We start from the raw sequence: 144,179 nt of genomic DNA, 5'->3' as shown, positions 1-144,179 counted from the left end.
TCACCTTCAGCGACCTTGTCCTCTGTCCCTCAGCACTGAGCCTCTCCATGTAAGTTAGCTCTTTTTTTGTTTGTTTCTTTTTTTAAGAAGTATTTTTTATTTATTTGAAAGGCAGAGTTACAGAGAGAGGTAGAGACAGAGAGGGAGAGAGGTCTTCCATCTGCTGGTTCATTCCCCAGATGGCCCCAATGGTCAGAGCTGAGCCAATCTAAAGCCAGAGCCAGGAACTTCCTCCAGGATTCCCACATGGGTGCAGGGGCCCAAGGACTTGGGCCATCTTCTGCTGCTTTCCCAGGCACATTAGCAGGGAGCTGGAATGGAAGTGGAGCAGCTGGGACTCGAACCAGTACCCATATAGGATGCCGGTGTCACAAGCCAGAGATTTAAGCTGCTGTGCCATAGTGCCAGCCCCAGCTCTTTGTTTTGGGGAAGCAACCTTTGTTTTTTGGTCCCTGTTTTGCAATTTATTCTGTTCCAGTACCTTGGAAGCCCCAGGATCCCTCCATCCTAGTGATATCCTCATCCCTTTTCCAAGAAGGACCTTGATAGGAAATGTCGTAAGAGTTTTAGAGCAGGAAGTTGGAAGGTGTATGCATCTTCAGCTTTGGCAGGTAATTCCAAACTGTTTTATAAAGTGCTCATATCCCTTAAAAATAAATAAATAAAGTGCTCATATCAATTTATACTCCTGGAGCAGGTGTTCGGTACAGTGCTTAAGATGCTTGGGCCATCCACATCATATATCGGAGTACCTGGGTTCAAGTCCTGGCTCCGGCCTCTGTTACAACTTCCTGTGAATGCAGCCCCTGGCCCTGCCCCTCACGTGGGAGGCCCAGATTGAGTTGCAGGTTCCACTTGGCTCTGCCTTAGCTGTTGCGGGCATCCGGGGGGCATGAATTAGTGATTGGATGATCTCTGATTTTGTCTCTCTGCCTTTCAAATAAAATGACAGGGGGCTGGGTGCTGTGGCCTAGAAGATTAAGTCTCTCCTGCAGTGCTGGTGCCGGTAGGCTGCTCCACATCTGAGTCAGCTCCCTGGGAAAGCATCGGATAATGGCCCAAGTGCTTGGGCTCCTACACCCATGTGGAAGGCTGGGAGGAAGCTCCTGGCTTCGGCCTGGCCCAGCCCTGGTGGTTGAGGCTATCTGGGGAGTGAACCAGCAGATGGAAGATCTCTCTCTCCTCTCTCTCTCTGTTTTCTGTCTTTCAAATAAATAACTACATCTTTAAAAATATACAATGACAAAAAAGCAAAACTTAATTTAAAAATTACATTCTCATCAGCAGCCGATGTGTTGCAAGCAGGGTTCTCTGAGGAGCAGACTCAGAGAGAGGTTAGCATGCGGAGAGTTTACTAGGGAGCGCTCAGGATGGACAGCTGTGGAGAGGAAGTGGACGAAACAGAACCGGACGGAGGGACACACTGGACTGTGATGCAATCTCAACGAACGACTCAGTTCACCCTGCAGAGAGCCCTAAAGCTGCGAGAGCCCTCCTGAGCCCTCCCTGCTTGGGACAAGAAGGCCCAGCCTTCCTCACTCCCCTTGATCAGTCATTGGCTGCGAGGCTGCCCCCATGGAGGGTGCGTAACCTTGCACAAGAGGTGATTCTCTTCCGCTGATTGAAGATGCTCTGTCATAAATAAAATTTCCATAAAGCGTAGCTTTAGGGGCCAGCGCTGTGGTGTGGGGGTAAAGCCACCGCCTGTAGCACTGGCATCCCCTGTGGGTGCCGGTTCACGTCCCCGCTGGCTGCTCAAGTTCCAAGTCCTTGGGCCCCGGCACCCATGCAGGAGACCCAGAAGCAGCTCCTGACTCCTGGCTTCAGACTGGCTCAGCCCTGGCCGTTGTAGCCATTGAGGGAGTGAACCAGCAGATGGAAGACTTCTCTCTCTGTTTCTCTACAACTCTGATTTTCAAGTAAATAAATAAAATCTTGTTTTCAAAAAGTATGCCTTTGGTTCTGGGCTGTCTGTTCTCTTCCACTGGTCTGTTTGTCTATCTTCCTACCAGTACCACACTGTCATAACCCTATCCTTGCATTGTAGCTAGGGATCAATTTTGTGAGAACTGAAATTTCTTAAAATATTGAGTCTCCCTCTCCAAGACAAACCATCTTTCCAGATACTGAAGTCTTCTTTAAGGTCCTTCAATGAACTGTATAATCAACTTCACACAGATCATGTATATGGTTTGTAGAATTTATTCCCAGGTACTGTCAGCCTTTTGTTGCTATTGTAAATGGAATTTTGCAAGAGCTTGTTGCTGGGGTTTAGAAATAAATGAAATTTTGTTTTTATCTAGTAATCTTACTAAATGTTTACATTAATTCTAATACTTTTTCTGTGTATCTTTTGAATTCTCCAGTAATCATAATATCCATTTAGTGTTCTTGAGTGGACAAAAACAGGCTTCTACCATAATTCACCACAATACAAAGATGGTTTATAAGCAACGGTAAGTAGGGCCAGTGTTGTGGCACAGCAGGCTAAGCTAACACCTGTGATGCTGGCATCCCACTTCAGAGTGCCAGTTAGAGTCCTGGCTGCTTCACTTCCCATCTAACTCCTTGCTAATGGTCCGGGGAAAGTAGCAGAAGATGGCCCAAGTGCTTGGGCCTCTGCCACCCAAGGCTATTGGGGAGCAGATCAGCAGATGGAAGATCTCTTTCTGTGTCTCTCCCTCTCTCTCTACCATTCTGTCCTTCAAATAAATAAATAAAATATGAAAAGAAAAAGCGAATCATTCCTCTGCTTTCTGCCACATTCCACACTCTGTGTCTCCGCCTCCAGAGTCTGCCCAGGTTAATAGCCTTCCGCACTTTCCCCCCGGGATGGGATGTGCTGGGTACAGACTGATATGCCGGGTGTTGTTTTGTTCGCTTTTGCTAGCAGAGGATTCTACCTATCATATTTTTATGCAACTCATGGTTTTCACTTCTGTATTTTCACCAAGTTCTCTACCTTCAAGTTTTCCCCCAACATCTATACATTTTACATAAATGGAGTCAGTAGTGAATGGATCTGTATTTTTTTTAAGAAGTCACACTTTGACCAGATTGTTTCTTTTTTTTTTTTTTTAAAGATTTACATATTTTATTTGAAAGTCAGAGTTACAGAGATAGATGAAGAGAGGGAGAGAGGGAGTGAGGGGGACAGGTAGGAGAGAGACAGAGAAACATCTTTCATCCACTTATTCATTGGTTCACTCTCCAGAAATTTGCAAAGGGCAGGGCTGGGCCAGGCCAAAGCCAAGAGCCAGGAGCTTCATCCAGGTCTCCCACATGGGTTGCAGGGACCCAGAGACTTGGGCCATCTTCTGCTGCTTTTCCCAGGCCATCAGCAGGGGGCTGAGTCGTAGGGGGGCAGCTGGGACATGACCTGGTGCCCACAAGGGATGCGGGCGTTGCAGATGGTGGCTTTACCTGCTACAACACAACGCCAGCCCCTTGACCAGATTTTTGAAAACTAACAAAGTACTGGCTCTAAAACAGACACAGTTAGGAGTGGCGTTTGGATCCAGCGGTTTAGTTACATCAGAGTGTCGGTGCTCAATTCTCAGCTCTGGCTCCTGACTTAGCTTCCTGCTGCTGCTGCAGAACCTGGAGGCAGTGGCGATGGCTCAGAGTTGGGTCCCAGCCACCCGCATGGGAGAGCTGGATGGCATTCCCAGCTCCCAGCTTCAGCCTGGCCTAGCCCCGAACACTGGGGGCATTTGGGGAGTGAGCCAGTGGATGGGAGTTCTATCTATGTCTGTCTCTGCAAGCAGACACAATGAACCCTACAGTGCTGCCGGACAAAATCTGTATAACAGATACTCATACCAAAAAAAGAAGCCATGCTCAGCAAAATATTTCTCAGGTCTCCCAAGAGAAAATAACAAACTGGCTTTCTCTGTCCTAGGGTAATGCCCGGTATCAGGTGACCCCAGCTGTTTCAGTGGCCATGTGCCATGCCACACAGATCATGTCTGTCCGGTCGGATTAAGAAAGAACAGAGGGTGTTCCAATCGGGCTGCCAATAACTTCACTGAGATTTTAGAGCTGCGATCTGGTGATGATTTTAAACTAGAACAACGTCAGCAACTCAACACGTTGAGACGTAGCCAAGCCTGCCAGAGCGCGGGTACAGCTCTCTATTTCTTCGCAGCGTGCACAGCCCCATATGTCAAAACTCGGGAACACATGGGGCTTTCTATCGAAGCACGGCGTTATCTGCCAAACAGATATTAAACACGCCACATTCGTCTGGTGTTTTCAGTAAATACTTCGCTGTTCTGGCCTCGCATCTTGTGAGAATCCACTGTTGTGAAAACAGCTCTAGAGAGGACACACACTTCCGCCTTCACTGAAGAAAGTGCATGTTGGTTTATTTGCATATTTCAGGTCGGCAGCATTTCACAGTGATCATTCCATGTTAATATTTTATTCTTGGGGCCACTGCTGTGACATAGTGAGCAAAGCCACCGCCTGCAGGCTAGCATCCCATATGGGTGCCAGTTCAAATCCCAGCTGCTCCACTTCCAATCCAGCTCCCTGCTAAAATGCACCTAGGAAAGCAGCAAGAAAATGGTCCAAGTGCCTAGGCTCCTGAACCCGCATGGGAGACCCAGAGGAAGCTCCTGGCTCCTGGCTCCTGGCTTCAGCCTGGCCTAGCCCTGGCTGTGTGGCCAGTTGGGGAGTGAACCAGCAGATGGAAGATCTCACTCTCTCTCTCTCTCTTTGTAACTCTGCCTTTCAAATAAATAAATAAATCTTTTTTTTTTTTTTTTTTTGACAGGCAGAGTGGACAGTGAGAGAGAGAGACAGAGGGAAAGGTCTTCCTTTGCCATTGGTTCACCCTCTAATGGCCACCACGGCCGCGCTGATCCGATGGCAGGAGCCAGGTGCTTCTCCTGGTCTCCCATGGGGTGCAGGGCCCAAGCACTTGGGCCATCCTCCACTGCACTTCCCTGGCCACAGCAGAGAGCTGGCCTGGAAGAGGGGCAACCGGGACAGAATCCGGCACCCCGACCGGGACTAGAACCCGGTGTGCCTGCGCTGCAAGGTGGAGGATTAGCCTAGTGAGCCGCGGCGCTGGCCAATAAATAAATCTTTTAAAAATATTTTATTCTTGGCACCGTGAAGTAAAAATAGGTCAGATTAACGGATATATTATTTGAAAGTAATTGCTGTGTCTTATAATCCCCACTGTCATCGACAACGAAAACAGTATGTATCATAAAGAAGGCCATATTGCACGGGGCTCAGAGTGGGACACAAGCATACACATCATGCAGTTGCTACAATCCAGAGGTTGACTGTCTATATGGGAAGATAAGATGTCAATAGATTAAAAAAGATAATCATATTACTAGCTTTTTTCTTTTTTGGAACTAGGAGTTACTGTGGTATTGTGCTAGGAGTTTACATGATTATTTCATTCAGTCCTTACAGAAATACTGTGATAGTATGTGTTATAAATGAAAACAGTAAGCTTAATAAGAACTTGACCTTGACTGTGATAGTCTATTCCTTTGTTGAAATGATCAATTCTTCAATATCAGATGCTATGTAATATAGGAATTCAAGGGAGGGAGAGTGCTACTTGGTTGCCCTTGGTTTGAGCTTGAGTTGGATTTTAGGTAGTTGGGGAGGGGGAGAATATTTCAGGTAAAGGAAAGGACATCCCCATAGGTCAAACATGTAACAGTAAACGTGGTAAGAGCAGCTGGGCTCAAGTGAGCGTACATAGGAGAGTAGAGAGAAAAACTCAATTCTATCAAATATTTCTGAAGACTGACAATAAGTCATTTGGGAACAAACTGTTGAGTGCTCTAAGTACAAAGCTAAGAAGTTGAACCCTTTATTTTATAGAAAGTAGTGAGTAAAAATGATATAACTTATAAAAATAACATGCATTTTAAAAATTCAAATAGGTAAGTATGGAAAGAATTAGGCAAAAATTCCCCCTCCCATAATGCCACTACATTATACCTTAGATATCTTCACTGTTAATAGTTTGGATACTAGCATCCAACCTTTTAAAATTCATGAAAACAGAACTACTTTTTAACACAAGGAGATTTATACTAGACATGCTTCCTGGCCACCTATATTTTTTTCCACAATAGAATATTGTAAACATCTTTGCATGTCAATGCATTGTATGAAGGGGTTTGAGCAGCTTTTAGCATTTCAAAGCTTGTATGTGCTAAAATGAAAAAAATCCAGAAAATATATATTAACATAACTAATGTTGAAATAAATGTCTTTGTATGAATATCTTTATATACTTTCCCAATTATTTCTTTAGGCTAAATTCTTAAAAGTGGCACTGCTGGATGAATACATATTAAACTTTGATATATGTTTTCAAATTCCTTTTGGGAAAAATATCAATTTGTGCTTCCAAAGACAGTTTTCAACTTTTTTTTTCTTCTCTGCCTGCTCACTGATATCAGATCTTACCCACAAAGAAGTGTTTTGAGCAAGGGTACGACCTGATCATGGCTGTGGTACATCAGGTAGCTGGCATATTCCAGATCACTGCTCCTTTTTTAAAAAAGATTTATGTATTTATTTGGAAGGCAAAGTTATAGAGAGAAGGAGAGAGAGAGAAAGAGATCTTCCATCACCGGTTCACCCTGTAACTGGTCACAACGGCCGGGGCTGGGTCAGGCTGAAGCCAAGAGCCAGGAGCTTCATTTGTGTCTCCCACATGGGTACAGGGGCCCAAGAACTTGGGCCATCTTCCTCTGCTTTCTCAGGCCATTAGCAGAAAGCTGGATTGGAAGTGAAACAGCCAGGACACGAACCACTGTGCCACAACACTGGCCCCAGATCACTGCTGTCAATGCATGAATCACCGTTTATTTCAAGTCCTAAAGCCGATAACTGGGTGATCACACATGAAGGAAATGAAGATTTCTAATATCTACTTTGCTCGTGTCCTGACTTCCATCAGATCTTTGCTCCAATGTCACCTCACCAGAGAGGTGATCCCTGACTCATTCATTCAAAATAGCAACACGGGACCCACCCTGCTCTGGTTCTCCTTAATCACTTCCTGCTAGCTTTGTTAGCTTATCACCACATGGCCTGCCGTAGCCTCACATTTCACTTACATATTGTGGGTTTTTTTTTTTTTTTAAGATTTATTTATTTATTTAAAAGAGTTACAGAGATGCAAAAGCAGAGAGGGAGAAGTCTTCCATCGCTGGTTCACTCCCCAGATGGCTGCAATGGCTGGAGCTGAGCCAATCCAAAACCAGGAGCCAGGTCTCCCACACGGGTGCAGGGAGCTGGATCAGAATGGAGCAGCCGGACTCAAACTGGTGCCCGATTGGGATGCTGGTACTGCAGGCGGTGGCTTTACCCACTATGCCACAGCGCCGGCTCCTATATTGTGTTTTCTACTTCCCTCTATATCATGGCAGCTGGCTTTGTTTTAGTCACTAGCACATCCCAACACCCAGAACTGAGCCTGATGCACAGTAAGCACTCAACAAATACGAGTTTAAAATGAGTGAATGAACATGGAGTGACAGGGAGCAGGTCTTTGGGGCCCTTTAGCTATTGAGTGGGGGGATAGACCGGGGAGCAGTAAAAATTTTTCTACATCTTAATTATGCATGATTACAGAAGAGTACAAATCTGTTAAAACTCATTGACATACACAGTTAAATAAGTGCATTATATTCTATGTATAGTGCAAAAAAGCGAATTTAAAAATGCAGCAATTTGCCAAGTTCCCCGCATTTGCGAAGCCACCAAGCTCTAATTCAGACCCAGGTTTGTCTCTGTGGGAAGTTACGCCACCTCCCTCATCTCTGCCCTGCCTGGTTTCCACAACTGAGGCCCTTGAGTTTTTCATCAGAGGATTCAGTCTCACTTGTTTTCAGATTTTTTTGATTATCAAGAAAGATCGCTAACCACAGAATGAATCTCACCTGGTGGAACATTTCACTGCCGGAAGTCATGATTCTCAAGCCTTGGTGCACTTTGAAATTACCAGGGCAGTTGTAAAAGCCATGGGTATCCAGGGCTCATTCCTCAAATTCTCAGCAAACTGATCTGTGATGGGGCAGGAGTCTTAAGATTTTTAAGCTGCTTGTGTGATTCTAATGTGAGTTACAATTAAGAATTTCTGCTTTAGATGTTAATTTAAAACAACTCCTAGGGCAGAGGTTTGGTACAGAAGTTAGGTCACTTCCCAGGACGCTCCTACACCATAGTGAAGTGCCTGGTTTCCAGTCCCTGCTACTCAGCTTCCAGTCTAGTTTCCTGCTAATGCTAAAGTGCTTGGGCCCCTGGCACACATGTGAGACACCTGCATTTGAGTTCCAGGCTCCTGGCTTCCATGTGGCTCCCTCTGATTGCCGTGGGCTTTTGGGGAGTGAACCAGTAGATGGAAGATCTCTCTCCGTTTGTCTCTCAGCCTTTCAAATAAAATGAAAAGAAATAAATAAAAATTAAAACAAACAGGAGTGGGTGTTGTGACACTGCTTGGAACCCCCACATCCCAAAGCCAAGCGCTAGCGTTCAAGTCCTGCCTCTGCCTCTGACCCAGCTTCTTGTTGATGCACTTGCTGGGAGACGGTAGGCGATGGCTCAGGTGGTTGGGTCCCTGCCACCCAGCTGGGGGGCCCGGATGGAGTTTCAGATTCTTAGCAACAGCCTGGCCCAGCCCTGGTATTTTGGGGGGCAAACTAGAGGATATAGAGGAAGATACCTCTCTCTCTCTCTCTCTCTTTCCCCCTGTCACTCTGCCTTTCAAATGATTGAAAATAAGTAAATAAAGATTTTTAACACGTTAAACAAACAAAAAGCCTCCTGAGCATCACGCCAGCCTGACCGATGCCTGGTGTAGTTTCCTTCTCAAGTCCACTTCAGAGAAAGAGGATTGAAGGCACGCTATGCATTCCACATTCCGGAGAGGTCTCACTAGATTCAAACCAGCTGCTGTATTGTAACAGTGTGTTTTCCTGGCCAAGACCCTGAGTAGTTTTCCAGGATTTAACTTCGCTTCTATACCTTGAACCACAAAGACTAAGGACCGTAAGTATCCACAGGCTTGACTTGGACATTATGTTAGGCCTCAAGTGCATTAACTAGCGGCCTGCTAAATCTGCAGGAGACAAATGAAGCACACACACGTGGTTTTTAGAACATTCCCTGGAAGAAGATATGTACAAGTCAGAACAGCTCTGACCTGGCTGACATACAGAGAGGGCAGGATTCCCAAGAGGCAGCCTCAGGAGAACAATGGATGACCTAGGCTGAGGAAGCACTGTTCAGGTATTTCAACTGCCTGAGATCAAATTTCCCCCATCGTGATACTGTTTAATCCTCTCGCATATTCGTTATGATGGATGAGGTTGGGAGGAAAATCCCAGCATGTTTTGGGAGATGCGTGTGTGGCCTCACTCTGCTGATTGGGAGAATGAGTCACTCACTTCCCACAGACTTCAGGATTTGGTGGTGGGGGTGGGGGGTGCTCTATGTCCACGTATCATTGCCAAGCAGCAGCTGACATTTTCAAGTGAACTTGGGACATCCAAAGGTGAACACTGTGTTTTATACTTAGGTATTCTGAGTTTCATGGCGCCTGGTTGGTGACGAAGGCTTCAAGGATTGCCATTTTTGCTGGCCATTGGCAACAGGGTATCAGGCCTGGGGTTCCTTTTCTGATGTTCAATGGGAACAGGTGGCTCTAACCAGGAGCGTGTTGGTAAACTGGCCCTCTGGGCAGGGTCGGGAGAGTGAAGTGGAGGATGGGCACAGCAGGTGGAATACGGGGCCTCGACTATGGCATTTGCCACTTTGTGTCATGTAAATACTCATAATATCTGATTTCAAGCTATCAAGGTTTAACAGCTCACAGATTTCCTGAATATTTAATAATCAATTCTCTGCAGGTCTTGGGAGCTGGCTCCAGCACACTAACTAGCTTACCTCATTAGGAATAAACAACCTTGGTTTTCTGGTGAGTAATTAAAAATCGACAGCCAAGATACAGGGTATTTATTAGAGCTGAGGTCATTTTGTTGCTCAAAATTCAGCCTGAGTGGGCAGGCAGGAAAGCCCAGTTAACATTCACAACAAGTTTCTCAACGTCTACTTTCAAAGACTCTACGGCTCTAACAATGAAAAAGTTCAGCTAGTAACACTTCAAAGAGGCTTGTTTATAAGAATTTACAGTCTAAAATTAAGCAAAACAATTATTTTGGGCCAGGACCATGGAATAGATTGAAATTTAGAAGATGTTTAATTTAACAACAAAATCAACTTATCAACAGCAGTGGCTGCATACTTGACCATGCCCCTCTTTCTCATAAATTTCAAATGCTTTTTAGGAGTGAGCAGCTGTTCCAGATCCCACTTTATTTGGCCCAAATATGAGTTATGATCTCTTTAAAGAGAGGACTCCCCTGCTTTCCTGTGAAGTCTTGTCCATCAAGGAGATGGTGTCTATGTTAGCAAGAGGCACAGGTTGGCTTAGCTCGTATTTTTGAAAAGGAACCAGTCTACCTCTCCCTAGAAAATGATTGTTTTCTATACACACGTTTGCAGGAGGTAGTCATTTTTATTTATCACTGTTCCCTTAAAAGTGTCAGAAATGTGTAAGTAAAACATGTTAGTAAATTGCTATCTGAAATAATTACCTGTATATGCTTTCCATACCACCATGTCATAAAAACTGCTTATTATAGTGTCATACAAAAATAATAACAACTTTGATTTGTGTAGTAAAAACGATAAAAGTAACCTGGAACCTGAACAGATGTCAGTTTGCACATTTAATGTGTGATGTGATTTTGAATGAGTTGTGTAGGATCTCTGAGACTTAGAACCCTCATTTGTAACATAAATGTAAGAATAGTACCTAGTTCTTGAGGATATTGTACAGATTAAATAACACTTACCATAGACTTGGCATTTAGTAACTACATGACAAATTATGAAATTATTACTACATTGTTGTTTTTGTTCCTTTACAAAGTTCTTTTTAAAAAATATTTACGGCCGGCGCCGCGGCTCACTAGGCTAATCCTCCGCCTAGCGGCGCCGGCACACCGGGTTCTAGTCCCGGTCGGGGCGCCGGATTCTGTCCGGTTGCCCCTCTTCCAGGCCAGCTCTCTGCTGTGGCCAGGGAGTGCAGTGGAGGATGGCCCAGGTGCTTGGGCCCTGCACCCCACGGGAGACCAGGAAAAGCACCTGGCTCCTGGCTCCTGCCATCGGATCAGCGTGGTGCGGCGGCCATTGGAGGGTGAACCAACGGCAAAAGGAAGACCTTTCTCTTTGTCTCTCTCTCTCACTGTCCACTCTGCCTGTCAAAAAAAAAAATTTTTTTTTACTTATTTGAAAGGCAGAGTGAAAGAGAAAGAGATCTTCCATTCACTGGTTCACTCCCCAGATGGCCGTAATGACCAGGGCTGGGCCAGGCTGAAACCAGGAGCCTGGAACACCGTCTGGCTTTCCCCCATGAGTGGCAGGGGCCCAAGCACTTGGACCATGTTCTGCTGCTTTCCCAAGTGCATTAGCAGGAACCTGCACCTGAAGCAGAGCAGCTGGCACTCATACTGGCCCTCTGAAATGGAATATCAGTCTTGTAGGTGGTGGCTTAACCCACTGAGCCACAATACCAGCCCCACAAAGTTCTTTAATCAACTCGATTTCTTGTGCTCTTTTATTATAACTATGGGAAGTAGGTAAAGCAAGTGTCAATAGAGTTCTTTTAAAGATACTGAAATGAAGGCTTAGAAAAATTAAGAATTTGACCAAGATGCACTAGCTGGTAGATGGCAGAGGGGGCACTTGCTTTTCAAGTAACATCACAGTATTGTAACCCTGCTTTGCAGATTCAAAATAGGGTTAAACTATTAAATCACAGTAAAACTGGGTTCTAATCTGAATGTTTTCGTTCATGAGTAAGATAAATACTGCTAGCTACTGATTTAGGAAATACTTTCATTCCTGAAAACAACCAGAGGGGCATGCACTTGGTGGAGCAGCTAAGACAGGGCTTGGGAAACCCAGATCCCATACTGTAGTGCCTGCGTTTGATTCTTGGCTAAGATCTTTATTCCACCTTCCTGCTAATGTAGGCCCTGGGAGGCAGCAGGTGATGGCTCAAGTAGTTAGGTCGCTGCCACCCACCTGGGAGATTCATATTGAATTTCCAGTTTCTGGCTTTGGCCTGACCCATGCCTGGATGTTGCAAGCAGCTGGGGAATGAACCAGCAAATGGGAGATCACTGTGTCTTTGCCTCCCTCTGCACTGCCAAAAAAAGAACCTAAGGGACCGGCGCTCTGGCGTAGCGGGTAAAGCTGCCGCCTGCAGCACTGGCATCGCAGATGGGTGCCAGTCTGAATGCTGGCTGCTCCACTTCTGACCCAGCTCTCTGCTACAGTCTGAGAAAGCAGTAGAAGATGGCCCAAGTCCTTGGACCCCTGCACCCATGTAGGAGACCTGGAAGAACCTCCTGGCTTCCGATCGGCACAGCTCCATCTGTTGCGGCCATCTGGGGAGTGAACCAGCAGATAGAAGACCTCTCTCTCTCTGCCTCTGCCTCTTTATAACTCTGCCTCTCAAATAAATAAATAAATCGTTAAAAAAAAAAAAAGAGTAAAGGTCATGGCAACAGTTTAAAAAAAAAAAAAGAACCCGCAGTTTCTTCTATTAGTAGCAGCACCAAAAACTACTTCTAAATATTTTCTTTGTGCCAAGCGCTATGTTAAACATTTTATATGCTTAGATATGTATACATATGTGTATCTAGATATATATATATATATGCATGTGAAATGCTCCATATCTCTTTGATCCTTAGAACAACCGTCTGAGGTAGGTATTATATATTTTTTTAGATAATAACAATAGCTAACTTTCATGATCCTGTGGTCTGTGCAAGAACTGTATATGTGCATTATCTTATTTTAATCTGCCCCAAAACCTTCCGAGATAGGGGGCCACTATTATTATCCCAGTTTGCTAATGGAGATACATATAATTATATAATTAATAAGTTTAAAGGTTAATTATACAAACAGAATAAGATAACATCTAATAAATATAAATATAAATATAATATATAATTTAAAGGGCTTGCCAGGATGTTCTGGCCGGAACCAGCCCCATTAAAAATAATCTTTGAAGTAGAGACTGGAGAGAAAACAGTTCTTGGGGTGAAATGTAGCTGAAAGCATGTTTGTACCTCCCTGTGAGACCACTCCTCCCCCAGAGTTGTAGAATAAGGAGATACGTTGTAAAAGCAAAACAAAACAAAACTTGAATTCGGGCGAGTCGTTGTATTGGGCGGGTCATATGCAGTTTGAGTAAAAATAAACTCAGTTTGGCAACTGCACAATGAAGAATAAACTATTCTTAACACCCAGTAACACGTAAGAGCTTTCCCGAAGACACAGACAGTGATGGGGTCAGAGAAGTATGTTGTTTCAGGGCGTATGTTGCTATGAATACAGCAGTCTCGCTGCAGGAAGTATACACAGACAGCTCACAAAAACAGGAAAGTCGCTCCGGAAGCTGCTTTATAACTCCTGCTCTGAACCATGAAATTGCCATCGCGTCCTAAGGAATGAGTATCACAGCTCAGAAGAGGAAGGAAGAACACAGACCATCTCTCACTTTAATTCGCGTAATCCTGCGGTTATAATTCTGTGAAGACCGACCGAGGGAGAACAAGAATTGAGCTTTTGCTTTTCACACCAGCTCCTCGACTACACAGAGAAAGCAGCTGCATTTCTAGTTGGAGGTGGTGAACATGCAGTATTTGCCTACTCAGAGCACGTTTCCTCTTCTGGTAATAGACCGTCCCATGGAATTGTCTTTGGCAACCCCTTTCTGACTCATGCATGGTCTTTTTAAGGTGGGAAGGGCTGATTAGGTCCCTAGCTCCAGGGGCAGGCATGCATCAGGCAAGGGCAAATGGAAGCACATTATGGCATTCCCAGCAGGCATGAGGCAGAATACAGGATGAAGAGGCAGTCCCAGATCATACAGCTCCTGCCAAGCTGGGACTATAACCCAAGTCCCTAGGCTCTCAGCCAAAGCCCTTTTCTTACTAGCACACCACCGAACATACTGGGGCTGGAGTGGGATAAGAAGGTGCCAAAAAATTCCTGGAAAAAGAGTTTGTTTTGTAGCAAAACAATTTTGAAGTCCATGCCTAATTTTATCATAATATGTATTTCCCATGGATTTTTTTGAAAATCCCATATAGATAAATCAAAATAAAATGTGCTAATTTAAAAAGTAGGTGTTGGTCCCTTTCCATGCTAATAAGACACACTGTTTTGGGTTCTATGAGACTTATTATTTGTACATTAAGTCCCTGGAACATATGTCCACATTTTCTTCTCTGTCTTAAAAGAAATAATAATTTATATCAGATAAGAGGTGGCATTGATTATTTATTTTTTTTAAAGATTTATTTTATTTATTTGAAAGACAGAGTTACAGAGAAAGGTAGAGACAGAGAGAGAGGTCTTCCATCCGCTGGATCACTCCCCAGATGGACGCAACGGCCGGAGCTTTGCAGATCTGAAGCCAGGAGCCAGGAGCTTCCTCCAGGTCTCTCACGTGAGCTCAGAGGCCCAAGGACTTGGACCATCCTCCACTGCTTTCCCAGGCCATAGCAGAGAGCTGGATCAGAAGTGGAGCAGCCGAGACTCGAACCGTTGCCTACATGGGATGCCAGCGCTTCAGGCCAGGGCTTCAACTCGGTACACCACAGCACTGGCCCCGATTATTTATTTACTTATTATTATCTTAAAAGTTTTATTTATCTGTTTGAGAGGCACAGATGCAGAAAAAGAAAAACAGACACAGAAGACAGAGAGTTCTCTTTCACTAGTTCAATTCCAAAACTTATCCACATTGGCTGTGCTAAACCAGGCTGAAGCTGGGAGCCAAGAACTCAGTCTGGGTCTTCCACTCAGGTTGCAGCAACCCAACTACATGAGCCATTATCTGTTGTCTCCCAGGTATGCATCGGCAGGCAGCTGGAATGGAGAGTGGAGTTGGGACTCTAACCCAGGCACTTCAATATGAGTTAAAGGCATCTTAACTGCTATACCAAATACCTGCCCCTGATAATTTATTTTATTTTCAGCGTTATTCTATGGTCACTTAACATTATGTTACTAGGATACCACTATATATTTTACACAATTATGATTACATATGATTTATAGCCATGTGATGGGGGCTAGGAAAGAGACGGGAGTATTATTCCATAAGGCTTAGCGTAGTCATCTTGGAGTGACCAGATTACAGGTAATTTATCCTCATTCTTTATTTTTCCTGTTTTGTGGGTAATAATTATATTACAAAGATAAGTTTATACTTTTTTAAAAAGATTTATTTATTCATTTGAAAGTTAGGGTTACACAGTGAGAGAAGGAGAGTCAGAGAGAGAGAGAGAGATCCTCCATCCGCTGGTTCACTCCCCAATTGACCGCAACGGCCAGAGCTGTGTTGATCTGAAGCCAGGAGCCAGGAGCCAGGAGCTTCTTCTGAGTCTTCTACATGGGTGCAGGGGCCCAAGAACTTGGGCCATCTTCCACTGCTTTCCCAGGCCATAACAGAGAGCTGGATTGGAAGTGGAGCATCTGGGACTCGAACCAGCACCCATATGGGATGCTAGTACTGCCTTAGCTGCTACACCACAGCGTCAGCCCCAAGTTTATATTTTCTAAAAAAACTAATTATCCACTGATGCACTTCACAAATGCTCATCATGACCAGGGCTGAGCCATTCTGAAGCCAGGTGCTGGGAACCCAATTACTTGAGCTATCTCCACTGCCTCCCATCTTCTACATTAACACAAGGCTGGAGTCAGGTGCTGGAGCCGGGCATCAAACCCAGGTTCTTGGATGTGGGATGCACGCAGCCTATCCAGCATCTAAGTCACTAAGCTAAACATCTGCTTCATGGTATTTTTAAATTAATATGTATGAGAACTTAAATTGCTATGTATGAATCCACTTTCATTTTGGGAAACATTTGAACCAGAGGACAGAAAATCTTTGTCTCTGTCTCCCACTCTTTTTCTCCCTCTCAGCCATTCTGCCTTTCAAATAAATAAACGAAAATTTTAAAAATTATTTATTTATTTATTGGAGATGGCACTTGGGCCATCTTCCACTGCTTTCCCAGGCCATGGCAGAGAACTGAATGGGAAGTGGAGCAGCTGGGCTAGAAACATTGACCATATGGGATGCTGGAACCACAGGCAGGGGCCTAGTGCAGCACCGACCCCAATAAATGAATCTTTTTAAAAAATTAAAACATGGGGCTGTCATTGTGGTGCAGCAGATTATGTTCTGGCTGCTTCACTTCCAATCCCGCTTCCTGATAATGCACTGGCTATTGCAGCTATTTGGGAGTGAACCAGCATACGGAAGGTTCTCTTTCTCTCTCTCTCTCTCTCTCTCTCTCTCTGGCCTTCAAATAAATAAATAAATAAATAAGTCTTTTTTAAAAAAAGACTCATCTCATACTCCAAGAGTTAATTTCCTTAATATAGAAAGATTTCTTATAAAACAATAAGAAAAATGATTAATCATAGTTTGCAGGTCAGGAAATAAAAAAAGAATCATTACATATAAAGTTATTCTTATACTAAGAGAAATTCAAGATTTAAGGCCACAAGGAGATACCATTTTCTATTTAAAGACTAGCAAAGACTAGAAAGTTTGTTAGCTCTTTATTGGTGGGAGTGTGGGGAAACAGGCATTCCCACAGAACAGGGGAAAAGTAAGATGCCCACAGCTGTTCTAACCCACAGATCCAATCTCAAATGTGCAAAATACCGCACTATGTAGTTATCTGCGGGAGTGAAGCAGTTCTGTGTTACTGATACAGATTACTCTCAGTAGACAAACAAGGTGAGGGTTTGTGTCCTGTGATAGCTTTAGTGTAAAACAGGACCACGTGCTTACGTTGCTGGATGCAGCGTGCGTTTTTGTAAGAACTCACAGGAAACTGGTAATATCGGTTGCCTCTGGAGAAGAGAACTGTGGCGACGAGACATAGGATGGGAAAGTCTTTCTACTCTTTCGTGTCTTCCGAATCGTGTGCCATGCACATATGTTAGTAATTGGACCAACGCTGAATCGTGTGCCATGTACATATGTTAGTAATTGTACCAACGCTAAAGAGACATCTACTCTGTGACCGAGCTCTTCCGTCCCTTAGTATAATTCAAGAGAGATGAGCGCATAAGTCTGCTGAAAGTATATCCAGGAATATGTGTAGCAGCTTTTCTCAGACAAAAACGGAAAACAACCCCAAATGTCCACCAACAGGAGAACAGATATATAAATTGAAGTGTGTTTGTTTAGTGGAATATCACACAGCCATCAAAAAGAACAACCTGTGATATAACTGATCAGGAAAACACTATTGAACTGAAGAGGGGAACACAGGAGTAAATGCTGAGTGATTCTATGTATTCCCTGTTCAGAAACAGACAAAACTTCCAGATGGTGAGGAAATCTGACTAGTGGTGTCCTCAGGCCAGGGTGGGATTTGGAGAGCTGGGAGGGCCAGGCAGGAGGGTTGCCTGCTGGGAGTGTTCCATGTCTTGAGCTGCTGTGGTTAAATGTGGTTAAATGGCTATGTACGTATGTAAAATATCCATTTGTTAATGGAAAATAAGCACGCTCTGGACAAAGGTTAATGTCAGGTTTATTCAGGGCCGAATACTAGTGCCCTAGACCCTGAAGAGTTTTGCCTAGTGACTGAATGAGTCTTGCAAAGGATTCCTTTGTGGTCAAGTTTTAGTCAGAATGTATGTGGTCTGTCGCTCCCCCTCTTCATGGAGGAACGACACAGGACCCTGCGCTGTTCTTTCGTCTGCTCGGCCCTCCCCGGGTTTGCTGCTGGTTCTTCCCGGGTTGGCTACTATCCCTTCCACCTCCGTGGAAGGGCAGTTCCCCCTGGCCACATTCCCCACTTCCGCAGGGGAGCGGCACACCGCCGGCCGGCTCTTCTCGGGGGCTGCACAGGTGTTCCCCTTAGATGTTCCCCTTAGATGTTCCTGGTGCATGCCGTCTCTCTCCTCCTTTATAGTCCTCCTCCGCCAATCCTAACTCGGCTGCCCACATGCCGAGTACGCTGCTCTCCTCCAATCAGGAGCAGGTCCTACAGTTTATTAGTTGAACTGGAGGCAGCTGTGCGGAAGCTGTTTACTTCTCTCCCAGCGCCATATTGTGGGAGAGCAGATGCATAGAATAAGTCTTAATTCCAGTAACTCAGTCTAGTCCGGTTTGCTCCCCACAGATCCCCCTTTCTTTTTATTTTTTGGCGTTGATACGCGCCTGTCTTCGGTGTCCCGCGGCACACACTCTGCTCTACTTGCTAGAGTTGCCACAGGCTCTTACAAGTCCTATCAATCAGGCAAACCGAATCCGGGTCCTCTCTTCGCCATGTTGTGAGGAGGTTTTCAGGCGCTGATGCGTGCCTGTGTTCGGTGCCCTGCAGCGCATGCTCTGGTCGAGCCTGCAGGGGCTTACAAGCCCTATCAGGCAAACCGAATCCAAGCCTTCTCATTGCCTTTTTGTGGGGAGGCCTTACTGATGTTAATTTGTGCCTGTCTTCGGTGACCTGCGGCGCATAAGCTGCTAGCCGCCCAGGTGCTCATCGCCTCACTAATCGGGCAGACCGAATCCAAGCCTTCTAATTGTTGTGTTGTAGGGAGGCCTTTCTATTTCTCTATTTCTCTATCTCCGGGCATTCCTATTTCTCCCATTTTACTTCTGTCTGCCAACATTCCCATTTCTCTCACTCCACTTCCAAACTTCTGTTTCTCTTATCCCCGCAGCTTCACGGCTCCGCGCAGCTTCCCGGCGCCTCGCCCCGCCCCGAGGCTGCTTCTCGGCGCCTCGCCGGCTCTGAGCCACTTCAGCCCGCGTCTCTCTCATCTGTGCGGCTCGGCTTTGCGCGCTCCGCGGTCTCCACGCCCTTCGCGTCTGCACCACAGCCTCGCGCCAGCCCCGTTCCCTATCTATTCACGCCCCGTGCTCTCTCTGCATGCAGCGGCTTCCGCGAGTAACACAGCGTAGCTTACGTGTCCGCCACTAGCATTCAATCTAAGTTCCCCGGGCTAGCCTGGCGAATTCAACCCAGCTTACGTCTCCGCCCCACGGTTTGGCTTCCCGTCCTTTGCTCCCCGGGCCAATCAGACGGATCCCAATCTGGCTTACGTTTCAGCTTCTGGTTTCAACTTTTCGCCCCCTATTCCCGGGCTAACTTGAGAACCCCAAAGTGGCTTCCGTTTCCGCCTCGGCCTGCCCCCCGCGGCTTCAATTTCCCTAACATTTTTTTCTCTACCCGGTATGTTTCCCCAAGCTTTCCTCCAACGATATTCCTCCCTCATTTCTCCTGGCCTCTCCCCACAGTCCGCGTCCGAGTCTGTTTGTTCTAGCTTTCACTTTCGCTTTCGACCTTAGAGATTTCTCCCAGCTTCCCCCCGTAGTCCGTATCCGAATCTATGCCTAGGCTTTCAATAGCTTCTTCCGGCTCCTTTTTCGTCCAGCTTTTCCCTAGGCTGTTTGCTAGTCTCTCTCTCCGATATTTTCCTGAGTCTTCCCGTTTCTTCCCTCCTAAGTTTCATATCCGTCCTAGGTTTCCTATCCGTCCTAAGTTTCCTATCCGAGTCACGGCACCATTATGTCGCTCCCCCTCTTCATGGAGGAGCAACACTAAACCCTGCCTAGGCTTCATATCCGAGTCACGGCACCATTAGCTGCTCCTCCGCACGCGGAGGAGCCGCACCGGACCGGGCGCTTGTTGTTCCCCTTTTTTTACAAGTCCTTTCTATAGTAAAGTAAGAATAAGTAAACAGCAAACTCCCAAAGCAAGAATGAGTAGAGAGAAATGAGAAAGAACGAAGTAACGAACTTCCCCGCGAACTCTCCAACGCACTCTCCAACCAACCCACACCACTATGCCGTCTCTCTCCTCCTATATAGTCCTCCTCCGCCAATCCCAACTCGGCTGCCCACACGCCGAGCACGCCGCTCTCCTCCAATCAGGAGCAGCTCCTGCAGCTTGTCAAGTTGGTGAGAGGCAGCTGGGTAGAAGCTGTTTACTCCTCTCCCAGCGCCATATTGTGGGAGAGCAGATGCATAGAATAAGTCTTAATTCCAGTAACAGTCTAGTCCGAGTTGCTCCCCACAGTGGTCTATGACAGCTAATTTACATTTATCATTTAGCAGTGAGCATACGTGGACTTGGCCTGATGAGGTGGGTTTTAGGTAAGTGAGGGCGAGTTTCTCACAGGTTAAAACCTGTGACTGGTTGCAAACATCTTCGGAGGCAGGGTACTATCTCTGAGAAGAAGTTACTAAAAAGTAGACTACTGATTAATTCTAAGAACATTTCTGGGAATAGATAAGGAATATATAGAGAAAGAACAAAGGAGACCCTATGTGTGTAGCACCCAAATCAAACTGACCTGGGAAATAAAGATGAACAATTCTCTTCTGACACTCATCAGACAGGCCTCAGGAGGTATTTCTCTTGAATGCTCTGTAGGCTTTTTAGGGGCAGTGTGTTGCCACATTTGCAATGGGTATACATGTATGTTTTTTAAAAAAAAAAAAAACTGATCTCTATGGGCTGGTGCTGTGGCGGAGAGAGTAAAGCTGCTCCCTACAGTGCCTGCATCCTATATTGGCACCAGTTCGAGTCCGGGCTGCTCCACGTCGGATCCAGCTCTCTGCTATGGCCTGAGAAAGCTTTAAAAGATGGCCCAAGTCCTTGGGTGCCTGCACCCTCGTGGGAGACCTGGAGGAAGCACCTGGCTCCTGGCTTCAGATTGGCGCAGTGCCAGCAATAGCAGACATTTTGGGGGGTGAACCAATGGAAGGAAGACCTTTTTCTCTCTCTCTCTCTCTTTGTCTAACTCTGCCTGTCAAAAAAAAAAAAAAAGAGATTTATTTATTCCTTTGAGAGGCAGAGTTATAGAAAGAGAGAGAGAGAGAGACACTTTCCATCTGCTGGTTCACTCCCCAAATGGCTACAACGGCTGGAGTTGGGCCAATCCGAAGCCAGGAGCCTCTTCTGGGTCTCTCACATGGGCACAGGGGCTCAAGCACTTGGGCCATCTTCTATTGCTTTCCCAGGCCATTAGCAGAGAGCTGGATCAGAAGAGGAGCAGCCAGGGACACTAACCGGCACCCATATGGGATGCCTGCGCTGTAGTGGGAGGCTTAACCTAGGCCACAGCACCGGCCTCCAGAAGGGAGTTCTTGCAAGAGAATTGGTTTTGTAGGCCTAAATGGGGCTGCTCTTGCTCCCTGTTCTCTGCCTCCTGGCTGCCCATGTGTTCCATCTTCCACACTTGTCCCACTATCCACTGCTTTCGCCAGATGCCAGACCAATGGGGCTACCTCGTCCTGGAGCCTTAACTTCCCAGACTGTGAATGAAAATAAGCCTCTTCCTTCACCCGTGGCTTCTTGCAGGCATTTGTAACAGTGATGGAAAGCTGACTAATAGCACCGTGCTCCGTGAGGCCAGAAACTTTTGTCTTTGTGGCTCACTGCTGTGTCCTTGGTATCTGGCATGGAAGAGACAAGTCGGGAGCGCCCACCGAGTTGGCTTACCTTTTCCATATTTGCTCATGAAAATAAACTGCTGCAGTAGCTCGCAGCGGATACATTCTGAGACTTCCAGCGGATGCCTGAATCCTCAGAGAAATATCAAATTCTACACTTACTTGTTTCCCCTACGCATGCACGCATAGCTATAATAAAGTTTAATTTATAAATTAGACACAGGAAGAGATTGATAACAATAACTATAATAAAATAGGACAGCCGTACAAAATGATACAATAACAGTCATGTGAATGTGGTCTCTCTCACTTGAAATATCTTATGGTACGGCACTTCCCCTTCTTGTGATGGTGTGGGATGATCCAAGGCTTACTTGTTGAGATGAATCCAGGTGAATGATGTAGGTAGGCCTGGTGGTGCAGCCTCAAGCTACTGAAGAGTTGCTTGAGGGGCCAGCGCTGTGGCGCAGTGGGTTAACGCCCTGGCCTGAAGTGCTGGCATCCCATATGGGTGATGGTTCAAGACAGGCTGCTCTACTTCCTGTCCAGCTCTCTTCTATGGCCTGGGAAAGCAGTAGAAGATGGCCCAAGTCCTTGGGCCCCTGCACCCACGTGGGAGACCTGGAATAAGCTCCTGGCTCCTGGCTTTGGATTGGCGCAGCTCCAGCCGTTGCGGCCATTTGGGGAATGAACCATCGGATGGAAGACTCTCTCTCTCTCTCTCTCTCTCTCTCTCGCTTGCTCTCTCTGCCTCTCCTCTCTCTGTGTAACTCTGACTTTCAAATAAATAAATAAATCTTAAAAAAAAAAAAAGAGTTGCTTGAACACAAGCACGGTCTCTCTGTAATTGTCAGCTACTAAGTTACTACTGGTCAGGTCCTACATCCCACACAGACAGACTGAACAAGGGGATGACGCATGTCCCGGGTGGGACAGAACAGAACAGCATGAGATTGTATCACGCTACTCAGAATGGTGCCCGACTGCACATTAATGAATGCTTTATTTCTGGATATTTTCATTTAATACTTTTGGACTATAACCACAGATAGCTGGACCTGACCTGCAGGGGCCAGCATTGTGGCATAGTGGGTTAAGCCTCTGCCTGTGGCACCTGCACTGCATATGGGCAATAGTTTGAATCCTGGTTGATCCACTTCCATCCAGCTCTCTGCTGTGGCCTGGGAAAGCAGTGGAAGATGGCTCAAGTGCTTGGGCCCCTGCACCCACATGGGAGATCCAGAAGAAACTCCTGGCTCCTGGCTTCAGATTGGCCCAGCTCTGGCTGTTGCAGCCATTTGTGGAGTGAGCCAATGGATGGAAGTCCTCTCTGTCTCTACCTCTCTCTGTCTGTAACTCTGCCTCTCAAACAAATAAATAAATCCAACTGGATCGGAAGTGGAGCAACCAGGACTTAAACCAGTCCCTATATGGGATGCTGGTGCTGCAGGTGGCAGCTTTACCTGCTAAGCCACAGTGGTGGGCCCCAAACAAATAAGTAAATCTTAAAAAAAAAAAAAAAAAGGAAAGAAAGTCAACCTGCAGATACATGTGGGGGGACTATTGCATTTCTTATTTTTCCCCTTCTATAATTTTAAATAACTTTCCTGCTCCATTTCATGACTTTCTTATTTATCAGATCAATCTATTCATCAAGTAAACATGTCTACTGAAGTTAGGAAAATGTTAGATGTAGACAAAAAATTTTTGATTCACATTAATATGCCATTGACTTCTGTGTTGCCTTTTCAAATATGCTCCCTAAATGCTCATAGAAACAATTCCTTCCGTTCCTTATGTTAATCTATTGCCCTCATCAAATAAAACTTGAAATTCAATTTAATATTTAGGTTACTACAACTCATTTAAAAAAAAACAGGATTTCTTTTTAAAATTTTTGTTAGAACTCTAAATTTCTTTCCCCCCAAATTGGGACTTTTTTGAATAGGAAAAGAATGATGAAGGAAAATTCCATGATGTTTAGAAGTCTAGGGAAGGAAGTTAAGGATATTGAACATTCTTGCAGTAAAAATTTTCAGGGAGGACAGATGGAATTACTCAAGCTTGAAATATAGCCAGAATTCTGTAGTCGACATTCTTACTCTTGGAACTCAGACAAGAGCCCTGGAGTTGTTCACAATCAGAGGTAGACAAAGCCTTTCAAACATCCAGAGCCAGTAAGGAGCCAGGAGCCACAACACAGTTAAGCCAGAGAGTTTTTATTGGTTCACATAGCTGGAGAGTCTAGAGCTGAGATGGGTGTGTGTGTGTGTGTGTGTGTGTGTGTCTAGAACTAAGCTGAGCATGGCTGGATCCTGGGCCTTAGAAATGTCAGGGTTCCCACTTCCAGCATCCACATGGTCCAACTGTGAGGAGTCAAATGGGTTAATATGCAGTCAGTGGAAACTGTGGGTAGAAAATGTTCCTCCTAAAAGTTATCCTTAGCAAGGCCAGAAGTGCCTGCCTGCCCACTCCTTGGGAGCTTCCAATCTTATCCTGAGAATAACAGGGGAGTGGTGACTCCACCCTTCTGAGCTCCCAGTTTACTGTAAAACAAATCAGGTATCCCACCCTTGTGATGGCTGTCTTGTTTTATCACAAGCAAGCCAGACAGGATAAAGGATTGCAAATTGGGTCTTTTGATGGGTCTTGTCCCGTCTTGTAACTGAATCTCAATCTGATTGTCAAGTTTTATTTTTTCCAAAATTGTGTTTAAAAACCCCAGTGCCATGGGGTACTTCGGGTTTTTGCTCTCCTGGAAGCCTCCCCTCCATGCCGATTTGGCTGGAGGTCTTTGACTAATAAATCTCGCTTTTAGACCTTTAAATCTCACTTTTCTCTTTGTCTTGTCCACTTGGAAATTCTTCTTCCATGTGAGACAAAGAACTGAGGTAATAATATCTTCGCCGCCGTAACAGAATCTCAGGAGAGACTCGTTGGTCCTGCTAGGAGCTACCCTTGGCTGGACAATTAATACTAATCAGAGAATAAGAAGTTTGACTTGGCCAGAGCTGGGGGACCATCTATCCTTACTGAGCAGGGAAGTGGGCTCAACTTCACTGCAATGATGAGGTAGATTCTCCCCAAGAAAGACGGGTTGTGTCACCACACAGAGTGACAAAGTGCACTGCTGACAATGTTGAACTTCACCAGGACTCTGGACTTTTGGAAAACAGGGAAGGTCAAGAACCCTCTTGTGTGTTGTGGGAAATGGCTTCCCACTAAGAACTCCCGCTCCCCGCATGACTTAGGGATTAGAGGTGATCCTTGGCCCACCCATGACAAAGAAGACAGAGACCCTCTAAGTTTTTACTTTTTGTCTAATAATGGTCAGCAACACAACACTGTGTGTCCCCACTGACCAATCTGCACAAACGCTTGTTAAGGCTCCTCACCTCCAGGTCCCTGAGCACAGCCGTAAGCATCAGAACTCGGGACAAGCCCTCCTCGGTATCCCCCACTGAGACTCAGGGACAACATCCCTGAGCCACTGCCTGAGAACTCCGCTCACTCTGCCCAATCGCCCTCATTTGTTTCTAAGCTTGGTCTCCTCCTCCCCATAAAAGAAAAGTTCTCTTCTGCCTGACCTTTGAGAAATTCGAAGGTCATAATGGTCTGTGATTAGAGCCTTCTCCTCATTACAGTAGCCCCTTTTCTTACTGCACTAATCCTCGTGAGAAAGTCTCTCCTTACCTTAGGCCAGATATTTTTCTATTTGACTCTGGCCATATAAGACAACGGATGTCTACCCCAGCATCTTATTACCCAGTCTGATAGCGCTCAGGGGATAAAAGTTAACTATACTCTCCTTCTTCCTCTCATTTATGAATCAGCCGGTCAGTAGAAGCAGGCGGAAGAATTCCAAGTGTCAGCTTCCCCAGCCCTCAGAATGGTGGGAGTTCCGACTCGTGCTACAGCGTGGATGAGCCCTGAGGACGCGGTAAGTGACAGAAGCGGTCAGAAAAGGACACGAAGGTGTGATTCCACTTACAGGAGGGGTCAAGAGTAGTTAAAGTCCTGGAAACGAAGAGTACAACAGTGCTTGCCAGAGGCTGAAGTGAGCGGAACCTGGGGAACTGTTGATTAATGGGTGTCGAGATTCAGTTTTGCAAGATGAAAAAGTTCTGGAGGAGACTGGTTGCCCAGCAATGTGAACGTAATTCGTGCTACTGAGCTGCACGCGTAGAAATGAGAAGATGGTACATTTTATGTTATGCACTTTTTACCACAATAAAACAATAATTTTTAAAAAACTGTAACTGCATTACTAATAAGATTGGCAGGATAATGTGTATCTGTGGGCAAATGGGCTTACTGATACCATTCTCATTTCCCTGAATGAAAACAAACCTCTTCAAACTGCGGCAGTTCTTTCGGGCCACTCCGGAAGCACAGAGCTGAGACACAGAGCAGTGGTTTCTTCCCCAGTCTGACCAAAGAAGGTGCCTTTTCCCTAGAGAGAGTGAAACAAGGGGACAGGCCCGAGCTTCCCCAGCTGTCCTTCCCGGGAGTAGACAGAGAGCAAAGGGGCTAAGCATTCAGTCTTTTTTTTGACAGGCAGAGTGGACAGTGAGAGAGAGAGAGACAGAGAGAAAGGTCTTCCTTTGCCGTTGGTTCACCCTCCAATGGCCGCCGCACCACGCTGATCCGAAGGCAGGAGCCAGGTGCTTCTCCTGGTCTCCCATGGGGTGCAGGGCCCAAGCACTTGGGCCATCTTCCACTGCACTCCTGGGCCACAGCAGAGAGCTGGCCTGGAAGAGGGGCAACCGGGACAGAATCCGGCACCCCGACCGGGACAAGAACCCGGTGTGCTGGCACCAGAGACAGAGGATTAGCCTAGTGAGCCGCGGTGCCAGCCATAAGCATTCAGTCTTAACCTCTCAGCTAAAAGCGTAGCCAGGATGAAAAGGATTTGGAGTGGCCTTTTTTTCTAAAGTCAAACACATACTATTGTTATGCTTTTTTAAAAAATACAGGTGTGGGTGTTTGGCGCAAGAGTTAAAGTTGCCACTCGGGATGCTTGAATCCCATATTGGAATCCCTGGGTTAGGATCTTGCCTCTGCTTCTGAGCTAGCGTCCTGCCGATGTGCACTGTGAGGAGCAGTAGCAGATGATGGCTCAAGTACTCGGTTCTCTGCTACCCACGTGGGAGACCCAGATCAAATGCTGGCCCCTGGCGTTAGCCTGGCCCAGTCCTGGCTACTGGGGCTATTTGTGAAGTGCACCAGCAGATGAGAACTCTTTCTCTCTCAAATAGAAACATTATTTAATTAAATAAAACTATAATTTTGCTAACATTGGAGTAAGACATTTAAAATAATCTGATACACTCAACTATTAAGTGGTAAAAAGGGAAAAACAAAGGAGATTATCAATGTAAAGCTTTCATTTCATAATTATCCTATCTTCTGATTTTTGTCATGTAAGGTTGACTAATCTTATCAGTGAAACTGAATGATTTTAAATGCTTTCAATTGATATTAATGTCAAAGTGAGAGGATAATTTTTAATAGTAAAACATATCTGATTTATATGTATCCATTTGAAAAAGAAACATACCCCCTTAAGGCACAAAAACTTCAGAGTCAGACATAAGTAAATTAAATATATTTCTATATATTTTAAAAAGTTATAATTAAATTCCCTTTGGTACTAGGGATCTGCCAGTCTTCTCAATATCTATGAGAATGTAGGGCAAATTTCATTTTGCTAAGTTATCAGATGAGAAAAAAGCAGCAGATTGTGTTAAATTACAGTGCTTTGAATCAAATATCCAAGGAATGAAGCAGCTGATTTTAAAACTGCAATCTTGGGGCTGGTGCTGTGGCGTAGTGGGTAAAGCCAACACCTGCAGTGCCGGCATCCCATATGGGCTCCAGTTCAAGTCCTGGTTGCTCCACTTCTGATCCAGCTCTCTGTTATGGCCTGGGAAAGCAGTAGAAGATGGCCCAAGCCCTTGGGCCCCTGCACCCACGTGAGAGACCCAGAAGAAGCTCCTGGCTCCTGGCTCCTGGCTTCGGATCAGCTCAGCTCTGGCTGTTACTGCCAATTGGGGAGTGAACAAGCTGATGGAAGACCTCTCCCTCTCCCTCTCCCTTTCTCTCTCCTTCTCTCTCTGTATAACTCTGACTTTCAAATAAACACATCTAAAAAAAAAAAAAAAAACTCCATTCTCTGCATCTGCATCTGTGATGTTGGCATCTCATATAAGCACCTGTTTAAGTCCTATCTGCTCCACTGCTGATCCAGTTCCCTGCTAATGTTCCCCGGGAAGGCAACAGAAGACGGCTCAAATGCTTGGGCGCCTCTGCCCACCTGAAGGAAGCTCCTGGTTCCTGGCTTAGGCCTGGTGTAGTGCTCACCGTTATTATCATCTGGGGAGTGAACCAGCAGATGGAAGATCTCTGTCTCTCTCTCTCTCTTTCTGTAACTTTTTCAAAATAAATAAATCTTTTTTAAAAAAAGTTGCAGTTATGGGGCTGGTGCTGTGGTGTAGTGGGTAAAGCCACTGCCTGAAGTGCCAGCATCCCATATGGGCACCAGTTCAAGTCCCAGCTGCTCCACTTCCCAACTAGCTCTCTGCTATAGCCTGGGAAAGCAGTGGAAGATGGCCCAAGTCCTTGGGCCCTGCACCTGTGTGGGAGACCCAGAAGAAGCTCCTGGCTCCTGGCTTTGGATCAGCGCAGCTCTAGCTGTTGGGGTCATCTGGAGGAGTGAACCAGATATTGGAAGACCTCTGTCTCTCTCTCTCTCTGTCTCTACCTCTCTTTGTAACTCTGTCTTTCAAATAAATAAATAAATCTTTTTTAAAGAAGTTGCAGTTTGTCATAATTAGACTTTGAGGAAAAACAAACTGATCCAAATTGAATGTAAATTATACCTCAAAGAAAATATGACATATGTAAACAATGAGATATTGTTCAATTATAGAAAAGAATGAAACTCTTTCATTTGTAGCAAAATGGTTGGAACTGAAGGACATCATGTTGAGTGAAATAAGCCAGATACAGAAAAACAAATACTGCATGTTCTCCCTTATATGTGGGAGATTAAAATTTTAAAAATACAAAAAAATGGCCTGTGTGTATCAGTTTTGCTACAAATACCGTGTTTTGTCAAACTTTATGTTAAATCCTTGTCAAATTGATAAGAATTACATTTTACTATAGTTTAATGATTTTATGACTATTTTTTTGAAGATTTACTTATTCATTTGAAAGTCAGAGTTACAGAGAGGGAGAGAGAGTTATTCCATATGCTGGCTTGGTCCCCATATGGCTGCAAAGGCCAGGGCTGTGCCAGGCTGAAGCCAGGAGCTCCATCTGGGTCTCCTGCATGGGTGGCAGGGGCCCAAACACTTGGGCCATTTTTCATTGCTTTTCTCAGGCCATTAGTGGGGAGCTGGATCAGAAGTGGAGCAACCATGGTGATAGGGGATGTTGGCGTCACCGGTGGTAGCCCAACCCACTCCACCACAATCCTGGCCCCCTACCCACAATTTTTTTTAAAAGATTTATTTATTTATTTATTTGAAAGGCAGAGTTACAGAGAGGCAGAGGCAGAGGCAGAGAGAGAGAGAGAGAGAGAGAGAGAATCAGTCTTCCATCTGCTGGTTCACTTCCTAAATGGCTGCAATGGCCAGAGCTGGGCCTATCAGAAACCAGGAGCTTCTTCTGGGTCTCCCACGTGGGTGCAGGCCACCTTGTACTGCTTTCCCAGGCCATAGCAGGGAGCAGCCAGGTCTTGAAACAGCGTCCATATGGGATGCTGCACTGCAGACACCGGCTTTACCCACTACACCACAGTGCCAGTCCCCCCCAATTTTTTTTAATATAAAATAGTTGGGTAAGTTGTGGCAAAAATTCCTCTGTGAGAACTTCAGGCATATAAGTGAGTACAGAATATTCAGAATAGGCTGGACCTGACACTTTGGATGGAACAAAGTAAAATACTTTGCATCTTTAAAGAAAAAGTCAGACAGATACTGTTTTGTCAAAAACGTGTGCGTCCTCTCTCGGCCCAAAGCACATTGGCTTGAATAATTTCCATATCCTCAGAAACACTCTCTCTCTAAGGAATCAATCCATTTAAGAAATGACTTCCTAGAACTTGTACTAAAAATTGAAGAGGTCTTATCTATGACATTTGCTTTGAGGGGAAAATGGTGTGTTTCAGATAAAACATTACAGTGACCAAAATACCTCCCATCTGTCAACTTTATATTCTCTCATTTGGTTTCTCATGATGTACTTTGGCAGGATTCACAGGGAAAAGCAGACAAGAACCTATTTTTACACTGTGGAAAGCATGCCAATTTGGCAGGGGTGTGGGGCATTGGGCACTCTGACACTGAATAAGAACATGAATTGGAAGGTAATCTGGCAGAACACAGGACATCAAAAATTTAAATATGCATTTCCCTTCGCACAGAAACTCACTTTCTGGGAATTCATCCCACTGAATGAATTGAACAGACCCGCAAGGATATACATAAAGGACCTTCCTGAATCATTGTTTACCATAAGGGTAAGGTAGAAGCCATCTAGATCTCTACCGCTAGCAGACTTGTTAAATAAATTATATATCTTTGTTCAGTGGAGTACTTTTTCCTGCATCCACCATGTATACTTGAATTTGTTGTTAACAAAAGGCTACAAGGTAGCTTCTACAGTCTGGGTTTGAAAATTTTCCTGCATGCACGGGAAGAAGCCTAGACATTTAGACAACAAAATAATGTGATTATCTCCAGGTTGGGGAGTTTCAAGTGACTTTTGCTTCTTTATTCCTTTTATGTTTTGACACTATCCCATGGGCACACATTACATCTTTTAATGCTGTAGAAGCAGCCAGGGCTGCCACATTCCACAAACTGGGCATCTTCAAGAACAAAAACTTATTTCTCACATGTCTGGAGAGTGAGAAGTCCAAGATCAAGGGACCCGCTGATTCTGTTCCTGGGGAGGGCTCTTTTCCTGGCCTGCTGACCATGTCCTCACATGGCAGGTAGAGTGATCTCTGGTGTTTCTGCCTCTTTGTAGGAGGGCATTAGTCCTAGTGGCCAACAGAAGGGTAGGGTGGGCTTTGACCTTGGCTCGATCAAACTCAGGCAATTCAGCAGCTGCCTAATTTTCTAAGACTCTATGACAGTACCCAGACTTGGAAAACTACCATATGGCATCTTTTTTCTTTGACAATTTCCCTTCTACCACTGGGAGAAATAACATCAAACCCAACACTATTCCACTTCCTTTTCACTACTCAAAGCCCCATTCTTCCTCAGTTAAAATCACTTTCTCTTCAGGAAAGAAAAAGGGATAGAGCTCTTTCTGTTTGCAGGGGGCCTTCTCTCTGGACTGGTCACATTCTACCCAATAGCCCACTGCCCATTAGGTTCCATCTATGGACCTTAGGAGAACCTTGTCAAACAGGACCTCTGCTGTCCTGGTACTCCCTCATCCTAGGGTGAATAAGTTTGTCAACAATGATCGGATTCTGAAGGCTGGAGTAAACACTCATGGACTTTAGAACTAAAAGAGACTTTGAAAAACAACCAATCCAGTTTCTCCAATTTTTGGATTAAGTTCAAAGACATTAAGTGATCAGGCCAAGAACACAACCATTGCCTGCAGAAATCTCCACCACTGTTGAGTACAGGAATACTTCTTCCTCTGTGTGGATTGTTTTCAATCATTGCTTCAAGTACCTTCATCAGGGAGAAGTGAGAAGAAAAAAAAAAGAATCTCAAAGTAGTCATTTCTGGTAATTGTTTACAACTTAGAGGTGAGTTTTTGCAGTGAAGACATGTGAAATTCATGAGTAAGATAAATTTTTAAAAACTCTGCAGCTGAGGTGGATGTTTGGCACAGTGGTTAAGATACTGCTGGGGATGCACAAATCCCCATGGGCGTGTCTGGATTTGAGTTCTGCCTCTGCTTCTAGTCCAGCCTCTTGCTAATGCACATCCTGGGAGGCACCAGGTGACTGCTCAAGAACTTGGTTCCCTGGCACCCATTTGGGAGACCCAGATTGAGATCCTATCTCCTGGCTTTGACCTGGCCCAGCCCTGGCTTTTAAAGGCATTTTGGAAGTGAACCAGTGAATGGGAGATATTTCTCTTTCTCTCTCTCTCTCTTTCTCTCTCTCCCCCCACCCTCTTTCTCCCTTTAAAGAAATGAAATGAACAAATTGAAAAAAAAATTATAACTCCATCTACCTAACATTCTTTCATTCTCATGGATATTTAGAGTTTGTAGAAGTTGGCATATTCTGTACCACAATTAGCTACACAGGCAGGATGGTTAAGAACTACAGCTAATGCAATAAAAAAAAAAAAAAAAAAAAAAACCAGCTCATTGAAAATATTCAAAATTACAAAGTTAGGTGTGGCCACATACAAATGCATGTTGAACATTTCAGGCTCAGCTTTGGACAACTGGATTCTGCTTGCTTTGGGGAAAGGCCCTATTCTCCTGACTCACTCATAGCTGACTGGGATAGGTCTTTCCTACTATCTTTTATCACTTATGCCATGATTAGGCGGCTGAAGCTTGGCTAGTGGCTGCATGAGTAGTGAGCTGGGGAAGGGTTAAGATCTGTCCATCAATGCTGGACAGCAAGACAGACCTGGTTGCCAACGTTGACTCCGGATGTCAAGCCAGCTGGGACAGGCAGAGCTACTCACAATGTGTCCAAAGGACAAATTCATTTCAATTCCAGAAATAGTAACCTCTGGGTTTCCAATAAAACAGGCCAGGCACAGAAGCAGAAACTCCGGATGGCACCCACCACTCAGGACTCATCCTGAAGGCTGAAGTGTGGGGCAAGAGAGAGATGGGGCAGGGCTTAAATCTGGGATAACTTGGAAACAGAGATCAATACGAAGCCCACTCACTCCATCACAGGCAGGGCGAGGGAAGGATGGCAATGCAAATGCTATCATTCAGGGCTCATCCCCACGGAAGGCCAAATCCAGCTAACAATGTGAGTACTTGGGGACTCGGCCCCAGGGGGTTCTCATCAGGACACTAATAGTCAAAGGAACACTTGTTGAGCACTCCTGAGTACTTTTCATGACACGTGTGTGTACACACATATGCACAGAGGAGAGAGAATTATTGCAGGAAGTTAGTTTGATTACGTGGGCCGCGTTGGCAAGTCTGAAATCTGTGGACAGGACTTCAGGACGGGCAGGCTGCAATCTCTCAAGCACGGGCTGACATGTCAGTCCACAGGCAAAACTTCTTCCTCCAGAAAGCTTCATTTCTGCACTTCAGGAAGGGGCGGGGAACCTGTTTTCCTGCCAAGGGCCATTTGGCTATTTATAACATCATTCACAGGCCATACAAAATTATCAACTTAAAAATTAGCCTGCAAAGTGCAGGTGTTGTGGCATAACAGGTAAAACCATCACCATATGGGCGCCAGTTCCAGTCCTGGCTGCTTCAATTCCAATCCAGCTCCCTGCTAACGTGCCTGAGAAAGCAGTGGAAGATGGTCCAAGTCCTTGGGCCCCTGCACCCATCTGGGAGACCCAGAAGAAGCTCCTGGCTCCTGGCTTTGGCCAGCCCAGCCCCAGCCATTACAGCCATTTGAGGAGTGAACCAGCACATGGAAGATCTCTCTCTATCTCCCCCTTACTCCCCACATAATTCTGTGTTTCAAATAAATAAAATAAACCTTAAAAAAATTAGCTGGCTATAGATTTTTTGAAAATTTTTTTTTTGATTTATTTATTTGAAAGGTGGAGAGAAGCGGGGTGGGGGGGCACAGAGAGAGAGAGAGAGAGAGATGTTCCATCCTCTTTTTCACTCCCCAAATGGCCCCAACAGCCAGGGCTGGGCCAGGCTGAAGCCAGGAGCCAGGAGCTTCTTCCAGGTCTCCCATGTGGGTACAGGGGCCCAAGGACTTGGGCCATCTTCTACTGCTTTCCCAGGCCATTAGCAAGGAGCAGCCAGGACACAAAATGGTGCCCATATGGGATGCTGGCATCGTAGGCAGCTGCTTTACCCACTGCACCACAACACCAGCCCAATTCACTGAATTTCAAGTTCTGCCTGCAGTTGCCTTGGTAAATGATTTTGTGGGCTTTATACAGCCCGCGGGCTGGACATTCCCCACTCCTGACTTAAGGCTTTTCAGCTGACCAGGTCTGGCCCACCCAGGTTATCTGGAATAATCTTTCCTTGGGGCAAGCTGGTTGTAAACGTTTATCACATTCATAAAATACCTTTTCAACAACTCCTTGACCGGGGGTTGATTGAATATATAGGCATTCTACTTGTATAGTCTAGCCAACTAAACACATAAAACTGACCATAACACCAGTTAAGTATCATTGAGCTACAGAACTGGTTTTAAACCTGGAACCCAAGCCCTTGAAAGGTAATGACGCTTGTCCTAGGCAACAGGCAATTGATTGCCTGATACCAGACTTCCTGGAAGGAGACACATGCATTCCCACCATCTATTCCGTTTAATGTTCCCGAGATGTTGAGAATGGAAGAGAGAAATAACCAAAAATGTACAGCTTACTCTGGGGGTGCAGAAACCTGAAAACTTTCAAATGAGACTAAGTCCTCTGAAGAACCCAGTGGCAGTGGGGTCAGCTGTGGAAATGAGATGGGGCAGAGATTAGCAGGGGCCGCATAACTTCCTACAAAGATGGACCTGGGTTTAAATCATAGCTTTGTGATTTTGCCAACGTGGGGACCTTAGGCAATTTTCCAATTTTTAAAAAATTCCTTGTTTGAGCTATAATTTACATACAATATAATGAATCTATTTAAGTGTGTATTAACAAATTTATACTCCCATGCAATCATATGCATAATCAAGATGTGTTACAAATCCTTTGTACTGCTCCCCAGTCTATCTCCTTCTCATCAACTCAAGGCCCTCACTCACCTGCTCTCTGTCATTCCATGTTCATTCACTCATCTTAAACTCATATTTGTTGAGTGCTTACTCTGTCAGGCTCAGTTCTGGGTGCTGGGCTATGGTAGTGACTAAAACAGAGACCACTGCCATGATATAGAGGGAAGTAGAAAACACATATTAAGTGAAATGTGAGGCTACAGTAGGCCGAGTGGTGATAAGCTCTTTAACAAAGCTAGTGGGAAGTGATTCGGGAGAGCCAGAGTAGGGTGGGGCCCGCGTTGCTATGTTGAATGGATGAGTCAGGGATCTGGCGAGGTAACATTTGGGCAAAGATCTGATAGAAGTGAGGGCATGAGCAATGCAGACATCAGTACGACAATGTTACAGGCAGAGGAACTAGGAAATTCAATGGCCCCATGGTGGGTGCTGCTGTAATTGAGAAACTGCCCAGAATCCAGCGTGACTGGAGAAAAGGGGTCAAGAGAGAAAGCAGAGAAAGAAGAGGGGAAGGAGGTACAGGCAGGAGGTCTTAGTGTCTACTGTGAAAACTCTGGCTCGTGGCCGGGGCTGTGGCTCAGCGGGTAAAGCCACTGCCTATAGTGCCGGCATCCCACTTCCCAGCCAGCTCTCTGCTATGGCCTGGGAAAGCAGTGGAAGATGGCCCAAGTCCTTGGTCCCCTGCACCCACGTGGGAGACCTGAAAGAAGCTCCTGGCTCCTGATTGGCCCAGCTCTGGCTGTTGTGGCCATCTGGGGAGTGAACCAGCGGATGGAAGACCTCTCTCTCTCTGCTTCTCTATAACTCTGCCTTTCAAATAAATAAGTAAAAATCTTAAAAATAAAAACAAAAAACTTTGGCTTTTAATCCAAAGGGAACTGGGAGCCACTGCAGGGTTGTCAGCGGCGTGTTGATATCATTTGACACGAAGATCACCATGGCTACCGTGTTTGGGAACGGACTGAAGGGGCCAGGGGCAGAATTGAAGTGTCTGGTACATAGTAAATGTTTAATAAATGTCAGTCATTTTGAGGGTATTGATTCCTTAGTACAAATGAGGCTATGACGTCTCTTTGTGCATTTGTTTATGGTTAGCTCAACTATAGATTTAGTCATTCACTCAACAAGTATTTATGGGGTATGACTATACTAGATGCTGGGGAATATAAGTTTACTTTCAAAAGATAAGATTGCTTTAAATTCATAGAAACACAAAGTTGAATGGTGGTTACCAGGGATGAGGGGAGGAGGAAAACAGGAATTGTTTAATGGATATAGAGTTTCAGTTATGCAAGATAAAACATTTCTAGAGATCTGTTGCATAACAATGTCAATACCCTTAATTTTATTGAACTGCACACTTAAAAACAGTTTAGTTGGCAAATCTGATGTTATCTCTTTTTGCAATTAAAAATAAAGAGGAAAAAATGACTTGTTAGAGGGGATAATAAACAAGCAAAAAATTAGGTAGAAATAAGTACTTACGATAAAACAATCAAGGTGGTGTGCTGTGTGACTGAAGGGCTACTTTTAATAATTTAAAAAATAAAAACTATTGAAAAAAGATGAAAGAAATGGAGAGGACGTTTAGCCTCGCTGTTGGGATGCCTACATCCAGCATTAAAGTATCTGGGTTAATACAGATTCTGGGAGGGATTGGGGGTGGCTGAAGTAGTTCGATTTCTGTTCCCCAGTGTGAGAGGCCTGCACAGAGTACCTGGCTTACAGCTTCAGCCTGGCCCAGCCCTGGTGGTCGTGGGCTTTTGGGGCGTGAACCAGTGGATAGGAGCTCTGTCTGCCTGTTTTTCTTTGAAATATCTTTTATTACACATTGGACATAGAGAAGTGATAGTAAAAGAACTACACATAGGGGCCGGCGCCAAGGCTCACTTGGTTAATCCTCCGCCTGTGGCGCCGGCATCCCACATGGGCACCGGGTTCTAGTCCCAGTTGCTCCTCTTCCAGTCCAGCTCTCTGCTGTGGCCTGGGAAGGCAGTGGAGGATGGCCCAAGTGCTTGGGCCCTGCACCTGCATGGGAGACCAGGAGGAAGCACCTGGCTCCTGGCTTCAGATCGGCGCAGCGTCAGCTGTAGCGGCCATCTGGGGAGTGAACCAACAGAAGGAAAACCTTTCTCTCTGTCTCTCTCTCTCACTGTCTATAACTCTACCTGTCAAATAAAAAAAAAGAACTGGGCCAGCGCCACAGCTCACTAGGCTAATCCTCCGCCTAGCGGCGCCGGCACACCAGGTTCTAGTCCCGGTCGGGGCGCCGGATTCTGTCCCGGTTGCCCCTCTTCCAGGCCAGCTCTCTGCTGTGGCCAGGGAGTGCAGTGGAGGATGGCCCAAGTGCTTGGGCCCTGCACACCTGGCTCCTGGCTCCTGCCTTCAGATCAGCGCGGTGCGCCGGCCACAGTGCACCGGCTGCGGCGGCCATTGGAGGGTGAACCAACGGCAGAAGGAAGACCTTTCTCTCTCTCTCTCTCTCTCTCTCTCACTGTCCACTCTGCCTGTAAAAAAATAAATAAATAAAATAAAAAAAAGAACTACACATATACGAACATTTATTTTCTTTCCAAATTATTATCTGAGACAAGGTAACTTTCTCTTGATAATTTCTTGCTCACTTGATAAGTATTTAATGTGACCAGAATTTTTGCATTTTTGTATAGGGAATGGACCATATCTTCCTTTCTCCTCACCAAAATAAAAACCCCAAGATCAGAAAATTTAGATGTAGCATGGCTACTTCTTTAGTTTAATTAGTATTGGGCATCCTTCTCTGATAGAATCCTTGGACTTCCACTTGAAGTGCAGAGCTGGCTGGTGCTGCTGGATGATGGAGGGCACTTGCAGTCTTGGAATGCTGCTCTGTTTCTACACAGCGTCTACCTGTGGGGTTCAGCAGTCCTGGGATACACTTACAGCAAGCTCTCTGAGGACTGGCCCGGATTTAGTGGACCAACCAAAATATACACCCCATTGACCTAGCAAATGCAGAAGGCAACACAAAAACCAAACACGAGATCATATTTCCATTTTGGCTGAAGACGAGGGGAACATTTTATCCTGAGCAGACAGAGAAACAGGCAGAAATAAAATGCATGCTGAAACAGCACTATCTTCTCCCGTCATTTGCTTTGCAAAGTCCAGATGGGAAAGGAACCCCCATTCTTTCGCTTTCCACACTTACCTCTAATGTGTTTTGGCATCAGATGCAACACTAAACTTGAAAGTGTATTTTTTTTGCTGAAAGAATTTGACATAAGTAAGAAAATGTGTAAGTGGGTGGAGGTCGAGGGTTAGCTTTGTGGGGGCACAAAGAAATATTCAAGATAATAGACATGATAAAACAATAATTTCCAAGATTTGAGGAATTTCTGATTGAGGAAATTATTTATGTCAGTTATAGGTCACACAATTTTTCCTTTGGATAATTTTTGTTAAAGGCTTGTTTGTATGTTTGTTTAAAAGGCAGAGAGAGAGAGAGAGGGGGAGAGAGAGAGAGAGATCTTCCATCTCTAGGTTCACTCTCCAAATAGCCGCAAACAACCGAGGCTGGGCCAAGCTGAAGCAAGGAGCCAGGAACCCCATCTAGGTCTCCCACATGGGTGGCAGGGGCCTAAGTGTTTAGGCCATCTTCTGTTAACTTCCAAGGCACATTCCCAGGGAGAGGAATCAGAAGTGGAGCAGCTGGAACTTAAAGTGGCTGATAAGAGAGGATGGTGTCACAAGTGGCATTTAACTCACTGAGCCTGATTGTCAGCATTGTGACACAGCAGGCTAAGCCGCCTGCAATGCTGGCGTCACATATGCGCTCCGGTCTGCTTCACTTCTGATCCAGTTTGCTGCTAATGCACCCGTGGAAAGCAGCAGAGGATGTCCCAAGTACTCGGGCCCCAACCTACATGGGAGACCCGGATGGAGCTAAGGCCTCTTGCTTTTGGCTTGGCCCAGTCCCAGCTGTTGTGGTCATTTGGGGAATGAACCAGGGAATGAAGGATCTCTCTCACACTCTCTCCCTCTTTCTCTGTAACTGCCTTTCAAGTAAATAAGGGAAAGTTACATATGGGCCAGTTCTGTCAAATAGCTCCTTCTACTTCTTCCTCTTGTGTCTCCAGACGACAGCAAGATTTTTCTGGCACACCTAGTAAAGGTCAACTTTGGCCATGTTCCATATAAACATGACTACACAACTTTTTATATGTGAGAGGCAAGTTTTTAGTTTTCTTCTAAATCAGACTTTTATTATAATTCATTGTTAAGTCATGAAGACTCTTTGGAAGTGGTTAAACCTCTACTTTTGAATAATAAAACTTTCCTTACTCATCTTGAATTAAATATCAATCAATCAGATCTTTAAACTGAAGGCTTTCCTCTCTTGCATGTGAGGTTCACAATTAAATTCCAGCTATGGCCCTTGTTCACAGCCAGCTTTTGCCTGTTATCCAGTTCTTGGCTCTAACACTGCCCCCACCCCCCCACCCCCAGTGTTTATCTTGTGATAGGCACATTCACACTTCAGCCTCCACACCATTATTGCGGGCTGAACCACCACACAACCTCAACATTCCTTCAACATTCCATGGGTGGCTCTCCCCTCTCACCCTCTCCTTCTTTTCTTTTTCTTTTTTTAAGATTTATTTATTTTATTTGAAAGTTGGAGTTACACAGAGAGAGAAGGAGAAGCAGAGAGAGAGAGATCATCCATCCGCTGGTTCACTCCCCAGTTGGCTGGTCGGAGTTGTGCTGGTCCGAAGCCAGGAGCCAGGTGCTTCTTCCAGGTCTCCCACGCGGGTGCAGGGTCCCAAGGACTTGGGCCATCTTCTACTGCTTTCCCAGGCCACAGCAGAGAGCTGGATCCGAAGAGGAGCAGCCGGGACTAGAACCGGTGCCCATATGGGATTCTGGCACAGCAGGCGGTGGCTTAGCCCGCTGCGCCACAGTGCCGGCCCCTCACCCTCCCCTTGATACTAGAACTATGGCCAGATCAGTGACCTGACACCTGGGATTCAGGGTGCCCAGAGTGAGAGGAGTGTATCCTGGGCACACGACTCACCTTCTAATGTAATGACTCCATTGCTGTTACCCCAGAGGAATGCAGCAGGGGTGTGACACCCTGTCTACTGGCACTGGAGCAAACAGTAACTCGCTGGACTTAGGTCTCCCTGCTGTGTTCTGCTAGAGTCCTGAGAAGCTCAGCAGCTAGACAGGAAGTAATTCTGGCTTCCCGATCACTAACATAATTTGGCTTTAACTTAGCTCCCCTCACCAATCTCAACTTGAACTTCCGCAGATAAAAGCCATCGACTGAAGTTGCTATCTAGGTAGCAATCTGGCTTGCTTAGAAGAAATTCACAATCTTCTTTCAAACTTGTTTGATGGGGGCCAGCGCTGTGGTGTAGTGGGTAAGGCTGCCGCCTGAAGTGCCGGCATCCCACATGGGAGCCTGTTTGAGTCCTGGATGCTACACTTCCGATCCAGCTCTCTGCTATGGCCTGGGAAAGCAGCGGAAGGTGGCCCAAAGACTTGGAAGAAGCTCCAGGCTCCTGGCTTTGGATCAACATAGCTCCGGCCATTGCAGCCATTTGAGGAGTGAACCACTGGATGGAAGACCTCTCTCTCTCTCTCTCGCTCTCTCGCTCTCTGCCTCTCTGTAACTCTGCCTTTCAAATAAATAAATAAATCTAAAAAAAAAAAAAAAAACTTGTTTGATGAAGTATGAGTGAAGCCAAATCTTCGAGGCCTCTTTTGTATTCTGTAACAGGTATTTTTAAGCAGCTTTGGAGGCAGAGTGTCATAGCAGTTAAGATGCCTTCATCCACACCAGAGTGCCAGGGTTTGAGTCCCCTCCACTCCAGTTGTAGCTTCCTGCTAAATTGCACCCTAGGAGGCAGCAGTGATGCCTCAAGTAGCTGGGTCCCTGCCTCCCTCGTGGAAGACTTGGCTTGGGTTTCCAACTTCTAGTTTGGTCTGCTGGTTTCTGGAGTTTGGGGAGTGAACTGGAGCTCTCTCTGTGTGTCTGTCTCTCTCCCTTTCTTGCCTCTCAAATAAATAATATTAAATTTAAATTTTGACTTTTAGGAGTGGTTGTACATAATTTACTACTATGCTGATTCTTCCAATATTCTCATTAGCCTGCAGGTCTTAAGTCAATGGCCTATGATTGAATCTGGGGTGTTGTGTAGAACAGCCCTTCAAGTTCTGACTCCCCAGTTAGAAAGCAGGCAGTTGCGTTGTCCATGGCCTCTGTCGTCACATTGTCTGCGCAGACTTCTGTTGTGTGCCTGCTGGGAGTTGGTGGTATTTGCTCAGAGTCTTCCATTCACTTAATAGGACTTTTGGGAGAAAGGAAGACAGAAGGAAGGAAGGGGAGGAGGGGAGGAAGGTGCTCCACATGGTTGGTTAGACCACAGGATGTAGTTTTTCTACGCATCAGTGCCATGAAAACAGTGAAACAGAACGATGAAGTTGTGAGAATTTAGAGCTTCTGTCTTCGTTTAAGGACACGATTAAGCTACTTCTTCACTAAGAAGCGATTAGGAAAAGGAATTGCAAAGTTGGGTCACCTTCCCACATAACTGCAGACTGATCAGGACCCAGCCCCCACCGCCCACCCCACCACAGGAAGAGGAAATGTACTGAGGTGTGCCAGAAGTCTCCGACAAGTTCATGGAATACATGCATTATCTCAACTCATTTGCCTGCGAATGTTTTGAAGTACCCTCGTAGAGGGCTTGCTAGATTAAGTGTGAGGAATTTCTCTCGCACCACCTGATCCCAGATGGAAATTCACTGGCTAACTGTGTTGCTGACCGAACAAAACAGGGGATAATGACCTCTGGCTGAAGATTTTATAATTGGAGCTGAGACAGAGTGGGCCATGTGCGTGTTCAGAACAGTGATCCCATTGTGAATTACAACAGAAGTCCCACTTGTCAGTCACACAAACATTTAAGACCATAGAGAGGCATTTGATTGAGGACAGGGATGACAAAACGGGTCTTTTGGCTTTCCCCACTTTGCCCCCAACACAAAGGGACTGATGACGGCTTTGTTCTGGGGTGAAGTCTTGCATTCCTCTGAGAACCTATGCCATTATTAAAAGAGAACGAAAATTCCTGTCTGGAATCCCTCCCACCACTCTGAAAAAAAGCCAGCTTTGGTGCTCATCCTCCAATGGGAAGAGGAAGCAATGTAAATATCACACCAGATTCTTTTGCTGTATTTGCTAATCACCATTTTTCCTCATTCTCTTTAGTAGCTGCCTCAGCGTTAAACAATTGTGGTAAACAGAAGAACTGTGGCTCTGATTTGACAACATCTGTCAACATTTAAAATGCAGCTATCCTACGAGCCAGGAATTACTTTTTAGAGTTTAGTTGGCAGATAAACATGACATATTTATAAGGATAATCTTGGTGGCATGGTTTGTAAGGTTCAAAGAGTGGAAACAACTGAAATATCCAACAATAGGGGACTGATCAAATGAATTACTATGTATTTATTTATACAGCAGAATACCAGGCCATCACTAATGAACATGTAGCAAACCTCCAAATACTGATTACTGATAAAGAAGGCCTAGAGCCGGCGCTGTGGCATAGCGGGGTTAATGCCCTGGCCTGAAACTATGGCATCCCATGTGGGCACCAGTTCTAGTCCCGGCTGCTCCTCTTCTGATCCAGCTCTATGCTATGGCTTGGGAAATCAGTGGAAGATGGCCCAAGTTTTGGGCCCCTGCACCCACGTGGGAGACATGGAAGAAGCTCCTGGCTTTGGATTGGCACAGCTCCGGCCGTTGTGGACATCTGGGGAGTGAACCAGTGGATGGAAGACCTCTTTCTCTCTCTCTCTCTGCCTCTCTTCTCTCTAACTCTTTGAAATAAATAAATAAATTTAAATTAAAAAAAAAAAAAAGGAAGTGGAGCAGCCTGAGCTCAAACCTATGCTCATGTGGGGTGCTGGCAATGCTGGTGGTAGGTTAACCCACTGTGCCACCATGCTGGTCCCAACTTCCTTCCTTTAAAAAAAAAAAAGAAGGTCTAGCACACCGTGGGTAAGACACTGCAGGTGGAGAAGTGTTGAGAAGGATTTTTGAAAACATGTAAAATATCTCTGAAAGGGTTATGTATACTGGTATACATACATACATACATACAGGATGCCTGTTTGCAGGGGAACTGGGTACCTATGAGGCAGGGTGGGAGGGGACTTAACTTTTTACTATCTCCTCCCTTCCTTCCTTTCTGCCTGCATTCCTGCCGCCTTCTTTTTTTCTTTCTCTTCCTTTTCTTTCCTTTCTCCCTTCCTCCCTTTTCTCCTCCTTTCTATCCCTCTCTTCTTCCTTTCCTTCCTTATTTATTTTTTTAAAAAAAGAGGTATTTATTTTATTTGAAAGAATTACACAGAGAGAGGAGAGGCTGAGAGAGAGGACTTCCATCTGCTGGTTCACACCCCCACTCTTCCACACGGGTGCAGGGGCCCAAGGACTTGGGCCATCTTCCACTGCTTTCCCGGGCCATAGCAGAGAGCTGGATCAGAAGTGGAGCAGCCAGGACTCGAACCGGCATCCATAAGGGATGCTGGCACTGCAGGCGGCGGCCTTACCTGCTATGCTACAGTGCCAGCCCCTTCCCTTATTTATTTTAATGGCACAGCAACAGAAAGGGAGAGACAAAGACAAGTCTTCCATCCACTGGTTTACTTTCTAGATGGCTGCAAAAGCCAGGAACGCCAGGACCTCCATCCCGATCTCCCACATGGGTGGCAGGGGCCCAAGATAGCCATCCTCCACCATCTCCCCATGTACATTAACAGGAAGCTGGATCAAAAGCAGAGGAGCTGGGACTTGAACCAGCACTCTGATATGAAATGTAGCATAGCAAGCAGTGGCTCAACCTGCTGTGCCACTGTGCTGGTCCCCACCATCTCCCTTCTTTATACCCTTTGAGTTGTGTGATATTTGTATGTATTAGCTCATCAAAAATTAAATAATTACACAAATAAGTAAAATACAATAAAATAACAGGTAGACAAAAATGAGTTTTGCAAAACATATGATAACGTAAATAAATAAAAGGAAATGAAGTATGAGTTTAAGTCCTCTCATGACCCTTGGAAGTCTGAAGTTTGAGTCTTTCATGGATTTGCTTAATTCATTTCTATCTCTGTAAGATTTACTTATTTCAAAGGCAGAGTGACACACAGAGGAAAAGACACAGAGAAAGAGATCGGATCTTCCATCCACTGGTTCACTCCGCAAATGCGCACAGTAGCCAGGGCTGGGCCAGGCTGAAGCCAGAGCCAGGAACTCCATCTGAGGCTCCCATGTGGGTGGCAGGGACCCACGCACATGAGTCATCCTCTGCTGCCTCCCAGGTGCAGTAGCAGGGAGCTGGGTCAGAGGCACAGGTGGGACTGGATCCCAGGCACTCAGACACACAATGTGGTCTCCCAAGGGCAGCTTAGCCCTCTGTATCACAATGCCCCTGTTCCTGTGGCTCTGATTAACAGCAATGGAAATTATTAACACCAATGAGAGAAGCAAGTGAAGAATATTAACTAATTCTGCGTCATCTCTAAACAACTCAATGGTCATTTTACCCTGTTTTCTTTTTTTTTTAATAAAAACTATACCAATGTCTTTTGGGTATAAGATGCTTATCAGATCAAGAGGGGTTCTACATCATTCCTCTGCTGGCCATTAATTTATAACCATTTATTCACAAAAAGTGGTGAAAGTGAACATTTTCATTTTTTACTTGTGAGTCCTTTAACCACAGGGTCTAAGAAATTCTTGGCTATAACAGAGATGGAAGAACATATTTAGTCCCACTCCTAAAATGCTGAAAAGAGAAAAGCAATCATTTTGTTAAAAACAAAAGCCTGTTGGTGGCGGGTGGCAGGGTAAGCACATACAATTTTGTGGCACAATGGTCTAATTGCACAGTGGAGTCAACCAGGTCTGGGGGGGGGGAAGCACCAGAAGGCTCTCCACGCATTCCTCCCCACTGTGACCTAGGAGTGTATCTGGCTTCCCTGCCACACAATGCACACCTCCACTTTAGGGCTGCCATTTTTCTATATCCATGGCCCAGCACAGTGCCTGCTCCATAACAAGGACTTTATCGTCTTTGAATTGGATTCAAAACCAAAAGTTTGAAAACAATTGTCTAAGACTGTAGTTCTTATTTTTTTTTTCCTGACTAATGTTAAGGAGACTTTCTCCAGAAAAAGGCACACATCCAAGCACGCAAATATTGGCGTGTAATTTCACGGTAGTTGTGGGATATCTGCTGTTCTCTAGATCCACAAGGAACTCAGGGCTTCTAGATTAAGAAATTCTTTATGTTTGGAATACACAATCCCAGAGACAAGTGAAGGAATCTTCAGCAACATTCCCTGCCTTTTTTTTTTTTTCAACAAAACCATGTTTATGTTTCATGTAGAAATTTCCAGTACACCATGCAGAAATCTGTACATATGTCAAATTTATCCATATTGCTTTAGATTCCCATTCAAATAAGGCATTTTTCAATTATTGAAAAAAAGGCATGTTCATAGTAAAATAGTGATTTTAAAGAGGATATATTTAACAAATTCTAATTAACTGTTCTCTAATAACCAAGGATTGTGAAGGACAAAGTAGAATCACTCAAGGAGGTTACAATATGCTGGGTGCGTGCATGATAAACCTGGGTGTTTGATTAAAGTTTTTGTGTGTATGTTTAATGAAGACAGCTGTGGACACAGATGTAAAGGCACAGGGCCAGAGCTGTGGCGTAGCAGGTAAAGCCGCCGCCGGCAGCACTGGCATCCCATATCAGCACCGGTTCGAGTCCCGGCTGCTCCACTTCTGATCCAGCTTGCCGCTATGGCCTGGAAAAGCAGTGGAAGATGGCTCAAGTCCTTGGGCCCCTGCATCCGCATGGGAGACCTGGAAGAAGCTCCTGGCTTCTGGCTTCAGATCAAAGCAGCTCAGGCTGTTATGGCCATCTGGGGAGTGAACCAGTGGATGGAAGACCTCTCTCTCTCTGTCTTTCTCTGCCTCTCCTTTTGACTCTGTGTAACTCTTTCAAATAAATAAATAAATCTTAAAAAAAATAAAAACCAATTCCTTTGCTTTGATACAGCTGATACTAATTATTTTTTTTTTGAAGATTTATTTATTTATTTGAAAGGCAGAGTTATAGAAAGGCAGAGCGAGCGAGAGGTCTTCCACCTGCTGATGCACTCCCCATATGGCCGCAACGGCCAGAGCTGCATGGATCCACAGCTGGGAGTCGGGAGCTTCCTCCAGGTTTCACCCATGCAGCTGCAGGGGCCCAAGGACCTGGGCCATCCTCCACTGTTTTCCCAGGCCATAGCAGAGAGCTGGGTTGGAACTGGAACAGCCGAGACTAGAACCGGTGCCCATATGGGATGCCGTAGTTTCAGGCCAGGGCATTAACCTGCTGTGCCACAGCGCCAGCCTGCAGGCAGCGGCTTTACCTATGCCACAGCACTGGCCCTCTCATTCTAGCAGAAATGTTCCTACTAAAGATGAACAAAAAATAAACACATTGATGGTCATTTAAAGAAAATGAAAGTGTATGTACACCCTTCTTGATTTTATTCTCACCAATCACTTGTAAGAAAAGGCATATTCAATTTCAAGGGGTTATCTGGTTTCAGATTCTTACCTGTAATAATGTGCTGGAGGAGAAAGAAGCCACGATCTCTGGACCTACTCAGATGAGACAGGGTTTCTCGTCTAACATTCTTAGGAGCTCAGCTAACTATGCTTAAACCCAATTTGAAGGATTAGTATTTTTTATGAACTGGATGTTTATGTCTTCCCAAAATTCCTGTGTTGAAGCTTTCTTTAACCCTGTGATGGTATCTGGTCGGGCCTGTGGGAAGTCATTAGATTTATAGGATGGAGTCCTAAGGATGGGATTAGGACCCGTATAAAAAGACACCACAAGGCTTGCTCCCAGTGGCTGGCTGGCTGGCTGTCTGCAAGCAAGAATGCCCTCAGCAAGAAGTGACTCTTTCAGTACCATGAGGGTAGGACCTGCAGAACTGTGAGAAACAAATCTCATTATTATTATTTTTTTCTGCAGCCATCATGTAAGAGCTAAAGACGTCCCTCTGTCATCACATCCTGGTCTAAGTAGCTCAGGGCAATTCTTAGTTGTTTATACAACATGCAACACTTCTACTAGAGAAAATTCATATTTGGGGCATAAAATCAGGACTTCTCCTTCTCTGCTCTGTAGCATCATAAGATTAATCCTCTAGGAATCAAACTTACTATACATTAGCACGAGATGTTTAAGAACTTCACCTTAGCAATGGAACTGTATCCGAAAAAAGAGCCTGAAAGAGGCCTACATCTCTCAGAGACTGTATTAAATGTGCTTAGTACATATACCTCAGGTTTAGGTTTGCCTAGTTACTATTCTTTTTATTTTATTTATTTGAAAGACAGAGTTACAGAGCAAGACAGAGCCAGAGAGAGAGGGAGAGAGAAAGAGATCTTCCATCCGCTGGTTCACTCCCCAGATGGCTGCAATGGCCAAAGCTGAGCTGATCTGAAGCCAGGAGCCAGGAGCTTCTTGCGGGTCTCCCAAGTGGGTGCAGGGGCCCATGGACTTGGGCCATCTTCTACTGCTTTCCCAGGCCATAGCAGAGAGCTGGGTTGAAGTGGAGCAGCCAGGACTTGAACTGATGCCCATATGGAATGCTCTAACCCGCTGTGCCAGTCTCGGCCCCCCAGCTACCATTCTTATACTTAACCCTTCAAAGCGACTCAGCGACTCCCAGGGAAAAACAAGCAATGGCTGTGCTCAAAAAGGCTTTTAAAAGTGAGTCCCTGACCATGCTAGTGAACTGTTTTTGTGTGTAAGTACTTGCTTTTTGTTGTTGCACTTTGGTAAATTCTAAATACTGGAAATAAACCCTAAATAATAAAACCAGCACTGTGGCACAGTGGGTTAAGTCGCTGCTTGTGACCCTGGCACCCCGTAGTGGAGTGCTGGTTTGGGTCCCAGCTTCTCCCCTTCCCATCAAGCTCCTTACTGACTCGCCTGGGGAAACAGTGCAGGATAGCACAAGTGCTGAGGTTCCTGCCACCCACGTAGGAGACCAGCATGGAGCTCCTGGCTCCTGGATTTGGCCTGGTCCAGACCTGGCTGTCGTGGCCATTTGGGGAGTGAACCAGGGGATGAAAATTCTCTTACACACACACACACACACACACACACACACACACACACCATGGTGCTTTTGTTTTCTCATGCATTTCAGTTTTAACATGAAAATATGAAAGAAATGTGAATTCATCCTCATGGTAATAATACAACTTTATTGTCTGTAGCCTTTTCCACACAAATCATTATTAGTTTTTCCATGTGAAAGACATTAAGGTTTAAAATGGTAAAGTTATTGTTAAAAAGACACATTGGGCAGTAGAAATAGCTGAAGAGAGTTTTTTTTTTTTTTTTTTTTTTTAATCTGAAAGTAGACAACCGAAGAGTCTAGGGGAAAACAGATAAACAGATTTCCAGGTTGCTGAGACCACAAAAACAGCCTTGGGGACCACAGGAGGTGGTGTGGGGTGAGGAGGGGCCAGGCAAATTATCTCACAGTGTGGCATTTCATGTGGATGTTGAAGGTATTTGCTTGGCACTAATAATCTTAGAATTTCCGTCTGTGTTGCTATGGCTCTTGATTTCCTGTTGTCTATTCTTTTATTATGCAACATAATAAATGTTTCATTTAGCACAAAGTCCATTTGAACTAGACTACAGAAAGGTTCGAATTCTGTCCCTGGCCAGCAAAGTCATAGCTCAGGTATGCAGTGGGAAGTAACTTCAACACCCATGCGGCATTTGTTCAAAGTCCACTTTATTTATTTATTTTTTTAAACTTCTCCAGCTTGGTTTCCTCATTGAGTAGATTCCTAGAGAAAAAGGTGGAGTTCAGGCCCCAGTAAAAGACAGACCCGAGGGCTCAGCAGACAGAACAGGGGGCCGAGGCCTCCTGCCCCGAGTGGTGGGGTGAAGGCTGCACCTAACCTCCGGAGGTGCGGTCCTTGAGTACCTCTGTCCTGAACCCACTGCTCCTCTTGAGTTCCTGAACTCTTCTTGCTCCACCTCCCCGTGGCTCTCTCCCTGCGGCACTTGAAATAGCCATTTGTGCGTGTGCACCTGCCACTCTGGGCAAGTGGTGAGGAAAGCGGGCAGAGTCCTTCTGCTCCTGAGAAACACGGGGAGGGAAAGGTACGCTGGGACTTGCAGGGTGTTCTAAGTGGCAAGTAACCCCACATACTCACAGCGTGGCATGCTGTAACGGAAATGAGACCCTAACGCAAGACACAAAATCCTCTAACACAAGCTATCAAAGCCTGTGATAGACATCGGGGAAGTGCAGTTATAGCTTCAAAGGCTTTCAGACTCTCCAACTGGACTTTATAAAGTGAAGACAAACCCAGATGGAGGACTATAACTGAAGTGTGGTAGAAAGCCTGCAGTCTTTACTGAGGCACACTGCCTTGGCCTTGAGGTATGTAGGCAAAGGGGTCACCCCTCACTGTGAGACACAGGATCAAAGCTGATGCAGGGTTCCAAGGAAACATCGGCCACAGGAATGTGATGATTCATTTATGGGTCCAGAAATCCCAAGTACAAAACTTCAAGATAGAAGAAGGATCAAATTATAGCATGTATGTGATTCAATTTCAAAATTCTTAGCCCTCTTACATTATATTATCTAGATCATAATAGTAAAAAATCAAATTATATTCATATGAAACTTTTATAAAAAGAAATCAAATCCATTTTTATGAAATTTTATAGTACAATTATTTGCCAGTGGGTCTTTTCTTAGGTCACAGTATTTATAATTCCATTTACATCTGGATAATTTTTAAAATTAAAAAGCAAAAGGAAGTCAATAGAAATCTAAATTTTCATTTGCAAAACTCCCTTCAGCTTCCAGGCCAGTGACACATGGCGACGCCGGCTTGTCCTCCAGACAGGGACTGCGACCAAAGGTCCTCCGCTCAGGGAGCCTGCAGGCCCCGGCTCATTAGGAACGCTTTCTGGTTTGGCTCACGTTGCAAGAAATTTTGGAGCATGTCCATGCCGTCCAGAGATCCCCCAGGTCTCAGGATTAGGTTTCTGTATTTCATTCCAACCTAATAAAATAAAACATCATGCCTAATAACTCACGGTCACAGCAATCCTCAAATCCCTGGATGCGAAAGGCAAAGGGGCAGGGCTGAAGGAAAGGCACGGCGGCTTTCCCGTCTGGATGGTCTCTTGCGCCTACACCACAGCTCCGCCCTCTTCATTTACTTATTTTGGTAACTAGGAGATGTGGAGCTGAAACCTCAGGTCTCCCACGCTGCTCTCTGTCATTGTCTTGTTTCCTTAGACTCTCACCAGTGGGCTGACAACATGAGCAAACAGAGTAGCGTGGAGTGGCTGAGTGGAGCGTGGAGCACATCCCTGTTGGCTACTCCATCTCAAATGTGACTCCAAAAGGGTGAGCAAAGCATGTGTTCAAGAACACTACAAACAGGGGTGTACCTGTGTACCCAGGAACGGCAGCCCAGCTACACTCAAGTGGCTCCACTGGCTATTAGGAGGGGCTCACAAAAAACAAAACAAAAGACATTACTTGGGACGGGGAGCCGGAGAACAGTGTAACACCCTGAGTGCGTTCTTGCATTCTGTTCCCTTGATATAAATAATAATTAAAAAAAGACCCTGGGTGGAGGGGCCATGCAGGGAATGAGGACCTCGGTCAGTTCACTTGGAGGGAGGGAGCTGAAACCATGAAACTCATCACAGTTCCTCTGCCTTTTTTTTTTTTTTTCAAACTTGCTTAGCTTTTTTTTTTTTTTTTTCCAAAGATTTATTTATTTATTTGAAAGTCAGAGTTACACAGAGAGAGGAGGAGAGGCAGAGAGAAGAGAGTGGTCTTCCATCCAATGGTTCACTCCCCAGATGGCCGCAACAGACAGAGCTGCGCTGATCAGAAGCCAGGAGCCAGGAGCTTCTTCCGGGTCTCCCATGCGGGTGCAGGGGCCCAAGGACCTGGGCCATCTTCCACTGCTTTCCCAGGCCACAGCAGAGAGCTGGACTGGAAGAGGAGCGGCCGGGACTAGAACCGGCATCCATAAGGGATGCTGGCACTTCAGGCCAGGGCATTAACCCACTGTGCCACAGCGCCGGCCCCTCCTCTGCTTTTATTTATATAAGCACACAAGCAGATGTACTCAAAGAAAACAGCATTATTCAAAAACTTCCACTACCCTTTTAGTGAAGCAAGGCAAGGCAGTGAAATGCAACTCCAAGTAAACACATGAAATAGTTCACAGAGTGCCACTCCAGTTTGTATCTATTATGTTACTTGATCAACAGGAGCAGTCTTTTTTTTTTTTTTTTTTTTTTTTTTTTTTTTTTTTTTGAGTACAAGAAGAGTTAGAGAACTGCCAGAGACCTAATTAACTTCTGACTTACAAACAAGGTTCTGCTTGGCCCGACCGTCAGAGATAAGTCTGGCTAAACTGTTAAGGAAATAAAGCATGGAGGAAATCCATCAAGTTAGATTTAACGTTCTACAGGTCCATAAAATCAAAATTTTGGGGGCCAGAGTTCTGGCACAGAGGCTAAAGCCAGCATTCCATATGGGTTGCTGGTTTGAGCCCCAGCTGCTCTACTTCCAGTCCAACTCCCTGCTAATGGCCTAAGAAAAGCAGCAGAAGATGGGCCAAACGCTTAGGCCCCTGCACCCATGTGAGAGAAGACGCTCCTGGCTTCAGCCTGGCCCAGGGCTGGCCATTGTACCATTTGGGGAGTGAAACAGTGAATGCAAGGTCTCTCCCTCTCTCCTTTTCTGTCCCTCCCCTTCTCTCTGTAACTTTCAAATAAACAAATCTTTTAAAAAAAAATCAAAATTTTTGGCTGTAAACAGAAATCATTTGTATATTTTTAGTCATCTATAGGACAATATCTAACATAACAATCTGGATCACAATCAGGAGTAAGTAAAAATTACCTTCTCATAAGCTCTAGGGTAGCACTGTCATCCTTTGCTGCCTTCCCAGGCCATAATCAGAGAGCTGCATGGGAAGTGGAGTAGCTGGGACTCTAATCAGTGCCCATCCTGGATGTCAGCATTGCAGGCTGTGACTTAACCTGCTGTGCCACAGCGCTGGCCCCGACTGCAGTTACAGTTACACTAGGTTCTTTCAAGTGCGGAACGCACAAGTGACTGCCACAGTGAACAGGACTGGCCCAACAGCATCAGGTCATGTTTAAGTGTTCTAGTACAACGTTGAAGAGGCACAGAGTAATCTTGTTCTTCCTTAAGTTCTGGATACATTTTATTAAGTAGAGGGCCTATAGTCATTGACACTGGACTTACTGAAACCTTTGGTGATGAGGGTTTGGGGATAGTTTGTTCCAGAAAAAACAAAAATGACTATCATCCCTGGCATGGTTTGCAGCAATGCATGCTGTCACAATGGTAGCCTAGAATCTGAAGTGTGAGCGAGGGCCACTCTCGTCATGGGCTTCATTATCCCAAGAAGGAGCGTTTCAGAGCTTTTGAATCCAACCACAATTTACTGCACCTCCCTTTTTTTTCTGGCCCAATGTGTCTACACTGGATGTTAAAGGAGTGGGTGGAGGATAGCCCACAATAGCCAGAGGTAGGCCAGACCTAAGTCACGAACCTTGATCTCAATCCAGGTGTCTTATGTGGGTGGCATGGACCTACGCACGTGAGCGATCACCTGCTGCCTCCCGGCGTGCGCACTAGCGGGAAGCTAGAAGTAGAAGCAGAGCCGGGACTGAAACTAGGCACTACGACGTGGGTAAACACTTCGACAACACTCTGGGAAGCGGGTTTCCCAGGTGGCATTTTACTTGTGCCCAATGCCTGCCCCATATCTTTTATTTAGTAAAAATACATGTCATTCCATAGACATAATAGGAACATTAATGAAAGTCTAAATGAAGTTTTTCTTTTTCAAATTCCCCTCCAAAATGCTAATATCTGACAAAGAATTTTCATTTTGTGCAGAGAAGTACAGTGTAGGTCGTAGAGCAAGAGCAAGCGTTTGCGGGGCTGGATGGTGCTGCACAGACAGCGCCGGCCCCCTCGGCACGGCAGAGCTGTTTCAGAGCACAGCACTGTGTAGTCTCAGTCTGAGGTTCAGGGCTGCTCAAGTCTTCCCCTGCTCATGGCTCCAAACAAGTTGATTCAATTTCCTGAATTACAGAGCAATGGCCTTTTAATAGTTTCATTTCCTTTGCAATGAAGTTTTGAGAAGAGTTTAGGAGTCATTTTGGTAACAGGATCTTGCTTTTCTTAAGAGAGAAAAAAAATGAGTTAAGTGAATTTTTGTGTTTTAGGCAGGTGCCCAGCCTTGTAGCTGAGAACACAGGGTGTGGGAGACATGCCACAGGTGCAAGGAGTCTTTGTCACAAGTTGTTCTACCACAAGAAACTTTAACTGTAAGGGAAGTAGGAAGAGAAGCTGCAAGAGGACTTTTCATGCGCCAAATCCCCGCCAGGGGCACCTGTGAGTGTGCAGAAAGAACTCCTGTTTGTCGGGCTCTGGAGGGAAACCAGCGTCAGTCACCTCTGTGGTGTGTGACCCTGGAAGACAAGCAGGTAGCTGCTGGCAACTGTGCAAATCTCTCTAACACTGATGGTTGCTGAAGTAAGATCAAAAGCTCTGGGGCAGACCCAGGTCTGAATCCTGGCTCGACCCTCAGCTGAGACCTTGCTTCGTGGCTTCATCATACGTAGGATGGGAATATTCCTATCTTACTGGATGATCTCAGTACATTGCCCAGTCCCTGACATAATACCCGATATACAGAGGTATTCAAAAACCCTTAGCCCTCCTGTATTTTGTTGTTTTCTCACACTGCCCCCAAGTTCAGTGACTCTAATATAGTCAGGGAAACACATGGATTCCTGGCTTGGCATTTCCTGATTTAGTTCTGTTCCCTAGTAAAGCCTGAGAAAGGTACAAGAGACTCCATCTCTATTGGCAAGAAAGAGAAGATATAATCCAGTAGGAATATGAAGTAGGAGAGGTATCCAGGAACATGGTGCTGTGAGGTAATATTTCAATAGCAATAACAGTCCAAATGAAGGATGTGACTCAGGGATCAGCAATGAAAGGATCTAAATGGGAAGCAGCAGGTCTCCTGCTGCCTTGGGCATCTCTGAAGCAGCGCATCAGGATCCCTCCCCTTTCAACTGACCCTCCCCACTCCCGCCATCTTGGCTGACTCTGGGGAGGAGTCACCGTTGTCTTCTTCTTGGGCACAGGCAGGTGACAGCGATCAGGCAGTGGCTTTCAAACTGGTCTTTGAAGCCTTTCTTTCCACAGCCCACAACTCCCTCCCACCAGCATGTCTTTTGTTTTCTGTGGGGGCTGGGAGATTGTGGGTGGGAAGAGAGAACACCTTTGTCACCACAAAGCGGGAGGGAGAGGGCGAAAGACAGGAGCTGGTAGCCAGGGAGATGGCAAAGGAATAGCAGTGGAAATGGTTGCCGGATCAGAAGATGCCTTCTGGAAGCCTTTAGAGTCCAACCTGAGGACAAACAGATAAACCTTTATTGATGGGGGAGGGGGCAGGATATTAGGAGGGAAAAAGTGGCCGGGAGAGCTGCGTGTCTTGGTGGGCAGAGGTGTGGAAGCAGAGGAGGCGACAGCCAGTTAGGTCCAAAGAGGCACTGCCAGGTGAAGTAATCATTCAATGACACAGTTCTGCAGAGGGCACATGGAGCTGAGAGAGCCTTATGATCCAGAAGGGGAGACAAATAAGGAGACAGGGAACAAGGCGGATTGCTAGGGCTCTAAGAGAAACACCAGCCAGGGTTGCAAGAACACAAAGGAAGAGAAACTGCTTCCAGCTGATTAGGAGTCAAGACTTAGAAGCTTTTACTTGAAAGTAACTCAAGAAATCAGTTGGAAATCAGTCCTGATTCTTTGTCCCTTCTATCAGGCACAACCGAATGCTGCTGGAGCAAGTTGAAGTATCAGAAAAATCAGCTGTTAGGTAGTAGTTTGGGAGGGCTGAACCTGAGACTAGGATGGAACCTCTCACAAGGACCAGGGCTTTTCGCATTTTCCCTTCGCAACACATTGTAGCAGGAGTTGGGCCTAAGAATTCTGTTTGAAGAGCACTGCAACACTCAGCTTCATGGTTTATGTTCTCTGCTAGACAGTTCTTTACGTTTGAGCTTCTCTTTGATTTTGTGTCTGTTACTGCATGTAAGATCTGATGGTATTACAGACTAAAAATATAAGAGTCACACTTTCAACTACCTTGACTCTCTTGTATTCCTTTCAAAAGTGACACTTGGTTGTATTTTTTCTTCACCAATGGAAGAAACAAAGCTTAGACATTTTTCTAAATGCAGAAGAGGACGGAGATAATTCTGGCCTAATGATATAACTGCCTTTGAATTCACAATGTCTATTACCTCTTAGTAAATTTTCCCACAATGAAGTTGCCTTATAAAAAGAAATGGCTCTAGTTAAAATGCTCCCATTCTTTCAACCCTGTGATTAGCTGCTGGATTTTGAAATTACATCTGGTGACCTTAAAGATGTCCTTAAAGAGCTCCCAGAGCTTGTTGGGAGAGTTCTTCCCAAGAAGTTCCCTTCCGCTGCTATTGAGAGTTGCAGAAGAAAAAGCTACGTCTGATGGTAACACAACTTCTACCGTGTCTACTAGAAACGAAGACTTTCGTTAACAGTCAATAAAGAAATTGAACAGTTAAAAAGACACATCTGCTTATTCTGAAGAATAATATAAAAATTACAGAGAAAAGCAGTGGTTGCAAACTTTCAGGCTATTATTTGACCCTGTCTGTCACTGTTAGCCTGGTGAACACCACAATTTTTTTTTTTTTTTGGACAGGCAGAGTTAGTGAGAGAGAGAGAGAGACAGAAAGGTCTTCCTTCTGTTGGTTCATTCCCCAAATGGCCACTGTGGCAGGCACGCTGCGCCGATCTGAAGCCAGGAGCCACGTGCTTCCTCTTGGTCTCCCATGCGGGTGCAGGGCCCAAGCACTTGGGCCATCCTCCACTGCCCTCCCGGGCCACAGCAGAGAGCTGGCCTGGAAGAGGAGCAACTGGGACAGAGTCCGGTGCCTCGACCGGGACTAGAACCCGGTGTGCGGCGCCACAGGTGGAGGATTAGCATAGTGAGCTGAGGTGCCGGCCGAGCACCACACTTTCTATAGTTCTGCTTGCTAAGATCTGCAACTGTTCTCAGAGCAGACCCTGCACTTGGCAGGATGGCAAGAGGGTACAGAGAAAAGACCCACTGTCCTGCACGACCAACAATGTCAAGGATATGGGACCTCTCAGCTGTCCACCTCTGCAATGACAGCAAGAACTGACCCCTTGAAGGGCCACTCCATCATCTTCTCAGAATGAGACCAACACGTGCTAGAGTGGGTGCGGCCTTCAGTCAACAGTTACATGCTATATTGTGATTGCCCTGATTCCCATGACTTTAGACCAAAGGGGCGGGTGCTGAGGCGTAATGGGCAAAGCCACCGCCTGCAGTGCCAGCACCTCATATGAACAATGGTTCGAGTCCCGGCTGCTCCACTTCTGATCCAACTCTCTGCTATGGCCTGGGAAAACAGTAGAAGATGGCCCAAGTGCTTGGGTCCCTGCACCCACATGGGAGACCTGGAAGAAGCTCCGGGCTCCTGGTTTTGGATCAGTGCAGCTCAGGTCATTGTGGCCAACTGGGGAGTGAACCAGCAGATGGAAGACCTCCCTCCCTCCCCCCTTCTACCTCTCCTTCTCTGTATAACTCTGACTTTCAAATAAATAAATCTTTTAAAAATAAATAAATAAAATAAAAATTCCTATTCTTAATTCTGTGTAAATGCCTGGTAGATTGGCCACACACTGACATGTGAGGCTAAAGCAAATATGCAGAATCTGAAATGACCCAACATAATGCCATCTTTTTGAAATAACAAGCCTCTGTGATCACAGCACAAAATAAATAGTGCATGGTCTACTGGTCTGAAGAATGATTATTTATTTTTCTATTCATCACAACATAGTTGTAGTAGCAATCTAAGTTTGCTGTAGAAAAGGATTGTTGTCCCAAACTATTAATTTTTAATAAGTGAGTATTTGAATTTTGTAAGCCAGGTGTTAGAGTAAACGTTTGTAAAACAAAATAGAACAAAAGAACAAAACAAAACAAACCCTCCCCCCTAAAACAAACAGTACACTGCAGGAAGGAATAAAATAGCTACTTAAAAAGCTGATTCCAGTATCTGACTCTGCAGCAAAGGGTGTGAGAGTGGGGTGCAAATTCTCTTTGGCTTTTGGAGCCAGGTGCACTATTGCTGTGACAGCATGGGAGCCACAAGTGACATGGAACTCCACGGCATTTGCAAGCAAAGGAAAAAGAAGTCAGAAGGAAGCGATTAGAGCCAGCCTCACGGCATAAGCTGTCTAATAATATCCAGCACCGCTGGGTCAGAATGTTGGTAAAGCTTAACAGTGTTTTTGACATCACAAGGAAATGGCTCCAAGTTGTTGGACCTTGTTTCTCCAAGTCCAACCCAGCCCTTCTGTTTAAGCTAGGGGTAGTGTGGCTGCCTGCCAGGCTATGAAGCTCAAGAATAAGAAGTATGGGATGCATAATGGCAGGGTTTGCTTCTGCTGGACTTGAAAGCTGCTTGGGATCCACTGGGATCAGCAATTTGGCTGCTGCCTTGACAGCTGGAAGAGAAGGGGCACAGCAGAGGTGCTGGGGATGGAGTCCCGTGAGTGGAAGCAGAGAGGCGGCGAAGCAGGAGGCCGACCAAGAGAAGGGGAACATACTTTCTTCAGGAAGCTGCGCCAGCTAATAAGTCAGGAAGATGTTATGAGTGGACTTTGACCAATTTAGACTTCGTCTCTTTAAAACACTGTTCCCTGATTTCTAAGGTAATCCATTTACCATGTAAGAATAAGGAAAAGCTCCATAAAAAGTATAGAAAAAAATTAATAATCACTTATAAACTTAGCACCTGATAATCACCAACAATAGTTTGATGTGATTTTTCATGAACACATTTGAAAATCAAAATTCGCATCCTAGGGTTACAAGATTTTCTGTTTCCTCACTTTAAGTAATGGTCACAGTAAGCATTCCAGACACACACAGGGAAAGCTCGCTGGAGCCCTGCCCCACACCCACACCCGCTGTTGGGTTCGGAGGATGGAATGATCACCTTTGGTTTGAGAGGTCAGGACGATTTCATAAATGAGTGGTTATTTGAGTGTAGCTGTTAAGAACAGGAGGATTTTTGGAGAGGCAAAACATTTTAGGTGGAAGAATGCAAAGAACCAATGTATGAAGGGAGACAGACCCCAGGGAACACATATGCTCGGCTGACAAGGTGGGGGCTGGGAAGTAAGGAAGAGGTTTTGATCGCCAGGCGGAGGCTGTGAACAAAGAGGGGCAGACTAAGAAGCAGGGAGCAAAGGGAGAGTGGATGCGGCCTCTGTGGCTGGCAGCTGGGTCATCTGTGGTAACATCCAAGACAGGGGGACTTTCCAGTTCAGCTGGTGGGGGCTATGGCCAGGAACCTGAGGGTTGCAAGGACTGTTTCTAATGCCAAGACATTCAGCTGTGCAAAGAAAACAGCAGAAGAGCTGTACTGACTGGAGTTATCAGAGTCAGTGGCAAGTTTTGTTCAAGATGGTAAACCAGGAAGAGCTGCAGTTAGAGACATCTCTTCTGAGACACGAGGCAAGAGAAATCTTGACAGTACAGGTGTAGAGAAAGAATGACGAAGGTCCACACCCTCCATGAGCTTGGTGTTCTTAAAAAACATGAGAGGCTGTGTGCTGATAGAGAATGTGGTGGGGACGTGGGGGCAGTTGTGAACGGGGAGGACTGCAGGGTGACCTGAGCCTCCAGTTCCAGTGGGAGGGCATGCTTTGTAGGGGCAGCTCAATGCTGTCCTTCAGTCTCCCCAACACCCTGCAGACACCATGGGCACTGTCTCGACAGGAGCTGGTGGAGGAACCGAGGGCTTGACACTGACTGAAGGTCATGAAGAAGTTGGGGCGCCTGCTGGAGTCCCAGTCAGAAGTTGACTTTTGTAAATGGATTGTCCAGGCAACCCAAGGAGCTTCAAGGACCTAACAGAGCAGGCGGGACAGGCTGGGAGCAAGTGCTTGCAAAGAATAGTGAGTGCCGAGTACGGGTGCCCCGAAGTTGCCTTTTTATGGGGAAAGCAAGGAGGGAATGGTGGTCTAAATGACACCAATGTATTTCCATATGCATGTGGAAGGCACTGTGCAATCCAGAAACAAAAAGTCTTAGAAAACAAATCAGTTGGTTGAAATAAGCTTGATTTTGCTCATTTGTTCTTCTAATTTCCGCATCAGATCGAATTTAAAAACACACTGGCAAATGTATCAGCCTCAGAAATAACCTGACAGCTGAGTCTTCTACAAGGCTGGAGACTGAGGGGCTGGGACTCGGGAGGGTTGGCTGGCAGCCACCTGGCAGTCAATTCTCTGTACACAGAAAGGAATGGCTCAGGCTAATGAAGCAGCTTAAGTTACTTAAAGGCATTTAGGTTACAAGCTATGCAGTAGGTGGGGTATGCCAGCCACAGACAAAGGGAGCCTCCTGCAGAAAATACACAAAGAAAGTGTGTAGAGAATACGAAAACAGAGAGAGACCATTTACCACTTCTTTCCCAACCTCCCATAAAACCAAAACATTGTATGGCACATGTCAAAACTAGCAGCTATAAAGTTTCAAATGCATAAACAAAGCTTTGAGTTCTTAATTATGCAATATATCGGAATGTTAATAAGCAAGAAAATGCAGTAGGTTTTTTTAAACCTATAGAATTAACCACTTATACACTGTAACTTAATGACATGTGATGATTTGAGAAGATGCAAGGCCTTCAAGTTAAAAGCTGTTACCAAACCTCTTACTCTAAAATCTGGGTGTCATAAATATTTTACACTAGAAGTTAAAGGGGAGGGAACAAAAAGGAGAAAAAAAGTACAATACCTCTGGATTCATTATTCCTTCTTTTTTAAAGCAGCTGTAAAACATGTCCATGGAAAACACTTCACTCCAAAGATATCCATAATACTGGCCATCGTATCCCCCTGCCAAATGCCCAAAAGTAGCTGGCATGTTTGTTCCTTTAAAAGAAGGACACATAACATCAATGATGAAATCACCGAAAAATAGCTGGAATTACCGGCAGATTGTGTGGTGGTGAGCCCAAGGTCTTCTGAAGAAAAAAAAAAAAAAAAAAAAAAGGACACATATCAATCAGTGTGATACCAAATGCTAATTACTAGGTTGTTAGTCAGCCAAGGTTTCCCTCTGGAGAGTCAAGCGGTGGGAGGAGAAAGTGAATGAGAGGCTCTCACCCCAGCACGACCAGGGCGTAGAGGTGCGCCTGGCTGCCATGTTGACAAACTTCTCTCCTGTCAGGGGCTTGCCCTCAGAGTTGGTTTCAGCCTGGCTCTGGAATGCCTGACAACAGTGCCAGAGGCTTCGTCCACACCCATCAGAGAGTCAGTCTTTTCTCATCCTCTACACACTTCTGCTTCTTAAGGACACTCGAATATTAACCCTGCTCTCTGCTATACCTCTTCATATCTAAAATGTCTGAGAACAGCACTTACTTTAGGGTGATAATTACTGAACAAGAATTCTTAATTTTAAAATTGTGAAAGGTAACTTTACAAGCAATTTTGTCAGGGCCGGCGCTGTGGCATAGTGGGTAAAGCTGTTGCCTGCGAGACAAGCATCCCATATAAGCACCAGTTCAACTCCCTGCTGCTCCACTTCTGAACCAGCTCCCTGCTAACAGCAGGGGAAAAGCAGTGGAAATGGCCCAAGTGTTTGGGCTCCTGCACCCGTGTGGGAGACCCGGACGTATATCTTGGCTTCTGGTTTAGATTGGCCCAACTTCAGTCATTGCGGCCATCTGGGGAGTGAACCGGTGGATGGAGGAACTCTCTGTCTCTCTCTCTCTGTAACTATTTAAAATAAATAAATAAATCTTAAAAAAAAGGCAAAATAAACAATTTTGTCCAAGTTGCTCTATGATTGACTGTAGAGAGATCACCAACGGAGGCAGAGCCCAGACTGAGTCAACTGGCCATTCTTATCTTTACTATCTCTACAAATGTCGGTGATTCATTTTTTAAAAAAGGCTTTAGGCCGGCGCCGCGGCTCAATAGGCTAATCCTCCGCCTTGCGGCGCGGGCACACCGGGTTCTAGTCCCGGTCGGGGCGCCGGATTCTGTCCCGGTTGCCCCTCTTCCAGGCCAGCTCTCTGCTGTGGCCAGGGAGTGCAGTGGAGGATGGCCCAAGTGCTTGGGCCCTGCACCCCATGGGAGACCAGGAAAAGCACCTGGTTCCTGGCTCCTGCCACCGGATCAGCGCGGTGTGCCGGACGCAGTGCGCTGGCCGCGGCGGCCATTGGAGGGAGAACCAACAGCAAAGGAAGACCTTTCTCTCTGTCTCTCTCTCACTGTCCACTCTGCCTGTAAAAAAAAAAAAAAAAAAGGCTTTATTTATTTTGAAAGCTAGAGAGAGAGAGAGAGAGAGGAGGGGAGGGAGGGAGAGAGAGATAACTTCCACCCACTGTTCACTCCCAGATGGCTGCAATGGGTGAGGCTCAGTTAGGCTGAAGCTAGGAGCTGCATCTGAGTCTCCCGCATGGGTGGTGGGGGACAAAACACGGGCCATCTTCTGACAGCTGATTCATTTTAATAACAATGTGCCCGGTGAAAAGAACTCACTTTAGCAACTACATATAAATATACATCTATGTTGGTGTAAAATATATGGGGGGTGAGCAGTGATGTAGTACAAAAGGTTAAATTGCTGCTTGCTATGCTGGCATCCTACATGGGCACCAGTTCTAGTCCTAACTGCTCTGATTCTGACCCAGCTCCCTGCTAATAATCCTGAGAAAGCAGTGGACCATGGTTCAAATACTTGGCCCCTGCCACCCAAGCTGGAGATGCAGATTGAGTTCCTGGCTCCTGGGAGATAGATCTATCTCTCCCTCTCTCTGTCAATCTGCCTTTCAAGTAAATAACAATAAAATCTTAATAGCAAAAACAAAACAAAACTGACAGTCATAGTAGGCACTGTGTGCAGCAGGTTAAGCTGCTGCCCTGACATCCACATTCCATATGGGAATGCCTACCATGGAGTCCTGCCTCTGCTTCTGATCCGGCTTCCTGCTAATGTGCACCCTGGGAGGCAGCAGATGATGGCTCAAGTACTTGGGTCCCTGCCTCTCTCTCTCTCTAACTCTAACTCATGTGGGAGACCATATGGAATTTCTGGCTGCTGGCCTCAGCCTAGACCAGCCTTGGTTGTGGCCATTTGGGGAGTGAACCAATGATCTTGTTCTCTGTCTCTCCCTCTTTCTCTGTCACTCTGTCCTTCAAACAAATAGATCTTTAAAAACAAAGAAACAATGTTAAAAAAAAAAAAGAAAGAAAGAAAGAAAGAAAAAACTGCCAGCCAAATATTTTAAGTGACTTCCAAATCACAAACAAGGTAGAAGTTCCTGTTTCTCTCTGACAGAGCCCCTGCTGCCAATTTCTCACTAAGAATCATAGGGAAATCATGGTGCGTACAGGGAGGGAGGAGCAAGGAGGGTAGAGCCAGACATGAACGGCTCTCTCAGCTCTGGGGTGGAGGCCAATTGCTCACGCCTGATTACACTAAAATGCTGTGAATCTGGAACCACCTTGCCTTCCAGCACATTTGGCCAGAGTAACTCAGAAGGACATAGCACGCTTATCTGAAAGTCATGGCCTGATTGCAGATTGGGTAATGTGCCTGACTAATCCACCCTGCTGCAGAATTGGGATTGTGCTCTGGGCTTCACAAGAAAAGTGAACTCAAGTCAGAGCTATGTACGTACCAGGAGTAGCGGCAACACCTAAAATGTCGGTGCAGTACCTGGCATATTCACTTGCAGCGTCCAGGGATGAGTTGGTATGCAGAGACTGGTCAACTTTGCTCAAAACGATCTGGCGAAGGGTCAGAAGACCTAATGATATAAGAATGTTTAAGCACAGTTTGGAGAAGAGAGAACTGTGTGTTCTAACATCAGAAGACCATAGAGTTCAAAAGCTGATCCCAGTGGTACTCATTATAAAAGACTTTTTTTCTTAGACATTATTCCAGGGTTCCCTAGTCCAATACAGTTAGTGTTCTTCGCTCCCCATATCAGCTATCCTGAAGCACCATTATTATTAAGGGGAACATAAATTTTAGAGGAGATGCCAGAAATTTGGCATTAAGTGATTCTAATACATTTGCTTTCTTAAAATCATAAACCATACCTGTGTTGACCAGTCTAGAAGCAACAAGTTTTTCAAGAAGATCATCTGCAATAGGGTTTCCATCTTTATAATGTTTTGACAATCTTCGGAGAGAGTCGATGTCCCACACCCAGTTCTCAAGCATTTGTGAAGGCACCTCTACAAAGTCAGTTTCCACATTTGTTCCACTAAATCGTGCAAAATCAGTCTCGAAAGAAACACAGAGATGACTTTTAAAGCACTAGATAAGACTATGTGCTGATGAATTATGATTAAGCTCATGGAAACCAAGGAAGGAAAGTGTTCACTGCCCCTTTGAAAGAGGGGCCTGCAGACACTGGAATCCCATTAGCTCCGGTTCAAGTCCTGGCTGCTCCATTTTCCTGATTCAGCTCTCTGCTAATACGCAGCAAAGGCTGTTCTAAGCACCTTGGTCCCTGACACCCATGTGGGAAACCTGGACCAAATGGATGGAAAATACCTCTCTCTGTCTCTCAATCTGTCTCTCTGTCTCTCTTTCCCTCCCTGTAACTCTTTCAAATAAATTAAAAAAAAATTTTTTTTTGAAAGGCAGAGTTAGAGAGAGGCAGAAGCAGAAGGAAAGAGGGATCTTCCATCCGCTGGTTCACTCCCCAAATGGCCGCAATGGCCAGAGCTGGGCCAATTCAAAGCCAGGAGCCAGGAGCTTCTTCTGGGTCTCCCATGTGGGTGCAGGGGCCCAAGGACTTGGGCCATCTTCTACTGCTTTCCAAGGCCATCAGCAGAGAGTTGGATCAGAAGTGGAACAGCAAAGACTTGAACCCATATGGGAGCCCATATGGGATGCCGGCACTGCAGGCGGCTTTACCCGCCACACCATATAGCGTCAGCCCCAGTAAATCTACTCTTTAAAAAAAGAGGGGTTAGAATGACCACAAATTTCAGAGAAAATACAAGCAGCCAAGCAGCATGTAAAATAACCCCCAAATGTTCTATATTAAAGTAATATTTCATCCTTTTGAACTACAGATAAACTTGGTACAATCATCAGGAAATCATAGCCAAAAAAATCAGTCTAGGTTAAAAACAAGCTTTAAATTCTCAAAGTAAAGATGTTTTTCAGGATTTCACATTAAAAATGAAGCGACCCATAGACAGCGGTTTCCCCCAGCTCCTCCTCCGAATGCTGGTTTCTGTGTACTCAGTACATGCCTTTCTGAGGCACTCATCACTCCACTGCTTCACGACTCCCGTTTAAATCAACTAGAGTTAAATTATGAACTACAGATTGATACTCTGTGTGTGTGTGTGTGAGAGAGAGAGAGAGAGAGAGAGAGAGAGAGAGAGAGAGAGTAATGTTTTGTATTCTAACCCTTCAGGTAAGTGGATCTCATCTAACCACGCTGTAGAAAGTCTGAACTGGGCCCTCTCAGGTTGGGGTAGAAGATGTCACCATGAGATAAGCTGCCATCCAGTGGGAGTCAGATCTGTAAGTCAGCGGGCAAGTCGGGTGAGTGAATGCTATAGAAAAGAGAAGCCAAGCACAGATCAAAAGTTAAAGGACCTCCAGTGAAAAACAAAGGACTGTTCTGAGGGCTTGGCTGAGAGTTTAATAAAAAGTTTAAAATAGAGTTTGGAAAAACAAAGTTTTGTAAACTCTTCAGTCACTTGTCAGAGAAGCTGTCAAGCAGAAAGACGGAGATTCATGAGGACAGATTCGTGTTTTCCGCCTTCACACCGTCCTGTAAAACATCTGTAAAACTGCCACTGGAGGGGAAGACTCAGCATTTGGCTGGTGGGGCCACTTGCAGATTGGGGGTCATCTTTCTGTTGTCTTTCCTTGAACCCGTCTTGTTTTCCTTCCTCAGATGCCTTACATTCCAACCTTCTCTCCCTGACTTTATCATCCCTGGGCTCTACACAGAGGGGAAGGGAAGCGGGCCTTAACCACTGGAAAGGAAGCAGATGGGATGCGGAATCAGCAACAAACAGCCCTGCTTTTGGCCCACGGCAGAGGCACAGATGTCAACACACCATCTCACATTCTGCCTTCCTCTCTTTATGCAAAAAAGTGTTTTGCTTGACTTCCCATTATAATTGCATTGATTCCAGATCTGAAAAAGACCCGCAAATACTGAAGGGCCAGGGGAAATGAAATCTACTACTCGAACCGGCGCCCATATGGGATGCCGGCACTGCAGGCAGTGGCTTTACCTGATACTCCACTGCACCAGCTCAGAAATATAACATTCTAAGATTATATCCTACATTATAGATATCCATGCAATAATTATAATGGCCATCACTTATTGAGACATCTATTGAGACTCAGGCATTAAGTAGGCTAAGTTCTCTTTTTAAAATGCCAAAACAATAAAAGTAGTATTATCTCCATTTTTTTTTTTTTTTTTTTGACAGGCAGAGTAGACAGTGAGAGAGAGAGACAGAGAGAAAGGTCTTCCTTTTGCTGTTGGTTCACCCTCCAATGGCTGCTGCGGCTGGCGCGCTACAGTCGGCGCACTTTGATGATCTGAAGCCAGGAGCCAGGTGCTTCTCCTGGTCTCCCATGCGGGTGCAGGACCCAAGCACTTGGGCCATCCTCCACTGCCCTCCCTGGCCACAGCAGAGAGCTGGACTGGAAGAGGGGCGACAGGGACAGAATCCGGCACCCCGACTGGGACTAGAACCTGGTGTGCCGGCGCCGCTAGGCGGAGGATTAGTCTATTGAGCCGCGGTGCTGGCCCTATTATCTCCATTTTTAGATAAGGAAATGGAACCATGCAGAAATTATGGTAGAACTGGGATCTGAATCTAGGCAGTCTAAATTCATAACTCACAATCTCAACAATAAATATTACAGTGCCTCTCTTATAGTAACACAAACAGATATACACACAAATAGAGTTAAATCATGATAGTAAAAAAATGACTAAATCCTCTTAGAAGTTATCTAAAATAGAAAAAGCTTATATCTATATTCAAACTCACTTTTAAGTGAACAATTAAAAGTAGGTTTCCATGTGTTTTCTTAGAAATTTGTCTTCCTCAATGCCATGGTTGAGAAAGAACTTCTAAAATCAATTCCATTCATATAACTACAAAAAAAATAGAATACCTTGGAATAAGCTTAACCAAGGATGTCAAAGATCTCTATGAGGAGAATTACAAAACATTAAAGAAATAGAAGAAGATACAAAAAAATGGAAAAATCTTCCATGTTCATGGATTGGAAGAATAAGTATCATCAAAATGTCCATTCTCCCAAAAGCAATTTACAGATTCAATGTGATACCAATCAAAATACCAAAGACATTCTTCTCAGATCTGAAAAAAATAATGCTGAAATTCATACATAGGAACAGGAGACCTCGAATAGCTAAAGCAACCTTATACAACAAAAACAAAGCTGGAGGCATCACAATACCAGATTTCAAGACCTACTACAGGGCAGTTATAATCAAAATAGCCTGATACTAGTACAAAAACAGATGGATAGACCAATGGAACAGAATAGAAACACCAGAAATCAATCCAAACATCTACAACCAATTTATATTTGATCGAGGAGCTAAAACCAATTCCTGGAGCAAAGACAGTCTATTCAACAAACAGTGTTGGGAAAACTGGATTTCCACATGCAGAAGTATGAAGCAAGACCCCTACCTTACACAAAAATCCACTCAACCTGGATTAAAGATCTAAATTTATGACCCAACACCATCAAATTATTAGAGAACATTGGAGAAACCTTGCAAGATACTAGCACAGGCAGACTTCTTGGAAAAGTCCCCAGAGGCACAGGCAGCCAAAGCCAAAATTAACAACTGGGATTACATCAAATTGAGAAGTTTCTGTACTGCAAAACAAACAGGAAAGTGAAGAGGCAACTGAAAGAATGGGAGAAATTATTTGCAAACTATGCAACTGATAAAGGATTAATAATCAGAATCTACAAAGAGATTAAGAAACTCCACAACAACAAAACGAACAACCCACTTAAGAGATGGGCCAAGGACTTAAACAGACATTTTTCAAAAGAGGAAATCCAAATGGCCAACAGACACTTGAAAAAATATTCAGGATAACTAGCCATCAGGGAAATGCAAATCAAAACCACAATGAGGTTTCATTGGTTAGAATGGCTTTCACAATGAGGTTTCAATGGTTAGAATGGCTTTCATACAGAAATCAACAAACAGCAGATGCTGGTGAGGATATGGGGGGAAAGGAACCCTAATCCACTGTTGGTGGGAATGCAAACTGGTAAAGCCACTATGGGAGACAGTTTGGAGATACCTCAGAAATCTGAATATAATTGTACCATATGACCCAGCCATCCCACTCCTCAGGATTTACCCAAAGGAAATCAAATTGGCAAATAAAAGAGCTATCTGCACCTCCATGTTTATTGCAGCTCAATTCACAATAGCTAAGACATGGAATCAACCTAAATGTCAGTCAACAGAAGACTGGATAAAGAAATTATGGACATGTACTCTATGGAATATTACAGTGTTAAAAAAGAAATGAAATCTAGTCATTTGCAACAGAATGGAGGAATCTGGAAAACATCATACTGAGTGAAATAAGCCAGTCCCAAGGGACAAATATCATGTTTTCCCTGATCTGTGATAACTAAGCGAGCACCTAAAAAGGAAACCTGCAGAAGTGAAATTGACACTATGAGAAGCAATGACTAGATTAGCACTTGTCCTGACTGTCGAGAAACAGCTTATTATTTCATTCTTTTTACTATTTCTTTTTCTACTTACTACCATTGGTTGAACTCTTTTTTTTTCAAGATTTATTTCATTTTATTTATCTATTATTTATTTATTATTATTTATTATTTATTTAATTTATTTGAAAGACAGAGTTACAGAGAGAGGTAGACAGAAACAGAGGTCTTCCATCTGCTGGTTCACTCCCCAGAGCTGCGCTGATCTGAAGCCAGGAGCCAGGAGCTTCCTCTGGGTCTCCCACATGGGTGCAGGGGCCCAAAGACTTGGGCCATCTTCTACTGCTTTCCCAGGCTACAGCAGAGAGCTGGATCAGAAGAGGAGCAGCTGGGACTAGAATCGGTGCCCATATGGGATGCTGGTGCTTTAGGCCAGGGCTTTAACCTGCTGCGCCACAGCGCTGGCCCCTGGTTGAACTCTTAACACATTATTATTCTTAGGTGTTTAAATCCAATTTAAAATTGACCCCTGTTAAAAATAAGAGTGGGAATAAGAGAGGGAGGAGATGTACAGTTTTCACATGTTCCCATGGACTTACACCTAAGGATAAAGCTAAAAATTTGCCATTGGACACCAAATCCCATTAAGTTGGCAGGTACTAATGCCATCTGACTAGTTAAAGTGATCAGTTTAAGTGCATAACTGATCATAAAGACAAGATTAAATGTCAAAGGGATCACATGAATAAGATCAAGTGTCTGATAATAACAATAGATAGAATTAAAAAGGAGAGAATTGTCCAACATGGGAAGCAGGCCACATAATAGACTCATAGAATGACAAATGCCCAAATAGCACTCTGGCCTCAGAATCAGCCCTTAAGGCATTCAGATCTGGCTAAAAGCCCCTGAGAGCCTTTCAGGCATCGAAAGCCAAGATACCGTGGCAAAAAATGGCCTACATGAAAGATCTCTGTGAGTGAGATCCCAGTGGAAAGAAGGGACCATCAAAGAAGTTCCTTTGTAGTTATATTGGTATGTAACCAATTATCTTGAACTTGGGATTCTGTAACACTAATGGCCTAATTTTCTGAAAATCATGGTTTTTAACTGAGTATAAACAAGTATAAACAATACCATCAGCTACCACCATCCCATATATTTACAAAAATACAAACTTTAGAGATCCTAATTGTGTGAAGATTTTCCAAGTCAGTATTTACATATTAGGAGGAAAATTAACCCCAAATAACAGCAAAAGATGTGTAAGTGTGTGTGTGTGTGTGTGTGTGTATGTCTGGAGGGGAGATGCTTAATACTCCCTTCCGCCCAAAAGCATGAACAAATGAATAACTCATAAGTTAGAATTAAAACTCAGCAAAATATGAATCAACACAGTTATGTCATCCAGAATAGAGAGGGGTTATTCTATTCCAAAGTCATCTTGTAGTGGGAGAGAGTGCACAGCCCATGAAATGAACAGATCAACAATGTCTTTCTAAAGAACAGAGGGAAATGTTTGCAAGGAGTAAGAGCTAAAAATAGCTCCACTGCTTACCAATTTCCCAAAAATCAGTCATGTTCCTTCTCTGTGAGTCCTTTGGGCAATGCCATTTAAATATTTTTCATATGAGGAGCACAAAGAACCTACAATATTCAAAATTTAATTTAATTTCTAACAAACAACTAAATTCTCAAGAGGAAGGAATCCACAGTCACTGTGTATGTCCACATAGAAACCCTGGGCAAGACTTACACTTTAGCAGTCTGGATTATTACTCCTTATTGATCATCCAGCAGATACCATGCCTCAGTTTTTTTTTTTTAATTTAAGATTTTATTTATTTATTTGACAGGTAGAATTACAGACAGTGATAGAGAGAGACAGAGAGAAAGGTCTTCCTTCCGTTGGTTCATTCCCCAAATGGCCGCAATGGCTGCAGCTGTGCCGATTTGAAGCCAGGAGCCAGGTTTCCTGGTCTCCCATGTGGGTGCAGGAACCAAGCACTTGGGCATCTTCTACTGCTTTCCCAGGCCATAGCAGAGAGCTGGACTGGAAGAGGAGCAACCGGGACTAGAACTGGCGCCCATATGGGATGCTGGCGCCACAGGCGGAGGATTAACCTAGTGCGCCATGGCACTGGCCCGCGCCTCAGTTTTTAAACTGTAATTCAGAGAACCCCCAAAGATGATTTCTCTAATTCTCAGTATAAACAATTCGAAGGTGTTGAAAATAGCAGATTATGGGCCATAATAACTATTATGCTAGTGTATCTCCCAGATAAAACAGAATATTGTAAACACACACACACACACAATAATCCAACTAGCAAATTATTTTACAGATGACACTTCAAAAAGTTTTAGGACATTTTTGCTGTAGGAAATATTTTGACAATAAAAGCCTAGAAAACAACATAAACAGATTTCTGTTTGGTTAGAATTCAAGAAAGTTATTTAAACATGAGATTTTTCTTTATCCTGTACATAGATAATAGGATGCCTAACATATGTTCCATTACAGATTTTTATGGTTTGATGCTACAGAAATTGTAGTTGCACATGGTACTCCAAGAGAGGGAGCAAAATCATATAAGCTGAAGTATCAAAAAGTTATGTGAGTTTTTGTGGTATTTAAGCCAAAGTATTATTAATTGTTGCTCCAGTTGACAGATCAGTTGCTTTTAGTGGTTATACTGAATATTATTTTCATGATAATAAATCCCAATTCAAAGAAAAGGCAGTTGCTGGAATCAATGAGTATATTTTGTTAGGGAAAAAGGACAGGCCTCAGGAGAGTTGACCTTGGCTGTCTGAGGTGATCCACTATTGCTTTCTCAGCTGTCATTCCATATCTTGAATTGTCTGATCTACCCTCAGATCCAGGGATGATGGAGAAGTTTATGTGAAAGGCATTCAGACACACAAACAGAAAAGTGGCTATCATCTTAGACCTTGCCATAAACAGAAGGTTTGAAAGCTGTACTTTTGACTTCTTGCATATCTAGTGATCACTGGAAGTAATGATAGCAATAAAGAGGATATGAATGACACTTTGTTAACTTTCTTGCTAATCTTCACCACAGCCCTGGAGTCCAGCAGTTCAGAGTCAGCACTGTCATTTAAGAGACATGGGAATAACACACAATACTCTGGAGAACTGTTGAATATTGCACATGAAGGTCACAAGCTCGCCCCAGCTAGCTCTACCTGCCTGATGCGGTACTTTAAACAGTTGCTTTTTTTTTTTTTTTTTAATAAAAACAAACCAAAGCGCTGTTCAAAGTTTAGTGCTTAGGTTAGGGAGTGTGCATTACTTCCGACTGTCTTTCCAAAATGCAGCACATGTCCTGAAATTAAGAGATGTTCAGCAAATACGTGTGAATGAAGGATGCCGGGAGGAGGAGGTTTCCGTCCGCAGACCCAAACCGCTCCAGGATCTGTTCTCTCACTAAGGTGCTGGAGCTCATCTCAGCCCCCAGCTTCACTTCATGTCGCTACTCTTTTTTCTTTCCAGTACTTAAAATTCTACTTTGCCATTTTACTTGGTAGTATCGTGCTTTGTTTTTTATTTTCTACTTCATGTCCTCAAGCTAAACTCTAAACATTTAAGATACGGGAGCTTTTTTCCTGAGCCCTACCCTACCATTGCTAGTATAACACGTCAGATGCAGTAGATAACAGTTCTGATTCTTTTTTTGTTTGTTTGTTTAAAGACTATTTATTTGAAAGGCAGCATTATAGAAAGAAGGAGGGTGGGGGAGAGAAAGAGATCAAGATCTTTCATCAAGTAGATGAAAATAAACATTTTTTTTTTAAAAGAAATAAACAGGGCCAGTATTGTGGCATAGTGGGTTAAGTTGCCACCTGTGATGCCAGCATCCCATACAGGTGCCAATTCATGTCCTGCCTACTCCATTTCTGATCCAGCTCCCTGTTAATGTGCCTGGGAAAGCAGCTGAGGATGGCCCAGGTCCCTGGGCTCTTGTCATCCACTTGGGAGACCCGGATGAAGCTCCTGGCTCTTGGTTTCAGCTTGGCCCAGGCTCACTGTTGTGGCCATTTGGGGAGTGACCAACCAGCAGATGGAAGATCTCTCTCTGTCTCTTTCTGTTTCTCCTACTCTCTGTAACTCTTTCAAATAAATCAATAAATAAAACAAACAAAAAGAAATAAACATTACAGATTCACACAGTGATTTATAACTTTAGCATTTACTTAGTATGTTATGTTTGTGCTTGTATGTGCATAAACAAACAACGAAAATGAGATCCTGAAAGAAATCACATCTGCGAAGTCACAAATTGGAACACCGTCCCGGAGCTAGGACCTGCAGCACAGGCTGGCAGCAGAGGCCACAGGCCTGTAGTTCAGCTCGGGGACCCCAGTGCAGAACTCACCCAGAGGGAAAAGCGGGACTAGAAAACTCATCCCCTCCTCACTGCCCCCTTCCAACACCATCTACTAAGAAGAAGGCATACCATACCCAGGGACCAAACTTAGAGCCAGCGAAATGGTGCTTGTCTCCAGCACATGGAGTGAGAGTACAAAGAACAGGCAATAGAGTAGTTAGGGCACGACTGCCCGATCATGGACAAGTCCTTCTGAGTCTTAGATTAATGGGGGAAATAATAAACTCATCTACTTCAGAGAATACATGAGAATAAGACAAATAAATGCAAAGCACTGTGTACAGTCTCTGGCACGTGGTATATGCTTGGTAAGTCTCAGCAACCATTCTCTTTCTTAGCCTGCCCAGCCTGCCTGACCAAGTGTGGTCTTGGCTGTCTGACCAAGCTTGTTCTTGGCTTTCTCCAAGTCTTTACTTCTTAGTGTTAATGCTGAAAAGAAATAAACTCATAGTTCTCTACAATTAATCCTCTACTCTCCCAATACTCTAAGCTGCTCATTCTGTTCTTGCTTCAAAAATCAAATTGCTAAGTAGGCAGCAATCAACAAAACAAAGCAGAAAAATAAATACAAATCTGATGGTTTCCCATCACTTCCCATGGACATTCATTTGAAAGTCATTGGCGGATTCTCCTGACCCTGAAGCAATGGTAACTGTTTCAACACGCCTTCTGATTTCCTTTTCAGCTCTGAGCTGTGTACTACTTATTGATCTCAAAATGCTGAACAATACATAATCTTGGTGATAAGAATACTTCAGATACAGATACGTGTGGCACTTTGTGATCACCCAGGTGTCTTTTCACATATTTAATTTCTACAACACTACAGGTAAGAACTTTCCAAAGGCCACACAGCCAAACCCACAAACACACAGATGATTTTTAGTCCTGTGCTCTGGTCATAACTCCATGGTAACTGCCTGTTACAGGGCATATTTGTTTACAGTGGTATCTCATTCTAATACGTAGAGCAGACAAGATGCTTTATTATTCTTCTGACTAAATTAACAGATTATTTGAAGTCACCTATTTTTCCTGTTTGTCTATCCCTTGCAGTATTATTAAGAAGGCTTTGTTGTGGTTCTGATGTGCTCCCTTAAAATAATGATCTCTTTAAACTTCAAAACTTACTAGTGCTTCTAATGCACAACCCCACAAAGACATCACAATGGAGGCTGTTAAGAGGCATTACTCTTCTATTCTACAGAAGTTCAAAAGGCCAGTGATTATGGACAGCCCAAACCACAATCAAACCATGAAAGAGGAACAGATACTGCAGATACTACCTCTTGATTCCTATCTTCAAAATTACCTACCCTATATTGTAAACACGAGAAAATAAGAGTGAAACTCACCTCCTGCATGATCAGATAGACATGCTGATAGCAGACACACTGAACCAGTGCACCTACCTGTTTGAAAACTGGATGGTCCTGCTGACACATTTAAATATGACTATGACAAGCTCAAGCGAGCCCTAGTGGTCATCAAACCTGCAGACTGCCACAGTGGAGACTCAAACACTGAGCTGCAGAATCTTAAAAGCACTAAGTGAGTATGTATGGCAATTATTTTATCCACAATGTATTTCTTGGATAAGGCAGAAGTAGTACTGATCACAGAAGTTATGAATCTCTTTGTTAACTTCCAATCATTTCAGGTCAGTACAAAAGGATTTGGAATTATTATAAAGCCTGCAAATATATGGATCTTTGCTTCCTGAACACAAAAGTGGTGATCACTGGTTATAAATACAACACCTTCAATGCTCTTGAAATATGACAGGACATCTTGAAAGGATTAATATACACAAAGATTTTTGAAAGATAATCTCAAGAGAACATGACCAAGCAAAGGATTGTATGAACACACTGTTCATCAGAATGACACATTTTGTGCTCACGAATGAGGTTAGGCAAAACATTAAGAATTGAATATAGCCTACTGTTTCAAGAGGGAGACATCAAACTGATGAGTGCACTATATTTAGAGTTCAGTCATGAGTCAAACAGCTCTAAAATGTCACAGGACCAAGAAAGTATTTTCCAGTACTAAAGTAGCTAACTGAAAGATTCAAAAAATCATTTAAGAAATAATGAGAGCAACACAAAGAGTTGCGGAGAACCAGGTAAGCATATGACATTAAAGTTATAAGAGGGCTGTGCCTGAAAAAAGAACACTGAGAACCCTATTGGAAGATCACCAGTATTTTAATAAATATGATCAAAACATCAAATTACTTCCTCGTGAGATCACCAAATGCTAATAAAGATCCAAATGAGGAAGAAACTGCTATATTCCAGGAGTTCTTATCTTGGGATATATTATAGTTTGGGCTTCAAGGGGTGCAATGAGCCCTTTGGAATTCCATGTATAATTTTGGGTGTATAAATGTATGTGCATTGTTTTGAAATGGGGGGTATCCAAAACTTAAATTAGATTTTCATAGGTCCTTAGATCCACAAAAAGAGAGAGTTCACTTTTCTAAAACCAGGTCTTTACCTATGTAAAAATAAGTAACTGGATATTGGGCACTCTCAGTAATGTCCTGTAAGTCTAAAATTAAGAAAAGTATTAACTTTTCTAAATTGCTCATAAAAATATTTTTCAGAAATGGAAACTGGAATTACCCTAATTAAAGAAAATGTCAGCCACAGACTGGACACTAATGGAAGGTCCACATAAAAAACATGCCAGGAAGCTTATGATTGTGATAATAGACTTAAAAATGATCTGAAGGAGAAAGATTAAATTATTTTGGAAGATTTCTTTTGCTTGCGTTAAAGAGAGAGAGTGGAAATGACTGTATCAGGACTTATTTATCTGCACTGATTCCTAGCCTATTCCCATTTTCTACCAGGGTAGAAAGATAAAACGTTCAAATAACTTAACAGATGCAAACAAAGGAGATGGTATTTGTGATTATGACAATGATTAGGGGCTACTCTGCTCTCTTGAGACATTTGAGGCCAGGGCTGACCTGGCAGAGGTCAAGACAACAACAACGAAGATCCTTATCCGGCTCATCACTCATGTGCCCTGCTGGACACTCAAATAATGAAAACACTCCAGTGACCTAGACATTTACCTCATTTTAAATATTCTTACAAAGCATTTTTATATAATTTTAATTTCCAAGAATACCACTACTAGGATCTACTGTGTAAGTCAGTGGGGGTTTCCCAGGAGGGGTTCAGTATTTTGGAAAAGCATGTCACCACTGGAATGCTGCTCTCGGCCTTGGACGGACGCACCCACCAGCCTCCAGCAGTCACCGCCCGCTCAGGCGTGGTCCCACAAAGTGCAGCCCCTCTGAGCTTCACGATGTCCTACTGCATGGCCCTGCTCAAGCGTCAGCACTTGAAACAAAACATGTCTTTCTTTTCAGTTTGGTGAGGACATCCTAATGATTTAAAAAGATTCTCTGTATGGTAGGACACCATTAGGGAAAAGACAGGTAAAAATCCAAATAAAGAGTGAAGTTTAATTAAAAGCACTGTGCCAATATTGGCTTTTCAGTTGTGATGAACATACTGTGATACGGTAAGATGTCAAAAGTAGAAAGAGGAGAGTGAGGGCGTGGCCAGTCTTTGTAATCTTTTCAACTTTTCTGTAAATTTAAAACTATTCTAATAAAAAGGTTATTTTTTCCCTTAAGTTTACCTTTGAAGACACATAGAAAGATTTTAAATTTGGACAACTGTACCTCCATTTCTGTTAATATCAATCAGTGTTTTTAAACCATTAGGTCGGGGCTGGCACTGTGGTGCAGCAGGTTCAACCTCCGCCTGCGGCACCAGCATCCCATGTGGGCACCAGTTCTAGTCCCGGCTGCTCCTCTTCCGATTCAGCTCTCTGCTGTGGCCTGGGAGAGCAGTGGAAGATGCCCCAAGTGCTTGGGTCCCTGTGCCTGCCTGGGAGACCTGGAAGAAGCTCCCAGCTTCTGGCTTCAGCTCAGCTCAGCTCTGGCCATTGTGGCCAATTGGGGAGTGAACCAGCAGCTGGAAGACTTTTCTCTCTGTCTCTCCCTCTCATAACTCAAACAAACAAACAAACAAATAAAATCTTTAAAAAAAATAAACCACCAGGTTGAAATGCTGAACTAGAAATTGTCAAATGTTCATAGTGGTTTAATATTAGCAAGTTCATATAGTTCATGATAGAATAATTTGGGCCTAGTTAAATGGACTGTGTTAAAAAGGTTAAAATAAATGTATTTTTCATTTTCAGAAATAAAGAAAATGTACTCCACTGTACACTTATACACCTGCTTCTTGGCAAATGCATGCTTGGCCATGCTACATAATCTATTGTATTAACTTCAGGTTAGGAAAGGAACATGTTATAAAATATAGTATTTTTTATTTTCATTTTTGATGAAAGGGTGAGTTTTATTTTCATTTTTTTTAAATGAAAGGGTAGGGGGAGAGAGAGAGAGAGAGATATCTTCCATCTATTGGTTCACTCCCCAAATGCCCATAAAAAGCTCGGGCTAGGCCAAGCTGAAGTCAGGAGCCAGAAACTCAGTTTGAGTCTCCCACGTGGGAGGCAGGGCCCCAAATATTTCAGCCTCCAATTGTTGCCTTCTACTGTGTGCATTAGCAGGAAGCTGGAACTGGGAGCAGGGCCTGCAACTGAACCCAGGCGCTCCAATATGGGACATGGCTATCCCAAGGGGTGTTTCAACCACTACACTACATGTCTGCCCCACAAACTATATTTTAGAAAAGGGGTACAGGCTGGTGCTGTGGTGTTATGGGTAAAGCTGCTGCCTGCAGTGCCGGCATCCCATATGGGCACTGGTTCAAAGTCCCAGCTGCTCCACTTCTGATCCAGCTTTCTGCTATGGCCTAAGAAAGCAGTAGAAAATGGCCCAAGAGAGAACCGGAAGAAGCTCCTGGTTCCTGGCTTCGGATGGGCTCAGCTCTGGCCATTGCAGCCATCTAGGGAGTGAACCAGCTGATGGAAGACCTCTCTCTCTGTCTCTACCTCTCCTTCTTTCTCTGTGTAACTCTGACTTTCAAGTAAATAAATAAATCCTAAAAAAATAAAAAAAAAAAAAAGAAAAAGGAGTGAAGAGTCTACTGGACTGAAAACAACTGAACTAAACAAAGTATTAAAAAGTAGGATCGACAGATCATAGCAGAGCTTAACTGTGAAGCTTACACCAAATTCTTACAGAGAAGAAAGGAATTAAAAGGCAAAGGCATAGTATTTGTAATCCTTCCTTATTTCCTTCCCCAAAAGCTGGTATTCAGTGAAGTTCTTTGATCAGTGGGTTAGTCTTTGAGTGAAAATATGCTGTGAAATAGGACATGATAAGGAATATGTTTACGTTTTTGCAGGCCTAAGAAATTCTTGGACATGTTTAGCTTCTAGGGGGTAAAAAAACATGTTAAGGGGAGAAATCTGACAGCAATAAAAAGAAAAACATTGATGGGTTTATGGTAAAAAAAAAAAAAAAAGACTTACCTGTGCACAAATCTGATGCATGACATGACCAAACTCATGGAAGTAAGTCCTCACTTCATCGTGCCTCAGCAGAGAGGGCCGGCCGGCCACTGGCTGGGAGAAGTTCACCACGAGGGCAGCCACAGACAGCATCCGGCTCCCATCGGGCAGCAGGCAGCCAGGCTGGAGACCAAAGCAGGCTGCATGATTATATTTTCCTTCCCTAGGAACCAGAAACACATTGGAGAGACGTGAGAACTCTTCTCTAGCAACAACACTGTTATCAAGCTAGGGCTGGTATCAGAAAGCATTTTTTGGACTTTAAAATCAATGTTTATTCATCTATTTTTATTTATTTGAAAGGCAGAGTGATAGGGGTTGGGTGGGGGTATTCTTCCATCAGCTGGTTCACTCCCCAAAAGGTCACAACAGCCAGGGCTGGAAGAGGCAGAAGCCAGGAGGCAGGAGCTCCAACGTGGACGGGAAGAGGTGGAGCAGGTACTTAACCATAGGCCCTCTGCTATGGGATGCAGACATCCCAAGTGGCAGTTTGATCCACTGTGCCACAACACCTGCTCCAGAGAGCACTTATAAACATGTAATTCACCTTTTAGAAAGTAGCTTGTCATAGCTTAGTGGGTAAAGCTGCTATCTGCAACATCAGCATCCCATATGGGCACTGGTTTGCTTAGACCCCTGTACCCACATGGGAGACCCAGAAGCTCCTGGCTTCTGCCTTCCATCTGGCTCAATCTTGGCAATTGCACCCATTTGGGGAATGGGTTTCTTTTGTTGAAAAATCTTGATACAAGAATTGTAGATGTACGCTTTGCATACAGCTCAATGTCCAAGTTACTTTACTCTTATTTTTAAAAAATATTTAGTTATTTATTTGAAAGGCAGAGTGAAAACAAGAGAGAGAGAAAGTTTTCCATCTGCTAGTTCACTCCCCAAATGGCCACAATAGCCAGAGCTGGGCTGACCCAAAGCCAGGAGCCAGGAGCTTCTGGTCTCCCACACAGGTGCAGGGGCTCAGGACTTGGGCCATCTTCTACTGCTTTCCCAGGCCACAGCAGAGAACTGGATTGGAAGTGGAGCCGAGACCGGTGCTGTGGTGTAGTGGGTAAAGCCGCTGCCTGTAGTGCCAGCATGCAATATGGGTGCCGGTTCGAGACCTGGCTGCTCCACTTCCCATCCAGCTCCCTGCAAATGGCCTGGAAAAGCCGTGGAAAATGGCCCAAGTGCTTGGGCCCCTGAAACACACATGGGAGACCTGGGAGACCCTGTCACAGACATGGGAAGCTCCTGGCACTTGGCTTCAGCCTGGCCCAGCCCTGGCCATTGTGTCTCTTTCTTTCTGTAACTCTACCTTTCGAATGAATGAATGAATAAAAAATAAGTAAATCTTTAAAAACAAACACATAAACAAAATATTAGAAATTAACATGTATTTGCTATGATTTGTAAAATTGGAACTCTGTGTGTACTGTTAGTATGACTGTAAAATGGTACAGCCACTATGGAGAACTATATGGCAGTTCCTCAAAAAAAAAAATTAAACATAGAATTATAATAAAAAAGTAAAATAGGGGCCTGCACTGTGGCGTAGCAGGTAAAGCCACTGCCTGCAGTGCCTGCATCCTATATGGGCGCCAGTTCGTGTCCTGGCTACCCCACTTCCAATCTGGCTCTCCGCTGTGGCCTGGGAAAGCAGTAGAAGATGGCCCAAGTCCCTGGGACCCTGCACCCGCGTGAGAAACCCGGAGGCGGCTCCTGGCTCCTGATCCGCGCAGCTCTGGCCAGCCATTGCAGCCAATTGGGGAGTGAACCAGCAGATGGAAGACCTCTCTTTCTCTCTCTTTCTGTCTCTCCTCTCTCTGTGTAGCTTTGACTTTCAAATAAATGAATAAATATTTTTTAAAAAAGTAAAATAGAATAGAAGATGCAGCGTGTGGTGGGCATCGTGGTGCAGTGAGTTAAGCTGGTTCCAGCTCTGTCTACTCCACTTCTGATCCAGTTCTCTGGTAATGCGCCTGGGAAAGCAGCAGAAGACAGCTCAAGTACTTGGCCCCAGCACCCACATGGGATATCGGGTGGAGTTCCACTCTCCTGGCTTCAGCCTGGTCTGGCTCTGGCCACTGAAGTCATTTGGGGAGTGAACCAGGGAAAGGAAGATCTCTTTCTCTCCCTCCCTCCCTGTTACTCTGCCTTTCAAATAGATCCTGACAACTGTATCCTAACACTTCTTTTTTTTTTTTTTTTTTTTTTTTTTTTTTTTTTTTTTACAGGCAGAGTGAACAGTGAGAGAGAGACAGAGAGAAAGGTCTTCCTTTGCCGTTGGTTCACCCTCCAATGGCCATCATGGTCGGCGCACCGCGCTGATCCGATGGCAAGAGCCAGGTGCTTCTCCTGGTCTCCCATGCAGGTGCAGGGCCCAAGGACTTGGGCCATCCTCCACTGCACTCCCGGGCCATAGCAGAGAGCTGGCCTGGAAGAGGGGCAACTGGGACAGAATCCGGCGCCCCGACTGGGACTAGAACCCGGTGTGCCGGCGCCGCTAGGTGGAGGATTAGCCTAGTGAGCTGCAGCGCCAGCTTCCTAACACTTCTTAATTAGGAAAAGACACATGTACATTTGACTTGGTTTATTTTTAGGTCATATCATTAGTGAAGTATGTCCATAAAGTACTGAAATAAATCACTTTGGTGCTCAAAGACGTCTCTGTCCACCAACTGGACAACTCACTGAGTCTCCTTTCTAGTAACTAAAGTCAGGGATCACAAACCTGTGTGTCACTGACTCAGGGGACCCCACAACTTCCTCTGGTCTGTTTAGTGAAATGGATTAGTAATTGCAACTGGTTAGTTTTTTTTTTTTTTAATTAATTTATTTGAAAGGCAAAGTTACAGAGAGAGAGAAAGAGAGGCAGAGAGAGAGAGGTCTTTCATCTGTTGGTTCACTCCCCAATTGGCCACAACGGCCGGAGCTGAGCTGATCTGAAGCCAGGAGCAGGAGCTTCATCCAGGTCTCCCTCGAGGGTGCAGGGGCCCAAAGACTTGGGCCATCCTCTACTGCTTTCCCAGGCCATAGCAGAGAGCTGGATCAGAAGTGGAGCAGCTGGGACTCAAACCAGTCTCATATGGGATGCTGGCACTGCAGGCGGTGGTTTTACCCATTACACCACAGTGCCACCCCTAGCTGGTTAGTTTTTATTAGAACACAGACTAGAGAGAAAAAGATCTAAATTCTTTGGTGTCTGCTGAAGTACTGTGGAGTCCATCCATAGTTACCATATGGTAGAGCGACAATAATATTTTTAAGTCTTATTGTTGATTGGTGCCTGCACTGGGCAGTTTGCATATATAGTCTTTAATGTACAAAACAGTCCTGTAATGGTATCATATGACTCAAATTACAAAGAAGCAGTTTCAAAGAGGCTCTATCATTTAAGCATTCAAACTCAAGTTTGACCAACTACTAAGGTTGTGCTAATCCTATTATCTGTGTTGCTTCCTAGCCAGGCTGAGGGGAGTGGCCATAGACTTGAGTATTGGCAGACAGATGATCTGAATAATAAATATTTCTGGGAATCAATTTTAAGTTAAGTAAATGCAGCACACAAACTAGATGACAATGGCAATAAATGACATTTATTTAGTACTTGCTGTGTGCAGGGCAGTGTTTTAAATGTTGTATGTGTAATTACCCAACTTAATCGTTACAACAACCCTTCCATGTATTTACTGTTCCCATTGTACAGGACCTGTAATATAGGCCCAGAAACTAAGGCACAGGAAAATTAAGTGACTTGCATAGTAAGTAATGAAACCAGACAGAATTTCTGTCTTCAGAGTCCACATTTTAAACCCCATATAGTAGCAGTCACAGACAGGAAATACAGAAGAGATGAGCCTTAACCTAGGAAGGGGCTGCATCCCTGAGGTCCCCTCCAACACTGGGATTCTCAATACCTCGGATAGAGGTCCAGGTAGAACTGCCCCAGCACTTCTCCTGTAGCCTTGTCCTTCACAGTGTAAAGTGTGACACTCGGGTTCCAAACATGAGCGTCGGCCACTTGCTCGAATGAAAGTCCCAGCAACTCCTGGTAGATGTTCAGCAGGCCCTCGGTGACCACCTCAATCGGGAAGTACTCCTTGATGAACTCCTGGTCGATGGAGTACTTGAGCTCTTCTGTCTGAGTCATGTAGTAATGCAGGTCCCAGGCATTGATTTTCCCGTCATACTCAAAACCTTTCTCTTCGCATTCCTTTTTCTTCAAACTCAAGATAAACTCTCGTTCTGCCTCACCCAGCGGTTTTAATTTCTGGCTTAAATCGTCTGTGAAGGAAGCGGGGAAAGTGAGTGACCTATTGCCCTTGGGAGCAAGAACCCTCCTAGATCCTGCCTGTGTTCCAGCACGGTGCTTCCTCCCTTGTGGTACTCAACACAGATAAATCAGGAAGGAGGAAAGAGTCAAGGACCGGAAGGCAAGCTCTATCAGGACAACTGCTTTCGTCCTCAGGGCGACTTGTTTTATCACTTCTTGCCTGTTGTTTCTCTTAGTGTCACCACAGCCAGGCTGCAACTTCCTCTCAGCATCCACACGGGGGATGTTGACCTCACAGCACTCTGAGTCACGAATGTTATGATGCAGGGAACAAAGCCGTAGTGAAACCGCACTCCTGTACATGAGTGTTCTCCAGTGAGGTTAGAGAGTCAAGGCTAACAACACACATGCAGCCGGAGGTCAGTATTATCCAGAAACTGCTCAACGCCCTTGATAGCCACAGGTTGCTCAGTTTCTGGCCTCTATGAGAAAGGTTTATGGGGACACAGCAGTTCTAGTTTTTAGCTGGAGAAGCTTCTGGGTACCACAATTTATAAACTGTGGTCAATTTTTGACTGCTTTACTGCATTTGGTTAAATGGCTACCGTCTTATGTATTTACCTTTCAGAAAGTCTTTCCTATTCTGTTAAGATAAAAATGTGCTTGGCCATGTATGGAACAAGGCAGCTCAGGTGGCAGCCCCATAGTGTGAGGTGGAGGCAGCAGGCCAGCGACTGCTGACAAAGGGGGAGACTCGCGCAGGATACATTGCAATACAGTTTTCATTGGGCTTGGAAGAGAGCATGTGAATACGGGGAGCAAGAGAAAAATGTGTGTGGGAATATGCCAATTTCCAACTGGAGGGAAAACCGCTCCAAAGGAATTAAGTTCATCAGGCAGTTGCTAAGGAAAAATTCCAGTACACGCAGTCACCACTGCAGGAAACACTTTCTATGTAATTGTTAAGTCCCTGAGCCATCCTACTGTATAACATGCATCAGCTTATATGTCAATACCTGTTCCCAGCAACTGACAACCCACTGAAGAAAGAACCCTATCTTTGTCCTAAGTCCTATTATTTAGCAAACTGCCTAACATCAGACAGTTAGTTCATAAACATCTAATGAACGACTAAGTAAATTACATAATAATAAATGTCATTTATGGAGCACCTGTTACATGTTATATATGATTCCAGCATATATAATAACAATTCAAGGTGTGGCTATTGAGGACATAGTGGAATACATTTTGGGCTAAAGGTTGATTTTAATTCATTATTAATTATTTCCATCTTAAATAGAGCAATAATAGGATGTCAAAGTAATAGACTATATATTGGGGCTGGTGCTGTGGCGTAGCAGGTGAAACTGCCGCCTGCAGTGCCAGCATCCCATATGGGCACCAGTTCGAGCCCCGGCTGTCCCACTTCTGATCCAGCTCTCTGCTGTGGCCTGGGAAGCAGTGGAGGGTGGCCCAGGTCCTTGGGCCCCTGCACCCAAGTGGGAGACTTGGAGGTAGCTCCTGGCTCCTGGCTTCGGATCGGCACAGCTCCAGCTGTTGCGGCCAACTGGGGAATGGACCAGCAGATGGAGGGCCTCTCTCTATCTCTTTATCTTTCTCTCTCTCTCTTTACCTCTCCTTTCTCTGTGTAACTCTGACTTTCAAGTAAATAAATAAAATCTTAAAAAAAATAGACTATATATCTTGACAAACTGTTGAAGGTGAATAAAGTTTGAAAGGGATTGTAAAGGGGCTTGCGCTGTGGTGTAGCAGGTGGGGCCGCCACCTGCAGTGCCCACATCCCACATGGGCACCAGTTCGAGACCCGGCTGCTCCATTTCCCATCCATCTCCCTGCAAATGGCCGGGAAATGCATTGGAGGATGGCCCAAGTCGTTGGGCCCCTGCACCCGCATGGGGACCTGGAGGAAGCTCCTGGCTTTTTGCACAGCTCCAGCCATTGTGGCCAATTGGGGAGTGAGCCAGAGGATGGAAGACCCCCCCCACCCCGCCTCTCCTTCTCTCTGTGTGTAGCTCTTTCAAATAAATAAATAAACCTTAAAAAAAAAAAAAAAAGAAAGGGGTTGTGAAGACAAATTACAAAATCATACTTTGGTTAACTCTGATCAGGGATGATTACTATAATAATTAGCATTTTTATCATGGCTAAATTATTCAACCATTTTCAGTAAGATGAAAGAAAGAACAAGATGACAGTTGGAATAGTGACACGTGGACTGAGAGGGGGATGGGACAGGGTGATGGAGTATCAGTGACTAAATATCATGGACCTAAAAACCAAGGTTTTAAAAGATTTATGGGGCCGGCGCCGCGGCTCACTAGGCTAATCCTCCGCCTAGCGGCGCCGGCACACCGGGTTCTAGTCCCGGTTGGGGCACCGGATTCTGTCCCGGTTGCCCCTCTTCCAGGCCAGCTCTCTGCTGTGGCCAGGGAGTGCAGTGGAGGATGGCCCAGGTGCTTGGGCCCTGCACCCCATGGGAGACCAGGAAAAGCACCTGGCTCCTGGCTCCTGCCATCGTATCAGCGCGGTGCGCCGGCCGCACTGCACCGGCCATGGCGACCATTGGAGGGTGAACCAACGGCAAAGGAAGACCTTCCTCTCTGTCTCTCTCTCTCACTGTCCACTCTGCCTGTCCAAAAAAAAAAAAAAAAAAAAAGATTTATGAAAAAGTGATTTAAAATGAATAGTTACTGGTTAACAGTCTTGATATATATTATTTTACACTACTTTCATATATTAACAAGTGGTTTCTGGAGTATAAAATGTTAATTTTTGGTTTTTATGTGTGCTGCTTTCCTTTATGTCATTTTTGTCAGCTTATGTTGTAAGAATACATAAGTACCCATGCTATAACTACCAAATACCTACTGGAAGTTAATAAAGTCAATAGGCTGATAATACTCTGTTAGGATCCTAAATTTCACGTTAGAAATCAGTACAAAAATCCCAAACAAGACACAGGATAGAAGGAAGCAAAAACTACAAACGCCGTATAAATAATGAGCATAAATGCAGTATAAACAACAGAACTAAGCAGACTATTTAACACATCATTGTGATCAAAAATTGATCTGGAGTGAATGAAAACAGTATCTCTTTGAAGGTTTTTTCGGTTCTGGGGCCCTCTATCAAACTGATGTGATAACAGAAATACAGTCAGGAAAAGAGAGGTGGAGATCATGAACTGATATTTACAAAAGGTCTTTCTCTCTCTCTCTTGTTCTCTGCTGCTCTGCCTTCCAAGTAGATGAAAAGAAACAAACATTAAAAAAGGAGGAAAAAGAAAGAACTAACCTAGAAAGGCTGTTACTCGGCTTGTGCTCTTTGCAGTGTTCATCTCGAGGACGAAGTCAGCGTGTGTGCTATAGCCCAGGAGTTTGGCCACTTGGGCCCGCAGTGGGAGTAGCTGCTGCAGAATGACGGTGTTTTCCTAGTGGTAAGCAACAAAAAAAGGGTAATTACTAATGGCACCCAAAACACCAAAAAGAAGTTATCACACCTTTAGCTTCATAAAACTCGAGTATTTTTAGACTATTTTAACTACTTTACTTCTGAGATAGTTATGAGGTCCTACACTTTAAAATACTGTTATATTCTTTTTTTTTAAGATTTATTTATTTATGTGAAAGTCAGAGTTACAGAGAGAGAGAAGGAGAGGCAGAGAGGGAGACAGAGAGAGAGGTCTTCCATCCGTTGGTTCACTCTCCAGATGGCCACCACGGCTGGAGCTGTGCCGATCCAAAGCCAGGAGCCAGGGGCCTCCCCTGGGCCTCCCACGTGGGAGCAAAGGCCTCAGGACTTGGGCCATCTTGCACTGCTTTCCTAGGTCACAGCAGAGAGGTGGATCAGAAGTGGAGCAGGACGGCGCCGCGGCTCACTAGGCTAATCCTCCGCCTAGCGGCGCTGGCACACCAGGTTCTAGTCCTGGTCGGGACGCCGGATTCTGTCCCGGATGCCCCTCTTCCAGGCCAGCTCTCTGCTGTGGCCAGGGAGTGCAGTGGAGGATGGCCCAAGTGCTTGGGCTCTGCACCCCATGGGAGACCAGGAGAAGCACCTGGCTCCTGCCTTCGGATCAGCACGGTGTGCCGGCCGCAGCGCGCCGGCTGTGGCGGTCATTGGAGGGTGAACAAACGGCAAAAGGAAGACCTTTCTCTGTCTCTCTCTCTCTCACTGTCCACTCTGCCTGTCAAAAAAAAAAAAAAAAAAAAAAAAAAAAAAGGAAGTGGAGCAGCCGGGACTTGAATTGGCACCCTTATGGGATGCCGGCACTGCAGAAGGCGGCTTCACCTGCTATGCCACAGTGCCAGCCCTGTAGTACTGTAACATTCTTAAGGACAACAGTGATTTCATATTTATTGTCATTGACAAGATTATACCAAATACTGATACTTAAAAAGTTTTTGGATTTTGTTATTGTGGTAAAATACACATAACATAAACTTTCCATTATAACTTCATAGTCATTTGCAAGACTATTCTAAAAATGGAAGAGATTGTTTTAACAATAATGTGAGAAACCAAAACCCTTGTGCATTGCTGATGGGAATATAAAATAGTGCAGTTGCTCTAAAAATGGTACAGTGGTTCCTCAAAATATTGAACACAGAATTACCATACAATTTACAATTCCACTTCTGGATAAATACCCAAAAGACCTGAAAACAGACTCAAAGAGAGATTTGTGTGATCATGTTTACTGCAGTATTATTCAAACTAGCCAAAAGATAGGAGCAACATTGTAGGGTGATCATAAAGATCTGAACAAGAATATAAGTAAAATGCTTACAAAAATGCCAAATGCCTGGAAACTGTTATAACTACTTGTTCATAGCAATTAATAACTTAAAACTAGAATGGAAACATGGATAAGAGAAATGCATCTAGTATAACTCCTCCTAAAATAATTTTTTTATTTTTCTCAGTTTCTCCAGATCTCTCTACACTGCCAGTTTTCTCTCAATATATGTTCTCTCTCTTTGCTCTTTAGTACTTTGCCAGACACATGGTCACCTGACTGCTTTTCTCAGCTGTCCTAGTTGTGGTCATGTGACACATAATGGGACACTAGAATGTGAATGAAGAGATTGGTGAAATTTCTGGGTCCTCTATAGATGCTTGCCTTGACAGGTGTAAACTGAAGATGACAACAATGACCCTGGAAGTACCCTACTAAGCTGGTAGAGCTGTCCTCCAGCTCTGGACTACTCATCTCTGGACTACCAGTTTCAAGAGAAATAAACTACGGGGCTGGCGCTGTGGTGCACCAGGTTAATGCCCTGGCCTGAAGCACAGGCATACCATATGGGCGCCGGTTCGAGACCCAGCTGCTCCACTTCTGATCCAGCTCTCTGCTATGGCCTGGGAAAGCAGTAGAAGATGGCCCAAGCCCTTGGGCCCCTGTACTCGTGTGGGAGACCTGGAAGAATCTCTTGGCTCCTGGCTTCAGATTGGTGTAGCTCTGGCCGTTGTGGCCAATTGAGGAGTGAACCATTGGATAGAAGACCTTTCTCTTTCTCCTCTTTCTCTGTGTAATTCTGACTTTCAAATAAATAAAATAAATCTTAAAAAAAAAGAGAGAGAGAGAGAGAAATCTTTCTGGGGAGCCAGCACTGTGATACAGTGGGTGAAAACCCTGGTGTGCAGCACTAGCATTCCATATGGGTACCTGTTCAAGTCCTGGCTGCTCGACTCTGATTCAGCTCCCTGGTAATGTGCCTGGGAAAGCAGTAAAGAACGGCCCAAGTGTTAAGTTTCTGGCTTCTGACTTCAGATCTACTCAGTTCCAGCTGTTGAGGCCATTTGGGAAGTGAACCAGCGGAGGGAAGACCTCTCTCTCTCTCTCTCTCTCTCTCTCTCTAGCTCTCTCTGTAACTCTTTCAAATAAATAAATATTTAAAAAAAAAAACACTTTGTTTTTTAAATTGTGCTAACATATTTAAAATAAAATATGCATTTTAACCATTTTAAGTGTACAACTAAGTGGCATTAATTATATTCACCCAGTTGTGCAAAGATTTGCTTCTCCAATTTTTCCATCACCCCAAATAGAAACTTTGAAGCCATTAACAATCACTCCCCAGTGTCCCCTTCCCTCAGTCTCTGATAGCTTCTAATATATTGTTGGAAAAAAAATGACTTACGAGTCACTGAGCTTTTGGTTGACTTTTATAAACTTGAATGGCCTGTGCCCTGACATAGAGAGACCGGCACCAGGAATAGGGCGCTGATATTGCCCATACAAAACGTGTGCTGGAATGCAAGGTGAGGACGCAGACGCTGCAGAGGGTCTCATGACCCTCTTTTACCACGGATAACACCTGCTGAAACTGTTGCTTGCCATAATTTGGAGGGCAGACTGAATCTTTGCTATTCAGCTATTGCTTGGGAAAACTGATAATGTCGACATGGATTTGCTGCTTTTAGAAAGATTACAGGACAGATGAGTCCATGTGAAAATTAGCGGGTCTGCTAAGATGAAAGAAAAAGGATTCTGTGGAAGAAGGTTTTGGCCGTGGTCCACATCGGGTGAGAAGCACGCACTCAACTGCCGAACTGCAGGGACTGCTCTGGGACTGCTGTCTTCTCCCTCAAGCCTACTGGATCAGGGGTCTGAAAGCAGACTCCATTAAACTGAGGACAAGTGGGTGGATAAACATAGGAGCTAGTAAAGGTCATCTTTGGCAGGTTCGAGCAAAAGCAATATTTGCGCATAAGTACTTGAGCCAGTATCTGACTGGAAGTGAACAGACAAGCCACCCATGCTTCTGGGGAAATTTTATTACCAAAGATATCATAAGCCTGGCACACACAGGCCTGTGATTATTTGATTCTGAAAGCAACCCTCGGGTTTCAAACTGGCATCAGCAAGGATCTGTGACGGTGGCTGCCTGAGACCCAGACATGGAGCGTAAGGGAAAGACTTCCTGTGAGCAAAACCAGGGGCCTTGGAGTACAACTAACTGATAAAGAATGCTTGACAGAAAGCAGAGCCAAAGGCCTTTCTGTGATAGGCCCAGGTATTTGCTGTTGTAGTAGGGTAGAGCTGCCACCTGTGGTGCCAGCATCCCATGTGGTGCCAGTTCTAGTCCCAGCTGCTTCACTTCCAAACTAGCTCCCCGTCAATGAGTTTGGGAAAGCAGCAGAAGATGGCCCAAGTAGTTGGGCCCCTGCACCCATGTGGGAGATCTGGAGAAGCTCCTGGCTTCTGGCTTCAGATCAGCATAGCTCTGGCCATTGTGGCCACTTGGGGAGTAAGCCAGTAGATGGAGGATCTCTGTTTCTCCCCCCTCTCTGTAACTGTGCCTTTCAAATAAATCATCAGATCTTTTAAAAAAATTATATCCCTATTTTCCCCAACCTTCCTCCTCTCAAAAACTCAAGCACATGAAAAAAAAAAAAAAAAAAAAAAAAAAGAAAGGAGGTAGAACCAAGGAAAGTCCAATGTGCTAACCAAGAAACTTCACCAGAACACAAATCCTCCCAATCACCCCCACCAATTAAAAATAATTGCTATAGGTTTACTATGTTTCCCATTCTTTATTTTTCCATATAGGAGTTTTTAGTGTGGCTAATCCATTCATATTCCACCACTGGAACAGTTTAAGGGCTAATACTTTGTCTTTCCTTTCCTAGGTTGCTAGCGCATAAGAAACTACAACTGGGGAGAACTGTGTATCACCCACCGATATTGGTCTTTGAGCTCAAGGAACAACTGGTTGGAAATTAATAAATGGTGAATGGGGGGCCAGTGCTGTGGCAAGGTGGATAGAGCTGCCACCTGCAGTGCCGGCATCCCATAGGGGAACCGGTTCGAGTCCTGGCTACTCCACTTATGATAAAACTCTCTGCTATGGCCTAGAAAAGCAGAAGATGGCCCAAAAGAGACCTAGAAGCAGCTCCTGGCTTCTGGCTTCTGATTGGCTCAGCTCTGGCCCTTACAGCCATCTGGAGAGTGAATCAGCAGAAGGAAGACCTCTCTTTCTCTCTCTGCCTCTCTGTAGCTCTTACTTTCAAATAAATAAATAAATCTTTAAAAAAAATGGTAAATAGATTTATGGCGGATAAAAGGGTAATCATGGTTACTCTGATAGCCAGAGAGACAGACTACAACAGCTAGCTAGTTGACCCTTAGAGAATTCATTTTTAATTCTTCCTTTTAGTAGAACCTCCTAAGTTAAGCAAATGGATGTCAACTAAAGTCTACATTTCCCAGCCTGCCTTGTAACTAGATACAGCTAATGATGCAACTTGGGTCAATGGGATGTGAATGGATAGGCCTTTGCTCTGAACTCTTTTCTTGCCACTTCCCATGAAGCTGAGAAATGGTCAGTCCAAGGAATGACTTTCAGAAGCCACTTGCAGGGGCGCAGTGGGTTAATCCTGTGCCTGCAGTACCGGCATCCCATATGGTTTTAGTCCCAGCTGCTCCTCTTCTGATCCAGCTTTCTGCTATGGTCTGGGAAAGCAGTGGAAGATGGACCAAGTGCTTGGACCTCTGCACCCATGTGGGAGACCTGGAAGAAGCTCCTGGCTCCTGGCTTTGGACTGGCCCAGCTCAGGCCATTGCGAGAGTGAACTAGTGGATGGAAGACTTTCTCTCACTGTAGCTCTCTCAAATAAATAAATAAAAATCTTGTGGGGAGCAACTCGGACTAGACTAAGTTACTGGAATTAAGACTTATTCTATGCATCTGCTCTCCCACAATATGGCGCTGAGAAGGGAGTAAACAGCTTCTACCCAGCTGCCTCTCGCCAACTTGAGTGATGACCTGCAGGAGCTGATCCTGCTCCTGATTGGAGGACAGCAGCGTGCTCGGTGTGTGGGTAGCAGAGTTGGGATTGGTGGAAGAGGACTATAAAGGAGGAGAGAGACAACATGCACCAGGAACATCTGAGGAACACCTGAGCAGCCCCCGAGAGAGCCGGCCGGCGGTGTGCCGCTCCCCCGCGGAAGTGGGGAAAGTGGCAGGGGGGCCCGCCCCTCCACGGAGGTGGAGGGACGGCAGCCAACCCGGGAAGAACCAGCAGCAAACCCGGGGAGGGCCGAGCAGACAAAAGAACAGTGCAGGGTCCTGTTTCGTTCCTCCGCGAAGAGGGGGAGCGACAAAATCTTAAAAAAGAAAGTCACTTGCAGATGAGGGAAAGATGCCTTACCATCCCTAGGCTGTTGACTTGGGAAAGGAATATAACGTCTAGTTTATTTAATTCAACAGTGTAGCCTGTGGCCATGCCAACCAGGTTGTCAGTGAACGAAGAAGCTAAAGTCTTGTAAGTCTGAGGAATTAGGAGTTACAATGCACTCATAAATAGGAATATAAATCTAAGAACTGAATTAGTAAACAAAGCAAATATTTTTATTAAAATCGTCCACTAAAAACAAAAGATAAATAGTTATGGTACCTCTTTGCATCTTGTATTAAAAGCCATTTCCATTCTCCTTCTGGTTTCAGGAATACAACATTTCTTCATGACAGGAAAATAGTGTGGATATTTTAAGGTAATTTTATACTTGTCATCATCCATCTTTTCTAAACTGTCAATGAAATCATCAGGAAGAGCACCTGCAAAAAATCATTTTCTTATACATTAATTTTTCCACTCATTATTGGTTTATTTAGCATTGGCACCACACCAGTGAATAGCTCTAGGAATTTTGTGGAGTAATTGAAATTCCAGTAAAATGATGACAATCCTTTTAATACCATTTGATGTTGTTGGAAAGGGGGTGGCAGTTAGAGGCCAGGTGGCTCAGGGGATGGTATTCAAGCCATGAATAGGCTTCAGTACACTTGTGCAGATGGCGTGATGAGGTAGAACGGGCAATATTCCTCCAAGGAAGACCCAGAACAGAAGCAGCAGCTAGGTTAAATCACAGCGCAGGGGCATGGCAAGGCAGAAAAAAATCTCAAAACTCTGAAGGCTGCAAAACACTAGTATCAGTTACCAAGAAAGATCATGGAAAAAAAAAGATTATGGAATTTCCTGTAGGCTATTTCTAGAAATAGTATATACTCTTGTTAGCTTAAAACCTAATATTGACCCGTTTGGTTGTCTTTTCTGCAGAACGGATAGTGGACTAGATAATGGATTTTTTAAGAATTCTTTGAACGTTACGTTATCTATCTGCAAAGTGAAAGTGACACTATTTGCCTAACTGGCATAATTTAATTTAGAAAAATAACAAAATTTTACCAAGCTCAGCCTTGGAAAACACAAGGAAGGTATCATCCTCATTGAGGTTTTTGTTAAAGTCAATACAGAGCTCACTCATTCTTTTCTTCATTGATTTGATTTCCTGAAATGAAGATAAAAATACAGGACATTACCAATAAAAATAAACTTACTTTTTTTTTTTTTGCCATCACTCAAGTAAATCTCACAAAGCCAACCTTTATGTAAAATACTTCCCTCAGGAAGTATTTTCTTAGAGATGTGCTTGATGAATAGCTTTCTGCAGCCTTCCGTCATGTCCATGTGTAACTGTGTGTAGCATTTACTCATAGAGAAGTCTGGTGATGTGCTACAAATTGGTTTTAAATTTAGGAATAAATAAATTTAGGAGGTATAGCAAAAGCAGTATCTGGCACATAGTACACACACAATAAGTAGAAGTTGAGGATGAACAAATCCAATAGCCCATTACCAATTAGCATATTTCTCATCTTTTCCAATTCGAACTTTCAATTTAGTAATCAGCATCTGGTGTTGAAGTAGACTAAGACATAAGAACTAAGTAATTAATTCTAAGGTCACTCTGGGAAAAAAAAATGTAACATCTTAGTTTTACGGAGTCCGTCCTTCCTTCCTTCCTTCCTTCCTTCCTTCCTTCCTTCCTTTTGTAAACATTTATTTATTTACTTGAAAGCCAGAGTTACAGAGAGAAACAGAAACAGAGAAAGAGAGAGAGATTTCCATCCACTGATTCACTCCCCAGATGCTACAACAGCTGGAGCTGGGCCAATCTGAAGCCAGGAGCCTGATGCTTCTTCCAGGTCTCCCATGTGGGTGCAGGGGTCCAAGCACTTGGGCCATCTTCCAGTGCTTTCCCAGGCCATTATCAGGGTGCTGGATCAAAAGTAGAGCAGCCAGGATGTGAACTGGCACTCATATAGGATGCCCGCACTGGCGTAACCTACTATACCACAGCACTGGTCCCTCAGGGGAATGATTTCAACACGCCCTCCAGATAATTCTGATGTACACTTAAATTTGAGACCGCAGACTTAACACACATGGCTCGTGTTGTTCTTCCACACTTTGGTGTCTCCTCAACCTGCCTTCACTTATCCCTACTTTACAGTATAGTAGTCACGTAGTTCAGATAGAACCTGATCCTATCTGAAGCTATCAGATATCTCAGGACTTGCATTCCCCCAACCATTGGGGGATTCAGGATTAGGCACAGGACCCATTCTGGGACCTTAAGACATGAGAGGAAGTTTGATGAAGGCTCTGTATGTTCAGGATGGTGGGATTTTTAGATTTACATCAATTTTAGAAATAAAAGGAAACCAGTCTTTGGATAACACTAACGCTGAAGAAGATAGAGGAAAAAAAATCAAATGGCATATGACACCATCGTGTGTCTTGATTCAACTAACTCATAAGCTTATTCACCTCTGGACCTTCCAGTTATACAGGCAAAAAAAAAAAAAAAAGGGATTTTGCTAGTTGCAACTAAACATATCTTAACTACCAGTGTTCACGTCTCAAACAAAACTGGGCATTGACCAGGAAGGGCAAGGTCAGGTAAGCGAGATCAGCCACAATTCTCTACCCAGGCTGAAGAGAATACAAGGTAATCAGAGGGCACATCCATGGAAGAAAGGTGACCATGCCTCTGTGGTGCCAACAGTTATATCCACTATGCTGACATCACTTGGTTGGGATTTCTTTCAAACTTATTTTCAGTTCTACTGGCTAGAAGAATGACCTGAAAATAAATCACGGATTATATTTCCTGTCCAAGAAGAATGAGGTAAATTCCACAGCCAAGTTTATTTCTGAACTTGGAAGACTCAATCAGCAATAGCTAAAACAAAACATTTGAGGGCCATTTTTCAAAGCCAATCTCTCTTCCTTTAAGAGGCATATATCAGTCTCAGAGTGTTCCATTCCAAAGGGCTGGTTTCAAAGCTCCCCATCAATAAGGATTTCATTATTAGTTCCCTATTTCTGTGTGATCAAAGGAATGAGAATACAAATCAACTATTAAGACCTGGAACTAGCTCTTAAAGAATATATAATAGAGCAAGGAAAAATAAGCAAATAGACATGAAACAAAACTTGGACATAATGGAAGAACAACTAAGTTATCAGTTATTTATCAGTCACCAGGAAATTCATCTGAGTTGCAGAATTTAAAACCAAATGCAAATGGCATACTAAATATCTTGTAAATGGATGTTACGAGTTACCTTATTAAAACCATGTTTCCCTATTTTCTGACTTTTGTTCTATTTTGCTTTATTTATTCTTTGTTGGTGGTGGCAGTGTTATTTTTCAAATAAAGAAACATAAACTCACATTCTGTACTTCTTCTGGAAGGTGGAGCCCATTCCTTCTTCCCATTTTAACTGACTTTTCCAAGTATCGTCTGGCTTCCGGCTTTATCTTCTCCAGATCACAGGTTTCCTGAAATGAAACAGCAGGACAACCACTTCTGTTGCAGCAGTGCATGGGTGAATTATAAACTATGAGGTCAGAGCAAATTTATTCACCATCTTTGCTGGGCTAGGAAGCATACAGGTGAATACGAGACAGGCCCTTTAGAAGAACTAATTTCTTTATGCTTTACTGAGCTTCTATTTGTTTAAATAAGAAACATTAAACAAATAAAAAGCTAACTAGAATTGCTTTCATCAGAATCCAGGGTGCCTGTACCTCTTCAGAGTGTGATAATAGAAGTATTTGCATAATCTCATTCTGAGAATCCTTTATGACTGAGTGATCTTTTTCACAAAACAGATTTCTTATCACAAATCATCTGGATTTCATTTTCTATCATTTGCTAACCTGGTTCCACTTGAGAGGCAGGAATAGAAATAATGGGGGTAAACTCTACATAAATGCGTAGTGGGACTCTCTTGCCAACATACCAAACAAGGACAGCTGGATAAAACCCCAGCAGAAGGCTGCCAACACTTCAAAAATGCCTTTCTGTCATTTGGCAAGAGAGATCAAGGGACTACAGCAAGCCGCATACGAACAAGTATCTGGGGGAAATGAGTCAGCACCGCACAGACCAGGAAAGCTGGGTAGTGAATCTGAACCTGTGTGGAGCGACACAAACAGCACTCGGAAGAACAGGGGGCCCTGGAGGAGAATGGAGAATTCCCCCTGCCACAGCGAGGTAATGAAAACAACAGATGTCTCTCCAAAACGGGCTGCAGAGTGCACATGGCACATGTGAGTAGCTGGTCAGTTACCGGTCCCAAGGAGGAAATGGACTCTGGACAAATTCAGCAGGTGTAACAGGTTCACCTTGGTTGAGAGTCAACGAGGGATTTCTGTCACTAGAGCCTTAGCGACCTCCTATTGGTTGGACACTCTGCATGGAAGACCTGGGCTGTCCATCCCTAATTTACCAACTAAGTAAAGCTTTAAAAGAATTGTGTTTGGCTTTAGAGACTGTATTTCAGATTCTTGGTGCTAGGTTCACTCAGCAATTGTTCTATAATTTTGCACTTACGGCTGCAGCAGGCAAAGAGAGGTGCGGTTTAACGCAGGCAGGGGAGGTGTTATAGCCAAAAGCATCTACCTTATTTGCCTGCCAATTAAAATTTTGTGTCACAGCACTAAAACACTTGTGCATCCATTACTCATCATTTCCTCTGAGTTTATCCTCAGCGGAGGACAGCACAGTTACACTCCTTTTTCCATAGCCTGCTGTATCCCTGGAGAATTTGTAAGCATGCTGGTATGACTGGAACTGGAATGCCCCCTAACTGGTATTGGCATATGCTGGCACCCCACAGCAGGTGCCTACCATGGGAAGAAACCAAAATAGCCAGGGAGAGAACTGGGTTATGGACTGGTTCCCTCAGGAATGGCCAGCACTTCAAATTCAGTGCTCTTGCAGATGTGATTCCCTTGAAATGAAAGTTGGTCTAGGCTGGCTTCAATAGCGCCAGGAAGTCTGTGCTCAAGCGTGAGGCATAGCAACAGGAGTCCCCAGACGGTAAAATACTGCAACTTGGGAGGCTGGGAGAATGCCTGGTGGGAAGGCCCTGGCAGATGCTGAGGTGAGCAGGCTGAGAGCTAGAGCACAGGCCATCCTGGCAGGGAAGTGAGCCAATGAGAAGCTGGGACAGTGGGGTTCCGGGCCTGCGGGGCTCCTCACCAAGCCTCAGCAGTGCATGCAAGCGGGACTCCTACTCTGTGCTGGAGCAGGGCAGCCTCCCACACTAGGCAGGTTGGAAGGAGCCACCACAGAGGTGGCAGCGCTATTTCAGAAAGACTGCAAGTACACTCGGGAGAGTAAACGCAACATTCATGGTTTAGATGAAAATCACCTCCAAAATAGGTGATACAGGTATGACCAGAAAGACTGCAAGTACACTCGGGAGAGTAAACGCAACATTCATGGTTTAGATGAAAATCACCTCCAAAATAGGTGATACAGGTATGACCAGGTAGAAGGATATTCTGAGAAAAATCAGCCCTGAATTAGAGTGAATTAAAATATGACTAGTGAGCTGCACTGAAATATTTAATTTAACACAAAAATGATACTTAACAAAAATCTGACTCGGTCACAAGCAGACACCCCTTGGCAGTCTCTGAGGTCTGAGAAATCCCTGGAGGTCTCTGGTAGCAGGAAGACACTTGTGAGATGTGCTTCTTAAGTACATTTCTGATCCAGGGCTGATCATAATAATAATCGCCCGTATAATCCCCGAGCAAGGTCAGAATTACTGCCTGCGGATCTTCAGAGGAACTGGTCAGCACTTCTAGACTGCTTTTACTGTAATTGCACCTTCCTTCCTGAACAAGAATTTCTCCCCCTGACTTTGTTTCAGACCTCTTCGGGAGAAGTTTTTCTTCTTTAAAGGGAGGACTGCAGTACCCTGCGTTAACTTCTAAACATATATGATCTGACAGACGGGCCCTTATTTTTATGTCTATAGTGACAGACTTAAATCCCCTCAACTTCCTCCTGTAGCAAACAGCTTTCATATAAATGTGTCCTCTCTCTCACAAGTGTGCTCAGACACTCACGCAACAGACAAGAAAACTGGGCTTCCATGACTTCGCCATCTAATGGTAAAAATGGCAGAGATGAAATACTCCAAGTTCTTAGTTTAATGCTTCTCTCAATGTGCATTTTACTACATTCCCATCCTTAATTCATTATCATTCTTTAAAATTTCACAATAGGCTAGTGCCGTGGCTCACTTGGCTAATCCTCCGCCTGCGGCGCCGGCACCCAGGGTTCTAGTCCCGGTTGCTCCTCTTCCAGGCCAGCTCTCTGCTGTGGCCCGGGAGGGCAGCAGAGGATGGCCCAAGTGCTTGGGTCCCTGCATCCACATGGGAGACTGGGAGGAAGCACCCAGCTCCTGGCTTCAGATCAGCACAGTGCTGGCCGTAGCGGCCATTTGGGGGTGATCCAACGGAAACAAGACCTTTCTCTCTGTCTCTCACTGTCTAACTCTGCCTGGCAAATAAATAAATAAAATTTCACAATAAAAAATATGAAATGCCCTTAATTTTCCCCAAACTCTCCTCATCTTCTGTCTCATGACTTTGTCCTGTGTTTTGCAAAAGACCTTCATATTTCAAGTCTCTAAAATATGTCAATAATGACTTTGGTGGAATTTTCTGTGTTGCACACACTGTGTATACAAATAGAAATAATAACGTTAGAAAAGCACTGAAGACTGAGGTAGCAGCTTCCTCTATCACTTGAGAAACAGATTCATAAACTTAGAATTTACTAAGGAAATGCTGTAATAAGGCATTAGAGTATGTTATTGAAAAGCTAAATCAGAGAAACAATTCCCAGTTGCGTCACATGGAGTTAGTTTCTGCTTCCCTCTGCACTCATGCCCTCCCATCCACGGCCTCACTGTTAGGTTTCATTCTGCTGCTGTGAAGAGGCCAGCCTTCAGCAGCCGCCTATAGGGAAGCACAGAGGGCCGCGTCCTGCCTGCTGACTCAATGCACCATCCCAGGGCTCACGGCCGCAGTGGGGCCAGGGCGGGACCCCGACGGGGGCCACCACACTCTAACCGGGGCCAGTTCAGTCCCGCTCAGCAGACATTTGCTGAACTCCAGCTGATGCCAGGCACTAGGAAAACAAAAGGGAAGATCCCAGAGAAACTTCCGGTCACTTGAAGGGATAAAAGGACTTATAGATAACTTCAATGTCATGAAGTACATGCAAAAGGGGGTAAGTATCAAATGAGGGGCACCAACCCACAGAGAAACTAAGGCAACATAGTTGGTGCTTTATACCTGGATACTCAGGCTTCAAACAGCCAAAGTTACAAGCTTCTGTAGTACCGCTCCTGAGCAATGACTAAACTTATACATTTCGAAATTAAGAAGGCATGGCAAATAGAGAGAATGGAATGGAAGTGAATTTTGGATAGTTTTTTGTTCGTTTTTCTGTCATAGTTTTTAAAGCAGTGGTTTTGCATCTTCATTTGGCACTGGTTCTCCACGGCTGGGTGAGTAGGAGAAATCACACAATGCTAAAAAGCATCCACCCTTAATCATATGCCCTCTTTACTGTAACATTAAAACTTCCACATAAATCATTAACAGGTTAAAATAGATTGACAAGAACAAAGCTTGCAACTCTTAAAAAATATAGGTAATAGTATAATAGGTCACTGTATTTCCCAAACTTAGCTTGTATAATTTAGTCACTATTTCACTAAAGAATTCATCTCATGCATTTTTTACTTAGCAGGCCACTAGAATAAAATACGCCTGGACTGTTAACATGCAGACACGGTACATTTTTCTCATCAATATGACTGAAAAGAGCATGTAGGAAACTTCTTTGATCTTCTTTGCTGGGCTTTTTGGCCAGTGATTGAGAATCCACAGTCAGAACTGGGAAACGACAAGACTTGTGGCCGTACCTGCTGAGTTTTGACAGTTCTGATGAAGAAATCCTTACTACGTCACTTTTTTTTTTTTGGTATAAATAAGGATACATTTAATGTATGCATTTTTACAATATCTACAAATGAAGAAAACTATATATTAAGTAATGAGGACAAATCAAATCTACCCTTCAACTTATAAAATAGGACATTAACAACAGTTGCATTTTCCTATACAATAGGTAACTTATGCAGAAGATAATTGTTTTGAATTTTGTGATTAACATTTTTCCAGTCTCATCATTCATGTATATTTTTAGTTTTGCTTTTTTCTGAACTTTATAAAATAATACAACATTGTATAAAGCATTCTGCAATTTTTCTTTCATTGTTATTAAGATTTATATGTTGCTCCAGCCTGCTCTGGTTTATTTATTTCAATGCTATATATAAGATTTCATTGCACAAATGTACCACAATTTATTAATCCATTTTCTTTCTGTTGGAAATCTACGTTGGTTCAGTGTTTTGATTTTGTAATGTTGCTACAAACGTTTATCCAACTTCACCTGTATACAAATGCAAAATATCTCTGGGTAAACTCCAAGCATAGGCAGGGAGGACATGCTAAATTGTAAAAAATGTAAGACCCAACTTTATAATGCTAAGTTTTTCTCTAAATTGGTACTGATTATTTTTAATCAATTATACTCTTACAAGCAGTGCATAAACATTCTTCATCTACATCCACAAGGAAACTTAGCATTTCCAATTTCTCAATTTCTGCAAATGTTTGAGAGAAAAACATTGGTAATCATTTGTGTTTCCCCCATTTCTAATGAGGTTTAACATCTCTTCATATATGTACTTGCCACTTGTGTTTCTCCTGAATTCTTTATTTCGTTGCCCATTTTTCCACTGGTATTGTTTCACTGATTTATTGACTGTTGTAGATTTTTATTTATATAGCCTAGAATATGTTTCTACTCCAATATTTTGCAAATTTATTTTCATTTTCTTTATCAATAGAAGTTATTTATTTTAACTTAGTCAAATCCATTAGCCTTTTATTTCATAGTCAGCACTTTTTGTTTAAGACATGATCCCTGTCCAGATCTCATATAGCTGCCTATAAAAATATTTATTTGTTGAAAGGCAGAGTTGCAGAGAGGCAGAGAAAGAGAGAGAGGTCTTCCATCTTCTGGTTCACTCCCCAAACGACTGCAACGACCAGAGCTGGACCGATCCGAAGCCAGGAACCAGGAGCTTCTTCTGGGTCTCCTATGTGGGTGCAGGGGCCCAAGGACTTCTTGGGTCATCCTCTGCTGCTTTCCCAGGCCATAGCAGAGAGCTGGATCGGAAGTGGAGCAGCTGGTACTTGAACCAGTCCCGATATGGGATGGTGGCACTGCAGGCAGCTTCTTTACCTGCTAAACCACAGCACCGGCCCCCTATATATAAACTTTTATTAACTAAGACTAATCTGTCAGTAATTGTTTTCCAGTTTGTCAGGAAGACAGCCAATCATTTCATTTTTTCTACAAGGATAGCTCATGTTCTAGTACCAATTAGCAAAGGTTTAATGGATTCAACTGCCACTAACTGGTTTCTCATTTTAGTCCGATGAACATTCACTGCATGCTTACTTTATATCAGGCACTCTGCCAGAGGGTCAGGACAGAATCAAACATGGTACCTCCTCCCTTGAAGGGTTCAAAATGAAGTCTACATGGTTTTTCACAAGCACTTACCAAGTAAGTGACTGTGACTATTGGAAAGTTACCATTTCTTTATTTTTATTTTTTTTAAAAGATTTATTTATTTGAAAGTGCTAGAGAGGGAGGGGGAGAGGGAGAGGCAGAGGGAGAGGGAGAGAGAGAGAATTTTTATTCACTGGTTCACTCCCCAGATGGCTGCATAAGTCAGGGTAGGTATAGGCTGAAGCCAGGAGCCAGGAGCTTCTTCCCGGTTTCCCCTGTGGGTGCAGGAGCCCAAGCACTTGGGCCACCTTTCATTGCTTTCCCAGGCCATTAGCAGGGAGCTGGATCAGAAGTGGAGCAGCCATACAGGGCGCCGGCACTGCAGCCAGCAGCTTTGCCTGTTACGCCACAACACTGCCCAGAAAGTGACCATTTCTGAGGGCCAGTTTCTTCAGTTATCAAAAGGGCTACTTCACAAAATTGGTAAAAAGATTAAGTTAGATCACTCTGTCGATACACAAATGTAATGTTTCTAGCCAGGCATTAGATGGCAGGGAGAAAGATGAGGTCTAATATAGCAAAGTAGTGGCCTCTTAGAAGTAGAGGAGGAGGTATCTCCCCACCTCCACCAAGGAAAGGCATGTGAGGAGGGACACATGGGGCCATCTGCAAGCCAAGAAAACAGCTCTCGCCATACTCTCATCCTGAACTTACAGCTCCCACAACTGTGAAGATAATACATTTCCATTGTTTAAATCACCAACCCAGTCCATCATATTTTGTCACGGCAGCCTGAGCCGACTAAGACATACTCTGAGACCTGGTAAAGAAAGAGATGCCTGCTGGGCTCCTGCCTGCTTCGATTCTTGCCACCACTGCCTGAGACCACAGGTGAGACCTCCGTCAGAAATGCCCGGCAGATTCTCTCCTGCATTCCTGACACCCAGAAACTATGAGGGAAACTCCAATGATTGTTGCTCTTTCTGGCCACTGCGTTTTTGGGGAACGTCAGGTCAATAGGCAACTGAAACCTTTATTGCTCACAGATCTGCACTAAGAACCATGGAAAGCAAAGTGATTTCACCTTTCCATTTATTAATCCTAAGTGAAAAATGACATAACATTTTCTATCTAGTTTGGGTAATATATTTAATTACTGTCTACATTAGTGGCACCTTGGAAACTGCTATTTATAGCACCCTCATTTTAGTAGAGCAAGGCTGAAATTGCTGACTTCCTATTAACTGAAGATCTTATTTATGCACCTTAGAGAAGGCTCTGTGTGTTACAATATGTCTATTATCACATATTTTAGAATAAAATAAATAGACTATTTGGATTATATGTAATTTGGTCCTTTAGGTATGCATGGGATGAAATTTACCATGTATGTCCAATTCTGGCAGAAAATAATTCTTACAATTCTAGAATTTATAAAATATTGCTTAAATAAACATAACTATTTGTCAGGGAAGGTATTCCAAGGTAACCAACTTTACCTGATGAGCTTCAGTGCAAAAACAAACACAATTGTTATTTATTATTATTCCAACATCTTGACAGACAGAAGCCCCTAAAAATGTAAATATAATAACCCACATGCATGAGAGTAATTACTCCACTGGAGAGAAGAAAAGTTATGGAGCCAAATCTGAAACTACCTTAAATTGTTGCAATAAAGCCCTGAAATTAAATCAGTTCAACCAACTGCACAAATCTGATGAACGCGCTGGTGAACACTTGGTCCCTGTGGTGTGCTGTTCTACTGGACAGGCTGTAGGTTGGGTCAAATTCTGTCCCAAATACATACAAAATTTTAAAGAATGTCATAGAAATCTAAAAACACACAACTTTGAGATCTTGATAACACCCCTAAAGACTCAGGTAAGATGGACTAGCAATACCATTATTCCAAATGAAAACTTAGATTCAAATAAATAAATACATCTTTTTTTTTTTAAGGGGTCCACCGTTGTAGCACAGTGGATTAGGCCGGCTGCGAAGGCAACATCCATACAAATGCCAGCTAGGGTCCTGGCTGCTCCACTTCCCATCCAGCTCCTTGCAAATGTGCAGTGGAGGGTGGCTCAAGTAGTTGGGTCTCTGCCACTAGGGAGACCCAGATGGGTTTCCAGGCTCTTGGCTTCAGCCTGGCTAAGCCCCAGGTGTTGTAGCCATTTGGAAAGTGAACTGGGAGATGGAATCTCTCTCTCCCCCTCTCTCTCGTACCCCCAGCTGCTCCACTTCCAATCCTGCTCTCTGCTATGGCCTGGGAGAGCAGTGGAAGATGACCCAGGCTCTTGGGCCCCTGCACCTGCATGGGAGACTGGGAAGAAGCTCCTGGCTCCTGGCTTTGGATTGGCCCAGCTCCGGCCGTTGCAGGCAATTGGGGAGTGAACCAGCAAATAAATAAATAAATCTTTAAAAAATAGAAACTCTAGGAAAAATTCTTAAGTACACACGAAAATCTAGAACTGGGAAGAAAATTAGGTCACTTAATGATTAAATCAAACTGTGAGATTATAAAGGCCAATTCAAATCATATAGAATAACAACTATGGTCAAAAGGAGAACAGAAAGCAGATTAATTTCTAATAAAGAAAGATCACAAAGTTATTTTTATTTATGCAAGTTATTTTTATAGTGCCAAAGGTGAACTATTATGAACTATACAGATGATTATCAATTGTTAGGGTGAAAATTCTTATCTGACATAAGAAAATAAATAGCATATACATCTTACATGGTGACTTGAAATCTTGATTACATATTCTATCATGAGTTCCAAATTAAAGTTTTATATTGACTCGATATAATTTGTAAAAAAGGAATAAAATTTTTTTTAAAATTTTGGAGAAACATACAAAATTGAACGAAAAGTGCCTAAGGTTGGTAACATACCAGTTGTTTTCCAAACAAATCAGTGAGGTGGCAGGAAAATTAAAATTTAAAACAAAGATATGAGGAAAATGTCAGAAGGCAAATCAAGGCCTGAATATTTTGAAATTTTGTAATATTTTGAAAACTCAAAGAGGCTTTTACATTGAACCGCCAAGTTCACGGTGATTAAAAAAACCTTAGATTTACAGTGTGCATTCATCTATACCTAGTCTTTAATTTTAAATGAATGGAATCAGCAACTCAACGGAAGCCACAATGATGCAATACAGTATTGGGCAATGCACATTATTATTACCATTGGAGAAAACCTAGGAAAATTCAAGTACTTTTTCTGGTGCTCACTTCTTAGTTTTAGAGTTGTTTTTCATTTTAAAGGGATTTATGACAACATTTACCTGTAAGTGAACGATTCTCTGAAATATATCTTCTCTCATGCTCATCTCAATATCAAAGCGAGAAAGCCTCTTGTCCGCTTCTGTACTTGCTGCCCGTACTTCTCTGTCAGTAGAAACATGCTGAGGAAAGTCTAGCATGGTTCTTTCCACTGTTGAGAGAAGAAAAACTATGAATGCTGAAGGTCTTGTCAAACACACAGCCAAAAAGCACTCGCCTAAGTGAACGATTATCCCCATGCAAGGTGTTCATTTCACACTTTCTGTAAAGGTTCCTAAGGCTACCAAGAAATCAGCATATAAAGGACTCAGCTGCTTCAGTTGGCATCACGATGAACAAGAAGAATGTGCACTGAGCACTTACCAAAGTATGCTTAGGGTATAATTTATACCCGGGGAAAGTGGCAAGGTAAAGACAGTGCCTAGAAGCATCTTAGGGTCTGGGAAGGTCAGGGGAAGGATCCATAAACAGATGAAGAACAACACAGGCCACAGCACGCTGACTGTCAATGAACAAGACCGTAACTGAGAGGCAGCAGCTGGCCAGGGCCAGGGCCCAGGGTAACACGGTAAGAAGGCTGGACCTCAAAGGAGGCGGCGGTCAGCACGGAGTTGTAACAGAGACTGCAAGCCTGGGACAGGCAGAAACAGGAACAAGCAGAGCAATTTGGTGGGATGGAGTTTGTTTAGAACAGAGCTTCTCAACCTTTCTTACTAGACTCCTGAGGGAACCTAAGTAAAGTTAGAGACCTCACTCTGAGGGCACACGTGCACATGGAGGTACGAAGCTCCACACAATTTCAGAGATTTCCCGCTGCACACATCTAAGAAGCAGCAAGAAGTTGGGAGAGATGCTGATACTAATTAGTCTGCTCAAGCCTCCACAGAGCAAAGCTGGCTCTTGGCTTTTTTATTTATTTGTATTTTGACTCTAAATGGGCAAAAATCTCTCATGTTAGTGAAATAACCAATACTATAGAAAAAATGAATATATTTGTAGTGATGGTAGTGGTGATGCTGTGATAATGAATCTATGCTTACTTTATTATCTTCAGTATTTTGAAGGTATTATACACAGACAAAATGTATATGTGACACAGCAGACAGTACATTATCCTTCACACACCGGGACAATGTACAGTCAAACAAAGCACCTCATATCGTCCACTTCAGACACTGTGACAGGGTCCAGTGTTGTGGCACCGTGGGTTAAATCTCTGCTTGTGCCAAATTGAGTCCCGGCTACTCTGCTTCCGATGCAGCTCCCTGGTAATACAACTGAGAAGCAGCTTATTGGCCAAGTGCTTGGGCCTCTGGATGGAGTTCCTGGCTCCTGTCTGTTGCAGCCATTTGGGGAGTGAACCAGTGGATAGAAGATTTCTGTTTCTCTTTCTCTAACTCTGCCTGTCAAATAAATAAATGACTCAAAAAAAATCCTCTGATCAAAATAAAATCTTTAAAAAAAATACACTGTGACAAATCTTTGTAGAAATATCTGCCAGAACTATCAAGATAAACCATAATGTGCATTTCTTATTTTTTTTTTATTTATTTATTTTTTTTTTTATTTTTTGACAGGCAGAGTGGACAGTGAGAGAGAGAGAGACAGAGAGAAAGGTCTTCCTTTGCCGTTGGTTCACTCCCCAATGGCCACCGCGGCCAGCGCGCTGCGGCCAGTGCACCGCGCTGAGCCAATGGCAGGAGCCAGGTACTTATCCTGGTCTCCCATGGGGTGCAGGGCCCAAGCACTTGGGCCATCCTCCACTGCACTCCCTGGCCACAGCAGAGAGCTGGCCTGGAAGAGGGGCAACCGGGACAGAATCCGGTGCCCTGACCGGGACTAGAACCCGGTGTGCCAGCGCCGCAAGGTGGAGGATTAGCCTAGTGAGCCGCGGCGCCGGCCTTTTTTTTTTTTTCATTTCTTATTTTTAACATTTTATTAAATTTAAATTTTTTTTTAATTTATTTGATAGGCAGAGAGACATAGACAAAGACAGATATAGATAGGAAGAGAGCCATCTTCCATCCAGTGGTTCACCTCCCAAGTGCTCACAGCAGCTAAGGTTGGGCCAGGCCAAAGCCAGAGTCCAGAATTCACCCTGGATCTCACATGTGGGTGGCAGTCACCCAACTACTTGAGCCATAACCTCTGCCTCCCAGGATGTATATTAGCAGGAAGCTGGATTGGAAGTAGAGGAGCCAGGATTCAAATCAGACATTCTAATATGGGATTAAGGTGTCCCAAGCTGTGTCTTTACTGCTGCACCAAACATCTGTCTCTCATAATGTGTATATATATTTTAAAATTTTTTAAAAAAGATTTATTTATTTGAAACACAGAGCTACAGAGATAAAGATCTTCCATCTGCTGGTTCACTCCCTAAATGGACACAACAGCCAGGGCTGGGCCAGGCTGAAACCAGGAACCCAGAGCTTCCTCTGGGTCTCCCACATGGGTGCAAGGGCAAAGCACCTGAGCCATCCTCCACTGCTTTCCCGGGTACACTGGAAGGGAGATTGGAAGTGAAGCAGCTGGGTCTTGAACTGGCACCCACATGGGATGCTTTCATCCTAGGCAGCAGTTCTGCCCACTACACCGACCCCTGTATACATGTTTAAAGATTTATTTGCTTATTCGAAGATGGAGTTACAAAGAGAGAGAGAATCTTCCATTCTCTAGTTCACTTCCCAGATGTCTAAAACAGCCAGGGCTTGGCCAGGCTGAAGCAAGGAGCTTCATCTGTGTCTTCTTCATGGGTGGCAGGGGCCCAAGTACTTGGGCCAACTTTCACTGCTTTTCCCAGGCCATTAGCTGGACTGGGAGGTAGAACAGCTGGGACACTGACTGGTGCCCATGTGGGATGCTGGTGCTGCAGATGGCAGCTTTACCCAGTATGCCACAATTTTTTTTTTTTTTTTGACAGGCAGAGTGGACAGTGAGAGAGAGAGACAGAGAGAAAAGGCTTCCTTTGCCGTTGGTTCACCCTCCAATGGCTGGCATGCTGCGGCCAGCGCACCGCGCTGATCCGAAGGCAGGAGCCAGGTGCTTCTCCTGGTCTCCCATGGGGTGCAGGGCCCAAGCACTTGGGCCATCCTCCACTGCACTCCCTGGCCACAGCAGAGAGCTGGCCTGGAAGAGGGGCAACCGGGACAGAATCCGGCGCCCCGACCGGGACTAGAACCGGGTGTGCCAGCGCCGCTAGGTGGAGGATTAGCCTAGTGAGCCGTGGCGCCGGCCCAAGGCCAAATTTAATATATAATTTTATGCCTGCTGGTTAAGGAAAGAACAGAAGGTTTATAATTTAATAATATAGCAGTTAATGATATGGTTAACCATATATTTACAACTTCTGTTTATCTAAAATTAGCTCAAAAAGAATTAAGAAGGAATCAAAATTGCTCAAGAACTTAAATGAACAATATCAAATGCAGGAGCCTAACATTGGAAACATATTTTTAAACAAATAATAAACCAGAAAACCATTTCCATCCTTACTTTGCCGCGATATCTGGAGTCAGACTTATACTCTCACTGCCAAATTATAAACAAAGTTAATGCCTAGTACATGTCACTGAACTAACAAGGTTTCAACAGCTACTGCAAGAGGCACGATGAACCCTGAGAGCATGCACAGATCAAAGAAAGCTGCCTTTTTTTCCTTCTAAAGACTTATTTAATTATTTATTTGACAGGCAGAGTTCCAAAGTTATCAGAGTTCGAGAGAGAGAGAGAGAGCATGAGCGAGAGCGCGCGTGAGAGAGAGGGAGGAAGAGAGAGAGAGGTCTTCCATCTGCTGGTTCACTCCCCAGGCCATAGCAGAGAGCTGGATTGGAAGTGGAGCAGTCGGGACTCAAACTGGTGCCCATATGGGATGCCGGCACTGCAGGCAGTGGCTTTATCTGCTACACAACAGCGCTGGCCCCAACTTGACTTCTCATTAAACTCCATGCTAATGAGCCTGGAAAAGAAGCAGAAGATGGCCCAAGTCCTCGGATCCCTACTACCCATGTGGAAGACCCAGATGGAATTCTGGGCTCTTGGCTTTGGCCTGGTCCAGTTCCAACTGCTGTGGCCATTTGGGGAGTGAACCAGTAGATGGAAGATCTCTATTCCCCCTCTCTGTCTTCCAAGTAAATAAGACAATCATTTTTTAAAGATATATTTATTTATTTGAAAGGCAAATTTACAGAGTCATGGGGGAGGAAGAGACAGTGAGGGAGGTCTTCCATCAGATGGTTCACTTCTTAACTGGCCATAGTGGCTGGAGCTGGGTCAATCCGAAGGCAGGAGCTGGGAGCTTCTTCCAGGACTCCCATGTGGGTGCAGGGGCCAAGGACTTGAGCTATCTCCCACTGCTTCCCCAGGTGCATTAGCAGGGAGCTGGGTCAGAAGTGGAGCAGACAGGACTCAAATTGACACACATATGGGATGCTGGTGCCACAGGCAGCAGCTTTACCTGCTGTTCCACCATGCTGGCCCCAAATAAGTCAATTTTATAAAGAAAGAAATGGAAAAACAGAACAAAAGAAAGAGTTTAAGCCACAGAGATAAATTTATGGAAAAACAGAGTACCACAACCTACAAGTATGTTTTAAATGCAGACTACTGAATAAAAAACAAAATTTTATTTAAAAAAAATTTTTTTTTTTTTTGACAGGCAGTGTGGACAGTGAGAGAGAGAGACAGAGAGAAAGGTCTTCCTTTGCCGTTGGTTCACCCTCCAATGGCCGCTGCGGCCAGCGCGCTGTGGTGGCGCACCGCACTGATCCGATGGCAGGAGCCAGGTGCTTATCCTGGTCTCCCCTGGGGTGCAGGGTCCAAGCACTTGGGCCATCCCCCACTGCACTCCTGGGCCACAGCAGAGAGCTGGCCTGGAAGAGGGGCAACCGGGACAGAATCCGGCACCCTGACCGGGACTAGAACCCGGTGTGCCGGCGCCGCAAGGTGGAGGATTAGCCTAGTGAGCCGCGGCGCCGGCCTAAATTTTTTTCCTATTTATTTTAGAGGGGGGAAAAGAGAGACAGAGTGAGTGAGCGCTCATCTGCTACTTTACTTCCCAAATGTTCTGGCCCAGGGCTCAGGAACATAATCCAGGTCTCCCATGTGGGTGGCAGAAAGCCAATCACTTACGCCATCACCACTGTCTCTCGAAGTCTGCACAGCTGGGAAGCTGAAATCAGAAGCTGGAGCCAGGAATCAAACCAGGAACCCCAATATGGAACACGGGCATTTTAACCACTGGGCTAAATGCTTACTCCCTAAAATAATTCCTTTAGAAATATTTGCTTTTGTTCCCTGCTGATTTTTATTTATTTACTTATTTATTTGAGAGGTAGAGTACAGAGAGAGGGACAGATGGAGAGAAAGGTCTTCCATCTGTCTGCTGGTTCACTCCCCAAATGGCTACAATGGTCAGAGCTGAGCCCATCCGAAGGCAGGAGTCAGGAGCTTCTTCTGGGTATCCCACGCGGGTGCAGGGGCCCAAGCACTTGGGCCATCTTCTACTGCTTTCCCCAGCCATAGCAGAGAGCTGGATCGGAAGAGGAGCAGCTGGGACATGAAGAGGTGCCCATATGGGATGCCTGTGCCTCAGGCGGAGGCTTAGCCCACTATGTCACAGCGCTGGCTCCCTGCTGATTTTTACATCATCCAAATGCCCAAGTTACGAGGCTGCCACTCCAGCTCAGCCATCAGTGGCTGAAAACGTGAGCATCTGAACCAAGACAACGACAAACAGGGAAAGACATGCTGGTGAAATTCTCTGGGGAAAACGTCTAAATAGGGACCACTCCCTCCCCTTCTAATGAGATCAACCAGATGCTTTTATTCAGGAGTTTAAACTCAAGAACTATAAAAAGATTTAGTGCCCAGTAAGGAGAACAAAGCAATTGGTAGTAGGGGTAGAAACAAATGCAGCAAGAAGAGAAAATAGCTAAGTTCTTTACTACAGAACACACAGGAAAGAAATCCTGGTGATGAGGGTCAGTCAGGGCAAAGAGATGACCAGGTCACTAGAGGTGCGCTGGATTCTAACAACTTTCCAGATGGTCAGAATGCATACAAATGCGTATGCTATCCAGTTCTATGGCTATCTTATGTTCTTACAAAGCCTTGCAAAGGTCAAGGTTACTTACTCATAATTACTTGGTTAGAAGTAACTGAAGTAAACCTTCATTCCTTATAACTCAAAGGGTTTAATATGTTACAAAAATAACGTAAGTCCAAGCCAGCACTGTGGTGTAGAGTATTAAACCTCTGTCTGTAGTGCTGGCATCCCCTATGGCTGCCAGCTCAAGTCCTGGCTGTTCCACTTCAGATAACGCTCCCTGATAATGCACGTGGGAAAGAAGCGGAAGAAGGGCCCCTGAACCCATGTGGGAAAGAGGCTCCTGGCTCCTGACTCTGGATCAGCCCAGCTCTGGCCATTGTGGCCATTTGGGGAATGAACTAGCGGATGGAACATCTCTCTTTCTCTCTCTGTATCTCTGCCTTTCAAACAAATAAAAATAAATCTTTATATGAAAAATGGAAGTATGCATAAAAAGAGAAAGTAAAAATCAACTGTAAACCCACTACACAAGATATTAACCCTTTTGATGGTTAAGTTTGAGAGTTTTTTTGAAAGGTAGAGAGACAGACTGATCTCTCATTCATTGGCTCACTCCCCAAATGTCTGCCCCTTGAAGGGTATGTTTTGATGAGATTAACATTTAAACTGGTGACCTTGGAGAAAAGCAGATTGCCTTCTACAATGTGGGTGGGTATCACTCAATCAGTGGATGGTCTGAACAGAACATAGGAAGCAGAAATATGAAGTGTAGACGGCCTACTGGCCTTCCAACTAGAACTGGAATATTGGCACTCCTGGTTATGCACACTCATACACAAGAGTACCTCAAAAAGTTCATGGAGAATGGAATTAAATAGGCTTATTTTTGTGCAAAAATTTCTGAAACCCTTGCACAATATACATGAGCTTTTTGAAGACTCGTTATAGATATATCCGCATCAGTGCATACACACACACACATATATCCTGTTGGTTCTGTTTTTCTAGACCAGGGATGAGGAACTTTTTTTTCTGCCAAGGGCCATTTGAATATTTATAACATTATTCATAGACCACACAAAATTGACAACTTAAAAATTAGCCTGCTATACATCTGTTCAATTTCAAGTCCTACCTACAGTTGCCTTGGCAGGACCAGACCACGTGATTTTACAGGCCTTATATGGCCCTTGGGCCAGAAGTTTCCCATTCCTGCTTGGACAATCCCAACATAACTGTTATTAAACTGGATTATTTGTCTTCTAGTTTTCTTTCTGCTTCCTCTTCTCACTAAATATTGCTCTTAAACATGATTTAATGGTTACATACTATTATAGAGGATGGATATTTCATAACTTATTTAATTATTTTATTAGCTGACATTTTGGGATTGTTTCTAAGCCTCTGCTGTGATAAGAGTATCTATTTATACAATAGGTTTCTATGTCTGATTATTTCCTTAAAATAAATGCCTACATTGTGGAACTGCTAAGCTAGGTTATCAACTTAAGAGTTGATATATATTGCCAAAATGCCCTCCAGAAAGCACTACCATGTAAGTATACATTTTATAGCACCTTTGCCAACATAATAAAATTTATAATCTTAGGTAATTTAATTCTAAGCCACAAATTAGCCATTATGTAAAAATTAATCTCTTGGGAATTTGTCAAAACAGAAAGTGTATGATGGTTTTAAAGTCAACAAAATGAAAGAGCGATGTGCTTCTGCAACCTACCCACCTATGTACTTCACTTCCACATCTGCCAGCGCCTGCAAGCAGTTCTCGTAAGTCACGTCCTTGATATCCAGCATTCCAACAGAATCGTACACCTGCTTGGTCTGCGCAATGAGCTCCTCAGTTCTTGTCTTGATTTGCTCTGGTGAAAGATCCCATCTTAAAACATTCCTGCCAGCTGCAGTATAGGAAGAAACTGCCTGAAGAGGTGACATCACTTCTCTTCCTAATGTCATTTTGAATAGAATCCTGGAACCACCAACCCTAGAAACAATCAGAAAAGGAGTAAAAATTAGCGATTTCCATTGGTTCAAAGAAAAGACACAAACATGTACTATAAACTTAAATTAAAAAGAGCTTTTTGAAAACAAAAATAACAGCAATTCTTGCAGGCAAACACATATGCATAAAACTAAATGCCCTTGTAGAAGTATTTTCTATAGTTGCAGCATGGTCAGAGCTTTGATGAAATTTATACTTTTCAAATACAGAATTGTTTATAATTATATCATATAGAAACATACTTAGGTGTTGGAGGCACAATAATTGTCCTTTATGAATTAAACCAGAAATATCTCCTATTTTAAAATTTTTCCACCTAGTAGGTATATAGTCTCAAAAAATTTTGTAGGTTTAGTGAGGAAACATTTTCAAAATTCTCTTTCGACACTTAACAGCAATTTTTTAAAATAAAAGTTCACATAAATCAAGAATGATAATTTTAACTGGAGACTTGGAAAATAAACTCTGATACAGCTGTGGCATAATCCTTAAAGAAAAATGAATTATTATACTAATCCTGTATCCCTTAAAATGTTCAAAATAATAATACTGCTGTTTTGTGTTTGTGTAACTTTAGAGCTTATAAATTAAAATGTTATATTTAATAGCTAATATTTATTGTGTGTTTGGGTACTGTGCACAATGCATTCCATGTGATAACTCTATTCTCCAAAAATCTATGAGTTACATAGTGTGGATATTCTTGTTTGATAAAAGATTAAACTGGGGATGGCGCCGGGGTGCTCTAGGTTAATCCTCCACGGCTGGCGCCAGAATCCCATCTGGGTGCCGGTTCTAGTCCCAGTTGCTCCTCTTCCAGTCCAGCTCTCTGCTGTGGCCTGGGAAAGCAGTAGAAGATGGTCCACGTCCTTGGGCCCCTGCACCCACATGGGAGACCAGAGAGAAGCACCTGGCTCCTGGCTTTGGATCGACGTAGTTCTGGCCGTTGCGGCATTTGAGGAGTGAACCAACGTAAGGAAGACCTTTCTCTCTCTCACTGTCTGTAACTCTACCTGTCAAATAAATAAATAAAATCTTTAAAAAAACAAAAAGATTAAACTAAGGAGCCAGAGCTTTGGAGTAGTAGACTAAGCCTCTGCCGGAGGCACCGGGATCCCATATAAGCACCAGTTTGTGTCCAGGTTGCTCCTCTTCCAATTCATCTCTCTGCTTATGGCCTGAAAGCAGTGGAAGATGGCCCAAGTGCCTGGATCCCTGCACCTGCACGGGAGACCCAGAAGAAGCTCCTGGCTTTGGATGGGCCCAGATCCCGCCGGTTGTGGCCCTTTGGGGAATGAACCATTGGGTGGAAGACCCTTCTCTCTATCTCTCTCTGTAACTCTACCTCTGAAATAAATAAATAAAATCTTAAAAAAAAAAAGACTAAACTAAAAAAAAATAGATAAGTAGCTTGTTCAAAGTCGCACAACTAGTTGTGTGATCAGAGTTAGTTATGCATCTAAAACACACACTTTTTATTTTTTCTAAAGATTTATTTTTTAAAAGAAGATTTATTTATTTATTTGAAAGTCAGAATCACACAGAGAGAGAAGGAGAGGCAGAGAGAGACACAGAGAGAGACACAGGTCTTCCATCCACTGGTTCACTCCCCAATTGGTGGCAATGGCCAGAGCTGCGCTGATGCGAAGCCAGGAGCCAGGAGCTTCTTCCTGTTCTTCCCAAAGAGGTGCAGGGAACCAAGGACTTGTGTCGCAGTTGGTTTCTCAACAATGTTGCAGTGGATTGGTTTCTGAGAGGAGGAGTGTGGTGGGGGCAAGAGGCGCGGAGTCACCACATAGACCCCGGGAGTTGGGTACAACATCTTATATAGCCAAGACCAGCCAATCCGGTCAAGGGGCGGTCTGTGCCCCAACCAATCACAGCCTGTTGCCAGGCAGTTTCCAAAGCCATCCAATCACAGCCTGTTGCCAGGCAGGCTCCATTGCCAGGTGGGATTCAAAGCCATCCAATCACAGCCTGTTGCCAGGCAGGCTCCATTGCCAGGTGGGTTTCAAAGTCATTCCTGATTACCATTATTCCTCATTCCTCCCCCTATCTGAGCAAGCAATCCTGTGGTCTCTCAATTTGAGCGCTGGTTAGTCAATGACAGGTAAGATCCCCTGGGGGACAACCTAAGACAGGCAAAGCTGCGTACAGAGACCACACAGAAATGGGGTCAACAATGGTATGGCCAAGAAGCATGCCTCCCGTTGCTTAAAAATAAATGAAAAGAGGGAAATGTGGTGGAATGAGAAGGCCATGCCAAGATGGCCACTGGCAAGTGAGCGTCACTCAGGCTTGGCTTTGAAACCCACATGGCAACGGAGCCTGCCTGGCAACAGGCTGTGATTGGATGGCTTTGAAACCCACATGGCAAACAGAGCCTGCCTAGCAACAGGCTGTGATTGGATGGCTTTGGAAACTGCCTGGCAACAGGCTGTGATTGGTTGGGGCACAGACTGCCCCTTGACCGGATTGGCTGGTCTTAGCTATATAAGCTGTTGTACTAACTGAAATAAACAAGTCTCTGGGCTGCTTGCCTCAAGCCTACTTTCACCCGACTCCCGGGGTCTGTGTGGTGAATCCACGCCTCTTGCCCCCACCACGCTCCTCCTCTCAGAAACCAATCCACTGCAACATTGTTGAGAAATCAACTGCAGTAACTTGGGTCATCCTTCACTGCTTTCCCAGGCCATAGGAGAGAGGTAGATTGGAAGTGGAGCAGCCGGGACTCGAGATGGAGCCCATATGGGATGCCAGTACTGCAGATGGTGGCTTTACCCGCAACGCCATACAGCTGGCCCCTTAATGATTTAATTTTTAAAACATTTATTCGAAAGGCAGAGTTACACAGAGAGAGGGAGAAACACAGAGAAAGAGAAAGAGAAAGAGAAAGAGAAAGAGAAAGAGAAAGAGAAAGAGAAAGAGAAAGAGAAAGAGAAAGAGGAGGAGGAGGAGGAGGAGGAGGAGGAGGAGGAGGAGGAGGAGGAGGAGAGAGAGAGAGAGAGAGAGAGAGAGAGATCTTCCATCCGCGATTCACTCCCCAAATGGCCACAATGGCCAAGGCTGTGCCAGGTTGAGGTCAGGAGCCCAGAGCTTCTGGGTCTCCCATATTGGTGCAGGGGCCCAAACTTTGGGGCCATCTTTCACTGCTTTCCCAGGTGCATAAGCAGAGAGCTGGACTGGAAAAGGAGCAATTCTCTCTTTGTATACACAGACAATGCCACAGCTGAGAAAGAACTTCTAAGATCAATCCCATTCATAATAACTGTAAAATATGAAATACCTTGGAATAAATTTAACCAAGTACACCAAAGATCTCTACAAGGAGAATTACAAAATATTGAAGAAAGAAATTTAAAAAATGGAAAAATCTTCCACGTTCATGGGTTGGAAGAATCAATATCATCAAAATGGCCATTCTACCAAAAGCAATTTACAGATTCAATGCAATACCAATCAAAATACCAAGGACATTCTTCTCAGATATAGAAAATTTGATGCTGAAATTCATATGGAAACACAGGAGACCCCAAATAGCTAAAGCAATCTTATACAACAAAAACAAAGCCAGAGGCATCACAATACCAGATTTCAAGACATAATACAGGGCAGTTAAATCAAAACAGCCTGATACTGGTACAAAAACAGAGAGGTAGACTAATGGAGCGGAATAGAAACACCAGCAATCAACCTAGGCACCTACAATCAACTCATCTTTGACAAAGGAGCTAAAATCAATCCCTGGAGCAAGGACAGTCTCTTCAACAAATGGTGCTGGGAAAACCGGATCTGCACATGCAGCAGATTTAGGTTACTCTCCTGCAAGTTCACAGTTGACACAAATGAGTTGAAAACTACTAAGAACTCAGAATCTAGTTTGGATAAATTGTCTATGTGAGCACAGGAGTCAGCAGCTTGATGTTTAGTGCCTGGGAGTAGGAAGGAAGGCTGAACCAGGAATCAGAGTCTTTGACGAACGGAGGGGACCAACCAGGTAGTGGGGAGACTCTGACACAGTGAGCAGGATGAAGAATGGCAAAACCACACTGTAAACCTAAAGGTGTTTCACATAATGGTGGAGACATATTTGGGAGCATCACTGCAGGTAGAGGTGGTATCAGCAGGACAAGGAAGAAGCTGATCTTTCCTCCTTATATTGTGGGTATGGCATGGAAGAAAAGGGACACAGAAGAAATATTTTCATGGTTGTGTGGATTTTAGTATGCTCAGGAAGACAAGACCAGACCTAGGGCAGGGTATGAAAAAGTGGAGTTTTTATTTAGCACGGGAAAAATTTCCAGAAATAACAGAAATCTAGAGTGTAGTCAATGGTCAGTTACCCACAGGCTGTCTAGCCATTCACCTCTTCCCCATCTAATCAAATACATTTTCCTCCCAACAGCCACACACACCCTCAACAGGATCCACGTTCTTTGAAGGTGGCTGCTGCTAACCCCAGAACTCTCACTGGAAATGCTGTGAGGGAAAGTGGTCTCATTCCCACTGACTGGAACTGTGTTCTGATTGCAGCTGGCAGCCATCCTTGAGACAGAGTGGAATCTCATTCATGATTAGATAAGTACTGTGAATGACAAAATAAAGGAAGGAAATCAAATATTTAATGACATCATTGAGCCCTGAGATCAGTTAACCCCGAAGCCTGACCCAAAGCTGGACTTTCCAGCTATATCAGTCAGTAAGTTGCCTCTATTGTATGAATCTATCAGTTTGAATGTGGTTTGACATTGTTTTGCTTCATATAGGATCCTAACTCATAAAGAAATAAAAACTACTAAAGAAATAAGCACAGAAAAAAAAAAAAAAACAGTATGGAGGTCACAGCACAAGAAATTATGAATGGCTAGAGGGCCTGACATACTTGGAGTTGGCTCAAAATAACAGGGGTGTGAACAGCAGAGTGTGGAGTTAGCTGAAAACATCCAAAGTAAGCAACCCTTCACGGATACACAGAACAGAGGCCTCTAAGAAAGACTCCGTGTGACTGCTGCCCACAGCGGACTGTTTCCAGGGCAGTCCAGTGCAGGTGAAGAGGCTGGCCCCAGGGTTCCCGGTTAGATGAACAGTAACCGAAGACCAACGCTGCAAAACAGGACTTCTGTGCCTGCATACCCGGCTGCTTCCAATGACTGCAGACACACTGTCATTACTGTAAAGTAGTTTATCACTTGAAGCATTTCACTGGCAAGATGACTTCTACCACTTTCAATTATATTTACCAAAAGGTTGAGTGTTTGGTTACAGCATACCTGATTTGAACTCTATGAAATCAATGAAGATGTCAGCATCTCCACCTGGCTAAATAGATGCACCCTTGTAGAGTTCACACTGCAATTACTGAAAAGCTACCCTTTCCTTAAATATAGTATTATCCCCTCAACACAAAAGGGCTAAAAAGAAAGGAACAAATGCCAGAAGTGATGTCATGGCTCAACAGAACATGTTAAAATTTTTACCTTAATATCTCTTATTTGCCAATTTCTGGGATTTTATCTAAATTGGTTTCAGGATTTATAATTCTTGTTTCCAAGGAAGGGGAATGGAGACAGGAAGATTCCTTACATATATATTTTTAAGATTTATTTATTTACATGAAAGGCAGAGTTATAGAGAGGCAGAGGCACAGAGAGAGAGAGGTCTTCCATCCACTAGTTCACTCCCCAGATGGCTGCAAAGGCCAGAGCTGCACTGATCTGAAGCCAGAAGCCACGAGTTTCTTCTAGGTCTCCCAAGTGGTTGTAGGGGCCCAACTTCCACTACTTTCCCAGGACACAACAGAGCGCTGGATCAGAAGTGGAGCAGCCAGAACTCGAACCAGCGCCCATATGGGATATCAGCATCGCAGGCAGCAGCTTTACCCACTAAGCCATAGTGCCAGCCCTGATTCCTTATATTTCCAAATAAAACATTTTGATCTACTAAGTATTTGCCTTTTAAAATTTTTCTTTCAATTTTTTTTATTTCTTTGTTTTTATTTATTTCAAATACACAGAGAAGGAAAGACACAGAGAGAGAGAGAGAGAGAGAGAGAGCGTGCGCACGCGAGCACTTCATCTGCGGGTTCACTCCCCCAAATGCTTCCAACAGCCAGGACTGGGCCAGACCGGAGCCAGGAGCCAGGAGCACGATCCAGGTCTCCCACATGGGTGGCAGAGACCCAAGCACTTCAGCCACCATCTCTGCCTCTCAACAGTGAAGCTGGAATCAGACAACCAGAGCCAGAACTTGCATTTAGATCCTCTGAAATGGGATGCAGGTGCCCCAGAATGGTGTCTGAACCACTGCACCAAAGGCTGGCCCCATCTACTGAGTATTTTCTGTCTGCATTTTCTCCGCTTTCCTTCTTTGTTTTGCTGAGTATCCCACCTCTCCATCTCTATTATGATTTCAAGGTCATCCAATGTTTCGGATGCTGGTACATTGATCTCTTCTCTCCCTTCAATATCTCCTGGAAAACAGCACCTGTAGTCATTCTATTAACTGCACTTACACTGTGGAGAATCTGGTAAGGATTTTTCACTGACATTTTGCAACTGAGAGCTAAAAACATCAAAAGCAGGCAACACCGTGATCATGTCTTTCTCTGTAGGAGTTATGTGCAATTCTTTGCAAATGAAGGTTGAGACATCATTCTCTATTTCTCCCCTCTACTTCAACCCCAAGATTTTTCAGAGTGATCTGGCCAGCCCTGTCATTTTCATTTCCTCATCTTTTACTCACTCCTCAATCTACTTCAGTCTAGGTCTTGACCCCACAAAACACAAAAACTACTCCCACCAAGGTCCGCAATGATCTCTAGTAAACCCAACTGACATTGTTCTGTTTTTGCCATGTTTGTAAAAGTAAACCTGTTTTGACCTTTTGTGATATATGAGAGTTTCCACTCCTTGCTTTTTTCACTTCCTCCCTTTGGGAAATCCCCCCAACCCTGTGGCTTCTGTAACAATGATTCCTCTTTCATTCTACATCTCCGGCTGGCCCTTCACAATGTCCATCTTTGGGTATTTTTTTATTTTTTGAGGGGGGATTTTTTAGACTCTTGAGATCCCTTAGTGTTCCCCAGGCTTCAGTTTTATGCCCTTCTCATTGTGCTTCTTTCCCTATTCCACTGTGACCTGTCGCCGGAATCTTCCACATGTGCCCATCCAGCAGATTTCCTACACCCACTGCCTACTGGGTGCTCTACTTGGGTATCACTGGTCACTTCAAATCCAGTAGGTCTACAATTATGCTGACCATCTTCCTGGTCACCCTTAGAACCAAATCTGTCTTTTGTTCTTTATATCACTGAAGATCATCCGTACATACAGAGTTGTCTAAGCAGCCCCGGAGACTCTGTCTGGACAACTTCCCAGTCTACTCTCCAGGTTAAATGTGATCATAGCACTGCCTTCAGTGACACGATTCCTCCAGTGACTTCAGGATCAAGTTCCAACTCCTTAGTTTAGCATCCAAAGCCTTTCTGGGTCTGCGCCTAACGACCATGCTGCCTGAGTATCAGTTTGGATCTCCCACGTGGGTAGCAGGGACCAAAGTACTTGAACCACCACCTGCAGCCTCAGGGTGTGAGCAGGAAGCTGAAATTGGGAACAGAGCTGGGACTTAAAGCCACGCATTCCTTATATGAGATGCAGTGTCCAAAGCAGCATCGTGACTGCTACACCAAATATCCTTCTTCAACATCATCCTTTTGACCTCAAATGCATACTCCAGACATAATGAGCTACTTTCAAACTGTTAGCTCTCTTCAGGCCTTTGCAGTGTTTTCCCCTCAGCCTCAAACACCATTCCTCTCTCTCATCTGAGGAATATCCTGCAACTCTTACCTTTCAGATCTTGGCTCATAAACTTCCCTTTCTCCTGGAAGTCTTTTTTGACTACCTCAGATTGGTTTAGGCATTTTTCCTCTGTGCTCCCATGGTGATCGTTCACAAACACTGACTAAGGCATTCGTCATGCTGAATAATATTCACTGATTTACTTGTCTTTGTCTCCAACAAACCTTAAGCAGAGACTGGGTCTTACAGATATATGTAGACCCTGAAGCTAACATAGTTTGCAGGCCATGTATACTTGAACAAGTTTACGCAAAAAATTCTATTAGTCATCCAGTACACAAGTAGTCCCACCTGCGAGGGTTTGCCTTCCATGGAACATTACATACAACACTGAACTGCAATGAGTAAAGATGGTGTAGTCATTTATCCATATAGTGGTATATGTTAGATACGCATCCTGAATGTTGCTAAAACCTTGTCTTCTTGGGGCTGGCACTGTGGTACAGTAGAGCAAGCCTCTGTCTGCGGTGCCAGCATCCCATTTGGGTGCTGGTTCAAGTCCCAACTACTCCACTTCCAATTCAGCTCCCTGCTGATGGCCCAGAAAAGCAGTGGAAGATGGCCCAAGTGCTTGGCCCCTGCACCTGCATGGGAGACCCAAAGGAGCTCCTGGCTCCTGCCTTCAGATTAGCCAGCTCCAACCATTGCAGCCATTTGGGGAATAAACCAGCAGGTGGAAGACATCTCTCTCTCTCTCTCTCTCTCTGTCTCTCTCTGTCTCTCTCTGTCTCTCTCTGTCTCTCTCTGTCTCTCCCTTTCTCTGTCTGTAACTCTGCCTCTCAAATAAATAAATAAGTCTAAAAAAAAAAAACTTTCTTCTGAATGGACTGTTTTATTGGGGAATCTGATTCAGGAGTAGAACTTGTTACTGAGCCCTCCATTTTGGGAACTTATAGCCCCCTAATACATGTAAGCATCTGGGACTTAAGTAATTAATTTTTCCAACAACAGACTTCTTAAGGACTTTTTATTTTGGTTTAGGACCAAACTGTTTTATGAACAGAATATTCCAGAAGTAAGTGCCTTAGCGCAAGTCATCTTTTACCAGCAGAGTCTCATGTCCTTAATCAAAATCATTTTTTAAACAATCTTTATTTCTTTGAGTCTTAGATACACAATATCTGCGGCTGGGCCAATATGAAGCTGGGAGCCGGGAACTCAATCCAGGTCTCCCATGTGGGTGGCAGGAATACAACTACTTGAGCCATCAACACTGCCTCCTAGGGTCTACTTTAGCAGGAAGCTGAACTTAGAGCAAGATCTGGGCGAACCCAGGAGCTTTCAATATGGGATGCAGACAACCTAAATGCCAGGCTAAACATCTGCCTCCAAAATTGTTACTTTTGGTATTTTTTAGTTGGATAAGAAGGATTCTTGTCCACAGAGGCCATTTTAATTTGGTTTCTGAGTCTATAGAAAATGTCATGCGGTTTGACAGATAGTTCCTATTAGGTGTGAACAGCTCGGGGTTCTGGCCTTTTGTACCCCCCAGAAAGGAGAGATGAAAAAAGGAGATGGGGACTGACCAGAACAGAAACAGGTTGCTGATTTTAAGCAAAGAGGTTGGCGACAGTCTCCCAGGAGATGCAAAGGGCATCTTCAGAGCTGAGTGGCTATCTGGTTAAGGCGGGAATCTGTCACTGTGGGTGTGTGTGTGTGTAGGGGGGGCAGTTAGAAGGCAGCTGGTGCAAGAGCAGGGGGCTCTCTGAAGCCTCTGGAAACTTCCCTCTCATCTGGCTCACAAGCTGCCCTGTGCTGCTCACTGCTTTGCCATTTGCTTCGCCAGGCGTCTGGAACAGTCTGGTTCTACACTAAAGGCCTCAGCAAAAGGGAGGAAACGGGGTGCAGGAGGGGCCGGAGACGAAAGGGAGGAGCGGAAAGGTGCAACTCGTCCTGTAGTTCTCACCTTATTATTTCCGTTTGTTTTAAAGAAAGATAAGTCCCTTGACCTATGGTCTTTAACTTGTGTACTCTGCAAATTTCTCTGTGTCTGCTTCCTTGTCTATCACCAATTCTTCTGTATTAATCCACTAAAAGTGATTTGGCAAAGTCACTTTTCCTTTTCTCAGTCTTCTGCTTTTCTTATCATTTCCCTCCGCCTCAGTTGCTGGCTTATCTTCCTGCACTCACTCATTCTGAAGAGTGACCTTCCCCTCCAAGGTTTCCACGGCCACCTATAATCACTTACCTTAAATCTATAGCAGATCTCCAGCTGGAGCTCCAGACCCACAGACATCTTAAGTACATGTTCAGGGCCAGGGCTGTGGCATAGCAGGTAAAGCCACTGCCTGCAACAGTGGCATCCCCTATGGGCACCAGCTTAAGACTCGGCTGCTCCATTTCTGATCCCACTCTCTGCTAATGCACTTGGGAAAGCAGTGGAGGATGGCCCAGGTGCTTGTGCCCTTGCACCTACGTGGGAGATCTGGACGAATCTCCTGGCTCCAGCTGTTGTGGCCATTTGGGAGTGAACCAGCAGATGGAAGAGCTCTCTTTAACTCTTTCAAATAAATAAATAAATCTTAAAAAAAAAAAAAAAAGACATGTTCAAAGTCTGATCTTTATCATGGATTCCCAATTTGTTTGCCAGTCTCCACCAAAGCCCCTAAACTAGAAATTTGCAACACATATGACTGGTATGTATCATCATCAACCCCAATATTTTTAAAGAAGCTACAAATGAGCTAGGCACTACAACCAAGAATTTGCATGCACTTTCTTATTTAATCTTTCCAACTGGCCAAGAGGTGGGTATTATTAATCCAATTTTACTGGGCACAGAGAAGTAATGTAATTGAGGGCTACACAGCAAGTGTGGTGCTAGAATTCAAAGGCAGGTCTATCAAAGAAGTATGTACTTTTTCTCTGAAGGGAGGAGAGAACTTCCACTTTGCTTATGGCCTTGTCTAAATATTAATGGAGATTGTGGATTCAAAAGGCTTCCATAGCCTTGGCAGAGCCTCAGGTGATCACTGACGTCATATATGAGTGTTAATTGTTAAATTAACAACAGGAGTCACTGTGCACGTCCCATGCATGACCCCTGTCCTCAATGAGTCATACGATGAGAATTAACTGTAAAACTTGTTCTCTGTGTGTGTGTGCGTGCATGCAAACTGTTGAAATCTTTACTTAGGATAGAGTTGGTGTTCTGTGTATAAAGTTAAATGAAAATGAATCTTAATGGAGAAGGAGACAGAATGGGAGAGGGAGGAAGAGGTGGGGTGGGAGTGGGGACGGGAGGGTGGTTATGGTGGAAAGAATCACTATATTCCTAAAGTTGTATTTATGAAATTTGTACTCCTAAAATAAAAGGTTTCTTTGGGAAAAAAAATAAAAAGTATTTTTATAAAAAAATAAAATCAACAACAACAACAACAAAACAAAGTGAGGCCTGACTCCAGAGCCTAGGCTCTTTGCTGTGCTACCCAGATGTGGCAACTACATCCCGGAAAAGGTAAACACCAAGTTTCTCACCAACAGTACCTCCCTGATCTGCCACACAGCTCTTAATGGGGAGAGAACAGGGTTAGCTAAAGCACTCCTTATCTATACCGGCCCCAGGGATTGCTGCAAGGGCTGTGGAGGAGTGACCCTCTTTAGCTTTTATCCAGTTCTGAAAAACTGGCCAGGGCGGCCTGGGTGGCTTTTAGTCATCCATTTCCAAAGAGCAAAGCAACTCAAACTGGGACTTGTACCCAGATCTCATTCTTTCCCAGAGCTTTTAATTAACAGCTCTTAGGTAATCAATAAACCACTTGAGAAAATATACTGCTGGGAAGTAGCAAACTCTTAGAGTACTCAGGCAAACAAATAATCTATATATATTTTATTGATACGGTTCAGCTGAGGCATTCTAAGAACACTTTCCATGCAATGAATGCTGATTCTTCATTCCTTTGTGATTTCTCAGATAAGAAGTATTGACTTGTTACCCATCAACTGGAATTATGCCAAAATACAGATTGTATTACAAAAATAAAAAAGGCTCGGTATAAAGGGATCCCCTGGAATCAATGTTAACGCACTCACTCCTTCAGCAGATATTTACTAAAGCTGCAAAGATGGACCTTTCAGACTTAGGAGGAAGCAGGGCAGGAAGAGATGGACTAGAGCACCAGCAAATTCTGTAAGAATAAAGGGGTCGGGAGCACAGCGGACAAGCAGGTATCTCTGCCTTGGGGAACCTAGGAAAGACTTCGGTGAGGACGTGAGTTTCAGCCTCGCTGAGTCTTTCTCGACAGCCACGTGACATACGGTAGGAACACGGGTTTAAGGAGGTGTGCAGAAATGCAGGTAGGGCTAAAACAGGCTAGCGCCTGGCTGGGTATCTTCTCAGGACTTTCATTATAAAGATGATGGTGGGACACAATCACTTAATTGAGCTGGACAGTTCTGATGCACAATGAATTAAGATGATGGACAGCCTGGGGCTAAGGATAGTTCTGAATAGTAGTGGCTGCTAAATCTTGCACGTAATTCTGAAGTCTTTTTTTCCCATAATTATGAGGTTCATCTCTCTTACTCTACACATACATATATAACCTTAGAGCCTTGTTCTCCTCTTATGCCTTTTGTGTAAACTTATTTTAGTATTATTATTAGCTATTAACAAACAAAAGAATTAGTCTCAAGTATAATACTTTAATTTTATTTCAACCAGAATTTGTGGAAGGTCTTCTAAATACATTCCAGGGAATATTACTCACCTCAGCTACTTCTAACTGAAAGTTCCTTATGTCTGATGTTTCAGGATCTATATGTCACTTGTTTACTTTTTCTATACAATATATATTGAAAATTTAAAAGAAAGGGGCCAGTGCCGTGGCTCACTTGGTTAATCCTCCACCTGAGGCACCGGCATCCCATATGGGCACCGGATTCTGTTCCGGTTGCTCCTCTTCCAGGCCAGCTCTCTGCTGTGGCCGGGGAAGGCAGTGGAGGATGGCCCAAGTACTTGGGCCCTGCACCCACATGGGAGACCAGGAGGAAGCACCTGGCTTCTGGCTTCAGATCGGCGCAGTGCGAAGGCTGTAGCAGCCATTGGAGGGTGAACCAACAGAAGGAAGACCTTTCTCTGTCTCTCTCTCTCACTAACTCTGTTAAATAAATTAATTAAAAATAAAAAATTAAAATTAAAAAAAGGATTTTTTGAAGACTGTTTTGGTCTTTTTGATCTATGAGAAAAAAGCATACATTTATAAATTATATATAGTACCTGGTATTCAATATATATTGTACTATATAGTACCCTATATAGTACCTGGTATTCAATAAATATTTGTTGAATTAATTAAAATCTGTGTGAATACTAAGCCTAAGTCTGCCACAGCTTGGTTGGAGATATAAATATCATAGCAAGGCTGCCTAATCTGCCCCTTCAGGTCAAGGGAGGAATGAGGATGACATTTTCCTTCTAATTCTACCAGAATATAAGCTCTTTGGGAACAAGGACCACATCTTAGTAATTTTTGTATTTCTTGGCAAACAGGAAGAATGGGTTCTGCAAATGGCATATGCGTTATAGCTGTTGAATCAACAGTATAGAGAAGTGATGAAAAAAATCTAAATTTGTCCTCAAATAACTACTAAGTTCTAAGACATCAAGTAAATAAGTGACAAGGCAATCAAACGAAGGTGCTAAAAAATGCTAGCATCATTGAAGGAAATTAATTAAGTGAGGAATGTATCATAAAGACACTTGGAGTCATAGACAATCTACAGAACAGGCCAGTACGCTTGGAAAGCAAAGTTCTACAATTCAGCTGCTCCTGCTTCCACCTACTGGTATAGGAAAGTAATATTTTAGATTGGGCAGGAAATGTTTAGCAGTGTTTGAAAACATCAAACTTTCAAAGTTCTCTTGTCAAAGTAACATAGTACACTTCCTGTAAACATCAAATTCACAAAAAGATGTGTGCATGCTCTGAAGTCAGCTACAAATATTTTGAATACAGGGAGGAGTTAGCCAAAAATACAGAGACATCCAGGCCTTTATTCTGAAGAGACTCTAGTGTGTCTGATCAAGTCAAAAGCAGTATCAGTTTTTTATTGTGCAGTCTCTTTTGTACTGAACAAAGTAGCATTTAAATTTGATTACTAGAATGACAACTACAACTTTAATGGTTCAATCTTGGTTTTATATAATGAAAATGCACTATCTATTTTAGAAATGGTGCCTCATACAACCTCAACGGGCCGGCCAGTAGGGCTGGGGGTCTGTGGGCCCCTCAGACACAGGTAGAATGTCGGTCACAAGCAGGCTGTCAGATGTGGCTGGAGAGCCAGTCTCCAGACCTGCTGGCACCTCCTCCACTAACAGCGTCTTGTGACGCATTTGTGACCTGCCAATTTTAAATCATGCCTTCAAGTTAGTTGCAATCTTCCAGCCAGAGCTAGCAGAGAGCGGGCTGAGCCCCTGGGGAGAGTCAGGCTGTCTCTAGGGGACCTCATCCTCCTCTGCCACCTCCCCCATCTCCATGAGCCCCAAGCCAATCAACATATGTATGTGAAACCCCCTCCAATGGGCACCCCCAGTAAAACAGATAGTAAGGCCTTAAAAACCTAGGACGTTTCCTCAAAGAAGCGTTTGCTTCGGGCACTCTGCTTGGTCTCTTCTCCGACCAGGTGCATTTTTGTCAAATAGAAGTTTCTGCCTCTTTGCAAACTGTTTCCTGGCTTTTTATTTCTATACTAAGCTGGGGCAAAGCACCCAGGAAACTTGTTCCTGCAACCACCCTCCCTTCCACTACTGGTAACACTCAATGTATAAAACTTCATTTGTCAGTAAGACCTAATTAAAAGTAGAACCAATTACACAAGGTTTCCAAGGAATGAACAGTAATTTACTTTCAATTCTTTCTCAAAATGTTTATGATGTTTTTTAAAAAAGAAAAATGGTAATTTTATTTAAGATTTTGGTAATATAATGGAAAAGTTCTTTCCAAAATTTTATGGGTTTTTATGCTTATTTTCTATTTTTTTTTAAAGATTTATTTATTTATTTGAAAGGTGGATTTACAGAGGTAGAGAGAGAGTGAGTCTTCCATCCACTGGTTCACTCCCCAAATGGCTGGGCCCATCTGAAACCGGGAGCCTGGAATTTCTTCCTTTTTTTTTTTTTTTTTTGCCAGGCAGAGTTAAACAGTGAGAGAGATAGAGAGACAGAGAGAGAGACAGAGAGAAAGGTCTTCCTTCCATTGGTTCACTCCCCTAATGGCTGCTATGCCGGCCCTGTGCCGATCCGAAGCCAGGAGCCAGGTGCTTCCTCCTGGTCTCCCATGTGGGTGCAGGGCCCAAGGACCTGGGCCACAGCGGAGAGCTGGACTGGAAGAGGAGCAACTGGGACTAGTACCCAGCGCCCCAACTGGGATTAGAACCCGGGGTGCCAGTGCGGCAGGCAGAGGATTAGCCAAGTGAGCCACAGCACCTGCCATTTCTTCCAGTCTTCAACACAGATGCAGGAGCCCAAGGACTTGGGCCATCTTTTACTGCCTTTCCAGGCTCATTAGCAGGGAACTGGATCGGAAGTGGGGCAGCTGGAATTCAAACCGGTGCCCATACGGGATGCTGGCACTGCAGGCAGCAGCTTTACTGGCTACACCACAGCACCAGCCTCCTATTTATTTATTTTCAAGTACTTGAAAGGCAGAAAAAGAGAGACAGACAAAGTGAGAGAGAGAGAAATTTTCCATCTGCTGGTTCTTTCCCCAAATGCCTGCAACAGCGGCAGTGGAAGTGAGGAGCCTGGAACCCTACCCAGGTCTCCCATGTGGACAGCAGGGGCCCAAGCACTACAGCCATCATATGCCATCTCCCAGGATGCATTAGCAGGAATCTGGATAAAAGTGAACACCTGAAACTGGAATAGGCACTCTGGCATCACAATCAGCAGCAGGCTGCAACACTCCCCGCTTGTTCCCAAATTTTAGTGTAAATAACTGAAAAGGGACGCCAAAATTGTCTTTTCCAGGAAATATGAATAAAATTTAAAGGGTTAGAAGCAAACTGCCTAAGACTGTATGAGGCCGGCGCCACGACTCAATAGGCTAATCCTCTGCCTGCGGCGCCGGCACCCCGGGTTCTAGTTCCGGTCAGGGCGCCGGATTCTGTCCCGGTCGCCCCTCTTCCAGGCCAGCTCTCTGCTATGGCCTGGGAAGGCAGTGGAGGATGGCCCAAGTGCTTGGGCCCTGCACCCACATGGGAGACCAGGAGAAGCACCTGGCTCCTGGCTTCGGATCAGCGCGGTGCACCGGCCGCAGTGGTCATTGGAGGGTGAACCAACGGCAAAGGAAGACCTTTCTCTCTGTCTCTCCCTCTCACTGTCCACTCTGCCTGTCAAAACAAAACAAAACAAAACAAAACAAAACCTGTATGAGACTAGAAGTATTACAAACATGACAATGATTTCTCCCTTGACAAATAGAACTTTTAGAAAAGGTGCATATTTCAAAGTTACAAAGAATGAGACAGAAAAATCTCAGATTCTAAAAAATAAAAGAGTGGATGTTTGGCCGAGGTTAAGATGCCCACATCTGTCCAATATCAGCAAGTCTGGCTTTGATTCCCAGCTCCAACTTCTCATTCCAAGTGCCTGGAAGTACAGATCTCCGGAGGCAGTGGTGATGGCACAAGTAGTGGAATTCTTGCCATGCACAGGGAAAACCTTGATTGAGTTCTTAGCTCCTGGATCTGGACATCATAGGCTTTTGGGGGGTGAACCCACAGGTAGGTGCTGTCTCTTTGCCTCTCAAATAAACATATAAATAAGTAAACAAAAGATTTTAAAAATAAGGAATAGAAGATAATATTCTAGGGGTGGGTATTGTGGTACGGCAGTTAAACCAATATTTGGGATACCCACATCCCCTATCGGAATGCCTGGTTCAGGTCCTAGGTCTGCATCAGATCCAGCTTCCTGCTGATGGGAACCCTGGAAGAGAGAACGCAATGGCTGAAGTTCTTGGGTCCAGGACACTCACATGGAAGACTCAGGTCTCCTGGCTGCCGTGGGCATTTGGGGAGTTCATGAATGGAAGATCTCTTCCTCATGTTCTCTCTCTGTTGTTCTGACTTTGAAATAAAAATAAAATTGTTTTTTAAAAAAAGAAGATAACAGTCTAATTTTCTCCTAATTTTATGCATTACACAACTGGAGTAATAATTACATGTTCTAATACATTTATTATAAATGAGCATAAAGACTCACAGAATGACAAACTCCCTAAACAGCACTCTGATCTCAGAATCAGCCCCCTTGGCAAACAGATCTGGCTGCAAAGCCCATGAGAGCATTTCAGGCATGGAAAGCCAAGACATAGTGATAAAAAATGTTCTGCATGAAGGATCTCTGTGAGTGACACCCCGTTGGAAACAAGGGGCCATCAAGGAAGGATGTACTTTTCTATAAAGGGAGGAAAGAACTTCCACTTTGCATATGGCCCTGTCTAAATAATGATGGCGTGTGTAGACTCAAAAGCCTTCCATAGCCTTGGCAGCTCATGTCAAGAGCCTCTGATGGTCAATGATGTCAAAAATAACAGTGACGGCCGGCGCCGCAGCTCACTAGGCTAATCGTCTGCCTTGCGGTGCCGTTTCTAGTCCCGGTCAGGGCACTGGATTCTGTCCCGGTTGCCCCTCTTCCAGGCCAGCTCTCTGCTGTGGCCAGGGAGTGCAGTGGAGGATGGCCCAAGTCCTTGGGCCCTGCAACCCCATGGGAAACCAGGGTAAGTACCTGGCTCCTGCCATCGGATCAGCGTGGTGTGCTGGCCTCAGCGCACCGGCCGCGGCAGCCATTGGAGGGTGAACCAACGGCAAAAGGAAGACCTTTCTCTCTGTCTCTCTCTCTCACTGTCTACTCTGCCTGTCAAAAAAAAAAAACAAAAAAACAAAACAAAAAAAAAGAAAACAACCAGTGACAACTGTAATCAACAACAGGAGTTACTGTACACTTACTCCCCATGTAGGACAATCTCTGTCCTTAATGAATTGTACTATGAGAAATAACTGTAAAACTTGCTCTCAATCTGTACTTTATACCTGGTGTGTGTCTGTGTGGGTGCAAACTGTTAAAATCCTTACTTAGTATAGAGTTTATCTTCTGTATATAAAGCTAATTAAAAATGAATCTCAATGAAGAATGGGATGGGAGAGGGAGTAGGAAGTGGGACAGGAGTGGGGGTGAGAGGGTGGGAATGGGGGGATGAACCACTATATTCCTAAAAGCTGTACCTATGAAATTGTATTCATTAAATAAAAGTCTTCTAAAAATAAATGAGCATAAAAATATTTCTTTCCCTAAATCCTAAAACTGTCTTAAATAAAGCCACCTGAACCACAGAGCATGTAAAATTGAGTGTTGCTTCACAAATGAAATCAGGAGTTCCTTAATAATTAATTAGCAAAGGGCCTAGCTACATACATGGAAAACCACAACCCCAAACAAACATTCCACTTTTATCTTTCTCTGGAAGCATGAATAAATTGCTTTTGGCACATTTAATTGGTGTTTGGGGCATACTTCTCAGAATTGAGATCCTTAGTAAATTACTCAGGAGAGTAATTCTCCCCTTTCAGAGGGTTACTTAATACTCAAGCCTATCTTTTTTCTTTCACTTACACATGGATATTTTGGTGAGAGAATGATGCTACCTAAACTTTCCCTCCTAAGCCTGGCTAACAAGCTTGCTTTTCTTTTTAAGGCTGATTCAATTACAAGTAAAAGTGTTTTTGGTTCCTACATGTAATAATGATAATGTGATTATGTTTTTGAAAAAAGTTACTCTCTTATAGCTAAAGCACTAAAATGCTTATGACTGAAATAATATAGCACTGGGTATGTACTTTAAAATAATTGGGGAGGATGGGCATTTCACACTTAACAGAGGTCATTTGGGATGCTCCCAATTTTAAGTGCCTGCAAGTCCTGGCTCCATCTCCTGACTTCAGTTTTCTGTTAATGTGCACCTTGGGAAATAGTTGGGTCCCTGTTACCCACCTGGGAGATGAGGGCTGAGTTCCTAGCTCCTGACATCAGCCTAGCCTACTTTTAATTGCTACGGGCAGTTGGGGAGTGAACCAGCAAGTGGAAGATTGATCTCTGTGTGTCTGTCTGTCTCTCCGACTTTCAAATAAATAAAATTAGAAAATTAAAATGTTCAAGCCCTGTGCCTAAAGACTAAGCTTTAAGAAAATATTTTGGAAGAGAAATTAGTGTACAAAAAAGATTGGCCAATAGTTGACAATTTTAGAACTTGGTGATGGGAGATTTATTATATAATTTCTTCTTTAGCTTGTGTTTAAAAATTTACATAATACTGAAGTTTAAAAATATGTATGTAATAACTGTGTGTCTGGGTCTAGTTGCTATTCTAAATTCAGACATGTGGTCTGAAAAATATATGAGCTTAACATAAAAAAATTATTCATTTTTATCTGAAAGACAGAGTGATAGGGTGAGAGAGATCTTCCATCTGCTGGTTAACTCGCCAGATGGCCACAAAGGCCAGGGCTGGACCAAGCCGAAGCCAAGAGGCTGGAGCTCCATTTGGGTCTCCCAAATGAGTCGCAGGGGCCCAAGCACTTGGATCATCACCTGACGTCTTGCCAGGCACATTCGCAGGCAGCTGGATGGGGAGCAGAGCAGCCAAGACTCAAACCAGTGATCACATGTGATGTTGCCATTGCTGGCAGCAGCTTAGCTCACTGTACCACAACTCCAGCCCTCATACAAACTTAACATTAAAACACTTAGGGTGACAAGCGTATTAAAATGGATAAAAAAGAGAAGAAACTAGACACAGATAAGAAAAAAATGTATCTGACCAGTAAACCAAGATTCATAAATTCAGTTAGAAGGGGTATTTGGAAACCAGTTAGTTCAAATCCTTTACTTAGGTTAAAGTGCAATGAAGTTATAACTTGAAGTTGGCAACTCTGAGCATAGCAACCAGAGAGCTGGCATGAAACGAAATGTTATTTCATTTAGTTGCCACATGAACCTCCTTAGATACTTCTAGGCAGTGCCAACCACTACCACCATCAATGTAATGTCAAACACATATTGTAGCAGACACTGTGCTAAGTGCTTTACATATACTAACTCAGTTAATCCTTCTATCAATACGGTGAAATAGAACCTTTTATATCCCCATTTTCAGAAATAATGAAACTAAATCAGAGAGCTTAATTAACAACTCAAGGTCACACAGCTAGAGATGGCCAGTAACCCAGGCAGCCCCCCTCCAGACTTAATGCTGTTAGATACCATACTCTATGGCCAGCCACACTGGCACTTTGGTGATTCCGCCATTCTCTCCAAGCTGTCCACAGCTATTAACCTTTACACATGGTCAGGGCCTGCTCTTTGTTCTGCCCTGTCCTTGCTGGGAGGCAGCCAAGAACATAATCAGAGAGTATGGTCTTTCGGGAACTGTGTTGACCCATGCCGTGTTCCGATTCTTGTTTTTGGTACAGCAAACCCTAGAAGCCACCAAATGTTACTACTTACATGAGAATGCTGCCAACAGTCAAAGTGAGAAAGGAAAATAATTAGGACAGTTTGTGTTTCTATTGTGCATGTAGATACTTACTAACTTTTCCCTCAAAGTGATATAAATGATTTCAAATTCTTTGTCTACATATCAAAAGCCTACTTTCTCCATATTTTTCTTTTTTTAAAATTTATTTGGGAGGCGGAGAGAGAGAGAGAGAGCAAGCACTACCACCTACTGGTTCACCCCTCAAATGCCTGGAACAGCTGGGACTGTACCAGGCCAGACTGAAGTTGGAAGCCAGTAACTCAATCCGGGTCTCCTGCATGAGTAGCTGGAACCCAATTACTTGAGTCATCATTGCTGCCTCCCAGGGTCTATGTCAGCAGGAAGCAAGAGTTTGGAGCCAGAGCTGGGACTGAACTCAGTGTGCAATGCTAAATGCCATTGTCATCATTGCTGCCTCCCAGGGTCTATGTCAGCAGGAAGCAAGAGTTTGGAGCCAGAGCTGGGACTGAACTCCAGTGTGCAATGCTAAATGCCCGCTCAAATGCCTTCTTTTCAAGCAGGGAACAGAGTTTCCTTATCAATAAAAGATAAAATGCATCACCAAAAAATTCCTAACAAAGGTGAATGATTACCAAACTCAGGTCTTTTAGATTTAGAAGTCATACAGAAACCAAAAGAAAGCATCTACTTAAATAAAATACACAGCCACTTAGCTACATATGAAGTGCTTATTATACCCACGCACTGTGATAAGTATTTTCTACGCACCATCACCTTTACTCCTGAGACAGAGAAAGGCTGAGTCCATCACACAGCTAGTAAACAGCACCCCTGGGCTGTGAATGGGCAGTCTCATTCCAGCGCCTGAAATGCTAACTATCGACTAAGGTGCCACTTTCCATCTAAGAATGTTCCATTGTTTTACATAAGCCAGGCTTCGGGTTATTAACAGCATAGCATGAAGGCACTTCAAAAAGTTCATGGAAACAACTGAATTAAAAGCTGTTTATTTTGGTGCAAAATATTTTGAAATCTATACATAGAGGAAAGGATTTTTACAAAGCTCATGGAAAGATGCATTCTATGGAAAAACTATACTATGGAGATCTCAAATTATTTTTGCACCAAAATAAATTTAGCTTTTAATTCCATTTTCCCAAGATCTCTTTGAAGGACCTCTGTAGAATGGCAGAACTGGAGGCCGTCCAGTCTAATTCCACCTTCTACTGCAGCCCCATCATGACCTGGTAGAGTCGGGGTAGGAAGAGAGGCACTCTAAGAGGACAACCTGGTTTCTGCTTTGCTTGCACATGAGTGACAGGGCCAATCACTAAGCTAGAGGATTCGGCAGGAGAAGCAAGTCAGAATGTTTTCCTTTCTTTTCCTGGATGTGTGTGTTTGTGCATGCGTGAGGACCTGGGGAAATGGTTTTACATGCATTTAATTTTAGTTATAGTGAGTTTGTGCTGCCAAAGACACCCAAGTAGAAATATGTGGTAGGCATTTGGAGCTTAGGAGAAGGTAATGAGCACAGAGTTAGTTGCTAAAGATAAATGATGAATAAGGTCTCAAGGAACTTACTGGCTAGTGTGGCAAAGAAATACAGTGAATTCATGGATCATTTATATGTGCAGACACAAATAATGACAATATGGTATTAAATGCTATTATACAGCAACACACAAGATGTTATGGTTGGAGAACAGAATAGTACTCAACTCAGAGGCAGCTTCTGAACAGGAATTATTCTGGAAAGGATGGGATGAGGTAGGTGGAGGAGTGGACAGGGAGAGAGGACAGGACTAGCAGAGGCCCATTTTCAACAACCTGACATAGTGTATTCTTGGAATTACAACCACAAATTTAGAAGTAGAAACTGGATAGAGATGAGGCTGGAGAGCTTGCTACTCAGGACTCCATTTTATATCTCTATGTTATGCTAACAAGTTTAAAATGTATATTGTATACGGGGCCGACACTGTGGCACAGGGGGTTAATGCCCTGGCCTGAAGCGCCAGCAACCCATATGGGCACCGGTTCGAGACCCAGCTGCTCCACTTCCAATCCAGCTCTCTGCTACAGCCTGGGAAAGCAGTGGAAGATACCCCAAGTCCTTGGGCCCCTGCACCCATGTGGGAGACCCAGAAGAAGCTCCTGGTTTCGGATTGGTGCAGCTCCGGCCATTGCTGCCAACTGGGGAGTGAACCAGTGGATGGAAGACCTCTCTCTCTCTCTCTCTCTGCCTCTCTCTCCCTGCCTTTCCTCTCTTTGTGTAACTCTGACTTTAAAACAAATAAACAAATCTTAAAAAAAAAAAAAAAAAAGAAAGAAAGAAAAGTGTATATTGTAGGCAACGAAAGCCTCTAGTGTGAGGCTGAGATCTGTATGCTAGCCAGGCACTCCTAGCTGTGGGAGGTAGGAAGTCAACTTCAGGGGGCTACAGTAAGTAATGCAGACGAACAATGAGAAAGGAAAGTGGTAGCAGGAGTGGAGAGTGATGAACGGATTCATTGTAGCCCAGTAGGTTAATGCTCCACCCATGGTGCAGGCATCCCGTATAGGTGCTGGGTCAAGCCTGGCTGCTCCACTTCCGATCCAGCTCTCTGCTGTGGCCTGGGAAAGCAGTAAAAGATGGTCCAAGTTCTTGGGCCCCTGCACCCACGTGGGAAACCCGGAAAAAGCTCCTGGCTCCTGGCTTCAAATTGGCCCAGCTTCAGCCATTCTGGCTATTTGAGGAGTGAACCAGCAAATGGAAGACCTCTCTCTATCTTACTGTCTATACTCTACCCCTCAAATAAATAAATAAAATCTTTAAAAAAATTAAAAAAAAAGAGAAATGAATGGATTCAAGAAATACTCAAGAGGTGAAGCTTGCAGAACGTTATGAAACGAAGACACGACATCACAGAGTTTCTAGTTTCGGTAAGAGGAGGTGGTGGCACTCCTGCAGAAACAGAAAATTTACCCCAGGACAAATGAAAGGCAGGGGCAAGCAATATCAGGCTTGGGGAACTGTTACTAAGTTTCAGACACATTAATTTTTAAGTGTTTCTGAGATATGCCAGGGTGTGGAAGTGTGGTGACTTGGAAGCTGGATATATGAACCTGAGGATGAGGAGCTGGCTCTGGGTGGGACACAGAGATACATACGTCTTCAGATGTGCAATTTGTACAATATAATGGGTGACCTGAGGAGACTATGTAGATAGTAGTGGAGAAACCTGGGAAAGCAAAGGAATGCATAGTTCTGGATTGAGGGAAGGTTTCAGACAGGAGGGTGTGTGGAAGACACATGAACATGTATCTAGGCTAACAGGAAGGAGAGAGAAGATTTCCAGTAAAAGTTAAGAACAGACCTTGTAGAAAAAAACAGCACTTGAGGGGCAGGTGTTAAGAAAAGGAAGCTTAAAAGATTAAATTTGGAGGGGTGGCACTGTGGCATAGCAGGTAAACCCGCCACCTGCAGTGCCGGCATCCCTTATGGGCACTGGTTCGAGTCCTGGCTACTTCACTTCCCATCCAGCTCTCTGCTATGGCCTGGGAAAGCAGTGGAAGACGGCCCAAGTCCCTGGGCCCCTGCACCTGTGTGGGAGACCCGGAAGAAGCTCCTGGTTCCTGGCATTGGATTGGCCTAGTTCCTGCAGTTGTGGTCATTTGGGGAGTAAATCCAGCAGATGGAAGACTCACTCTCTCTCTCTGCCTCTCTATAACTTTTCCAAATAAATAAATAAATCTTTAAAGTATAGATTAAATTTGAAGAACGCTCAGAGGAGAGGGAAATTAGGAACTTAGTGCTCTACAAGAAAGAAGGTGGGACCCACAGTGTCAATGTCACATAGAGACCAAACAGGGCTGCAAAGCATCTGCTGGGCTTGGCAGCTCACACATAAAACTGAGTGTCATCTGACCGGTGACCCTTCCCCTCCTGTTCTCCAGCGGCTGCATCAATCCGCCAATTCACAGTGAGCCTGGAAACCACTCAAAGGGTTTCCTTCCAAGTGCTGTGTTGTTGTTGCTATCCTGCTGTTATGTGCTTGATTTGTTTAGCTTACATACAAGTATACAGTATATTTATATACTTACATATATTTAACAGTATATTTAATACTGTTAAGAATACTGTTAGTGAGTAGTGATTATCTGGAATTTCATGCTTTTATTAAGTTTAAAGAGGATTTAAAAAATTTTTTAAATTTTTCATTTCATTTGGAAGACAGAGAAAAAGACAGATAGATACACAGAAACAGGAACTCCCATCTGCTAGTTCATTCCCCAAATGCCTGCAACAGCCAGGACTGGACCAGGGTGATAAGGCATATGCATAAATAATTAGAATACAAGGTACATAATAAGTACCAAAGAGGGTAACAAAGAAATTACTTCCATGATAAAAAGGAGGGACAAAGACATAATTTATATGTTGCAACTGGGCCTTGAAGGATGGAAGGACTTGAACATGTAATTATCAGAGGCAGGGTGTTCTAATTACTGAACTTAAAAATAGCACATTGATAGTGGAGAGGATTTTGAATGCTCTCAGCACAAAGAAATGATGAATGTTTGAGATGATGGTTATATCCATTATCCTGATCTGACCAGTACACATTGTATACATGTATTGGAACACCACACTGTACCTCAAACATGTACAATTGTCATGTCAATTATAAATTGCAAAGCTATTATTTTAAAACAAAGCCATTGAGTAAGTTGAGTACCCAGGGCAAAGGTGCTCAAAGCTAATGAAAGGTTGTCCAGAAATGATGCTGTGCTGTACTGCAAACCACACGGACCTAAAGGCAGAACCTGGGTCCTGGTGCTTGTGCAAGCTTCCTAAGCCTCAGTTTCTTCAACCCCAACATAAAGGTAATATTAAATACCTCCATAATTTTTGGAGAAATCACAAGATTTCATTTGTAAAAATACATGGCACTGTGCTTACTAACCAGTAAGTATGCTGTAAACGTTAATTTCCTTCCTTTCCTTCTAGGTAGAAAAAAGTAGTAGCAAGGACATGGATAATTAAGAACTAGCTACATGTGGATACTGAAAGTCACAAATGCTTTATCAATGACCGGGGTAGGATATAGACAATCTACTAATAATACTTAGTAATAACAAGGAAATACAACAAAGTTGATATATTTTAAAAATATGAGCTCTCCAAAACCTCCTATCTGTCCTGGTATGTATCAGAATTCCTGATTCTGCTGATGAAAGTACAGTCCTGCCAGCTTCCTCCTGCATACTCCACTCTATAGTTTGTTTTTACTACACAACTAGCTCTAAATTGGCTCACTTAACACTTAGACATAGTAATTTCTCCTGGCAATTGGCTGTCTGCATAACAAAATCTGTAAACAGCTATTTCATCGTAAGGTTTGAAACATCTACTTTGTACTGAAAATTAGACCTGTAATTTCCATAACAGAATGCCAAATCTAGCCCCATATTCATTAGATACCAGAAGTAAACACTGAATTTTCAGGTATTATTATTTGGCTTTTTAAAAATTCATCCACTAAATAAGTATATTTGTTAAGCATCTACTACTAATGATACCATGGTAGGTGTTACAGGTACAGAAACAAAAGACAAAAGGAGGCTCCTGACCTCAGAAAACTAGTCAATTGGTGGGGATGACAAATGCTATTAATAATAATACATGTGCAAAAGGCTTGAAAGACCTGCATGCCCACTTATAAAGAATCTGATACTAAGAAAATAATTAAGCATTATGAAATAATATACATTCTTATTAGGTTATTGTTACTCATACTAAGATGTTAGAAATAGCTGACATGTCCAAAGGTAGGGATTATTCAAATTACATATATCTCCAAATAAGCTATGTTGTTGCTATTAATATTATGGGGGGGGTGTTTATATTATATTATGTTACAAATTACAAGTATGGCAATCATATTTGTTTAAAAATAAAGTGCATAAAAGAGATTCTGGAAGCTGTTAACTGGCTCGTGTGGATGGATATATTGTGTAAATTTTTAATAGTTTCTTTTACTTGTCATTATTTTCTCAAGTTTCCTATAATGAATATGAATTGCTGTCATAACTGTAAAAACAAGCTATTTTGTTATCATTGAAAGAAGAAACCAGGGCTGTTATACCTATAATTTGAGATAAATTCTGCTGAATAACCCTTCTCATGTTTCAGCCATACCTCAGTCTATAATATAAAATAGATTTTGCTTGGCTCACATGCTGTGCAATCTGAGCCAGTAGGTAGAATTCTTGTGGTTTAATTGCTATGGCAACATAGAATTCAAAGAAACCTTAGATATCATTTTAACCTAGTCTTTTTTTATTTTACAAAATAAGGAACCCGAGAGAGGTTCAAAGGAGAGAATAGTTTACTTAAGGTCACATATTATTTGAAAAGAAACCACAGCCCACTCTCCAGATTCCCATTCTACTTATTCCCAAGAAGCTGACTGAATATTCCTATCACTGGTCCTGGCTGCCAAATTCGCCTTGGGAAGGGGTACAGGAACCCTGCCAAAAGGAAAACCCAATAGAAATTGTAAGTGAACCTCAGGATAGGAGATCTGTCACTCTGCCTTTCAAATAAATGAAAAATAAATAAGTACAATGTATTTATTTAATTTGAATGGCAAAGGGAATAAATAAAGCTTATGCATGTCTGTATTTAATTTGAATGGCAGAGAGATAGGGACAGAGACAGAGATCGCCCATTTGTGACATCACCCCTCAAGTGCCCACAATGGCCAGGGATAAGCCAGGCTGCAGACAGCAGACAGGAACTCAATCCCAGACTCCAACATGGGTGTCTGCGACATACGTCTCCGACCATCACCTGCCGCCTCTCTGGGGACACATAAGCAGAACAGGACTCGAACCCAGGCACTCTGATATGAGATGTGGACATCCCATGCGACATCTTAACCACAGCACCAAATGTCCATCCCCAAGAACTCTATTTTCACTTGAAAAAACTACTGAAGGACAAATCAAGATTATTCAGACTTAAGTATCTGGCAGACATCCTGTCAAAAATATAACAAAGTAAGACTGTCAGTCACTTCAAGGAAAACAACAATATGTTGCCAATGACAAAAATTCCAGCTTTCAAATGAAAATCAGAATTTTTGAAAATTTTATCTGTTACATTGAGCTTGCCAGCTTCCTGATAGATGAAGACTTTTCTGATTAGATGGATGAGGACATTAAGGAATGCAATTGTTTGACATTGTACAGTGAAATATGTCCTCAGGAAATATTAGTAAAAGTTATATAACACATCGAGCCCTAATCTCCAAATTTCTTTTGTATGATGTTACAAAATCATGCATTCAGAGTGAAACATACACCAATGGATTTTAAGAAAGGTACATTGATATAGTTTCAGATGCCACTTTGTAACTAACATTTAAAAGTTATTTGTCAAAGTTGGGTACTGTATCAACAAATATCCATGATTATCTTTAAAAAGCTATGAAATCTTTCCCTCTTTTCAGCTAGGTGAGTGTGAGATGGGTTTTCTTCATTTTCTTAAGCCAAACTAAAACAGTGCAATAGATTAAATGCAGAAGCAGATGAAAGAATCCAGGTGCCTTCTATTAAATCATTCAAGTTTTATAAAATGAAAAACACCGCCACACCTAGGATTACTATTCTCAAAAACCAGAAAAGCGCTGGTGAAAATGTAAAGAAACTGGAATCCTTGTCAATTGCTGATGGGAATGTAATACAGCACAGCTACTATAGAAAATAGTATGATGGTTCCTCAAAAAATTAAAGCTAGAATTACCATAGGATTAACCAATTTCTACTTCTAAACATATAAGCGTACTTCAAAAAGTTCATGGATAAGTGAGATTAAAAGATAAGTTTATGTTGGTGCAAAAAAGTTTTGAAATCTATGCATAGCTTTTTCATAATATGTATTTTTCACAAACTTTTTGAACACCTGTTAAATATCTCAAGAATTGAAAGCAAGAACTTGAACAGATATGAGTATGCATGGGTTTCAAAAAAATCTTGCACCAAAATAATCTTAACTATTTTTTTTTTCTTAAAGATTTATTTGGGCCAGCGCTGCGGCTCAATAGGCTAATCCTCCACCTGCGGTGCCGGCACACCGGTTCTAGTCCCGGTTGGGGCGCCGGATTCTGTCCCGGTTGCCCCTCTTCCAGGCCAGCTCTCTGCTATGGCCAGGGAGTGCAGTGGAGGATGGCCCAAGTGCTTGGGCCCTGCACCTGCATGGGAGACCAGGAGAAGCACCTGGCTCCTGGCTTCGGATCGGCGCAGTGCGCTGGCCATAGTGGTCATTTGGGGGGTGAACCAATGGAAGGAAGACCTTTCTCTCTGTCTCTGTCTCTCTCTCACTGTCTAACTCTGCCTGTCAAAAATAAAAAAAAAAATTTAAAGAAATAGAAGAAAATAAAAAAAAAGATTTATTTATTTATTCGAAAGGCAGAGTTACAGAGAGGCAAAGGCAGAGAGAGTGAGAGAGGTCTTCTCTCTGACGGCGCACTTCTCAGACAGTCGCAATGGCTGGAGCTGGGCTGATCCGAAGCCAGGAGCTTCTTCCAGGTCTCCCACGTGGGTGCAGGATTCCAAGGACTTGGGCCATCCTCTACTGCTTTCCCAGGCCATAGCAGAGAGCTGATTGGGAAGTGGAGCAGCCAGGACTCAAACCGGCAACCATATGGGATGCGGCACTGCAGGCAGCAGCTTTACTGGCTACACCACAGAGCCAGCCCCTATTTTAACTTCTAATTCCATTTCCCATAAACTTTTTATAACACCTTCATATTTGCACACCAATGATCACAGAAGCATCATTCAAAATAGCTAAATGTGATATATACACACCACGGAATATACTTCAGCATTATAAACGGAATCTCTGACACATGCTTCAGCATGGTAAACCTTAAAAACACGACGCTAGTGAAATAAGCCAGATGCAAAAGGGTAAATATTGCATGATTCCAATTGTGTGGGATACCTGGATTAGTCAATTATAGAGGAAGAAAACTCAGTGGTTACTAAGGTTTGGAGGCGGTTGTGAAAGGGAGTTATTCTATAATGGGCACAGAAACTACGTTTGGGATGACGCATAAATGTGGGAGGTGGACAGTGGTGATGGCCGCACAACAACGTGCCCGTACCTAACGTCACTGAACTGCATTCTTACAAAAGATCAGAACGGGCAGGAGTTTGGTGCAGCGGTTCAGATGCCACTTGGGAGGGCTGCATCTCACGGCAGATTAAGTGGGTTCCAGTCCTGACTCTGCTTCCAGTTCCAGCTCCCTGCTAATGAGCACCCTGGAGGCGGCTGGTGATGGCCCAAGTACTTGAGTTTCGGGTATCCACGTGGGACACCTGGATGGAGTTCCAGGCTCCTGGCTTCTGACTGGCCCAGCACTGACTGTTGAGGGCATGTGGGGAGTGAGCCAGTGAATGAAAGATCTGTGTGTCTCTCTCTTTCTCCCTGCATTTCAATTAATTATTAAGAAATGATTAAAAGGGTAAATTTTGTTTCATCTTACCACAACTTTTCAAAAAGAAAAAAAAAAGATAAGAAGTATAATGGTGGCCGGCGCCGCGGCTCAGTAGGCTAATCCTCCGCCTAGCAGCGCCCGCACACCAGGTTCTAGTCCCGGTCGGGGCACCGGATTCTTTCCCGGTTGCCCCTCTTCCAGGCCAGCTCTCTGCTGTGGCCCGGGAGTGCAGTGGAGGATGGCCCAAGTGCTTGGGCCCTGCACCCCATGGGAGACCAGGAGAAGAACCTGGCTCCTGCCTTCGGATCAGCGCGGCGCGCCGTCCGCGGCGGCCATTGGAGGGTGAACCAATGGCAAAGGAAGACCTTTCTCTGTCTCTCTCTCACTGTCCACTCTGCCTGTCCAAAAAAAAAAAAAAAAAAAAAAAAAGTGTAATGGCACTGTATTCCTGATTTGGCTGGGGTGGGAGCAGCTGGAAAATAGCTGTTTTCCATTAAGGTGTAACAGATTTATTACTGTTTTATAAGTAAACTAATAAACACTTCTAAAAGTTCACAGATTGAATTTTTAATAGGGTAAATATAGGCAGATACAACCCACATTAACAGAAATGCTTCGTTCCTCTAATTTTGGGGAGGTAAAGAGGTCCTGAGACTAAAAAGTTTGAGAAAGGCTGTCCTACAGGAAGATTTCGTCTCCTCTCTCCTGCTTTAGGCAAAGCGCTTCAGGTGCTGATAGCCACATTTGGCAGCTACACCCCTTGCACCCTGGAGACCAGCACAAAAGGGACAGCCTGGAATAGCCCACAGTCTTTGTAAATACTACTGTCCCTGGGTGTCTGCCAGAACTGAGCCACGCAGAGCTTCGCAGACGACGGGACGAAGTACAAGGCTCGAATGCTGCTATCTCCCACAATTTTGTAGGCATCAAGCAAGAAACACACGTTTCCTTTTTTCTGCCGAATTTTCACTTGGATTTGCTGTTCGGGACGGACTTGGGAATGGGGATGGCGGCAGCATTGTTTCTGAAAACCACTACATCCTTGCTAAGAATTCCCTCCGCACCTGCCTGCAGGGCTGAGGCGGAGGGGTGTGGCTGGAGAGCCCGAGCTCATCAGAACAGCAGCTGCAGCGCCCACCAGACCCTGCAACACATTTTTCCATTTTGAGCCAAGTCAGTTTGCCCCAGCAAGAGACAAGGGCCTTGGTTTATAGGGAGAAGAAAGAAAAAAAAAAAGGAAGTTAGGGAGCACGGACAGAAACATGCAACAAAACCGAAGCGTCTCCTGTGTGTGGCTTTCGCTGACCCCGATCCTAGTGAGGAGTGCGAGGGGCAACGGGACTTGCCCACGCGGAGTGGACTGCCGCGGCACCTTTAACCACAGAGCTGCATGGCGGCGGGAGGGAAAGGATTTTCCCACGCGGCCCACCCTCCGGAGCTCGCTGGGGCCCGGGCGCTCACCAGGCTCGCCGACTTCGGCGGCGGCAGACCCAAACAAAGGGAACGCAGGCCCTCCCGAGAGAGCCGGCCAGGTGGCCGCGCCAGGTGTCCCTCAGGGTGGGCCCCGCAGGCCGTGCGGGTGCTCGGCGGGGCCGGGACGCCCCGGCAGTGCCCAGGCATTAGACCGCGCTCTGCCCACGGTCAAGGTGAACCCGCGCGGGGAGGTACCTGTGGAGGCCTCGCACAGCCGAAAAGCACCGGGCGATCATGGGCGCGCCGCGAGGCCGGCAGCGGCAGGAGCGGCGTCCTTGGCTTTGGGGTTGGGGGAGGCCGACGGCGGAGTCCCGGCGCCGGGCAGCCGCCAGTCGGCCTAGGCCGGGACGCCACAGCCCGGGCCACAGCAGCGGGCAGCCGGGCCAGCGCCCTCCCACGTGTGGCAGCCCCACGCCGTCGTCCGCCTCGGCCCCGCCCCTCGTCCCGCCGCCCACTTAGGCCCCGCCCCGCGCGCCCGGCCCCGCCCCACGCCCTGCCCGTCCCGAGCTCCGCCCCGAGCCCCGCCCCGCGCGTCTTGCCCCGCCCTAGGGGCGGGTCTGGTGAAGCCCAGCAGCCGAGAGCTGAACGCGCAGCCGGGTGGGCTGAGGGGGCGGCGGTGGCTGCGGCGGCGGCGGCGGCGGCGGCGGCGGCGGCGGCGGCGGCGTGGGAGCCGGAGAAGTTTGGGCAGGCGCTGTGGGTGCTGTGATCCTGAGCCACGCTCAAGCCCTGAGAACCAGGGGTCAGGCGGACCGGCTTCCAGACGCCCGCGGGCCCTCAGCCGTCGTCTTGCATCCTCTTGCTTGGTAAAGGGGCTCCTGTCTGGGAAGGGTGCGTCTCTGGCCGCCCCAGACGGAGGCCTGCACCGCGCACCTGCTGCAAAGCCCGTCATGGCCGGGGCGAGGCCAGGGCCCCGGAGGGAGGGCGGCACCGAGTGGGAGGTCGACGTGCTCTGAGGAGAGGAAGGGGAGACAGCTGGAGGAGGCTGGCCCTCTCCTGTCCTCTCGAGGCTCACCCCTTTCCCCCTATGCAGTCTGCACCTTCTGCCCTGGGGC

General features: G+C 44.3%; 1 protein-coding gene and 1 non-coding gene across 7 annotated transcripts; one reads left to right on the top strand and one right to left on the bottom strand.

Moving 5' to 3' along the window:
• Positions 1-47,767: 47,767 nt before the first annotated feature.
• On the bottom strand, positions 47,768-143,555 carry NLN (neurolysin). 6 transcript variants are annotated; one of them, XM_089312811.1, is made up of 14 exons: positions 143,323-143,512; positions 128,648-128,738; positions 111,530-111,789; positions 103,741-103,889; positions 94,216-94,323; positions 91,882-91,984; positions 91,090-91,250; positions 84,985-85,120; positions 81,311-81,677; positions 77,361-77,562; positions 62,841-63,027; positions 62,417-62,545; positions 59,521-59,657; positions 47,768-49,620 (listed from the first exon to the last, which is right to left on the bottom strand). In XM_089312811.1, the coding sequence occupies exons 2-14, from the start codon at positions 128,680-128,682 to the stop codon at positions 49,486-49,488; spliced, it is 2,109 nt and encodes a 702-aa protein (XP_089168937.1). In that variant the 5' UTR covers positions 128,683-128,738; positions 143,323-143,512; the 3' UTR covers positions 47,768-49,485. The 6 variants fall into 6 exon arrangements, with proteins under 6 accessions (XP_089168937.1, XP_008260508.3, XP_069912869.2 ...); XM_089312809.1 differs by lacking the exon at positions 47,768-49,620 and adding an exon at positions 56,315-57,342 and having other exon boundaries at positions 143,323-143,476; XM_008262286.4 differs by lacking the exon at positions 128,648-128,738 and having other exon boundaries at positions 143,323-143,555.
• On the top strand, positions 59,682-59,755 carry LOC127492885 (small nucleolar RNA SNORD65). The gene has a single exon (XR_007922713.1). It is a non-coding gene; the product is annotated as a small nucleolar RNA SNORD65 (small nucleolar RNA).
• Positions 143,556-144,179: the final 624 nt, after the last annotated feature.

This window comes from Oryctolagus cuniculus, chromosome 14 (genome assembly GCF_051225735.1).
Source record: "Oryctolagus cuniculus isolate XC-2025 breed Fujian yellow rabbit chromosome 14, ASM5122573v1, whole genome shotgun sequence".
Lineage (NCBI taxonomy): Eukaryota > Metazoa > Chordata > Mammalia > Lagomorpha > Leporidae > Oryctolagus > Oryctolagus cuniculus.
This window is presented reverse-complemented; position numbering and strand designations above follow the sequence as displayed.

Excerpts from the sequence above, each read along its gene's own strand:
- NLN (XM_089312810.1), bottom strand. The coding sequence starts at position 143,363 with ATGATCGCCCGGTGCTTTTCGGCTGTGCGAGGCCTCCACAG. Across the intron at positions 94,324-103,740 it reads AGAGAATCGTTCACTTACAG|GAAACCTGTGATCTGGAGAA; the intron begins GTAAATGTTGTC and ends GTTTCATTTCAG. Across the intron at positions 59,658-62,416 it reads AGGTGTTGCCGCTACTCCTG|GAACAAACATGCCAGCTACT; the intron begins GTACGTACATAG and ends CTTCTTTTAAAG.